This window comes from Hyperoodon ampullatus (genome assembly GCF_949752795.1).
Source record: "Hyperoodon ampullatus genome assembly, chromosome: 15".
Lineage (NCBI taxonomy): Eukaryota > Metazoa > Chordata > Mammalia > Artiodactyla > Ziphiidae > Hyperoodon > Hyperoodon ampullatus.
The window spans coordinates 55,611,586-55,755,764 of record NC_136928.1 but is presented as its reverse complement, the minus strand read 5'-3'; positions in this window follow the sequence as shown (position 1 = coordinate 55,755,764).

Genomic DNA, 144,179 nt, shown 5'->3' with positions numbered 1-144,179 from the left:
AGGGTGGGAGGGAGACGCAAAAGGGAGGGGATATGGGAACATATGTATACATATAACTGATTAAATTTGTGATAAAGCAAAAAAAAAAAAAAAAGAAAACTACCTCCTGGACATGGAAAAAAAAAAAAAAAAAGAATCCTAAAGATGCTACCAGAAAACTACTAGAGCTAATCAATGAATTTGGGAAAGTAGCAGGATACAAAATTAATGCACAGAAATCTCTGGCATTCCTATACACTAATGATGAAAAATCTGAAAGTGAAATTAAGAAAACACTCCCATTTACCATTGCAACAAAAAGAATAAAATATCTAGGAATAAACCTACCTAAGGAGACAAAAGACCTGTATGCAGAAAATTATAGGACACTGATGAAAGAAACTAAAGATGATACAAATAGATGAGAGATAAAGCATGTTCTTGGATTGGACGAATCAACATTGTGAAAATGACTATACTACCCAAAGCAATCTACAGATTTAATGCAATCCCTATCAAACTACCACTGACATTTTTTACAGAACTAGAACAAAAAATTTCACAATTTGTATGGAAATACAAGTAGATTTGTTCTCATTCTTCTTAATGATTGCATAGTATTCCATGGTATGGATTTTACATAATTTGTATAATCAAGTCCCTATATAATTAATTTCTTACTTACATGATTTGCTATACATATATATTTTCTTTTTTCCAAATGATCCATCATATCTTTCCTAACAAGCTTCATTCATTTTTCTCCCTAAAGGCTTTGCTTCTGAATCCCTCCATTCTTGGGTTTCTGTCTGCTGATTTCTCTCTGTGCTACATGTAATGTTGACACCCTGGCAGTACTGCTCACCTCTCTCCTGGAGTTCACTCTTCCCTAGATACTATAATTTGTTCCTCCTTTATTAACTCCTTCAGTTTGCTCTAGCACATTTTCCAATAGCTAACTTTAAAAGTGCATCTGGATATTTAGATGTCCAAGCTGTTTATTTTGCCTTTATATTTATTTTGGTTGAATATAGAATTTCATATAGAAAATATCTTTTGTCCTAATTTTGAAGGTTTTGCTCCTTCACTTGTAGCAACCAGAGCAGTTATTAGGAAAGCCAGGGCCCTTCAGAACCTAGTACATTGACACTTTTTCCCTTCTTGGTTAAGTCTGTGAACATATTTTACTGTTATCTACTTTCCAAAACTGTTTTGCAGTCATTTTCTAATGACATTTCATATTCTATTTTCTTTAATAGAGTTCATTTATTATCCTCAGTGAAACCTGGGGAAGAAGAGGCAATAAATACATGTGTCAATTCAAAAAAAAAAAAAAAAAAAAAAAAAATAATCTGTACTTACAAATAAGAAACACTCTTTTGGTGATAAATGTGCCCATATATTTATAGTTATTAAAATAGTTTATATTGGATGTAACCAAACTGATGGTAGGGAGATGTAAACATGACAATTGTATTCCCTATGTTCTCTATTGAAAACTGATTTTAGGCCAAAAGACCCTAATTGTTTTGATAGGGGTGGCTTCTCTTCCTTTCATTTTTGACTTGAGAACATTCAGAGTGGAAGAGATTGGCAGGGAAATAAACTAAAGTTCAAGGCTCTGACTGATGTGGGGAAAGAGTGCTTTTCATTTTCTATTGGTATATTGAGGTCAGCTGGTTAGGGAATAAATTATATCATCAGGATACAAGAGTACTTCATGGAATCCAAGGAAAGAAAGAACAGTTGAGTTCATGAGGAACCAAAATCAGGATCTAGAAATATGTCAGGAAATAAGAGTGTCCTCTATTTCTAGAGTTCATGGTTTGTTAGCCATGTTCCTTTTTGTACATGTTCCTTTTCTCATAGTAATTCTATGTATTTGTAAGAACTGGTCTCCAGTTCAAATAATCAGCACAACCTAATTAACATCTCTGAATGCCAAAATTCAAATTTAATAGAAGGATGATCTGGTAGGGTTGGGTTGGGTTACACTGGCCATTTTGTCAAATCAATTAGGACTGAGAGGAAATGTTCATGTAATTCACGTCCAAGGGCTGATGTGGAGTGTAGTTCTCAGAGAAGTGGTAGTTGCCTGTTGGGTATGAATCCAACCAAATAGTATAAAAATATAAAATATCAATAATAATATTGTAAATAATTATAAAAAGGAATGTAATATTATTTGTGCATCATTATTATGTTCTAGTTAAAATGTTTAGCTATTCACATTTGTCATAATAAAAAATTTACTGCCCATTTCAGTTGGGCTTTTAATTGCACCACTTCACCAAAACTTCAGAGTGCCAATGTCCTACCTTCTGTTACACCTGATGGTCAATTTTCTGTCGTCATGTTATCTATCAGTAGTGCTTAACACAGTTGATTATTCTATCTTCCTTAATTCTCTTTCTTTATGTGGCTTGCAGAATACCACAAAACTAATGATTTTCCTCCTAACTTGTGGATTGCTGTTTTCTCACTTTCTATTGCTACTTTTTCTTCTTCCTAACATCTTAATGTTGAAGTGCCCTAAGACACAGTTCATAGTTCACTTTTTCATCTACCCTCACTCCCTTGTTGATTTTTTTCTAGTCTCACAGCTCTACAATATTATCTGCCCTATATGCTGATAACTCCAATTTTTTATGGCCAGTTCTGACTGTTATCTCAACCAACAGGCTTATATACCTACTTGGAGTTTTAATGATCTCAAAATCAATAAGCCCGACACCAATCTACTGATCTATTCCTTTAAAACTATTCTGCCTGAAGCCTTCTCCACCTCTAGTTATTCAGGCAAAAGAAAACAAACCAAACAAATAAAAAAATGTGTAATTCTTGAAATTCAGAAAAATATTGTTCAATAATATAGGCTAAATAAAAACATTTTCAGATCAATAAAAAATAATGAAGTGTTGCAGATTGAAGGGAAATTATACCAGGTGGAAAATGGGAATTTCAGGAAGAAATATGAAGCATTGGGAGTGAAAGTGTATCAGTGAATGTAAAAGAAAATTTTTATATTATTTTTAAAATACACATTATTGTTTAATGCAAAAAATCATAATAGTGTATTATAAGCTTTCAGGTTACATAGATGTAACACACAACAACTATTGCACAAAGGATTAGGTGTGTAAGTAGGCATATATGGTTGCAAGCTTTCTATATTTTATGTGAAGTGATAAACCATTAATACTGAGTTGACTGAAAAGTTAATGATTGTATTCTGATTTGTTAAGGATGTATGTTCTAATCTCTAGAGTAACCAGTAAAAATAATGCAATCAGGCATAGCTAAAAAGTCAATATATAATTAAAATTGAATTATAAAAAGTATTCAGTTAATTTATAAAAGGAAAGAAATAACAGCAGAAGAAAGAAACAGAGGGGATGAACAATGTTGAATCCAACTGAATTAATTTAATGGAAACACTCCAAGTAAAAGGCAGAGATTTCAGATTGAATTAAATAAAAGCAAAATCCAATTATATACTGCCTTAAGAGATACATATGTATATATACATATATATATATATGCATATACACAGCCAGGAGGTTCAAAGTATTGAAAGAGAAAAAATTACCATGCAAACTATAAGCATAAAAGGCTACAATGGAAATTTTCATATCATATACAGAGGAACAAAATATAAAAGCAGGCAAAGAAAAAAGTCATGTTATGTACAGAGTAATAACATTAAAAATGTCTGCAACCTTCTCATCAGAACCCATGCAAGATTAAAAGTAAAAGGATAGGAAAAGATATATAATGAAAACACTAAGCCTAAAAGGTTTAGGTGGCTATATTCAGGTGTTGAAGGAAAAAACAAGGCAGTCAATCTAGAATTCTATATCCAGCAACAATGTGAAAAAAAAACCAAACTATTAGATAAAGAGAAGCTGAAATAATTTGTGGCCAGCAGACCTGCACTCCAAGGAATGTAAAAAGAAGTTTATCAGGAGGAAGAAAAATAATATGATAAAGAAACTTGGATCTATACAACGGAATGAAGAACTCTAGAAATGGTTAATATGCATGTGAATACAAAGGACTTATTTTCTCATTCTTTAATGTCATTAATTTCTTTAAAAGACAATCTACTCTTTAAGTAAAAACAATAACAATCTATTGAAGCATTTATAGCATATATCAAGGAAAATGAATGAAAAAATAGTGCAGAGAACAGGAAGGGCATATTAAAGTATGTTGTCAGTTATTACATTGTATGTAAAATAAAATGATAGCATTTGAAAGTAGTCTTTTATGAATTAAAGTTACATATTGTAAACTGTAAAGTGACCATGAAAAAATAAAACAAAGTATAAGTAAGTAGTCAAGAGTGTGGATAAAATAGACTACTAAAAATACTTGATTTAGGCACTGCTCCAGCAATAAAGGATTAATTGCCTTTGCCCATAACCCAGTAGAAGTACAGTCAAAAACTATGAAACACCTGTTTTCACACATTGGTCAATAGGCAGGACTTTTATCAGTGAGAGAAGGAAATCAACAGAGAGAACCCTACAATTCCCCTAGCTGGCATACAAAGAAGCACTTTCTAGGCTGGAGTGCAGCAAGTGGGTAAACAAATAGAACACAGTTGTTATGGTGAACTTCCAGAAATGGATGTTCAGGGAATCTGAGGTGATTCCAGGCTAGAATTTTCGGGGCAAAATATGGGAAAGGAGAGAGCTACACAGAGAGAGCTTCAAAGATATGTAAAGTAGGGAAGAGCTCTCATATTTTGACTGAGTTCTGATCTTCACCAAAGGCTATGAAGTTGGGGAAAGAATGATAAGAAAGAGCTATCATTAATGATTCCAAGAGCTCATGATGTTTGGGGAATATTTGCATTCCCACCAGCAAGAACAGAGAGAACTTGTAACACATGAGCAATCAGTCGAGTGTTACCTCACTAGTGGAATTAAAGGAAGCTTAGGCCAAAGACTACTCTGGATCTGAGCTAAGAAGTCTCAAAAGAAAGATTTAAAAGATTCAAACTGATTCTAAATAACTTTACTCCATGTCATAACAAAGTCCTACTGAACAATGACAGCCTCATAAACAGATCAGATAGAGGAGAATCTAGTTACTGGAACCACCAGTCAACACTGAATGCCAGACTTGTGAGTGAGGGCATGTTGGACTTTCCAGCCCCAGCCATGTTCCCAAATGAATGCAGCCACATGAGTGACCCTAGAAATCACCACATGGGGTAGAAGAGCCATCAGTTACATTCTGGCAGCCCATAGAATCGTGAGAACTAGTCACTGTTCTTCTAAACCACTGGATTTTGGGGTAGTTTGTTATGCAGAAATAGATAACTGAAATAGAGGGTATGTGCTCTTTTCTGACATGGCCAAGGAGGAGGATGAAACATAAAGAATCTTCCAGAAGATGAAAATGAGGACCATAGAAAACAATGTACTAAGGAGCTATTCCCAGGGAGCAGAACTAGGGCTTATTCAAGGAACAGTCTGTATTTACAGGATAAGGGTCCTAGTAACATTTTCCCACTAGGATTCCCCCTTTTTTATGGAAGTATTTACTGGATTTATCCTGTCCCTTTGGCACAGTCTAGTGTTGCATGTGTAGGAAGCAGATACTTTTTCTTTTTAGTAGATAGGTCTGTGGGTCATGAGGAACTACATCTGACCTTCAAGCCTGATGCTTTGTTTGGATAAGACTTTGGGGAAGGGACTGGGGATTCTTGGAATGATAGTGAGCTTTCTTTCTGCAAATGAGAGAGATATGAAATTTTTGAATGAGGGATGAGATTAGGGTAGATGTGGAATATTTCTCAGTATATATTCAACTCTTATGCACCCCCCATGTTCCATGGCAAGAGTATATTACCCTAACCCACTGATATTACCCTAGACCAAAGGACATGATTTATCCAGAGGACCAAAGTCAGCAGGGACACTGGTTAAGTACCGAGTCCAGGCCTTAAGAGACATCACATAGTTTGGCTTGACCCTCTAGGGGCTGCAGATCTCTGCCATGAAAAAAGTGTGGCTCAGGTACCTATTGCCACTTCAGCCTTGGCTCCAGCATGAACCAAGAGAAACAAAGTCCCCAAATCTGTAGTTACAGAGGCTGAGCTAGTGCCACGCTAACTGACATTCCGACAGTGAAAAATAGTTGCTTTTGATTGAGTGTCACTGAGATTTTGTGGTTCTTTGTCATGCAGCATTATTGCAGCAATATTCAACTAATACAGTCTATTTCTTTGTACCTCCTCCCTCAGATAGATACAGGAATTCAGCTAAGATATTTTTCCTATAGAAGCTCATGTAAATTGTATATGGTGAGAATAACAAGAGAAAAAATAGACAAAGACTCAACCTGTATGTGGGACAAACTTAGAAACTAAATTTATACATGGTCCCTGGCCCTTTGCATTCATGATCAAATGTATTACTATATGAAGTGTAGATGTGTCTGTTCTATAATAATCACTTGTTTGCAATGAGTTTGGAAAACTTCATGGTAGGAGTGAGTTTAGAAAAGGCCTTGAAGGATAGGAGAGTTCTGAGCAGATTCTGGGAAATGCGATGTGCTAGAATAAATTACACATTCTCTGTTAGTATTCTAACATACTGCAATTTGCTGTTATTTCAATGCTTTTTGAGGTTAATCAGGGAGCTTCTTGCAAGGTGAGTTTTGTAAACTGATGCAGTGATTCCAGGAATGTAGCTGCTGTGATAATGTCTGATATGTATTTAGGCACTAACTTCACTTTACAATAATGCTGCCCTATATTAGTTTGATTCCAAAGTTTGTGAATTTTGAAACCTCTCCTGAGACATCATTAGAAAGGAGGAATATATAGAATATAGACACATAGTCTAAGAAGATGGCAGAACGATGAAGCTTAAGTCTGAGAGTTATTAATTTGAACTCCATGGGCTGACAGCAAACCTCGAAGATTGCAGAAAAAAATATTTGCTGGTATAAATCTCATTAAATCTAGCTGTTTATGACCTTTTACTTTCTAATTCTGTACTTTAATGCTTTATCTCCAGTGATGGTTTTTTTCCAACATTTGTTCAGTAAACATTGTATGCCCAGACTTTGAGGAGGCATAGTAAATAGGGAAAAGAGAAGAAGTAAGATGATAGAGTTTCCCTGCACCAGTGTCTGTCCTTAAAAACTGTACAGTCTAGTTTCTGAGATCACTCAGGATAAGAAGTATTATTTTCCTCCTTTACAAGCTCTCTGATAGCTCATCTGAGCTTGAATGCAAATAGTTTTTGTTTGTTTGTTTGTTTTTTAAAAAGAAGGCTTCATTAAGCCCAAGGGACTATTACTTTGTACATGGTTATGTCCCTAGACTGGATGGACCATGATTGATGCCCTCTATTTCATTTCATTATTATTCACTGTGGTACTGGTGCAGCTGTTAAGAGTGAAAGTCTGGAAAAAAAGATCCAAGAATCTTATGCACTCGAATGCATTAGAAATAGTTAACCCCTTTTCCCTTTCCTCTTGTTCAGAGTCGGCACAAGATTTTAATTTTGAAGCTATTTCAAGAGGGGTTAAAAAAAAAAGCATAACACATACACATAAAATCAGTAAAACTCAAATAAAAAAATAGACTCAACACTAATAATGTATATTCAGTAATAGTTTTGTAGACAATTTGTAACTAGAAGTGATGTAAATTGGGCTCAGCCCATTTCTTCATTTCTGCAGCCCAGATCTTTCTCCTTACTAATGGAATATGTAGTTATGGTACTCAACACCCCTTCATTTCAAGATAGAAATAAAAGAGTTTCAGATTTCTCCCATCCACCATGAAGAACAGAAGAAACACTTATTGTTTGAATTTCCTTGATTTCTTTTTTGCATGTCACACACTGCTTAATTATGTATTGCTTCTGTCTCATAAGTAATAATTTCAAATGACACAGTGGCCCATGTTAAGGAAATGATTCATCTTCCTTATGTATTTGAAACTATGGTTTGCAGCGCTATTTTAGGCACTACATTATAATTCTGTTATGCAAAACATCTTTGGAGGCTAAAATTAATGTCAATAAGAAGCTTATGCAACAGGAAAAATGAACACAAGGCAAAGAAAAGCAAAAATAACTCCCTCCTTCCTGACTCTTCTGCAGTCAATGAGACTGCACATTTAACATCGTTTTATACTCCCAGACACATCAAGGCCTTTTGTGCATCAAAGAAAAGAGAGGGGGTAAAAAAAACCCTCAATATGCCAGAGAAATCTCTTGCATCCTGTTTTTCCTTCCCTGCCTCCTTCTACAAAATCTCTTTGTGTAACGTAGGGATTGTATATCTTTAGCAAGATAAAAAAAGAAAATTTTCATGCCAATTTAAAAAATACTAATTTTGACATTCATAGTCTCTGGGTCAACAAGAAGAAAATGTGAAAGTTTAATCTCAAAAAATTTTAGACCATTGAATAAAGAGTGATGACATATACTTAGTGAGTTAATGAGTTAATTATCTTCACAGAGTCCAAAAGAGATAGAAAGTTGATGGAGGTCCAGAAACTGAAAAGGAAGCTGTGCTAATTAGCATAATAATTTATATTTCTTATACAAATAAACGATTTTTCCAAGTAGTAATCTCATATCTAAGTAACAGCTATACATGCAAAGATGATTTCTACCCTGCAGCATACATAAAAAATTGGGGGCCTCCCTGGTGGCGCAGTGGTTGAGAGTCCGCCTGCCGATGCAGGGGATACGGGTTCGTGCCCCGGTCTGGGAGGATCCCATATGCCGCGGAGCGGCTGGGCCCGTGAGCCATGGCCGCTGAGCCTGCGCGTCTGGAGCCTGTGCTCCGCAACGGGAGAGGCCACAACAGTGGGAGGCCCGCATACCGCAAAAAAAAAAAAAAAAAAATTGAGTTTCTCTAATTCTGTCATCTTACGCTGTATTTAATGAAGATGACAACAGCACTTAGAGCATAGCTGAACAATATTTTTAGCCCTATGATTTTTAGGTACCAGTTGGGACTTGGGAGATACTGACAAAGGTTAAAAAGAAATATCCTGTAGGAACAGCAGGGAAGAAAATCATACATATTGTATAAATTCTAGGCATAAAGAAAGAAGGAAAAAACATGGTATGGCCTCAAATACTTTTCTGAACAAGAGAAATCACAATATAATTCTTCACTTTTTTTTTTTTTTAAAGAAGATGTTGGGGGTAAGAGTTTATTTTTTTTTATTTTTGCTGTGTTGGGTCTTCGTTTCTGTGTGAGGGCTTTCTCTAGTTGTGGCAAGTGGGGGCCACTCTTCATCACGGTGCGTGGGCCTCTCGCTATCACGGCCTCTCTTGTTGCGGAGCACAGGCTCCAGACGTGCAGGCTCAGTAATTGTGACTCATGGGCCCAGCCGCCCCATGGCATGTGGGATCCTCCCAGACCAGGGCTCGAACCCGTGTCCCCTGCATTAGCAGGCAGATTCTCAACCACTGCGCCACCAGGGAAGCCCTAATTCTTCACTTTTTAAAAACAAAACTCACAGTTTTATAGGTGAGATCATTATAATAAGCTTTTATATCAAGATGATAAATGCAAAAATATTTAACTATTAAGGAACCCCTATGAAAAGGGAGATTTAGACAGAAGAAGAAAGAATAAGTAGCAGAAAAGAGGAAGTGAGAAGCTAGATAAATAGAAAAGTGGTAACAGAACCAATAGGAAGCCAATTTTACAGCCCCTAGAATTTTCAAAGTATTGGAGGAGGATATATCCTCTTCTCATGTTTATTCTCTCACAATTTTTCAAACTCAGTCTCTGATAGTAACAGGGTTTTTTTGTTTGTTTGTTATTTGGTCCCCATCAGTGCCTTAACATTATACCTGACACATTTGCATGAGGTTGCCCTACCAACAAGATTTCCTCTGCTAACCACCTTTCCTCTGTGCAGTTCAAAGCACATTACAGGGGCTTCCCTGGCGGCGCAGTGGTTGAGAGTCTGCCTGCCGATGGAAGGGACACGGGTTATTGCCCCGGTCTGGGAGGATCCCACATGCCGCCGAGCGGCTGGGCCCGTGAGCCATGGTCACTGAGCCTGTGCGTCCGGAGCCTGTGCTCCGCAACGGGAGAGGCCACAACAGTGAGAGGCCCGCGTACAGCAAAAATAAATAAATAAATAAATAAATAAATAAAAAAGCACATTACAGACAATGTTTTCCTAATAAAATCAAAATATAAAGGGTTAACAGAAAATACTAAACCCCTATATGAAAAAGAAAATAATGATATTCATGATATCCTAAGAATTATAAAATTCTTGTTTTCAAAAAAACTTTTATCTTTATTTATCATAAAGACATAATAAAGTATCCAAAGTTGGATAACACTACTATTTCACAGTTGAGTAAAATAAGGCTTAGACAGGTTAATGACTTGACCACTTAAACAGATAATAAAGCCAGTTCTGATTCCAAGCGTTGTCTAATTCCATTAAGCATCAATTGCTTTGTAACTAATTATCCCCAGGTGGCTTAAAGCAGCACCAAACGTTTATTATCTCAAACAGTTTCTGGGGGTTTCTAAATTTCCAATTTGTGTGGTCCTGCTTCAGAGTCTCCCATGAGTTCCCGATCTTGACATTGGCAGTAACTGCAGTTGTCTGAAGGCTTAACTAGTGCTGCAGAATCTACTGTCTAGATGTCTCACTCACGTGGCTGTCAAGTTGGTGCTGGCTCTTGGCTGGAGGCCTCAGTCACTTACCATGTGAACTACTACATAGGGCTACTCAATTGTCTTCACAATGTGGCAATTGGCTTCTTTCAGAGGAGTGCTCCAAGGACAAAAGCCACATGCTTTTTCTGGCCTAGTCTCAGTCATTTTTGCAATATCCTATTCATCACATAGATCAGTCCTATGTAAAATAGTGGGGAGAGGGTGGTAAAAAGAGTATAAATAATAGGAGGATGTGATCATTGGCAGCCATCTTGAAGACTGGCTACTGCCCTAGCTATACCTTAAAGTTTACTTTATGAATCTGTTCCATCCTTTCTTACTTCCATTTCTTGGGTTTTTTAAAATTATTATTAAACTATATAACTATTTGGGTGGTAATTTAATATACTTGTTTTGCTTCTTTACCATTTGTCTTATATAGACAAACCAGATCATAAGCTCCCTGAAGACAAGAACTGGAACTTCCACCTTTTAACTGTTTATGATTCCTGTTATAATATTTTGGGTATAATGGGTTCTCCATTGATCCTGAGTAAATGAACAACTAAATGAGTGAATAAATGATAAAATGAAGATATCTAACTCATCAGATGTGTTTGAATTGGGTTTAAAATTATAGAGTTTTAGAAATTTAAGTCAAGAGTGCCAGAATTTATTGCCAGGAGGAAGGTCCCAGAGCAGATCTGATTTGCCTACCCCAGTACAAGCAGTTGCTTTACACTTTCTTTTATATTCACTAGTCTTCCTATTTCAGATAATTTTAGTACTTTCTACATGAAAATCATATTAAGAAAATGATGACACAATAACATAGTAGAACTAAAATATCCCAGGGAAAAATAACCAGAAAATGTTCATTGTCTATGGATTAGAAACTTCTTGAAACAATAAGGGAAACATAATGGCTTAAATAATTCATTCTCATAGAAAAATTAAACTGAATTCAGGTAGTTTAAAATGCTTTATAAGATTGTACATTATAGTGAGAATTAACTGCTAGAAGGAAGTTGAGACATTTTTTTCTTTCTTAGAAATAGACAAAATGACCCTTTCCACTACTTCCATATGTTCATGTTTCAAAACAGGGAAACATTTTCTGCAAAATAGACTCTTCTTACTCCCTAAGAAACTAAGATTAGTTTTGATGAAGAAAAGGCAAATAGAAGTGCAGAGAAACAGAAAAATAGAAATTTTTAAAATTAAGTAAACCAAAAATATTTTTAAATTACCAGTAATGCCTTTAAGTAGACTATCCACAAAAGTCTTCTTTGTCCCTCTACAACTGACACTCTTGCTGTCACTGCTCTAAGCACAAACTTAAAATTTGGAGATCACCACAACAATCACATACCAATTCTACTTATCACCTACCCAGCTCCATATATCATATTTATTTTGTTTAAAGGTAGCTTTATTGAAATATAACTGACTTATAGTAAATGCACATGTTTAAAGTGTACTTTGATATATGGATATACCTATGAAACTATCACAGGAAAGAAAATATAATGAACATATCCAAACTCCCCAAAATGCCTCTGTGCCACTTGTTAATCTCACCTTCATGTCCTTTCCACCCTTCTCACTGCCTGAACCTCAGACAACCACTGTTTTGCTTTCTGTTACTATAAATTAGTTTTCACTTTTTAGAATTTTGCATAGGTGAAAGGAATCATACAGTCTATACTACTTGGGGGTGTCTGGTTTCATAATGTAATATGATTGATATAATAGCTATTATATATTGCTAGTATATATTATAATTTGAGATTCACTCATGTTGCATGTTTCAAAAATGTATCCACTTTTTTTGCAAAGGAGTACTTCATTGTATCGATATACCATAATTCAATTATCATTCACCTGTTGCTATTTGGGTTGTTTCTGGTTGCTGGTTATTACAAATCTGCTATGAACATTGAACATATGCTTCCACTTATCTTGGGTAAATACCTAGGAGTGGAATGGCTGAGTCTATTGGCAAGTAGATGTTTAATATTTTAAGAACTGCTACATTGTTTTCCAAAGCGATTGTGCCATGTTACACTCCCACTAATAGTGTTTCAGAGTTCCAGTTCCTCCAAATCCTCACCAACACTTACTAAGGTCAGTCTTTATAAAATTTTGGCTATTCTATTAGGTGGGTAGCAGTGTGTCATTATACTTTTAATTTGCATTTCCCTAGTGACTAATGATATTGAACATCTTTCCATGTGCTTATTTGCTTTCCAAATATGTTCCCAAAGAAGTATCACTTCAGATCTTTTGGCCCAATTTTATTTATTTTTATTATTGAATTTTAAGTATTTTTTAAATTAGAACAAGTTATTTTCAGATATATGATTTGCTAGTATTTTCCCCCAGTATGTGGCTTGTCTTTTCATTCTCTTACTTGTGTCTTTCAAAGAGCAGGAACGTTAAATTTTGATGTCCAATCTAAAATTTTGTTCTTTTATGGATCATGCTTTTAAAGTTATCCCTAATACAATCTTTCCCTAATACAAGGTGACAAAGAAAGATACTTTTGCTGATTGTAGAACTCCAAGTGGACAAGTTTTTTATACTGTTAGCACTTTAAACCATGACTTTCATCTTTCACTTCTCTGGATGATTTTAAGATTTGCTCTTTACTATTGATTTTAGGCAATTTGATTATGATGTGTCTTAGTGTAGTTTTCCTCATATTTCTAGGTCTTGAGCTTTTTAGATCTATGGGTTTATAGTTTTTATTATATTTGGAAAGATTGTGGCTATTAAATCTTTAAACTTTTTTCTGTCTCTACTTCACCTATTCCTCTCCTTCAGGGCCTCCAAATACATCTTCATTAGCCTGCTTCAGTTTTAACATTTTAATAATTCTTAGCTATATATAACTTTTCTGTATGGAATGAGAAAAACACTACTATTACATGTATGTGTAGCTGCTTGAAATTTTTCACAGCTCACTGGTGATATGTTCCTTTGCTTCTTTTTTAAATCTTTTTTTCTCTCTGTCTTTCATTTGGTTTATTTCTATTGCTATGCATTCAAGTCCACTAATTTTCTACTGCAATATCTAATTTTCCATTTATCACATCAAGTATTCTTTAATCTCACCTATTATAGTTCTCACCTCTAGAAGTTTGATTTATGTTTTAAAATATTCCACTTTTCTACTTAACTTTTGAACAAATAGAAGAGTTATAATAACTATTCTAAAGCATTTGTTTGTTAATTCTACCATCTTTTATAGATCTGAGTTGATTGTGTTTTTTCTTTACATTGTCAGTCATCGTTTCCTCCTTCTTCGCATATCTGGCAATTTTTATTTGATGCCAGAGACAGTACATATTACCTTGTGAATGCTGTATAGTTTTGTATTCATGTAAATATTTTGAACTTTGTTTTGGGACTCAGTTAAGTTGCTTGGAAAGAGTATGATCCATTTGAATCTTGTTTTTAAGTTTTTTAGGTGAGACCAGAGCTGTCTTATTCTAGGACAGAGTTGTGCAACTTTGACATCATTGATATTTAGGGCTAGGTAATTCCTTGTTGTGGGATGCTGTCCTGTGCTTATAAGATATTTAACGGCATCCCTGGACTTTACCTATCTAATGCCAGAGTGCCCTCTACCTCTACCTTGACAACTAAAAATTTCTCTAGACATTTCCAAATGTCCCCTGGGGGTGAAAATCATCTCTGTTTGAGAAACACTGGTCTAGAGCTAAATACTACCCATTCCTGAAGCAAGACCTTTTGAGGACTCTGCATGAGCTCCATGAGTTATGAGGTTTTCTCTTCTGGCTGATGGGAGCAGACACTGTTCTCAGCTTTATGGAGTATCAGACACTCGTCTCCCTAATCTTTTCTATGTTCTTTCCTTGACTTGGGAAGTTTCTTCATTATCATGTGCAGATCAGCCCTCTGCTAAATACTTGAGGGGGGCCTCCACAGATCTCTAGTGTTCTTTCTTTGTGTAGCTCTCTCTTCTCTGATATTTCTGTCTGCAAATTCTAGCTACATTTGTCTCCTTTTATTCTCAGTTCTCTTTTCAACTCATAGTGTCTGATGGCTACCTTTTCCTTGTACTTTAACTCACAACCTCTCTCAAAGCAGAAAGCTTATGTCTTTGTCTCACCTTATTTGTTTCCCACCTTCTACCTAGAATCACTGTACTTAATTATCTAATGTCCAGTGTCTCATTTTATATATTTTGTCATGATTTTTGGTTATTTCAGGCAAGAAAATTAATATGATTCCTATTACTCCATCTTGCTTTGAAATGGTTGTCTCTCATGCATATTCTTTAGCCATGTCTATTTTATCTATTTTTTTCCCATTTCTTCCTTTTGATTCATCCATCTTTTTTTGCCTCTGTTCTTCATTATCAACTGGGGTTTACATGACAAACCACTAGATAATATCTGGAGTTTCAGAAATATTTATTTGATAGTTATTATTTTATAGCTTTTGTTAAAGTCATGAGACTGGATAAGATTGCCTACTTAAAAATTAAAGATAGAGAAGATGATATAGAATTTATTCCTGACTGTGTGATGTTTGAATGAATATGTTTTATATAAATGATTTCACATATATTTTCATTCAAGATGACTGGAGTTGTATATGTTTATCTCCTTTTTAAGCCTGAATAAGCTTCGAGTACTGGGATTATGGCTTCTTCCCCATCTGTCCTCCCAGTATAAAGTATGTAGTTAGTGAGGACATTGATGAGGAGTGGTGAATGTAGCATAAAAAATAGAGGGTGGGGTGAAAAGTTGAAAGATACTGCCCCACCTTGTCCTTATTATTTTATTCTGCATTCAGTTTGAATGACTGCAATCCTAGTCAACCAGAATAAATAGATAATTATTCGCTTTATCTTTACCAAAAAGCAAAGTTTAATTCCCAATTAACAAAATAAAGATCTAGATGGACTTTTTAGTTGGTTATATATCTTCAAAACATTAAGGCTTCCACGTGTATTAGTTTACTATATGCAGGACACATGCTTATTTGTGTACAGTGCCATGAAACAATTCACTTGAACTTTATGGAATGTGGTCATCTGAATGGTTTATGGTTATTAGAATTATATAGTAATCTGAAAAGAAATCTACTTGATCTTCTAATGGATCTTTTGTAGTGGCCAAACCAAAGGTGCACATTAATATAGGAAGTCATTTTTAAATTTAATTGTTTTTAAAATTCCAGTCTTGCCTAGATAGAGGTCCTAATCTGTTTGGTGAATGCTTTGATAATTCTGTGAAGAGACTAAGAAACAGAGTCAGCTGGAACCTTGGATTATGAGAACCTGGTGGAGTTCCTCTGCATTAAAATGATAAGAGATGCCTTTCTGTTAGAAAAGAGAAGGGAGAGGCTAGCAGACAGGAACAGGTGGGACTGGGGTTAAGGAGTTGGGAAATACAAAGAAGGAGTTTTGAGAAGAAAAATATTCCATGAGTGTCTATTAAATCATTTGCTGTTTAGTGTGAGATATAACCACCCCTTTTTGTTCTGTGAAACACTTAGTAAAGTCAACATTACTCACTAGAGATTTGGGGAGAAAATTTTCTTTCCTTAGGATATGATGAAGTTTAGCATCTAGGTTAAGGGTTGGGATGAGACAAACCCAAAAGCTCGCCAAAGGGACACAGCCTTTACAGGACAAGTATAGTTTTACAGAAACACAGAAGACTTAAGTACTCTATATACCACTAGGAATTTGGGGGTAAGTTACTAATTAACCAAAATTTTGTGTGGCTTTTTCATATGGGTACAGAACGTCTCCAATGCTATATTCTACAGAGCATTACAAATTAACACAGATCACTTTGCTAGTCTATATTATTATTTCAACCAGCAAAGTCGATTTAGGCAAAAACTTTTTCATTACTTTATCTCCTAGGACTATTTTGAAGATGGTATTTGTAAAGTCATTTAGAAATGTTTCTAGAAACAAATTCTTGGGAGATTTATCTGACAATTTCACTTCAGTGTTTTAGATTGTTCTGATTTTTAGTGAAGCTGATGAAACCTAATGTTTCTATAAGTTGACAGAGTTCAAAAAGATAGAGGTTGTTCTGCAAAGAACAGAGAAAAGGTGATAGAAAAGCTAATAGAAAGTGAGATTGTTTCTTAGAGGTGGACTCCCAGTTGATAAAACTGGAATGGACTGTGAAGTTTTCATAGGCTTTTCAGATGAATGGCAAACATTTCAATGCATTCAAATAAAGGGGGATGAAAGGCAACTTCCTATAAGAATTTTTAAACAAAAGTAAAATGGCATAATGCATTTAATTCCTCATTGTTGCTGCATTTGGTTTAGGCTTAAGAAATACATGGTAATTTTCTATGCTCTTTGATGACTTACTGATAAATATGATACTTATAAACAAAGTGGAAAATTATCTCTAGAGTAAAGAATGGCTTAGAGAAACTCTTTCAACATTTATATTTGTATTATAATCAACACAACAGTGCTATTATATCAAAAATAGAAATTGTTTTAATTGGATTTCAATTTTATTTTATTTTAAAAGCTATTAATAACTAAATAGCATGTGCTCTATCCCCACAAGTCATTTTATCTGAAAATGTTAGCATTTTTTTCTTTCAACTATTTTTGATGGACTCAGATTTTATTTTAGGCCAAAGAATGGACAGGCTAGCTAATGTCTTGATGACTGGGATATAAATTTTTCAGTAGCACATATTTTGAGTGTAGAGTGAAATTGACAATAGTCAATTGACAATAGTGGGAGATGGAAGCATCACCTAATTTTGAGTTAAACATGACTCTTAAAATTGAGATATCAACAGGTAGCACTGCATCTAGCTCTTGGAATTATTTCTACTGTATAGTTGCTCATCTCCATCAGTTGCTCCTTACCCCAACTCTGCTGATGAGGCCCAGCAACTTTTATCTTGAAAAACCAAACTATTGGCTTAAAGTGACAAAAGACTATTTTTATTGTAAGTAATATCTAATCTGATTAGTTCATTTTTGCAAAGGTATTTCCGATAAGTTATCTCATATTTATTTATTTTTCCTAACTAGAGATGAGGAAGCTAAAGATCATGAAGGCCAAGTGGCTTGCCCTAGATCACAAAACTACCAAGTAGGTAGCCATTTAAGTCAGCCATTTAAGAAAGCACAACTCCAAGTTCAGTGTTCATTTCATCATGTTGAACTGGACATACTGAACAAAACAATGGTGTGGAATATGAGGCACTGGGAAGCCCACAGTTAAAACATTTATGCATTATTTGGGGCCACCTCCAAGTACACATCTCTAACCTCAAGGTGTTGAGAGATTAGTGTAGGAATGGGTGCATACAACATCTATGCTAAAAGATCATTGGAATAAGTGCCATATCTTATCATAAAATGACATAACAATTATTTAAAAGTTCTGAGACAAAAGGAGGGGGAACGAAACTTCCTACGATTATCTGGGACCATTGTAAGGTGAACAGATATTTTAATAGGATAGAATGTACGGAAAGGCCATTCTTGGCTTCCAGTCATCACATGAGAGATGATAAGTTCTTGAATGATAATTTGTGGCAATGGTAATGAAAAGAGGGGAAGTAACATGTGGAGACACATTGTGGAGCCAGTAGTGGCAGAAATAATGCCCCTCTCAAAAATCGTCTTTATTAGTTTTCTATTGCTGTGTGACAAATTACCACAAATTTCACAACTTAAAACAATACCCACTTATTAGTTCACAGTTCTGTAGGTGAGAAGTACAGGTATGGCTTATCTGGGTCCTCTGCTCAGAATCTACAAGGCTAATATCAAGATCATGACTAGGGTGTCTTCCCATCTGACTCTTAGAGTGCTTGTGGGAGAATTTAGTTTCTTGACGTTTCTATTTCCTTGCTCCAGTCAGCTAAAGGCTGCTCTCAGCTCCTAGAGGTTGCCAATATTCCTTGTTGCATGGCCCCAACCATCTCCAAACCCAGCAGTGAAGAACATACAACTCACTCATACTAAATCTCTCTCATTTTGAATCTTTATTTCAAGAACTGGTCATTCCTTTTATGGACACACCTGATTAGGATAATCTCCCTATTTTAAGGTCAGGTGATTTGCTACCTTATTACAACCATAAAATCCCTCATACCAGCACTTAGATTTGTGTTTGATTGATTAACTGAGAGAATGTGTGTATATACCAGGGGCAACAATCTTGGTCCATCTTAGAATTCAATCTACCACTAGCCTGCTGAAGAAGGGAGAAGAAAAAATTTTAAATAACTTCAAAGTTTTTAGAAGCTTTACCTTCCAGAGAAGGTAATGGTCCCTTTAATTAAGTTAGCAAGTACAGAATTTGGAGCTGATTGAGATCAAGGTACTGAGCTTAATTTAAGTCACTTTGAATTTGAGGTCCCAGTAAGATAGGCTATTTAGTGGTCAGTTGTAAGGTTCAGTCTGGAATCTAGGAGGTAGGTGATGGATATTTGTGAATCATTAGAATTTTAAGATTTTAACTTTTTTGTGAATGAGTTTAGCTAAAGAGAGAAGATTTAATAAGAAGAATTTCAAATTGTTTAAAATTTAGAAGAATTGTTTCATTACTAGTTTAAATATATAGAGAAAAGAAGGAAAAAGAAACAGAGAAGATGGTAACATTGAGCTACATGAAGAATCTTAGTTTATTCATAGTGTATGAGCTGCCTGAGAGCAAGAAAAATATCTTGAGTTTATAAAGTGGACAAAATATGAAATTCAGAGATGGTTAGGAGATCAATGGTCCCGTTAAGACTGAAGATATAGTGACTCATCGATAAGTTCTTAATGCAGTGGTTCATCCACCCAGGTAGGGTTGCCAAATAAAATACAGAACATCTAGTTAAATTTGAGTATCAGATAAGCAATAAATAACTGTTAAAGCATAAGTATGTCCCATGAAATACGTGACATATTTATGCTAAAAAATATTTGTTTTTTATCTGAAATTCAAAGTTAACTGGATTTCCCGTGTATTTATTTGCTAAACCTGACAGCCCTACATGAGGGTACGTTTGGCAATTTTGGTCACTGCAAGAAGGGATGCTATTGGCATCTAGTGGGTAGTAGTCAGGGATGCTGCTAAACAGTGCACAAGACAGCTCCCCCCACCACAGAAGAAAGACAGCCTCAAAATATAAATAGTGATGAGCTTGAGGAATCTGGGTTTAAGGTAACTTTTGCAGAAATGCTCTCCCTAAAGAAAGCTTTCCTCTTCATGCATATCTTCATTATATCCATTTTTACATTTTACCCTAACCAGCGTTCTAGAATGGGTTCTCCTATATATACCCTACAAAATCGTGTTCTCCTTGACAGTGTGCACTTATCAGAGTTGCAAAAAAATACTTACTTGTTCAAGGACAACTTCTCCCACGAGATTAGAAGCCCCATCAATGATGTAATCCTAGTTCTGAATCCAGTGCTATGGCACAAAATAGAAGTGCAATAAATATTTATTGAATGAGTGAATGAGCAAAATGGCTTTAAACTTACCTCGGATGATGAGAGTGAATGAGAGTGAGAGAAATACAATGAACCAGGTGCCAAAGTTCCTATGAGATATAGAGCAATGGTTTGGAAGAGGTCAAGCAATGATGATATCGACAAGGAAAAAGTACAGTAACTAGATTTAATGTTTCAGTGAAGGGGCTCCAACATCCTGGAAGGAAACTTAGTATTAGAAAGTTTATAAAAATAGTCACGACTGTAATTCTAAAAATTTAGTGAGATCTTGTTAGTTAGCTCAAGTTAATGGAAAAGAGTTGTAATGCTTCAGACTAATTTTCCATCTTCAAAGTACATTACAGAATTTTCAAATGTAATAGAACACAATACTTAGGGACTGTTTTTAAAAAAATGATTTTGTTGGGTCAACGGCTGAAGGACCAAGCTCCCTGAAATGTTGCTTCAAATAGCACCTTTCACACTGCAGTTCATCCTAACAACTATTTATCCCTTTAATGCGTTTGTTATTCTAAATATAATTTTTTTCCAAAACTCTGAGTTGGTTTTGATGCTTCTATTTATTGCTGAAAGGATCATTTCTCAGATATTCATAGGGATGTATTGGCTTTTCTCATCATCAGAAGACACCGTTAAAAAAGAAATTTTAATCTCTCTGCCATCTATTTTTGTAAATTTGCATAATGAATAAATCAGTCACTTAAATAGCACTCATTAAATAACCAGAAGTTTCTGCCTCTCTCTGTAGCATTAGCATGATATATATATTAATTCAGATAGAGTAATACAGTTAAGAAATATTTATTGAGTACCATAGGCTCTGTCTTGCCGAGGAGCGAAGAGGGATAAAATGATAAGCAAAAATGTATATGGTCCCTAACTTCATGAGGTTTGCTATCAAGCAGGGGCGCCATTTATTAAACAAATTATTAATAAATAATGTAGTTATCGTAAACTGTACATATTATGAACACATTCTGAATATGCCTAATAACACATATGCTAGGAACACCGTGATAGTTATCTATGCGGCATAATAAATTACTCCAAAATTTATCAGCTTAAAACACAAGTATTTATTATCTTACAGTGAAATTTGAGAATGGCCCAGCTGGTTGGTACTGGATCAGGTTGTCTCATGAGACCGCAGACAATATGTTGATGAGGGATGTTGTCATGGGAGGTTCTGGGACTGAAGGATCCACTTTAAAGATGGATTACTCACACAGCTACCGGCAAGAGGCCTCAGATCCTTACCACACTGGCTTCTCCATAGGGCTGCTTGAATAGTCTCATGATATGGCAGCTGGCTTCCCTTAGAATGAATGATCCAAGAGAGAGAGCAGTAAGGGAAGCCACAATACCTTTTTATGATCTAGTCTCATAAGTTATTCATCACTCATAATGTCACTTCCACCACATTCTATTTGTGAGAAGTGAGTCACTAAGTATAGCCCACATTCAAGAGGGAAGGAGTATAATTAGGCTCCGCCTTTTGAAAAGAGTATTGCATAATTTGTGGATATAGTTTAACATCACTATATTTATCTTTTCTAATCTGGGGCATTAAAAAACCCTTTCCTGATAACATGACATTATGCCAAGAATGGAAGGATGAACAGATTTATGACATAATAAGTAAAGAGTGAAAGATCAGAACAGCTCCAGACACAGGGAACATACACAAATGTCCTAAAGCAGGAGAGGTCACATAAAAGAAAATAAAAGAAGGCTGGTGTGGCTATGGAGACAATAGTGGAAGGGGAGTTATGAATTGACGCTGGGAGGGGTAGAGGGAAAAACTAGGCTATACAGAGCCTGTAGCTCAGGTTACAAAATTTATACTTCATCCTAAGGCAATGGGAAGCCTTTGAAGGGTTTCAGGAAGAAGAGGGACATCCTAAGGCAACATTTTACAAACAAAATGCAGTATACTCTGTTCCATGGAGAGTGGACTAAAGGGGAACGAGAACAGATGTTGGGAAAGAAGTTAAAAGGTTGTTGCTGGTGCTTTGTGACTTGAACCAGGTGATGACAGTTGTAGAAAGAGGAGAACTTATTTTAAATATATTTGGGGGCTTCCCTGGTGGCGCAGTGGTTGAGAGTCCGCCTGCCGATGCAGGGGACACGGGTTCGTGCCCCGGTCCGGAAAGATCCCACATGCCGCGGAGAGGCTGGGCCCGTGAGCCATGGCCGCTGAGCCTGCGCGTCCGGAGCCTGTGCTCCACAATGGGAGAGGCCACAACAGTGAGAGGCCCGCGTACTGAAAAAAAAAAAAAAATATATATATATATATATATATATATATATATATATATATTTGGAAGGTAGGCTAGGTAGGACTTAGTATCTAATTGGGTGTGGTAGGAAAGCAAGAGGATGTGGCTGAGAAGATTCCTAAGTTTCTGGCTTAGGCAATGGGTGGGTGGTGATCAAACCATTTATTGGGGTGGCCAAAAAGTTCGTTTGGGTTTTTCAATAAGATTTGTGGGGGACAATGTTCAAGGGGCTTCCCTGTAAGGAGAAGATGGACTTGGGGAATTTTTCTGTGACTCTAATCTAGAATGTAGGTGCTTTGTTAGATGTGAGTCTTGTTAGACTCAGGTTAGATTCTGGCTAGTTATGGAAGGCAGTCAATGGTAGTAAGTGAGATCATTTTAGGAATCACCTAAACCCTGGTCTGAGACTTGATTGTGCAACTTGTCATTAGAGCAACCTTGGATGAACTAACCAATTTCTCTGAATCTCACTTTTTCCTTTCTTAATGTAGGAAAAATTACCTCATTGGGTCTCTGCTATTCTGTGGTCTGCACTTTCTGCCTTTTTCAGGATCTTTTTCTTCTCTTTCTCCACTATTCTGTTACTGTGGATATGTTGATACTCTTAGGAAGGCTGAGAAATATTTGATTGAACTGCATATGCTAACTCATGTAGGTGATCCACATGGGACATCATCACTGACTAGGAGACCAAGAAGATTATAAACTGACACATGAATATTTAGGGATCAGCCAGTTGGCAAACAATCTGAACAAAGGCTGGAGGACAAAAGCCCAATATAAGCAGACAGGAAGCCCAAAAGTCCAATGAAAGGGAGTGCAGGGGTTTTCCTGAAGACTCAAAGGAACTGTGAATCCGTGTGTTCGAAATGTGTCTATAACCCAGAAGATATATCAGGTAATAAAGATTAAAAATTTTATCCAGTCAGAAAGTATGATTGTTCACTCTGATTGTGGGGTGACTAAATCAACACAATGTCATTATCACAGTGGTTTGCAAGCCATGTTCTAGAGTGAGACCACCGGGTGCAGATACCATCGTGGACACTTAGAACCTGCATGTAATTGGGAAATGACTTCCACCGCCTGTCTCAGTTTTCTTATCTGTAAAATGTGGATAATTATAATACTTTCTCAAAGGAGTCTTCTGAGAATAAAATTAAATGACACATGTCTTAGCCTAGTGCTTGGTTTAGCAAGTGATCAATGGGTACTTTTGTTATCTATTGTGATTATTATCTTCAACAACAACATGCAGATGCCTACACTAATGTACTGGCATGTTGTACAGCAAATATTCTCTCACTTTAGCCTCATCTTTGGAGCAGAGCACACTTCCTTATTCCATTGACTTTGGCTTGACTGTGTTGTTTGCTATGATTATAGTCATCTGAATGGCTTGATGTGAACAGAGTTTCAATCAGGGTGGCTCTTTTTCTAGATTTGCCTTGAGAAGAACATGCCCTAGGTAGTGCTGGTTCAAGGAGCCTATGAAGGCGTGTAAAATGGATTTGAACCCAACCCAAAAACCTCAACTAAGTCCAGCCAGTTCATAGCCTAAATCATAGTTGCCCAAGCTGCTCCCCACACACTAGTTGAGGGGAAGAATGCTTATATTTTAAGCCACTGAATTTTTAGTAGTTTCATTATACAGTATTATTATAACAATACCTGACTTGCCTTTTGCACAACAATGATACATCATTAGAAAAGCAAGCATCAGGTATGCACTGCCCATTTACCTGAACAGCCTGAATCAAAGCCACAAGCCAAGGCCAGACTAGATGAGCCAAATTAATTGTTATCTGAGTTTGGGGGTATTTCTTTATTGTTACAATAGACGACTGATACACCTATTCTATGCCAGGCATAGGAAAGAAAACAAGTCAGTTTTGCTGTGGTGTTTGCATGCTAGTGAATTTTTATAAATAGTTCTAAATGCAGGCCAAATGCCCTTACTCCTGACCATAATGTTTTACACAGAATGATACAGTTAACTTTTCCTTATCTTCCACCAAACTGTGAAGCTAAATTGTAACCTCCTAACCCTGAGAAAAATTCAACCCTAAACTATATTACAAGGGAAAGCTATAGAATCTCTCCCTTGAAGAATCTGAAACATAGCATAGCCAGATTTTTGGTTAGAATATGTGGATATCTGCCTGCCTGAGGGCAGAGGCATGGACCAGAAAACTGAGATTGCTCTGCTTTTATAGTTTTATTATTTTAATGATCTTACTTAGCCAATTTGAATTTCAAGGTAGCTAGGCACTTTCTAAATATTTTATGAAGGTAAAAGCTTTATTCTCCTTTTCATCCTGGTCTAAGTAAATGAGGTCGGTAGCTTAGAAGACTTTGTTCTTAAGAGTTTGAAAATGTAGTGAAAAGCTTGATGAAACAGCTAGTGCTGTGTACACAGTTTTATAGTAACTGTGCACTTTCAGGTTCTAATCAATCAGTTATACCTGAATGATAATTTGGTACACAGACACATTTGTCCTTACTTGGTTCTTTAGTTCCACTTTATTACAACTCTTAAAGAACTTTGAAATATGAAAGCTCAAGCTGGAAATCACAGTCATGATTTTTATTTTTGCACTGGTAGTTTACAACCTAGGACCTCTTTTCCTAAGGACTATTTTTGGAAGTACTAACGTTTCCCCCACTATCGAATCTATGCAACATAGTTTACATATAGAGAAAATTTTAATATAGAAGATCACTTTAGAAATTTTAAAGATGAATTTTAATAGTTAAAGATTGTATAGTCATCATTTCAAGTGAATTGAAAAATCGTCTTTAAATTCTCTAAGGTTTTAGGTATTTCGAGGCTATGAAAAACTTAGGTTTCCTACAATATTGGATTAGAAAAGGTTTTGCAAATTAAAGTGTCTCTAATTACCATGAGCCAAATGACAAGTCCTAAGGTTAATTCATAAATCTAAGTAAAAATAAGTGAGAATGGGAGAAGAATTACAGTGTGTCTCAACTAAAGGAATTCACATTCAAAATTTTTAAAACTGGTGTGCAAGGAATTTCTGTTTCCTAAGCTATAGGAAACCACAAAGGGTATTGCTCCTACCTCAATAATGAGAAAAAGCCTAGTAAACTTTTTTCCAAGTCATCACTTGGAAACCATCATCAGACAACTGAGGCTGCAAAGCAACCTCAAAGTAAATTCTAAAGTGGGCAAGCCCCTGTAAAGAGACATGGATGCTGAAGCACAGACCTGCGGTACAACACAGGAAAAAGAGGCTCTGTCCCTAATCAGTTAAATTTTAACAAAGCCCCAAAGGCCAATCATGGACTAGATGTCAGTCAAAACTAGCTGGAGACCACAGATACAAGGGGAGCTCACACTCACTTGTGAGTGCTTATGGTACGCTCCTTTCCATAAGCCTTTGTCAGGAGCTGAAGGGAAAGACAGAGGAGAGGGCAGGAAGTGAGTGAGAGCCTCTTTCAGTGGTGCAGCTTGTGGCTGCTGGAGATTGACAGCAAGACATGCCTGCTTTTTCAAATTCTTTTCTCCTAAGAAGCAAAAGCTGCTATGATAGTAGGAATGCATCCTCTTTCCCATGGGCACAAAGCATCCCAGAGACATTTTCTCCTACTAAAGTTTGGGAGAGGTGAGAAGAAAATGTTTGTACCACTGGAGGGAGGATACATAATAATACTTAATAACACTTAATTATAATAATACTTAATACTTATTAAGTATTATACTTAATTATTAATTAATAATTAATGATACTTAATAACATAATAGTACTTAATAACATATCATATAAGAAGAAACCTTAGGCCCAAGAAACTGCCTTGGGCCTAAGATCCTATAATGACACAATGGAAAGTTCAGATACTACTTGGGGTGGGGGTGGACTAGAAACTCCCACCCAAGACCAGTCACAGACAAGGCAGCATTTGTCTGCCAAGGGTAAGAGGGGCAGGAAGATGGAGAAAGACTCCCCACTAAGACTTAGGCATATAGGCAACCCTTAGACTTAGGTGGGACTAGAACAACAAAAAACCCACACTCAAGACATGAGCCTAGGACAAGGTACAAGCAACAGCAGACTACCTCTGGGGAAAGAAAAAGGGCATGGAGAGAGGTTCTCCTGGGGTGCAGGAATGAAGGGACAGCTGAAAAAGAAGAAAACCCTCCAACAACTGAGCCTCAGCTCTAACCACAGGGCAATGGCAGTCAACTGCTAGAGGAATTTGAGGTCTGTGGTGCACTGCTGGTAACCATAGCAACAATGAAACCAAATGTCCTTCTTGACTAGATTGACTCAATCCCAGACACTGATGGCCTGACAAAAGAAGACACATGCCTATTTCCAGGTAAAAATAGAATTTACCTCAGTCCCTCCTGTTTTATAGAAGACATCTGACATTCCAGAAATTACAGGCCACGTAAAAAAGGAAGGAAAAAGCAACCCCCTGTCAAGTGAAAAGCAGTCAACAGAACCAGACTCAGAGATGACCCAGATGTTGGAATTATAAACAGGAACTTTGCAATAATTATGATTACTTTGCTAAAGGATCTAGTTGTAAAGTACACTAGTAAATGGAAGATTTAAGCAGAGGGATGGAAACTCTGACAGATAAAAGGAAATGCTAGCCTATCAGACATAAAAATCACAATTTTAGACACAAAAGATTCCTCTGATAGGCTCATTAGTAGACTTGACACAGCCAAGCAAAGAAGCAGTGAACTTGAAGAAAAGTAAATAGAAACTGAAGCAGAAAGAATAAAATAATAATAATTTTAACAAGAATGAGCTTGGAAGTAAATTTTTCCCAACAGTCTCCAGACCAGGACTCATCCTGACCACCATCTTGACTTCATTCTTTTAATAGCCTGAGCAGAAAACCCCATTCATCTTCCCTTTCCATAGCCCTCTTTACCAAGGCATTTATTATCTTCCTTTCAACCAGGATCTCCCAGTTAATACTCTAGACAGACCAGTATCCCTCAACGTATAATATCTATTTTACAGCTCTCCCTTCATTTATCTGGACCTTCAGATATGGCATGAAAACCATACGTAATAAAAAATAATGTACAGGGGCTTCCCTGGTGGCGCAGTGGTTAAGAATCTGCTGGCCAATGCAGGGGACATGGGTTCGAGGCCTGGTCTGGGAAGATCCCACATGCTGCGGAGCAACTAAGCCCATGAGCCACAACTACTGAGCCTGCGCTCTAGAGCCCGCAAGCCACAACTACTGAGTCCATGCACCACAACTACTGAAGCCTGTGCACCTAGAGCTTGTGCTCGGCAACAAGAGAAGCCACCGCAATGAGAAGCCCACGCACCACAACGAAGAGTAGCCCCCGCTCGCTGCAACTAGAGAAAGCCCACGCACAGCAACGAAGACCCAATGCAGCCAAAAATAAATAAATAAAAATTAAAAAATAATGTACACTATTAAGAAATATTTTTAAAATAATCTTAATTTTATTAGGTCTGTTAAATTTTTAAATGACAGGGATCATAGGGTAAAGACCCTTTTTTGGGAAGGGTGTTCAGAGAGGCTTCCTTCTTAAGATCTTAATAACATATCATATAAGAAGAAACCTAAGTATGTCAAATGCTGTGACTTCTAATAGGCATGTGAGTACACATTTACACACACACATCTCGGCCTTGTTGTCCCCGGTTGAATGCAGTTAGGCAAGATACCACGTTGCACAGAAGCCTTCATGGCTTTCCAATCTAAATTATACATTTTCTTCAGGGGATATAATTAGTCTTATTGAGGGCACATTCTTCATTTGGGGTGAAAATATTTTTTGCAATTACTTGAGGTTTAAATAAGTATGCTTTTATATATTAACTCAGTCAAAACTAGCATCTTTAAGCAGGCCTCCTCTTTAGCTGACACAAAATCTGACTGGTAAACACAGAAAATGATCATAGCAGCAGGAAGCCTTTGAACTATTTAATGAAAATCACAGGTTGGTGTTTTCGGGAGTCTGGAAGGAATCTATTCAGTTTTCTCTCTACTTACGCTCTTGTTACTGCTGTTAGCATTGTCATAGACAGCAATCCTCAATGATTATTTATCACATTTCTGAGCAGTCAGAAGACAAGTAGAAACCTTTAAATATTTTGAAAATGGGTTAAAGCATTAGTAATAGAACCTGAAAGGAATCCCGTGTCTTTTTATGAATCTTTGAAGAAGTATCACTTAGCAATACTTTAAGACCAGTTTCTGTTCTTAAAACATGTAAAAGATATATATTTTTTTGTCTCAGATATTGTGTCCGTGTTAAATGTCTTGCTTTTACCCCTTTAGCTGTGATGATAATTTAACCAAAATAGTAATTTTCGAAAAGAAACATAAATGGTCTAACTTGATGAGATAAGTATTTTAATTCACACATATTCCTTTCTAGTTATTTTCCCAAAGCTTATATATAAACTTAGTTTTAATTATAGTAAGTGTATGATTTTGCTGTTTTTTATTACTTAACCCATTTTTCATACCTCCATGGCCATTATACTATTCACTCTAGTGACTTCTTTGTTTACTTTTTTCACCAATATAGATAACTGTAAACATTTTGGAATTTTCAAATCTATTGAATTATTATATGAGAAGATGGTGGGGGGAAAGGAGTTAGCTTGGGGAGAGGAATAAATAGCTGCTTGGGTCATGTTGATTTTGAATTAGATATCCAGTGGGAAGTTCCAAGTGGGATATTAAATATTTAGGTCTGAAACTCAAGGGAGAAATTTGGACTGGGACATGAGAAAGAATGGGATTATTTGCTAACCAGACTTAGAAAAGGTAGTGAGGTTGCTGTTCACAGAATGAAATAGAGTGCCTGAGGCACTGTAGAGTAGTGAGTGGTTAAGAATCCAGACTCTTACCTACCGTCTCCATTCAAATTCTGGCTTTGCCACTTACTCATGGTGAGCTATTTCCTAATCTATAAAGTTGTGGAAGTTGTAAACTGAAAGTTGTAACTATTCAGTACCTTGTAGGATTGTTGTAAAAATTAACTAAAATAATCCTCTAAAGACTATATTGTGAAGTCTGACTCATTATAACCCTTTAATATACTTCTCTCATCACTACTGTTGCTACTCCATGTACATGGACAGCTTAACATGGCTGAAGAATAAAACCCAAATGTGCTGACTCACATGAACTTTAATTTCATGATCCCTAGCTTAAATGAGCCCTTGGTGCCCATTATATTCAGCTAGTTCATTCACTGTGTCAGTCTCTTAGATCACTATTTTATAAGTTAGAAAATGCATTTCATTTGCTTTTTGCACGGTGAGATAATGGGCCCGGGTGATGGACTCCCTTGGTTATTTGTGGTTCCCTCCCCACCTCTCTAGATGACTGTTTCCCAACAACTGTCTCAAAATCTAAAATCTCCACTCTTCCTGCCCCTTCTTTGCTTCTAGATGCCTGTACCTTGCTGTCTCCAATTTCTCTCCTCTTGAACCCATTTCAATCTGGATTTTGCCTTCCCCACTGCATTAAAATTGCTCTTGTAGAGCTCACCAATGATTTCCACTTTGTTCAACTCAGTGAGCAACTATTAGACCTTGTTTTACTTGAACCTTCAGCATGGTTTGACATAGTTGTTGATATCTTGATTTCTAGACACAGTCTCTTTCAGTTCTTCTTTACTTAACTGATATTTCCTTTCCAGTCTCTTTCCATATTTTTTTCTTCATCATCTTACTGACTTTTAAATATTGATATGCCCTTGGCTTAGCCCTCACGCTTTTTGTATTCTCTAGATATACTTGTTACCTTGGTAATTTTATAACATTCAATGACGTTAATACTATATATACTCTGAAGACTCCCAAATTTATATCTCTATTTACAGCTCTATTATGCATTTGTAATAAAAATTCATCAAATCACCATATGCAGAGTTTTATGTAATAGCTAACTTTTGGCCAGATTTGCAGAGTGAACCCATTCTCTGATGACATAAGCACTTTTGTTCATGATCAGTCATGAAGGTTAATTCTCTACTGCAAAGAAGGTTGGTTTGTAATGGCTGAAAAGTTATCACTAAAATATTCATTTTTCCAAACAAGGTTCCCAATACATAATTAGAAATATTTATGCCTGGGAATAAAACTGGCAAAAATGGCTATGAATTCCATTCATTTAAAGGTATAGTGCTGTTACTTATGCACTTCCTTCTCCACCACTATAATATTGTGCACCCCCAAGACACACACACACACACACACACACATGCACACGCACATAAGTGCCTGCTGGGTCTATGAAATTGTGGGGAATAGGCAGACTAACAGAACACGTTTGTTTGCACTAATCCCAATTATGGTGGATGGTGGAGCTGAGATTCTTTTCTGGTTGTGACATAGTTCGGGATGGTGGTGGGGCCATGGTTCAGTCTTCAGGAATCCAGTGTAAACTTATATGATCAGCTTATCCTGCACCATCTCTGTCAGGCATACTGTTTCCCCCTGCACCTCACGGTGCCAAAACCATCCCTGTCTACTTCTGTGTTTTTGCCATTTGACTAATTTTCACACTCCTGCCATCCCTTCCCTAGGACATCCTTCTCTTGTCTTTTCATATTCTTTAAGGTGTGGATTCTTTAAGGTGTGGATTTCATATTCTTTAAGGTGTGGACTGACCTGTGAAGATTTCCTAGCCTTGGACTGTCAAAGATTTTCTCTCTTTTCCCAGAAAACTGTTGCACTAAGGTGCCCATAGCTCAGAATGTATTTCAAGTGAACTGAAAAATGTCCCTATATGATAGTGACTAAGACCACATTTTGTCTTCTGAATTCTTCACAGTAAATTTTTGACTAAATGATTGATTTACTAACTGAAGATGGAATCTAATATTTACAAGTTTATCCTGTTTTAGTGTTCTGAAACTACTGATTTTACTGGATGTTTTGTAACTAGCTTTTCAAAAAGGTATTTCCCTATCTTATTTTGAGTCTGCTAATTTCTTTTTATAACTCATTACTTATTTTCACACTTGGCATTACAACTCTAGATTTAGCAGAGGAAAATTTGTTTCTTAAAGTATGTCTATCATCATAATTTAGTCTAATAATTTATACATATAACTGATATTATTTAAGTGGGCTGATTAACATAAAGCTAATTCAATATTCACATAGACTATTATGCTATGGCAGAAAACTACTTGGACAGATTGTAATATAGTAAAGTCCTAAAAGTGTCATCTCTGCCTAAAGTCAGCATTTTGAAATGATCTACAATTGTGACTTCTGCAAGGATTTTCCAGAGGCATACTTTCAGATTTGCATATAATTTGTGTGTTTTCAGTGACATTGAAATCCAGCCTTAGGCACTATCCTCGATAAAGTTTTATCACTGCTCTTCCCGAAGTTATTTTTTTATTTCTTTTCTTTTTCAAATATATTCAAAGTAAATGATCTAAATACACTAAGCAGTGATTCTCAAGGTTACTAGATTACTATCTACACCAGTTGAAACACCATCAATAGCAGTGATTACTATCACATTGATTGAGAAGAGAGTGAGAGGGAGCAGAAGAGAGAGATTCTGAGACTCGTAAAAGCATGTAAAGTTAGAGTTAACTCTGGTCAGAGTATTCGGGGTCTATAATATCTAATTGCTTCTTCAGTTTCTTTGGTTCAATCTGTGAATATCTGGTAGTTTGACCTAATTAATGGAATATCAGTATGGATAGTTGGATACCAATTATAATCTTCTTATGGTTATATTATGAGTTATACTGAAGTATAAAATCTTGGGCTCTGGTCCTTGGTTTTATCATTTGTACTCCCCTACACTCTTAATGTAGTGCCTGGATTGCACTTGATCACTATTGCTGAGTGTATGAATGAATAAGAGTCTCATCTGGAGGATGACTGATTTTGTGAATGAAGCAATATGACATCCCAGAAGAAGTCTGGATTTTGGACTCAGATATCCTAGCTTCAAATACCAACTCTGCCACTTAATAGCTATTGCATTAAGCAAGTTATTTTAGTTTGAGGCTCATTTCATATCTCACGCAAACTTTCCTGAGGGAGGAAAAAGTAGTTATATATTGCCATCTATTTCTTCTTTCTTTGCATTCACTTGTCTGCTAACTACTATCCTGTTCTTCTGCAGGATAATGTAGTATCTTCTGTAAGATGGGTCTGCTGTTTTCTCATGCCCCTAGGGAAAGATGAAGCTTCCATCTCACACTTATTAAACACTTTTGCCTTGGAAAGGTGTCATTATTCCTACTCCATCCCCATCACTAGATAGCTCAGTGAAAAGAAAAGCCATTGAAGTAAAAAATTTCAAAAAGAGTCTTGCAATGTGATTCAAACAATATTGGTTCTAGGAAGGGGAACAGGTAAACTGTGCCTGGTAAATGATGCCCACCTAATCATTTTCTGGCTAAAATGAATAGCTTTCAGAACCAAAGTCTGTGCTTATTGAAGGAGGAGAAGAAGAAGAAGAAGGAGGAGAAGCAGGTGAAGAAGAAGAAAAAGAGGAAGTTTATTCTAGTGATACTCTTTTATTTTATTTTTTATTTTTATTTTTCACAGTACACGGGCCTCTCACCGTTGTGGCCTCTCCTGTTGCGGAGCACAGGCTCCAGACGCGCAGGCTCAGCGGCCATGGCTCACGGGCCCAGCCGCTCCGTGGCATGTGGGATCTTCCTGGACCGGGGCACGAACCCGTGTCCCCTGCATCGGCAGGCAGACTCTCAACCACTGTGCCACCAGGGAAGCCCGAGTGATACTCTTTTAAATAATTAGTTTGCTAAGCTGTAAAATTTGGAGTCCATTTTTTTTTTTTTTTAATAATGGTCCAAAGTGTTTGAGGCAATGATTAAAACCGTGGCTGCACTAATGAAAGCAGGGCTGGAGGATTGGAGTGCTGAGAGACCTGTGAAGAGAGGAGAGAAGAGAAAGCCAAAATTGCTATTCTCCTCCTACGTGAGATTTTTTTCTTTTTTTTTTTTTACTGGTCTTCTTTGCTTATATATGACATTTATTTTACATGCCTCTGTTTATCTCAAAGATGGAAACTTTGAGGGTATTTGAGGCCCTAAGTCTCCTATTCCCCAGGTGGCCCAAACTCAGGGACTGAACTGAAAAAAAACCTGACCTCTTCCTTAAGTCAGTTAACCCCTCTGGACTATAGATGAAAAATCCAGCTACGACAGCCATCCAACTGTAGGGATTAGTGACATGGAGCTGGCAAAGCTTCCTTTTGAACCCTTTGAAATTAACATGTAGTTATAAGGTATTTGAAACGGACAGAAGTGCTATATTTTGCTCTAAGAATTTGAAGTTCTTCCTGAAGCCAGTGATGGGACACATTTCTTATAGCAATGTTTGTGATTCAAATTCAGAGGTATGAATTTCTTTCTGATTCCTAATACATAATGTGCAGATGGGGGAGTATAAAGAGATGCTTAAGGTGTTTTTTCTTCCCTCCGTAAAGTTATATTTGTTTACTATTGATGCTTCGATCATGTATTAATATTTAGTAAGATACCATTTCACTGGAGGAGGATAAAACATCCTTGTATGATATTTAACTTGGTAATTTCAAAGGAAATGTAACTGAGCACGGCTGAGTAATTAACTGACCACACTGATCTAAAACTGTAGCTCAAGTCAAAATAAAAATGCTGGCCCCAGGCATTTATCCTTAGGCCTATGTTTTGAAGAGAAAATGCTTCCAAGGTTTCATGTGCTTCCCTTTCTTCTTAAAGTATTAAATGGGTTAGGCTTCAAAACTCATTTTATTTCCTTTCATCCTCTCTTCCCTCTGACCCTTACTCATTTTTTTACATTTTGTCTCAGCTGACTCACTTCTAGGCCAGTCATGAACCAGGGCTGGCAAATCCTAACTTGGTGCAAAGCTCCAAGTGTTGACAACATGATTGAGACTAGTGACTATTGCAGATATATCTTAAAAATCTATCATATATGTTGTATAAATGGTGTTTGATGTCCTTCACTGAATATGAGTAACAATAGCATTTGGCTTAGTGAAGAAAATGGCAAATCTCCCCAGGACTGTGACATTTTCGTGAAGCAGCCTGGAAACAGCTACACATTCATCATGTCAAACCAGTCACCATTTACCTTTTATCTTCTTTACATTGCTCTTTTTAATTTAAAGCTGATTCCTTTAAGCAGCCTTGTAAAAAAGGGAAAAAAGTGTTACCACATTTAATTTAGTGTTTTATCTGACATTTTCCAGTAGACAGAAACCCTAACATATTTGAGACTTAGGAGATAAGCAGTGAAACTCCTCATGGCTAAGAACAGAAAATTGTGCCATATAAATCTCATTTTCAATAAGTAAAAGATTTTATACCAAATTTAACCTCAATAATAAAAATATAAAAGAACATCCATATTTTTCATCTTTCTGGAAGGTTAATTTTCATTGCTAAATGAAATGGAAATTTCTGGCATCACAGAAATGAATGAGAATAATGAGCATCACCCCATATGTTGTTGGATGCCATAAAATAAAGAAGGCATTTTAGGGAAATTTCTACTCCTATTGATTTTGATGATGGTTCTGTTGGTAGCGGTTAAGGAGGTAGTATCCATTGCCATTCATGGTTGCATTTCAGCACCAGATAGAAAGCTTTTGAAATTCTTTGTAGCTCAACAGAAGACAGGTTTTTGAAATGCCATAGATTTTAATGAATATCATCATATAAAATTTGTCTCTACATTAAAACTACATATAAGGATTAAAAGCAGTTGTTGCATTAAAAGCAGTTGTTGCCATAAGTTTTTCATGAAACAGTGTAGAAAACATGAGTAGATGGTGATAGGCATTGCTTAGTCTGAGACTGCAGATTTTGTGTGAATGGATACTATGCCCAGTGTGGCAACAATGGGAGCAGTGTAAGTCCAGTACAAGAGAATGGATATGCTTGTCCAGGAAAAATGGAGAAAAACATAGATTCTACTTACAAATATTTTAAGATAACTCTAAACCACTTAAAATGCAGGGGATTCTTTGAAAACAAATGATCATCCTATTTGTTAGTGGAGTTCTGGAATCTACCAGAGTCAATGAGGGGGGAAAAAAGCACTAGGATAGTAGCCTTCGTGCTTTAGCAAAGAAGGTTACTGATGTTAGAGAAGTTGTGTATTTGAAGTCCCTAGGCAAGTGTCGATACCCCTTAATTGTTAAAATTTCGACAAAAGATTGATTTCTATGGTAATTTTAAAATTCATAACTTGTTCTTATTGTTGGCAATTTGAATATGATAAAAAAATTTTCCTTTTATTTGCCCTAAGATTTCCCATAAACTAATTAAAATGTCAAGAATAGTTACTCAAGAATATAACCCCTTATATAAGGCTTTATTTTCCTTAAGATCTTCAGAAATTTGAATTTTTAGTCCTAAATGCTATTTGAATTTTTAGTCCTAAATGCTATAAGATAAGCCTCAAACCGACACATTCTATGATCCTGTTAGTGGCACATAATGTAAGAGAAAAAGAAAAACAAAAACAAAAAACAGGGACATCTTTCTACTTGGTATAGAAACGTATTTGTTGCCATCCCATCATTAAATAGTTGTGGTATGTGCTGGTATGACACCTAGGGAGGCTCCCATTTTAGATGTTTGTTTAAGCTCTTGACATTTTCTGCCAAGGAATTGATATCACCAATTATATTTTTTTTGGTAGGCATGTAGAGATGTAATTGTTTCTTCCACTTAAATATAAAATATATGCATATTAGAAAATGCACTCCTTTTAAAGCTGTTGTTTACAGAAGGTAACTTTGAAATCTAAGTGTATTAGCTGTCAAGAGTTGGGCTTCTTTACACATCTCTATTGACTTTTACTTGACACCGGAAATGGTGGGTAGTCTTTTGGTGCTTCTCTGTACAGTTTTCTTGCACATAAAATGAAGAGAACAGCTGCCACCCACTCATTCCAAATTGGAATGATTCATAAGAATCACACATGTAAAGATCTTGCACAATGCAGGAAAGTGTTAGCTCAGCTGAAGCTATTATGGGAATGAAGGTTAATGCTCATGTGTATCTCCATAATAGCCACCTGCTCTGTTTGCATATGTATTAATTTCTCTATCACTTGATATCACTTCCTACTCTTGCAAGAAAAACCACACATTTCCTGAAACATCTTAAGGTAAAGGTATTTTGTGAGTAGACTGTTTTATAATAAGAACTAGATAAGTATATAAATATTAATCCAGATCTTTAAAAGAAAGACTGCTCAGAGAAAATATTAATGACAGTTTTCCTTACTAAGAATTATGATATCATTGAAGAGTGAGACTTCTACATTTTCTAAGTACATGTTTCTGGGCATTTTTGTTTGTTTGTTTGTTTTTCAGGAGACACTATTGGATGTCTCTTTTTGTAGCACAAAATTTGATTTTATTTTCAATAGTAGCGATTTTGAGCCAGAAAGAAATCACTATATCCTGGGGAATGGTTTGCAAATCCATTATCTCTATTGGTCTTTCTTCGTATAGAAACACATGGAATTGCCTTGGATCAATGGACATTTTTTTCCTATTGGCTTAAAAATCCTTGGCCAATTCTAATGAAGCCTGAGGGGATAGAGACCCAAGGAGAAGCCTGTACTTAATTAAAATATACCCAAAGGAAAGGCATACTTTCCTTGTTCCAGGAGTTTTCTGAAGGATGAGGATTCAACTTTAAAGATAACAGCAAAAAAAAATGACATGAAGCAAGACAATGAATTGGCAACTATGACAATCAAAGGGATTGGATTTGTTTTTTGCCTCACGGCACCATCCATTTTTATTTTTAAAAAGTCATTTATATAAACTGATATATTTTCAGTATAGAAAAATTGGAAAAAACACATAAAAAGGAAAGATAAAAATTAAGATTCCTCATAACCCCACTTAAGGATAATCACTCTTAATATTTTGGTGGTTATATTTCTAGTCTTTGATATTTGTGTCTATATTATACACATTCACAGAATTAATACAGTACATATGACTATATTTTCAATTTTTTATAATTGCTTTTTTATGACTACCTCTTGCTAGTTTTGTATTTTAGTATCTTGGTAAACATCATTTTTAATGGATGTATTTTTCTATATCATATGGATGAGATGGCTCCTCAACTTTGAACAATACTTATTATCTCAAATCCTTGAACGCCAGCTTCCAGGCTGAACAAATATGGTTGGCAGCTTGGAGTGCTACCAAATTTTTTCAGCCTGAACCATAATGAATATAGTCTTCTGCTGACATTGATATATTGTGTGTTTTTGGAAAAATCACTCAGAGGCCTCTGTTTCAGTTACCTCACCCATAAAACAAGGAATATGTTTCCCATTTGACATCACAGACATATTTTGTGAGTAAAATGAGATGTAAGACATTCTGTAAAAAATGATAAAGGACCAGAAAAATGCAAAATAATTTTGTTTTTGATGCTGAGTTGTGATGAATCTAAATTGACGTGTGTCTCTTTCCCTGAGATATATCTAAGGTTTACTGTATAAACTGAGTATATGGATTATTTTGTTGTAACTGCTTGATCTAGCCAGCACCATGGATAGGTCCATCAGAAGTCTGTAGTATTAAATTAAAAGGTAAATAGGAATTAAATCCAAAGGGATTATACATTCAGGTTTCTTTTCAACTTTAGGTTAAGCCCATTTAGGGAAAATACCCAAACATATGGACATGAAAATCACAAATTTATAAACATGCAACTTACACACTAGCAACTGCATGATATAAGGATGATTCTCCCCAGTACAAAATTAATACTTTGCATAAATTAAGATGTTACATCATTACTTTTAAATAATAATATATAATAGACACAGATATTGTGACAGATATTTTAATTGCCTGCCCATGAGCCATTTATCCTTTTACTTGTCAATTCTGTTTGTAGCAACAAGGTTTTCAGTCCCAAATGATGAATCATGATTTGCCTAAGTCAATAATGTTATTCTATTCCGCTGTGCTAGATACATACTTTTCTAGCTTCCTTTAGAGCTGAATTTTGGAAAGAAGAGCTACACCTTTGTTGACATTTTTAAGCCTATATCCAGGCTTTTTGTCATTTTAAAATTTTAATGTTTTCTTTGTTTAATGCTTTGTTCATCTGGTATTATGCTTTTTATTGTTGAAGAGATTCTTAAGTTATATGCAATATAAATGCCATGGACTGCATCTCAAAAGGAATTGTATCTTCTTTATTTTTAAATTCTCAGCACCTAAAATAATGTTTCCCACATGGTTGATACTAATAAATGTATGGTGAATAAAATCATACAAAATACATTCAGAGACACATAGTTATGTGTATTTGAGGCCTAACAACATGTGGAGAAATTTACTTAAAGTATATTATAAACACTGTGAAGGTGGGAATTTTATTTTATCCACCAGTCTTTTCTGAGCTCTGGGGATAATATTTGGCTATAGTAGGTCCTCATTAAATATATTTTAATTAATGAATTAAGTAATGACTAAAACATTCTATAATTACCACAATAACCCTACAAAGCATATCTGGTGAGTATTAATACATAAATACATACTCACTATTTACAACTGAAGAAACTGATGCTCAAAATGACTAAATTATTCACTCAAGTTCACATTGCTGGTAAATGTTAGAACAGGAGCTGAAAATCCAGATCTTCCCATACTGTTGCTAATACTCTTTGCACATTGCCATGGTACCATCTTGTTCATTTAAAAGTATGACTGAATACATAAAAATTTGATCTTTGGCCAAAGTGTTTCTATAAAACAAGGTATAGAAATTAAAATATTTTAAATTTAGGACTTTCAGGTACCACTTTCAGGCTTGGCAACTACCAAAAACCATAACAATCTCTTCTCTTTGTTTTCTCTTTTGGAGTGATGAAATCCCACCCAGAATTCCCCAGTAAGCTTCCCCTCAAGTCTCATTGGCCAGGTTACCATCACATGCCTGTTTCTAAACTAATCTCTGACCATGGGAATGAGATTATTGTTTAGAGTGAAATGATGTTGGAGAATTGATCATAGTGACTAGTATTTAGGGGCAATGCATTATTATAACACCATGAGCTAATATCATATTATATAAGGTTACTTGGGGAAAGGCAAATATGTATGTCTTTCTCTTAAAAAAAAAACTATCGTGATTTTGGATACTGAGACAAATTAAACAAAGCTAAATATGAAAGTAAAATAAAGAGTCTAACTTCATTTTTTTTATGTTTAACTTCTGGTAGCTTTTAGCATTACCTCTCCCTTTTCCATCTCTGCCTTGTGCCCTGAATATGGGCAAGCTGTTAAGAACGCCTGGGTGCTTTCTCCTTCGGTGCCAATGGGAAGTTCAAACCATGCACACCCCTGCCCACCAGCAGAAACCCTCATCTCGACCCTACCCCATTACCATAATAAAAACCTCCAGCCAGAAACCTTTCCCGGCTATCTTACCATTTAGGGAGATATGCCCTTGTCTCCCTAGAAAGTCTTATTATGTAAATAATAAGTTTTCATACCATATTGGTGTGTGTGTGTGGTATCAGTGATAACATCCAATCTAAAAATTGGACGGGGATCTATCCTGTGTTTTCAGGGTGATCACAGTACGAAGAATGATAGCTATCAGAGATTTATGTAATGTAAACACTTAAGGCTTAATTTTTCCTTTGCTGGCAAATAGATCAACCTTATTAATAAACTATTAACCTATTATTTATTCTGTGTGGTTTGAGTTGTACTCTGAAGTCCAAATTACCTGCTTTTCCACCCTACAACATTCTAAACCTACTGTGGTGATTAAAACTGCTCCTATAGTAACTCCTGAGTGTTAAGTTTTGGTCTCCGCTTTCAGTGCTTTTGCAGATCACTCCAGGATAGCCTATATTTTCAGACCCTACTGCCTCTTTCTTAGTGAGTTTTTCAAATATTTTTCACTTGATAGAATAGGCCTAAGGTATGGATAGTTTCCTCTTTGATAGACTGGAAATGGTGTGAAAGACACAAAGAGAAAGAAATGGAGGAGAAAAAAAGAGAGAGCAACTCTGACTTAAAATGAGAAACCCAAATACTTTAGACACTCTGAAAAAACAAGGGTCATAAGTGATCCTCAAACTAGGTATAGTGTTTAAGCTTCTTGGATACTAATCTTCTAAAATATCCTTTTAATTATTTTGTTGCTATGTTCAAAAAAGTCTGATCATTGTATTTTCTGCAACAGTGAATCTAACCTCCTCCAACAGGCATTCGTTTCCCTTTTTCTGACCACTTTCTAAATTAAACACACTCACTTCTCAATATTTGTCAACTCCTTTACTCTACTGTAATTCTGTTTCTTTAGTCTTTAAATTCTCCAGCAATTGACTCATTTTATTCTTTCTGCTGGGAAAGCTTCCTCTTTTTACTTCAAACCACCTTAATCTTACTCATTTTTCAAGTCTCAGTCAAGCCATCCCTTCATTTAAAATTGATTGACTCCCTATTTTCCTAAAACCTTGTTCTCAGTGTTGGCAGTATAAAATAGTGGTACAGGCATAATGTCTGTCCTCAATGAGCTTAGTGTTTAATGAAAACAGAACCAAATTAACCAGCAAATATATGAGCATTGATTCCTTGAATCATAAATTGCTCTGGAAACACGTTGGAAGGGCACATCAGCGAGTCCTTAAATACTCCAGCCATCACGATCCTTTCAGTCTTCTCACACGTCCATAACCCTTTCCTTGCACCACACAATTTAGCACTTTAATGAACATGCTTTTGTGTTTTTCAATGTTGTTTCAGAAATTGAAGGTGAAGAAACTTTTATTCACTAGACTTCTCCTGGGGAAGAAAGCTGCATTTCTTTCATGGAAATATTTTGATAAGGAACTTGGGGTAGAGGTTGAAATTTGATGACACATGTCTGGCTGAATTGCTCTAAATGAGAAAATAAGAATTCATATTGTTCCTGAAAAAATCAGGAGCTGGGGGAGGGGGAGAAAAGAAGAGACAGAGACAACCAAGGAATCAATTAGAGACAATGGGAATTCATACAAGGTGTGTTGTGAACCCTCACTCTCACTCTTGAATCTTCAGCAATGTAGCTAGCCTACCAAAATCTGTGATGAATACAAGTGCTGTGTGTGTATGTGTGTGTGTTAAAGAGAGAGAGGAGATATGCTTTTTTTCTGACATAGGTCAAAATAGAGCTAACATTTGGTAAATGAAGGAGTCTGATAGGAAACGTATTAGTGTTAGTACCCTAACTAGGTTATAAGCTGTCTTAAGCCGGGGCTGTGATTCACTTTTCTGTACATCATGTGAAGCAAAGAAGGCATCTAATGTTTTATTTTCATTTTTAACGAATTCTATAATTTCTGACAAATCAAAATTCATGTTTGGAGCTGCAGTTGGATTTGGTGGCAGGTAACAGAGACAGAAGGGGATGACATTTTTGGAAGTGAACGCATATGCATTAAACAAACAGCCAGCTATGAATGTTGCTTCTCACTGAGGGTTTCTACAGAATCAGGAACACAGTTTTTCTGCCTTTCTGATATTCTGAGTGACGTTCAGCTCCAGACATGCCCAGTGTGATTAAACAACATGAGTAACAGCATGCCTCAGGAGAACAGTGTGCGGTGGTCTGTGCCGCGTGGTTGGAGGCATTGGCTCAGTGCCGCCTGTCAAAATGCATAACCTTTCGGACTGGAAAGGTCACAGCCGTTTCCTGTGTGGATACAGCAAAGCTTCTAAATGAATACTTGACCAGAATATGTCCTTGGTCAATATACACCAGGGGGAAAAAGAACCCTGTGCTATAATGGGATTTACTTCCAAAGGCTTGGAGGGGAAATGGTTGATCAACTCTGACAAAATTGTAATTCAAAAGAGTAGCTGTCTTGTTACTCATCATATTAACAATCACTGCTGATAGCTCTGTGATTGTATTCCAAAAGACCTCCAAATCACAATTTTTTTTTTTTGACACAGGGTCTTTCTATGGCATTTCTCATTGAAACCTCATGGGTTTCAACCCCCTCAGGTTGTCCAATTTCTATGATAACAAACATAATTCAAGCTTCAACTATGGTGGAATTATACCAGTCTGATTTCAGACTCTCTATGAACTGGAGATTCCATGGTTGTCTACAAACTTTGGAATTAGTGTCTCTGGAGGCTCCAGCCTGGTATCTGCATTTATAAATACACCAGAGGTGATTTTAATGAGGGTTAGTCTCGGATCCTTGTTCAAAGCAGGTAGCATGGTCCCTACCACCCCAAATTATTGAATTTCAAAATCTTGAGCAGGACCCTAAAATCTCCATTTTTAACAAGTATTCCTGGAGATTCTATAAACCATCCTTGAAATTAACCAAGTGAAATATGTAAAACATACCAAATTATTCCTATCTGTTTTACATAATAATGATCAAATAGCTTAATATTTTCATTGATGGTACTAGTTTTTTGACACTAGTTGGATAGAACCTCTGAGTCTCAGTTTCACACATTTAGACACAGTGAAAACCAAACAGAAAATGACAGAAATTAAACTAACTGTAAAACTTCCTGTTTTACAAGCTCATCAGGGGAATTAGTAGAATATTTACAAACAATGAGAAGCATAGATTGAGACAAGTTAAGAAATTAACTAGGATACTATTTGCTATACTTTAATAAGAAAAAATGAATAAACTATATCACTCTAAATAAAATGGTCATTAAGGCCCTTTTTATTCCAGGAAATAACACATCTTTCTCAGATGACAGATCATTCTAGCTCCACCTCAGTGAGGATTTGGGGAATAGCTGAGAAAACATCTCTGAACCTGTGAAATGTTACACAACACCCTCCAGAGGATCTCATGTTTTAGGGCTCTGATTCTAAAGAAGGTTTAGGAATGCTGCTGACATAGTAGAAAATTCCATCAAATAACATTAGAAAACATGAGGAATATTAATTAGTCATTTAAGAGAAAGAGATACAAACTTTAAGAAATTCTTTATAGAGTCTGGAATTCTATAATTGAAAATGATTCAATAGTTCCTATGGGAGAAAGATGTCTATTGAGAGGAAGTAGAAATAGGCAGTCATTTATTCAACTCTACTTCCCGGTAGCAGCACTTGAGCATGTGTTTTTTGGGGCAGCCGATGTTTATGTCTATCCTATTAGTTGTATGGTGACCAGTCATCTCAGTTTGCCTGGTATTAAGGGGTTTTGTGGGACACAGAACTATCAACTAAAACATGTCAAGTCTCAGGCAAACTGCGCAGAGTTGTTCACCCAACCAGAGTTGGTTGCCACCACACCCTCCACCCCACATCCTGGGTGGAGAGTGACTGGCCTCGCCCCAGTTTCCTCATCACAGGGATTGGTTCTGTCAGGGACGTAATCTTCATAGGTTTAATGTGCGAAGTCAAGGACTTTTGCCTGATAGTTTGAATAAGAGAAACTCTCCTTTTCAGGATGGTCTTGTGTTCATATAAATATAAACCAGAACTGCAACAATCACCTTTACAAGGAGGATAGGATTCAACTGACACATGGAGGAGTGTAGACCTAAAAACAGAGGGACCAGAATCTTGGTGATAATGGAGCCGTCTGTGGCCAACATTGTCTAAAACCTCCCCCACCCCAGGACTATTTTATATAGTCCAATAAATTCTACCACCTTTCCCCCTTATAATTTCATAATGCACATACAAAGTTTAAAGAGTATGGAATAAATTAACACCCAAGTTCTCTCCATGCAGCTTAAGAAATGGAGTATTATTTATACCTCATTAATCACTGTGTTCTCCTCCCAATTACTTTGCTATCCCATTCTCCAGGAGTGACTATACTCCTGATTATTGTGTTATCATTCCCATACCTTTCTTTATGGTTATATCGCATATGTATTCATTCATAAGCCATTAATATTTTAGTTTTACATATTTTGCCCTTAATAAAATAGAATTGTGTGGCGGTATTCTTATGTAACCTACTTTGGGAGATTCATTTACATTACAGCATGCAGTTATAGTTTATTTGCCTATTAAATGCCTTTTTTCTTTTATCTTTTTTTTTTAGTTCTTACTTTTCTGTGTACTTATGCTTTAAACGCATCTGAGGTAAACAGCAGTGTCTGAATTTTTGTTTCTTAGTTTTAATAGACTTTGTTTTCAAAGCATTTTTGGTTTACAGCATAATTGGGTAAAAAGTACAGAAGGTTTCCAAATACCCCTTGCCCCCATACACATAACTAACTTCCTCACTATTGACATTACACCACAGTGATACTTTGGTGTTGTATAGTCTATGAGTTTTGACAAATGTATAATACCATATATCCACCATTGTAGTATGATACAGAATAGTTTCAATGTCCTAAAAATCCTCTGTGCTTTGCCAATTCATCCCTTCCTCCCCTTGCCCTCAGCCACTAGCAACCAATAATCTTGTCTCCATAGTTTTGCGTTTTCCAGAATGTCATATAACTGGAATCATACAGAGTTTTCAGATTGGCTTCCTTTCACTTAGTGATATGCATTTAAGTTTCCTACATGTCTTTTCATGGCTTGATAGCTCATTTCTTTGTAGCATTGAATAATATTCCATTCCCTAGATATATCACAGTTTATCCACTGAAGGGCGTTCATCTACTAAAGGACATCTTAATTGCTTCCGAGTTATGACAGTTATGAATAAAGCTGCTACAAACATCTGTGTGCAGGTATTTTTGTGGTCATAAATTTTTAACTCCTGTGGGTAAATACCAAGGAGTACATTTGCTGGGTTGTATGGTAATAGTATGTTTAGTTTTTCAGGAAACCGCCAAAGTATCTTCCAGCATGGCTGTACCATTTTGCATTTCCACCAGCAATGAATGGGAGTTCTTGTTGTTCTATGTCCTCAGGAGCATTTGGTGTTGCCAGTGTTCCAGATTTTGGCCATTCTAATAGGTGTGTGGTGGTATCTCCTTGTTGTTTTAATTTGCATTTCCCTGGTGACATATGATGTGAAATATCTTTACATATGCCTATTTTTCACCTGCGTATCTTCTTTGGTGAGGTGTCCAGGTCTTTTGCCAATTTATTTCTTCCAGTTTTATTGTGATATAATTGACATACAGCACTGTATAAGTTTAAGGTGTACATCATAATAATTTGACTTACATACATCAGTAAATGATTATTATAGTAAGTTTAGTGAACATCCATCATCTCATGTGAATACAAATTAAAGAAATAGAAAAAAAGTTTTTTCCTTATGTGATAACTCTTAGGAATTACTCTCTTAACATAAACTTTCATATATAATATACATCAGTGTTAACTGTATTTACTATGTTCTACTTTATATTCCTAGTACTTACTTATCTTATAAATGGAAGTTTGTACCTTTTTTTTTTGGAAAAAAAAAATTTTTATTAGTTTCTGCTTTATAACAAAGTGAATCAGTCATACATATACATCTGTTCCCACATCCCTTCCCTCTTGCATCTCCCTCCCTCCCGGAAGTTTGTACCTTTTGACTGCCTTATCCCAATTCCTCCTCCCACCCCCACCTCTGATAACCACAAATTTGATCTCTTTTTCTATAAGTCTGTTAGTTTGTTTTTGAAGTACAATTAGCCTACCACACTATGCTAATTCCTGATACACAACACAGGGATTCTGTATTTCTATACATTTCAAAATGATCACCACAATAACCTCTTTTTTAATTGCATTGTTCATTTTCTTATTACTGAGTTTTAAGAGTTCTTTGTATATTTTGAATAGCAGTCCTTATCAGCTGTTCCTTTTGCAAATATTTTCTCCCAGGCTGTTGTTTGTCTTCTCACTCACCTGACATTGTCTTTCACAGAGCAGAGGTTTAAATTTTAATAGAGTACAGTTTAGCAATTATTTCTTTCATGGATCATGCCTTTGGTGTTATATCTAAAAACTCATTGCCATATCTAAGGTCATCTAGATTTTCTCCTATTATATTTTCTAGGAGTTTCATAGTTTTACATTTTACATTTAGTCAGTGATCATTTTGAATTATCTTTTGTGAAGGGTGTAAGGTCTGTGTCTTGATTTTTTTTTATATGTAGATGTCCATTTGTCCCAGTATAATTTGTTGAAAAGCTATCTATTTTTCATGGCAATGCCCTTGATCCTTTGTCAAAAAACACTTGAGTATATTTATAGGGGTCTCTTTCTGGGCTCTCTATTCTTCCATTGATTTATTTGTCTATTCCTTCTCCAGTATCACACTGTCTTGATTACTATAGCTTTAAACTAAGTCTTGAAGTCAAGCAATGTGAGTTCACCAACTTTGTTCTTCTCTATCAATATTGAATTGATTATTCTGAGTCTTTACATTCATATAAACATCAATCAGTTTATAAACATCCAGTATTTCTTTTTACTATTATAATAGTCCTTGTCTTTTATCTGGAAATTTTAGTCTGTTTATTGTACTTTGATTAATAATATGTTTGTATTTTACTACTATAATACTTTGTAGACACTTTAGTTTACATTTAGTGTTTTAAAAAATCCATCTAGGTCCTAAACTTAAGCAATTGGAAAGGATGTGATTTATGGCATATTGTAAAATTTGATATTTAAAATGAAAACAATTAGCACATATCATTCCTTTATATATTTCCAATGGTGTATTACTACAATAGCAATTTGCTACTAACTATAAACAACTTAAAAAGAACAAATTATCTTCTTTGCTATAATAAATTTTACATTGCTCCCTTTAATCAAAAGTTTGTATTTTCACTCTACTTCAATAGAATTTTATAGCAATGTAATATAATTTTATGCTTGAAAGTATTTTAGTAATCACCCTATCATTCTTCTCTACAAATAAAACTGTGTATATAATTGAAATTTTTAATTTCTTTCCTATGACCACATGGATTTATGTGCTAATTTTTCTTCTTAATTGAACTCCCATTCCAAATATAATTAACATAAAAACATCAAGGCAGAGGGAAGACAACAGAAACAAGAAAAACTACAATCCTGCAGCCTGTGGAAAGAAAACCACATTCACAGAAAGATAGATAAGATGAAAAGGCAGAGGACTATGTACCAGATGAAGGAACAAGATAAAACCCCAGAGAAACAACTAAATGAAGTGGAGATAGGCAACCTTCCAGAAAAAGAATTTAAAATAATGATAGTGAAGATGATCCAGGACCTTGGCAAAAGATGGAGGCAAAGATTGAGTAGATGCAAGAAATGTTTAACAAAGACCTAGGAGATTTAAAGAAAAAACACCTAGAAAAATTAAAGAACAAGCAGAGATGAACAATACAATAATTGAAATGAAAAATACACTAGAAGGAATCGATAGCAGAATAACTGAGGCAGAAGAATGCGTAAGTGACCTGGAAGACAGAATGGTGGAATTCACTGCCATGGAACAGAATAAAGAAAAAAGAATGAAAAGAAATGAAGACAGCCTAAGAGACCTCTTGCACAACATTAAATGCACCAACATTCACATTATACGGGTCCCAGAAGTAGAAGAGAAAGGACCTGAGAAAATATTTGAAGAAATTATACTTGAAAGCTTCTCTAACATGGGAAGGGAAATAGCCACCCAAGTCCAGGAAGTGCAGAGAGTCCCAGGCAGGATAAACCGAAGGAAAAAAAATGCCAAGACACATAGTAATCAAATTGACAAAAATTAAAGACAAAGAAAAATTATTAAAAGCGACAAGGGAAAAACAACAAATAACATACAAGGGAACTCCCATAAGGTTAACAGCTGATTTCTCAGCAGAAATTCTACAAGCCAGAAGGGACTGGCACGATATATTTAAAGTGATGAAAGGGAAGAAACTACAACCAAAATTATTCTACCTGCCAAGGACCTCATTCAGATACAGCAGAGAAATCAAAAGCTTAAAAGACAAGCAAAAGCTAAGAGAATTCAGCACCACCAAACCATCTCTACAACAAATGCTAAGGGAACTTCTCTAAGTGGGAAACACAAGAGAAGAAAAAAGGACCTACAAAAACAAACCCAAAACAATTAAGAAAATGGTAATAGGAACAGGCATATTGATAATTACCTTAAGTGTGGATGGATTAAATGCTCCAAAGAAGAGACACAGGCTCACTGAACAGATACAAAAACAAGACCCATGTATACGCTGTCTACAAGAGATGCACTTCAGACCTAGGGACATATACAGACTGAAAGTGAAGGGTTGGAAAAGATATTCCATGCAAATGGAAATCAAAACAAAGCTGTAGTACCAATACTCAAATCGGATAAAATAGACTTTAAAATAAAGACTGTTACAAGAGACAAGGAAGGACACTACATAATAAACAAGGGCTCAATCCAAGAAGAAGATATAACAATTATAAATATATATGCACGCAACATAGGAGCACCTCAATACATAAAGCAAATGCTAACAGCTATAAAAGAGGAAATTGACAGTAACACAATAATAATGGGGGACTTTAACACCTCACTTACACCAATGGACAGATCATCCAGACAGAAAATTAGTAAGGAAAGAGAAGCTTTAAATGACACAATAGACCAGATTGATTTCATTGATATTTATAGGATATTTCATCTGAAAGCAGAAGAATACACTTTCTTCTCAAGTGCACATGGAACATTCTCCAGGATAGATCACATCTTGGGTCACAAATCAAGCCTCAGTGAATTTAAGAAAATAGAAATCTTATCAAGCATCTTTTTAAACCACAACTCTATGAGATTAGAAATCAATTACAGGGGGAAAAAACATAAAAACACAAAACATGGAGGTTAAACAATACGTTACTAAATAAGCAAGAGATCACTGAAGAAATCAAAGAGGAAATCAAAAAATACCTAGCATAAATGACAGTGAAAACACGACAATCCAAAACTTATGGGATGCAGCAAAAGCAGTTCTAATAAGGAAGTTTATAGCAATACAAGCCTACCTCAAGAAACAAGAAAAATCTCAAATAAACAATCTAACCTTACACCAAAAGGAGCTAGAGAAAGAAGAACAAAAAAACCCCAAAGTTAGTGTTAGGAAAGAAATCATAAAGATCAGAGCAGAAATAAATGAAATAGAAACAAAGAAAACAATTACAAAGATCAATAAAACTAAAAGCTGGTTCTTTGAGAAGATAAACAAAATTGGTAAACCATTAGCCAGACTCATCAAGAAAAAGAGGGAGAGGACTCAAATCATTAAAATTAGAAATGAAAAAAGGAGAAGCTACAACAGACACCGCAGAAATACAGAGCATCCTAAGAGACTACTACAAGCAACTCTATGCCAATAAAATGGACACTGGAAGAAATGGACAAATTCTTAGAAGGTATAACCTTCCAAGACTGAACCAGGAAGAAATAGAAAATATGAACAGACCAATCACAAGTAATGAAATTGAAACTGTGATTAAAAATCTTCCAGCAAACAAAAGTCCAGGACCAGATGTCTTCACAGGTGAATTCTATCAAACATTTAGAGAAGAGCTAACACCCATCCTTCTCAAACTCCTCCAAAAAAACTGCAGAGAAAGGAACACTCCCAAACTCTGCTACAAGGCCACCATCACCCTGATACCAAAACTAGACAAAGATACTACAAAAAAAGAATATTACAGACCAATATCACTGATGAATATAGTTGCAAAAATCCTCAACAAAATACTAGCAAACAAAATCCAACAACACATTAAGAGGAACATACACCATGATCAAGTGGGATTTTTCCCAGGGATGCAAGGATTCTTCAATATATGCTAATCAATCAATGTGGTACACCATATTAACAAGTTGAAGAATAAAAACCATATGATCATCTCAATAGATGCAGAAAAAGCTTCTGACAAAATTCAACACCGATTTATGATAAAAACTCTCCAGAAAGTGGGCATAGAGGGAACCTACCTCAACATAATAAGGGTCATATATGACAAACTCACAGCAAACATCATTCTCAATGGTGAAAAACTGAAAGCATTTCCTCTAAGATCAGGAACAAGACAAGGATGTCCACTCTTGCCACTCTTATTCAACATAGTTTTGGAAGTCCTAGCCATGGCAATCAGAGCAGAAAAAGAAATAAAAGGAACACATATTAGAAAGAAGAAGTAAAACTGTCACTGTTTGCAGATGACATGATACTATACATAGAGAATCCTAAAGATGCCACCAGAAAGCTACTAGAGCTAATCAATGAATTTGGTAAAGTTGCAGGATACAAAACTAATGCACAGTAATCTCTGGCATTCCTATACACTAACAACAAACGATCAGAAAGAGAAATTAAGGAAACAATCCTATTCACCATTGAAACAAATAGAATAAAATGCCTAGGAATATACCTACCTAAGGACGTAAAAGACCTGTACTCATTAAACTATAAGACACTGATGAAATAAATCAAAGATAACACAAACAGATGGAGAGATACACAATGTTCTTAGATTGGAAGAATCAGCATTGTGAAAATGACTATATTACCCAAGGCAATCTACAGATTCATGCAATCCCTATCAAACTACCAATGGCATTTTTTGAAGAACTAGAACAAAATATATTAAAATTTGTGTGGAGACACAAAAGGCCCCGAATAGCCAAAGCAATCTTGAGGGAAAAAATCGGAGCTGGGTTACCTGGTGGCGCAGTAGTTGAGAGTCCGCCTGCCAATGCAGGGGACACAGGTTCATGCCCCAGTCCAGGAAGATCCCACATGCCGTGGAGCGGCTGGGCCCTTGAGCCATGGCCGCTGAGCCTGCACGTCCGGAACCTGTGCTCCGCAATGGGAGAGGCCACAACAGTGAGAGGCCCATGTACCGCAAAAAAAAAATTTAAAAAAAAAATATAACATATATGCATGTTTTATGTATAATATTAACAACTATCAATATTAATGACAAGGTAAGGAAATATCCTTAAATAAAATACAAGAAATATGGATTCTACATTGTGCAGGGTTTGTATATTCTATCTCTCTACCACACCAGCCTCTTCTGTTAATCATGTGGTTCTGAAGACCAGAGTTGAAGATAAGCAAGGAGGTTCAGTAGATGGAAGGTACTTTGAGCCTAAAGATACCTGCTCTATTAGAGAGAGAGTCAGGGGCAAGTATTCATGGTTGAAACTTGCTGATATCCTTCTGAGATGAGAATCTGTGGTTTTTATCTGTGGTTTGGGAGAGGACACGTAAGACCAGAGTAGGTGTCACCTATGGATACCTGCTTACACAGGTACCAACTGGAGATGACATGATATATTCCTTATGAATAGGTAAGGTTTACTTGTTCCTTCCATCCTCTTTTCTATGATCAGCACGTCTATATGTGCTGTACTAACTTTATGTCTAATACATCTCAGCAGTTACTTGATTCTGTGCTTAATTTTGTCTATTATTTTTATTTGTTACGCTTTTTACAACAGAAATGAATATTTTTAAATAATTCAGCAAACACAGATTTCATACTTCTCTGCTTCTTTGCCTCTTTCTTCCTTCCTCTGCACTATCCTTGACTTACTTCACAACAGTGAAGTATACTAAATATCTCATGGACCACCCTTCTTCATATTGAGACTTGTGCAGTGGTATGAAATTCTCTGTATTCATTTGGACACAAGCACCTTTTCCACATCCTTCTCTGAAGGAAGAAAGAGGTGGACGAAAGTACTTCCAGACTTCTTGTTACCCGAGAAGAAATTAAACTCTATATGTGCGGGGCCCTATGCATCACTTTTTCTGTTACACATAGCTGAAATTTTCCTAACCAAATCAGGAGGTCACAAGGAAATCATATTAACCGCATTGCCTCATGTCCACTTGTGAGTGAACCTGCATTCAATAAGCAGCATGTCTGGCAACTAAAATATGATGAGGAGCAACTGCAATCTTCATTACAGTCCTTCTAGAAACTTCCATTTAGCATAGAGGAAAACTTCTCAAAGCCTTGTTTCCTACCCAGCTTCTCAATCTCACACATAATGTGAAAATGTTTCTAAGGATCTCACCATTTTATCACAGAATTTCCCAATGATTACTCTCACATAACTCACATGGACTCTCAATTTCTCCCTGTATGACTCTATCTCATTCCTTTTACTCTACCTCAGCACTAAATATGAGCTTTTACCAATGAAAATGTCTCACTGCTCCAGTGCTGTTCCTACCATTGCCCCAGTTCTCCTTGCAAGAAAATAATTGGGAACCAGTGGCTGAAAGTATGATTCTTAATACTCCACGTTATACGAAGGGGAAAAGTTGAGCAGGCAAAAATGGAGTTAAGAGGGCAGGACATTTAGGGAAATTGTGACAACACACACATGACTAATTTTTATCTCTTCCCAATTGTATTATCTCTCATTAGATACTACTATCATCTCCTTGGATGACTGTGTGATGTTTATATAGCATGATTTGAGGGACTACTGTAGGTTCTATGTGCCCAAATCATTATTTTACTCCTCCATCCAACCTGTAATTGCCACTATTAATCATTATTTGAGTAAAAGCAATGTCTCATGATAAAATGAGCACAAGTTAGAGACTTAGCACCTCTCTTTGTCTCTGCAAACTTATCTACAAAATGGACGTGATAATTCATCTTCTGCTTGTCAAATGGGCTGCCCTAGGACAGTCTATTAATCTTCTATTTATTTGACAGCTATTTATTGAGTATTCACTGTGTTACAGGCCCTAGGACTATAGCAAAAATGGAGTCACATGGAGCTTAAGAACTAGCTTTGAGAACATAATGAAATTATAGAGGGATACCTCTTGAAGAGTGTCATGGTATTTGCAGACATGAGAATCAGGGAGGTGGGATGGCAGAAGACATGTAAAATTAATGGAAGAAAAGCTGAAGGTTTAGGATGGTTGGGCAAGTGTGTGTGTGTGTGTGTGTGTGTGTGTGTGTGTGTGCATGCGTGTGTGCAGGGGCGGTCATAAAATATGGGTGACTGGAGGAACTCTTAACATAAGCTTCACCTGTTCTATTCAGTCCATGGCTAATCTTGACCTTCTGTAAATCAATGACCTGGTACAAATTATAGTATCAACTACAATTCCATTTCATATTACTTGTTATCAGAAAGACTTGTAAAACTACTGATGTGTGTGCAATTCCTGTACAACTTTTAACAACCTTTAAGGGTCACAGCTATCATTAGAAAGGACATTTCCTGGGGGAGGAAGAACATTTGCATCATAATAGCCTGCCTCCATGCCTTTGCTTCTGTTAGTCTCTGATTCTGTCTCCCTCTCTCCATCTGTCAAGTCTTTGATAAAACCTTTCTTGATTCCTTCGAGAAAAAGTGGGCTCATCCTCTAGAATTGTCTGTGCTTCTCTCAGACCCTTACCACAGACACTCATGTATTATTATTATTATCTATGTCACCCTAAGACACTCGTGTATTATTATTATCTGTGTCACCCTGAGGACTGCTCTATGTGTAAACTACCATAAACATTTAGCAATCCATAAAATACATACTGCATAGGAATTAGATTTTTCATAATGGTCCCATAATGTGTTGCTTGCCTATTTTGTAAATAGAGCCTTTACATTTGACCCTAAATTTTCAGGTTCCTGCTTTAAAAATGCTTTTACTTTAAAACAAAGCTGTTTTTGTCTGAGAATAGGAAAGACAATAGTAGATAAATATAAAGAAGATAGATTTTTTTTTCCCTAAGAAAACTTTCATTTTATATGTTACCTCTGGAAGTTCAAACGCCTCTACTCGTGACTGTTCTATTTGGCCTATTGCTGAGACCCCAAATTATAGATGTCCTGAACTATCATCTTCTCTATGAAAAGGAAGCTGATTCTCTCTAAAGACCTAGGAGGCTAAAATCCTGAGTTGGGTGAATGACAGTAAAAGGCCAGTTTGCCCTTTGCGGCAAGGTGGCAAAGAGACCTAAGAGATAACCTCAGAGAAATTTTTGAAATCATCAGAAATTATAATGGCGGGGAGGGTTTCAGGAGGTGAGATGTTCTCAGTGAGTTTATGTTTGACAAATGATGCTCTTCAGCCTAAGCCTATTTTATATAACATGTGTTTCTGACAGTTATTGCAGGGATACTATTTTGATTTAACAAATACATGGCTTCTAATGTTTTTGCATTTATCACTTGCCTCTCATAACACATTTTTTCACTTAGAAGTACCACATTCTGGTAAGTAGACAGAAAATACATTATTAGATCCAGAAACACAAAATACAGTCCAGTGAATTACTGCTTATCACACAGATGTTCAGAGCACATGATTTGGGCACATTAAGTTTCAAACAGGAGCAAAACAACAGGCTGAAGGGGAGTGGAAGATTTGGGGGGAAAAAAAGAAACATTACAAAAACAAAGGAGAACTAAGGGTGAAATAGAGCTACGAAGCTAACAGTGGTGCTGGAGGTTTTTTGGTAAAGGTCATTACAAAGGTCCTTTGTCCCTGAATCTCAAGGATGAAATAAAGCATGTGTACTCAAGTAGCAGAGCAAGTCACATAGAAGGAGAAATCAAGGTGGTCTCAGACTTCTTCCCAATAATCCACAATTCCAGAAATACAGGGTGGCCCAAGCAGGTCATATTTTCTCAGCTGTCCTTCATCTCTAAAGGAAACAGAAAGACATTAAGTAAAGCAGAACTGTGAGAAGACAATATAAGCTATTCTTAAAGCCAATAAAACTATTACATAACAAAATGGAACATAAAAAAAACCTGAATCTATATAAAATGCTCAGGAATAGAGAAATTCTTTAGGAAAGGGTAGGGCTGAGTGTTTAATCCATCTAAATGTAGAACAAATTTTTAAGGACTCCAATATTTTCATGTTAATTTCATATGACTCTAGATTGATACTTAGAAAATAATATGTCTATGATGAAGAAACTATCTGAAATTCACCCAAAATTTTAGTTTCACTTCAGTTTTCTTCTTCACCTAAATAAAGAGTAAAATCAAATATCTCTTTTAAAAATAATGTTATCATCTGAACCTGCTTTCCTGCTTTTTTTTTTTCCTTCTTTCTCTTATTTTCATCTTTGTCCTTGGCATCTCAGCATGTCTGGGACCATGTACACCAAATGTGAACAGCACTTCCTTCAGGGTGGTATGGTAATGGTTCATTTTTCTGTTGACTTGGCCTGTGTGATTGATTTTTTAATATTAAGCACATACCAATTTTTTTACAAGTTGTTTTTGTAAAGGAGAAATTATTCATATGCTATTTTCATGTTGAAAGTATATGAGTAAAATCTAAGGAAAGGATTTTTTACAAAAGCTATTCAGTACAGGTTGGGGAACAAGTCAGTGTTATGATTGAAGCTTATACTTTCCTTGAGTTTTTAAAAAAGATCTTTTGGTAAATCCTCCACCTTGTTGATATCACATGTCTATGCAGTAAATGGTTGTTTTGCAAAAATCCTATAGGCATCTTGGACTCCCTCTTGCTTTGTGACAGCCTAAATGCAAAGGAGGATTGAATCACAAATGGAGCCAGAGAGGCGTTCTCCACCTGCCACATTACTGATTTTTAAAATATCAACTTGACTTTCATATGTAAAATAATAGATAAGCGATACATTTCTATTTTCTTCAGTACAGAAAAATGTTTACTGTCTTAGAAATTGGTTTTTTAAAAACTTTTGTGATATTACAAACTCAAACTTTTAAGTTTTAATTTCTATAAGGAAACACTACAAGTAAAAACCTAGTCCCTTCCTGGTCTTTGTTGGTTTATTTAGCATTTTTAGTTCCCTAGGGGCAGGGGCAGTTTCCTAAGGTGTAGGGAGAGTAAGAACTGGAGGGAGACTGTAAGCCACCATCACCATATTCCTAAAAAACCTGATCACTCGAGGCCCTGTATTGATAACAGCATCTTAGACTTATATGATGCCAGACACTGGTAAGATTTTTACAGATAATAACATACCTAATCATTACAGCCATCCCTATAGGTTGATTTACACAGATGAACAAACCCTGAGGTTTAAGTAACCTGCCTAATGTCATGAAGCTAGTAAATGTCAGAGCTGTGACATGAACCCAGGGAATTTGTCTCTAGAATTTGCTCATACTGCTCACCTGATACCCCAAAGATAATTTACCTAGGTAACTAATAGCCATATCCCTGGTTTCAAAATGGGTGGAATGGCCCTTTGAGTAGCATTTCCATGAAGAATATTAGGATATTCTCCCTAAGACTAATATTAGGAACATCCTTTAAAACTGAGATTGTTTCAAAAAGAGAAAGTACTCACTGATTGGTGGCATATACCATCATACTTAGTGTGTTTATTCTTTAGGGAGTATTTTTTGGGGAGTACACTTGTGTGTGTGGTGGGAGGATGATTTGCAATTAAATAAGTATGAGAAGAGAGAGAGAGGCAGATGCTCCTGCTGGCTGCTCCTCTGGGCCATATTGACAGTGTCATTAATACCCTCACGGTCATGAAGATAGATATTCTTATGTCTTCATAGGAGGCAAGGAGGTGAGCAGATAAGGGGAAGAACATAAATCTAATGTATAAAAATATTAGCAACTAGCACTATGTCAGTGTGAATCAAGAAATAATAGTCTCTGTAAAGAACAGGCCATGGATATTTGTTTTTACTGCACAGCACTTAGGATTATTATGAGGCATTGCAACATATGCTTCTATTGCCAACAGCATGTGTAAAATCGACAGTTTTACAGCGAGGATTGTGAGCAGCTTTAAAAATATTATTTTCCTTTAGGTAGAAGTTAATTCTGATTTCCATCAACCCATGAAACAGGGTTTAGGGTTCAATCAAAAGAGTCAGAAGCAATAGTCTGGAATCCCACCTTGGTTGCTGAATCTTTAAGGACATGCAAGTATCAGACTATGTTTTCTTTTAGCCCAAGTCCCTCTCTGACAGTGAGATAAGAACTTAGAGAGAAATTACTCTTTCAGTCTTTTAGGGGGACCCTTTCTTTCATTACTAAAGCCATGAAGGTTTAAATATAACATTTCTACTGGTTCCCATTGCACAGCACACACACCAAAAGCATTTTACAGTGGGCACTCTGGAGGCAGGAGGAAATGCAAAGTGATACAGTTCAGTTTCTGGCAGAAAAAAAAAAAAAACTGTTCTTGAGGCCAACAGAATATGTGTATTATGTGTCTCCTTCGATACGGTCATCAATAATACGTTTCATATATGCGACACCTTCTCAGATAGAAAAGCTTTTTGAAAAAGTTTGAGTTATACATCTATGTGTGTACTCTAGCTTATTTGAGATAATACAAGAAAATAATCTGTAAGACATCTATGAAAAATTGAAGGATATGGAGAGTAATAAGATGTGTTTGTTTGTATGTTAGATAAGTGTTACTTTTGTCATCTAAAAAAATGGAGTCAGATGAAAATTGCAAAAAAAAATCAGCACTAGACTTTATCAAAGAGGTAATGGAATATACAGGAAAAAGAGGAAACTATACAGCATTACATTAAATAAGAGTTTATTTATATTCATTTGAAACATGGATATTGAGCTCCTACCATTTACTAGGTATATTTTAGATGCTTGAAATATAGTGGGTTAAAACAGATAAAAATGTCTTTGTGGAGTTTGAATTTTAGCAAGAGGAGACAGTAAATAGTAATAACAATAATAAAATAATATAGAACATTAGGAGATGATAAGTCGTATGACAAAAATAGAGCAAGACAAACGCATATGGAAAAATTATGAAATTATGGCCCTAGATGCTGAATCTGGATTATATGAAGCAGTAGAATTTAATTTTTTTTAACAGAATGATGAGGAGGTTAGCCAGTCAATAATAGTTCAAGGAAAATTATTGATACCTGTAATGGTAAGTTTTATGTATCAACTTGACTGGGCTAAGGGATGCCCAGACAGCTAGTTGAACATTTTTGGGGGGTTTGCCTGTGAGGGTGTCTCTGGAAGAGATTGGCATTTGAATCAGCAGACTGAGTAAAGAGGGTCATCTCCACCAATGTGCATGGGTATTATCCAACCCACTGAGGGCTCAAATAGAACAAAAAAGGTGAAGAAAGGGTGAATTCACTCTCTCCACTTAGCTGAGACATCTATCTTCTCCTGCCCACAGGAACTGGTGCTTCTGGTTCTCAGCTCTTCAGACTCGGACTGAATTACATCACTGGCTTTCCTAGTTCTCAGGCTGGAAGACAGTAGATCATGGGACTTCTTGACCTGCATAATTGTGAGTCAATTCTTATAATGAATCTCTTCTTTTATGGTTACAGCTATATCTATCTATGTATCGATCTATGAAGGAGGAGGCATAAAATAATAGAGACGTTTGGTTAGGTACAAGATATTGACTTCCTAGACACTATTATATCTAATAGAAGGTATGCCGTTTTCCTGGGTAGGGATGTAATATACAGTCTGTTACAATTCACCAACTTTCTCTATATAGTACCTACTTTTGCTCATTTTCATGGTAATAAATATAATATTAAAAAATATCTCATTTGTGACTATGAAGTCCAGGGAAAAAAACTGGATCAAGGAGCAGAAGTGGCTCCTCTAATACTTTTTCCAATAAAGATTGTGCTTTCAGAAGGGAAAGTTCTGTGGAAAGGCAATAACTGAATATAAGCATTTCATAATTTGCAGTCATGGTTTATGGTATGACTCATGTGATTTTGATTTGCATTTCCCTGGTGATGGGTGAGGTTGAGTACCTTTTCATGCTCCTGTTAGCCATTTGAATATCTTCTTTGAAAAATGTCTATTTTCTCATTTTAAAATTTGGATTATTTGTTGGGGTTTTTTTTGCTGTTGAATTATATGCATTTCTTATACATTTTGGATATTAATACATTATCAGATATGTGGTTTGCAGATATTTTCTCCTATTCAGTAAGTTTTCATTTTGTTGATGGTTCCCTTTGCTTTGCAGAAGCTTTTTAGTTTGATGTAGTCCTACTTGTTTATTTTTACTTTTGTTGCTTGTGCTTTTGGAGGCATATCCATAAAATCGTTGCCAAAACAAATGGAAAAAAATTTCCCTATATTTTATTCTAGGACTTTTATGGTTTCAGGTTTTACATAAGTATTTAATCCATTTCAAGTTAATTTTCGTGAGTGGGGTAAGACTGGGGTCCAGTTTCATCCTTTTGCATGTGAATATCCAGTTTTCCAAGCACCATTTATTGAAGAAACTAACTTTTCTTGGCTCCCTTTTCAAATATTAGTTGGTTTATTAGGGTTTATTTTGGAGCTCCTTATTCTGTTCCACTGGTCTATGTGTCTATTTTTATGCCACTACCATACTGTTTTTTTTTTATTGAAGTATGGTTGATTTACAATATTGTGTTAGTTTACAATGTACAACAAAGTGATTCAATTATATATTTTTTCAGATTATATTCCATTATAGGTTATTACAAGATATTGAATATAACTCCTTGTGCTATATGGTAAATCCTTATTGCTTACCTATTTTATGTATAAGTATTTTAAATCTGTTATTCCATATACCTAATTCGTCTCTCCTTACCTCCCTCTTCACTTTGGTAACCATAAGTTTGTTTTCTATGTCTGTGAGTCTGTTTAGGTTTTGTATATACGTTCGTTGTAATATTACTTAGATTCCACATGTAAGTGATATCATATTTGTCTTTCTCTGTCTGACTTACTTCACTGAATATAATATTCTCTAGATCCATCCATGTTGCTGCAAATAGCAGTATTTCATTCTTTTTTATTTCTGAATAATGTTCCTTTGTGTGTGTGTATGTGTGTGTGTGTATATATATACACACACACCAGATCTTCTTAAGCCAATTATCTGTTAACGAGCACTTGGTTGTTTCCATCTCTGGGCTGTTGTAAATAGTGCTGCTATGAACATTGGGGTGCATGTATATTTTCAAATTAGAGTTCTCATTTTTTTCTCAGTTATATATCCAGGAATGGGATTGGAGGATCATATAGTAGCTGTAGTTTTAGTCTTTTAAGGAATCTCCATACTGTTCTCCATAGTGGCTGCACCAATTTACCTTCCCACCAACAGTGTACAGTGTTCCCTTTTTCCCACACCCTCTCCAGCATTTAATATCGAAGACTTTTTGATGATGGCCATTCTGACTGGTTTGAAGTGATACCTCATTGTAGTTTTGATTTGCATTTCTCTAATTAGCAATGTTGAGTATCTTTTCATGTGCCTGTTGGCCATCAGTATGTCTTCTTTGGAAAAATGTCTATTTAGGTCTTCTGCCCACTTTTTGATTGTGTTGTTTGTTTCTTCAATATTGCATTGTATGAGCTATTGGTATATTTTGGATATTACCCACTTGTTGGTCACAACATTTGCAAATATTTTCTCCCATTTTGTAGGTCATCTTTTTGATTTGTTGATGGTTTCCTTTGCTGTACAAAAGCTTTTAAGTTTGATTAGGTCCCATTTTTAAATTTTTGCTCTTATTTCTATTGTCTTGGGAGACTGATCTAAGAAAATGTTGTAACAATTTATGTTTTGCTGAGAATGTTTTGCCTGTGTTTTTCTCTAGGAGTTTTATGGTGTTGTATGTAGGCCTTTAAGCTATTTTGAGTTAATTTCTGTATATGGTTTGAGGGAATGTTCTAACTTCATTGATTTAAATGTAGCTGTCCAGCTTTTACCAGCACCACTTGTTGAAGAGACTGTCTTTTCTCCATTGTATATTCTTGCTTCCTTTGTTGAAGATTAATTGACTGTATGTATGTGGGTTTATTTCTGGGCTCTCTATTCTGTTCCATTTATCCATATATCTGTTTTTTGAGCCAATACCATGCTTTTCTGATTACTGTAGCTTTGTTGTATTGTCTGAAGTTTATAAGGGTTATGCTTCCAGCTTCGTTCTTTTTCCTCAGGATTGCTTTGGCAATTCTGGGTCTTTTGTGGTTCCATAGAAATTTTAAGATTATTTGATCTAGCTCTGTGAAGAATGTCATGGGTATTTTGATAGAGATTGCACTAAATCTGTAGATTGCCTCGAGTAGTATGGAAATTTTAACAATATTAATTCTTCCAATTCAAGAACATGAGATATCTTTCCATTTTTTTTAATCATCTTCAATTTCCTTTTTCAATGTTTTATAGTTTTCAGCATACACGTTTTTTTACCTCCTTGGTTATGCTTATTCCTAGGTATTTTATTTTTCTGATGTGATTCTTAAAGAGGATTTTTTTTTTAACTTTCTCTTTCTGATATTTCATTATTAGTATAAAGAATTGCAAAAGATTTCTGTATATTAATCTTATATCCTGATACCTTGTAAATTAATTTATTAGTTCTAATAGTTTTTGTGTGAAGACTTTGGAGTACTCTATATAGAGTATCATGTCATCTGAAAATAGTGAGTTTTACCTCTTTCCTCCCAATTTGAATACACTTTATTTCTTTTCTTGTCTGATCCCGTGGCTAGTACTTTCAATACTGTGTCAAATAGAAGTGGTGAGAGTGTGCATCCTTGTCTTATTCCTGAATTTAGCAGGAAAACATTCAGCTTTTCACCATTGAGTGCTAAGTTGGCTGTGGATTTGTCATAAATGGCACTTATTATGTTGAGATATGTTCCCTCTATACCCCCTTTGGTGAGAGTTTTTATCAAGAATTGATGTTGAATTTTGTCAAATTCTTTTTCTGCATCTAGTGAGATGATCATTTGGCTTCTGTCTTTCCTTTTGTTAGTGTGGTGTATCACATTGATTGATTTGCATATGTTGAACCATCCTTGCAACCGTAGATAAGTCCATCTTGATCATGTTGTATGATCCTTTTTTATGTATTGTTGGATTTGGTTTGCTAATATTTTGTTGAGGATTTTTACATCTATATTCACCAAATATATTAGCCAATAATTTTCTTTTTTTGTAATGTCTGTCTGGTTTTTATATAAGGGTGATGGTGGCTTAATAGAATGAATTTGGGAGTGTTCCCTCCTCTTAATTTTTGGAAATAGTTTGGGAATAATAGGTATAAGTTCTTCTTTGTATAGTTGGTAGAATTCCACAATGAAGTCTTCTGGTCTTGGACTTTTGTTTGCAGGGAGTTTTTTAAATTACAGATACTATTTCACTTCTAGTAACCAGTCTGTTCAAATTATCTGTTTCTTCTTTTAAAAAATTTTTTAAATTGAAGTATAGTGGATTTACAATGTTGTATTAGCTTCAGGTGTACAGCAAAGTGATTCAGATGCACACACATGTGCACACACACACACACACAGATTCAGATTCTTTTCCATTATAGGCTATTACAAAATATTAAATATACTTCCCATTATAGGCTATTACAAAATATTAAATATATAAGATATATTACAAAGTATTAAATATACTTAAACAATACACTAGTATTTATTTATACTTTTGTATCCTGCAACTTTATCAGATTCATTGATTAGCTCTAGTAGTTTTCTGGTGGCATCTTTAGGATTCTCTATGTATAGTATCACATCATCTGCAAACAGTGACAGTTTTACTTCTTCTTTTCCAATTTATATTTCTTTTTCTTCTCTGATTGCCATGGCTAGGACTTCTAAAACTATGTTGAATAATAGTGGTGAGAGTGGACATCCTTGTCTTGTTCCTGATCTTAGAGGAAATGTTTTCAGTTTTTCACCATTGAGAATGATGTTTGCTGTGGGTTTGTCATATATGGTCTTTATTATGTTGAGGTAAGTCCCCTCTGTGCCCACTTTCTGGAGAGTTTTTTTAATCATAAACGGGTGTTGAATTTTGTCAGAAGCTTTTTCTGCATCTATTGAGATGATCATATGGTTTTTATTCTTCAACTTGTTAATATGGTGTGTCACATTGATTAATTTACATATATTGAAGAATCCTTGCATCCCTGGGATAAATCCCACTTGATCATGGTGTATGATCCATTTAATGTGTTGTTGGATTTTGTTTGCTAGTATTTTGTTGAGGATTTTTGCATTTATATTCATCAGTGATATTGGTCTGTAATCTTTTTTTGTAGTATCTTTGTCTGGTTTTGGTATCAGGGTAATGGGGACCTCATAGAATGAGTTTGGGAGTGTTCCTTCCTCTGCAATTTTTTGGAGGAGTTTGAGAAGGATGGGTGTTAGCTCTTCTCTAAATGTTTGATAGAATACACCTGTGAAGCCATCTGGTCCTGGACTTTTGTTTGTTGGAAGATGTTTAATCACAGTTTCAATTTCATTACTTGTGATTGGTCTGTTCACATTTTCTATTTCTTCCTGGTTCAGTCTTGGAAGGTTATACCTTTCTAAGAATTTGTCCATTTCTTCCAGGTTGTCCATTTTATTGGCAAAGGGTTGCTTGTAGTTGTCTCTTAGGATGCTTTGTATTTCTGCAGTGTCTGTTGTAACTTCTCTTTCATTTCTAATTTTATTGATTTGAGTCTTCTCCCTCTTTATCTTGATGAGTCTGGCTAATGGTTTATCAATTTTGTTATCTTCTCAAAGAACCAGCTTTAGTTTTATTGATCTTTGCTATTTCATTTATTTCTGTTCTGATCTTTGTGATTTCTTTCCTTCTACTAACGTTGGGTTTTGTTTGTTCTTTCTCTGTCTCCTTTAGGTGTAAGGTTAGATTGTTTATTTGAATTTTTCCTTGTTTCTTGAGGTAAGCTTTTATTGCTATAAACTTCCCTCCTAGAACTGCTTTTGCTGCATCCCATTGGTTTTGGATCATTGTATTTTCATAGTCATTTGTCTCTAGGTATTTTTTTATTTCCTCCTTGATTTCTTCAGTGATCTCTTGGTTATTTAGTAACGTATTGTTTAGCTTCCATGTGTATGTGCTTTTTACGTTTTTTTTCCCAGTAATTGATTTCTAATCTCATAGCATTGTGGTCAGAAAAGATGCTTGATATGATTTCAATTTTCTTAAATTTACTGAGTCTTGTTTTGTGACCCAGGATGTGATCTACCCTGGAGAATGTTCTGTGTGCACTTGAGAAGAAAGTGTAATCTGCTGTTTTTGGATGGAATGTCCTTAAATATCAATTAAATCTATCTGGTCAATTATGTCATTTACAGCTTGTGTTTCCTTAGTAATGTTCTGTTTGGATGATCTGTCCATTGGTGTAAGTGAGGTGTTAAAGTCCCCTACTATCATAGTATTACTGTTAATTTCCTCTTTTATAGCTGGTAACAGTTGCCTTATATATTGAGGTGCTCCTATGTTGGGAGCATATATGTTTATAATTGTTATATCTTCTTCTTCGATTGATCCCTTGATCATTATGTAATGTCCTTCCTTGTCTCTTGTACCATTCTTTATTTTGAAGTCATTTTATTGATATGAGTATTGCTACTCCAGCTTTCTTTTGATTTTCATTTGCATGGAATATCTTTTTCCATCGCCTCACTTTCAGTCTGTATGTGTCCCTAGGTCTGAAGTGGGTCTCTTGTAGACAGCATATATATAGGTCTTGTTTTTGTATCCATTCAGTGAGCCTGTGTATTTTTGTTGGAGCATTTAATCCATTCATATTTAAGGTAATTATCGATATGTATGTTCCTGTTACCATTTTCTTAATTGCTTTGGGTTTTTTTTTGTTTTGTTTTGTTTTTGTTTTTGTTTTTGTTTGCGGTATGCGTGCCTCTCACTGTTGTGGCCTCTCCCGTTGTGGAGCACAGGCTCTGGACGTGCAGGCTCAGCAGCCATGGCTCATGGGCCCAGCCGCCCCGTGCCATGTAGGATCTTCCCGGACCAGGGCGCGAACCTGTGTCCCCTGCATCAGCAGGCGGACTCTCAACCACTGCGCCACCAGGGAAGCCCTTGGGTTTGTTTTTGTAGGTCCTTTTCTTCTCTTGTGTTTCCTGCTTAGAGAAGTTCCTTTAGCATTTGTTGTAGAGCTGGTTTGGTGGTGCTGAATTTTGCTTGTCTGTAAAGCTTTTGATTTCTCCATGGAATCTGAATGAGATCCTTGCCAGGTAGAGTAATCTTGGTTGTAGATTCTTCCCTTTCATCACTTAAAATATATTTTGCCACTCCCTTCTGGCTTGTAGAGTTTCTGCTGAGAAATCAGTTCTTAACCTTATGGGAGTTCCCTTGTATGTTATTTGTTGTTTTTCCCTTGCTGCTTTCAATAATTTTTCTTTGTCTTTAATTTTTGCCAGTTTGATTACTATATGTCTCGGTGTGTTTCTCCTCGGGTTTGTCCTGTATGGGACTCTCTGCACTTCCTGGACTTGGGTGGGTATTTCCTTTCCCATGTTAGGGAAGTTTTTGACTATAATCTCTTTAAATATTTTCTCAGGTCCTGTCTCTTCTCCTTCTGGGACCACTATAATGCAAATGTTGTTGCGTTTAATGTTGTTCCAGAGGTCTCTTAGGCTGCCTTCATTGCTTTTCATTCTTTTTTCTTTGTTCTGTTCTGTAGCAGTGAATTCCACCACTCTGTCTTCCAGGTCACTTATCCATTCTTCTGCCTCAGTTTTTCTGCTATTGATTCCTTCTCGTGTATTTTTCATTTGTTATTGTATTGCTCATCTCTGTTTGTTTGTTCTTTAATTCTTCTAGGTCTTTGTTAAACATTTCTTGCATCTTCTCAATCTTTGCCTCCATTCTTTTTCCAAGGTCCTGGATCATCTTCACTATCATTATTCTGAATTCTTTTTCTGGAAGGTCGCCTATCTCCACTTCATTTAGTTGTCTTTCTGGGGTTTTATCTTGTTCCCTCATGTGGTACATAGCCCTCTGCTTTTTCATCTTGTCTATCTTTCTGTGAATGTGGTTTTTGTTCCACAGGCTGCAGGATTGTAGTTCTTCTTGCTTCTGCTATGTGCCCTCTGTTGGATGAGGGTATCTAAGAGGCTTGAGCAAGTTTACTGATGGGAGGGACTGGTGGTGGGTAGAGCTGGCTGTTGCTCTGCTGGGCAGAGCTCAGTTGATAGTTTTATTTCTTTTTCAGATATGCTGTTGTTAGTGTATAGAAATGCAACTGGTTTCTCTTTGTTTTTTATATCCTCCAACTTTAGTGAACTCATTGATTAATTCCATCTGGCTTTTGGTGTAGTCTTTAGGGTTTTCTGCATATAAGATCATATATCTTATATGAAAACAGAGAAAATTTTATTTATTCTTTCCAGTTTAGATGATTTTTTATGTTTTTTTTTTACTAGCCTTATTGCTCTGTCTAGGACTTCCAGTAATATATTGAATAGGCGTGGTAAGAGTGGATGCCCTTGTCTTGTTGCTGATCTTAGAGTAAAAGCTTTCAAACTTTTACCATTAAGATGCTACCTGGGGGCTTGTCATATATGGCCTTTATTTTTTAAATTATTTCATTGAGATACATTATTTTCATACCCAGTTTTTGGAAGTTTTATTATGAATGACTGTTGAATGTTGTTAAATTCTTTTTCTTCCCCTATTGAGATGATTATATAACTTTTATCTTTCATTCTATTGATCTAGTGTGTCACATTTATTAATTTGTGTATGTTGAACCATTGTTGCATCCAAGAGTTGAATTCCACATGATCATAATGTATGATCCTTTTAAAATGCTATTGAATTCAATTTGCTAATATTTTATTGAGAATTTTCTCATCTGTATTCATCAGCAATATTGACCTGTAGTTTTCTATTCTTTTTTTTTTTTTTTGCGGTACGTGGGCCTCTCACTGTTGTGGCCTCTCTTGTTGCGGAGCACAGGCACTGGACGCGCAGGCCCAGCGGCCATGGCTCACGGGCCCAGCTGCTCCACGGCATGTGGGATCTTCCTGGACCGGGGCACGAGCCCGTGTCCCCTGCATTGGCAGGCAGACTCTCAACCACTGTGCCACCAGGGAAGCCCTGTAGTTTTCTATTTTTATAGTATCCTTATTTGGCTTTGGTGTCAAGATAATACTGGCCTCATAAAATGAGTTTGGGAGTGTTTCCTCCTTTTTTACTCTTTTTTTTTTTTTGTCAGACTTTGTGTTTTATTTCAACAGACATCCCTGATTTAAAACACTAAGGTGGAGGGGAGGGGGTTCAACATTTCATCATACCCAATAGTGAGCAAAACTTCATCCAAGAACTCAGAGCCCCTTTGAGGCCTCACTTGTATCTTTATTAGCTCCAAGACAGAAAGGAGCTGAATCTTCTAACTTTTGTTAAGAAAAATCTATCAAACATATTCATTCTTTTAGAGGTGAGAGTAAGATCTTTAGGGAATGAGATCCTGGGCTTAGAGCAGCTGGGGTACCAGAGGTGAAGCTGAGGACTGGGCCAGCTGGGCTGCAGGAGATCCTAAAAGTAGTATTTGAATCTGCATTTGGCTTGGGTCACTAGTGGCTGAGATTATTCTTGGACCAGGTGCTCTCCAGTTCCAGTTCCCAGCTCCTTAGCCTGATGAATCAGATATGTGACCAGGTCTTCCTACTGCTGCTGGCCTATTGGCTGTTCACCTTTCTTTCTGAAATACTGCATGGTTTGGGTTTTGTTTTTTGTCTTTGTTTGTGGTACTTGTATTTTTACTTCAGTATCTTTGGAATTTTCTGAAATAAAGTTTTTCTTTATAAAGCTTTCTCCTCACTACCCTACCCCCGGTTGCTGGACATACACTGAGCCTGGGGCAGGAGCAGAAATGGGAGCTGTTGGACATCATCTGGGAGGGTGAGCACAGTGAGGTGGTGTGGAAGGACCATCTCCGTCTGTAGGCTTCCAATTGATCAGGCTGGCAGGACTGGGTGGTCCTTCCTGGTTTTAAAAGATGGGAGGGACTGTCTACTGCATCCCATCAGGTACCCAACAACCAGGAAGCAGAATCAGGACAAATGAAGGTCAGTTTAGTGTTCAAATCCTGGGTGATGTGATCAGAGTGTAGCCACTCCTCTTACCCTTCTAATGTAGCCTCTTCATCTCTGTAGTCTGAGGTGGGGTGTTTTAGCCTCACCCCTGGATTCTGGTATTTTCACAATGGTGTCTTGCCTATGGATGTTTGCTAGTTGGCTTCTTTTAAGAGGGAATGAAGTTCAGGAACTACCTTGTCACTATCATGATGACTCCAGTATTAGTACTGTTATTCAGAGACCATAGTTTCTATTTTGTGGTATGAGTAGATATGTTGATATCTTTGAAACTAAAATTTACATCATGAGATAAATTAGATTCAATTGTCAGATTAATGAGGCTAAGTAAAATCTGTAATAATGAATTCAGAATAAATTAATCAGTAAGAACTCTTGATGTATTTTATCTTTAAAAATACAGATGTTTTACTTTTGACCACTAAAAAGGCATGGAAATAATATTAAATCCAGTAGTAAATGAGCACAGCCATTGTCTAGTGTGAGGGTACTAACACTGGATGGAGATCAAATGTGATAAATATATGTTGAGGAATCTTGCATTGATCATTGATGACAATATAACTTGAACTGAGGATTATGATGAACTGAAGACTTTGTAATTGAGGTTCAATAAACAAAAAAGATGAGGTTCAATAAACAAACAAGATAAAATAAAGCAAAAATAAAAACACTGACTGCTTACTCCAGGGCTAGTACTTCCACTTCATTTCTGCTAGCATCTCGTTTATGTATTAGCTGGTGACCTCTTGACATCATCAAATGTGGTCCTAGGTAGCACTTTATCTAGAGTTGGTCAAGTACCTCAATTCTGGGAATAAGTCCTTTGAGGGAGAAGCTGGTTCAGACAAATTTATTCTTATTTGGTATAAAGCTACAGTAGTTACAGGAAGAAGCACTTGTTCTGGGTTACACCTTGCTTGCTTCATTATTTTGAATGAAATTGTGTGGGGATGTGATGATAGGAGTGGCTTCCATCATTTTGGAACATTGAAAAGAAGATCTGGGAAACTGTCGTGATGCCAGTCTTAAATCCTTGCTGCTGGCTTAACAACTGACTACAAGAGCTAACCTCTCCTATACTTGTTAAGTGAGAAAAAGAAAAAATGAAGTCTCTAGTCCAGGCTGCTATTGCTTGATTATTGTCTCACTTGAAGATAAAGCCTTTCCTAACTGATACATTAGAAATTGTATAAAATCTCTATGTTAAAAAGAAACACTGCCTATTGGTTATCAATGCTACCATAATCACCAACACTAGGAGTGAGTATTTAATTCTTTCCATTTGTTTGTTTATTTTTTTTATTATTGCTGTGGTGTTGGTCTTTCCTGAATGCTTAACTCTGTTGCTCTGTTGTAGGAACTGTAAGGTCATTAGGTGAGGATGGGGGTGGGAGGATGCTTTGTCCCAATCAACTATTTTGTCCCCAACACCAACCAAGTTAACACTTTGTTTTTACATTAACCTTGTTCCTATTTGAGCATTTTTCCCTCCAACTCAGTAAGTGCTATGCTTGCATTAGAGAAAGAAGAACAGAACCTTCGTTAAAAATAATATAATATATTGACTATTGTACTGGACTTTTGGAAACATTTGTCTTTAAACAGTGTTTGAGTAAGTTCCTCAGCGATGTGCAAAACATTTCAGGGAAAAAAGTTAACCTTAATTTTGGCTAATTAAGGCCACTTGGTAGAGTCTAAGAGTAATTCACTAAGTGGTAACCTGGAGGCATCAGAGAAGTAATTTTCCTCATAAATTGCCTGAATTCCTCTCAAAAGAGTATTCAGCCTCTCTAAAGTAAACTAATAGCTCTTAACCTTTTATGGGGTCATCTTTCAGATCTCTTTAAAATGTGAGCATCTTCTCAGAAATAATCATATGCATATTTATAAAAAAATTGTGTAAAATTTCAGGGAGGTACACAAGTTCACTGCAGTGTTTCACAGACTCTGTATCTTCCCATTTTTCTTGCCTCTATCTTACATAGTAGTCCGAGTGCCTACTCAATGATTGTAATACATCCTGAACTTTTGTGACCCCCCTACTTTTGCCATGATCTTTCAGTAATTACAGATGTCGGGGTTATTATTCTGATGAACCAAGAGCACTTGGTAAATGCTCTATTGGTTGTACATGATTCAGATAAGCTACAATAGACTCCCTGCAGCAGCAAATCTACGGCTATGGTTTCAGATTGGCAATAAGACTCATGAGACATATATAAAAAGGCAATACTATCTAATAATACAGTAATCTAATACTATAGTTAATTAGCTTTTTAGAAGGATACAAAGCAGGAAATATAGGAAGTACAATATCTTCAATTCATTAGGAAGCCTGAGTGGTACCCAAAAATGCAGCAACTTTTGTCTCCTTACCTGTATGGGGCATGTATGGTTGCCACAGTTGAGGAACAAACAATGTGAGGATCACCTTGACCTACGGGAGGGCATACCCCTCTCCCCACCAATTTTATATACCACTGTTGTCGAAGCCTTGCATCCCAACCCACATCTCTCCCAACCCAGTGCAGTAACACATCACAAAGGAGGCATAAACAACATTCTTCATTTGTCTTCACTACTATTTCCAAAGAAAACTTTTCAAGCAGCACTGCATCAGCCTAGCCCCAATGTTAACCCTTTATTTACACTGCTCTTTGTCCTCTAAGAAACTCTAATGTTAGATTGGAATGCTGGTATGAATTAGTACCACAGTGCCAGGCAGGCCTAATTTCACAGGAGTTTACAATGTAATGTGGATTATGAGATAACAATAAATTATAATAAAATATAGAATGCAATCAGTAATAGATGTCTAAATCAAATGCATCAATTTGATTCTGTTAAGGTTGAAGAGACATCATTAAACCTTCACAGAGAAGACAGCATTTAAATGAGGCTCAGAAAAGGGTTAAGTTTGTCTTATTTTTATACAATGAACAAATGTTTTGAGGAGGTATAACTTCCTTTAAAAAAGATGGTCTTTCATTTATTAATATAGAAATAAATCAGTCCCACAAAATTCTCTCAAAATATGTCTAATCTCTGGAGCAAGTATTAAGTTTTAAAGTGTCTTCAGTATGTCCCAGGTATGACATTGAAGTAGGTTCAGTTTTGCATGAGAACACTAAAAGGAAAACTACATTCCTCATGGACTTAATGTATATCAGGCACTGTGCTAAATGATTTATAAGTGCTATCTTAATTATCTCCAGCTTCATAACAATTCTGTGAGGTTGATATTCTGCCCATGTAAGATGGAGAACCTAAGACTCAGGGCCATTAAATAATCTGCCCAAGTGCTCACATCTGGTAACCAGTGGCTCCAGGGTGTTAACCAAGGTCTAACTGAATTCAATTCAAAGGATTTTTTCCCAGGTATATTATGATGCTCTGATGCCACACTGTTAAAGTTGCCTACACAAGTTGCCTACACAAATTAGAGACTGTTCAGAACAGGATAAGCATATGTTGGAGAATAAGGACAACATGTAAGAAAGAATATTGAAAGAACTAGGGATTATTAGGGGAGAGTTGCCAGATATGAATAATACTCAGACTCACTCTAGGTTCTGAGCCAACTGAGATGAAACTCAAGGATTTGGATGAAGGATGGAATACATCCAATATCAGCTTTGTTATCCAAAGCACACAGCTTACTGTTCACACTGAATGTGAAAATCTGGCTTGGACCTAATAGTGAAGAGAGGCTTTCCACACTCTTATTTATGAGTTGAGCTCCCTTGCCCATCCAGTTTCAGGCCAAGCAGTTGAATAACCACTATTTCCTATAGTTAGGAGGACTGGGGAGGTCTTTAGTGGTGAGCTTACCACGTAGACAGAATTGAGGAGAATATCTGCCATTTATAGGCATTCTTGTCATCTGAGAGAGAAACTGCTGAGAGGCCAAGACAGACATGGAATATTAGCTCTGACCATTAGAGAGGGATGCATATTAGGCCTTTGCCTGTATTAATCACTTTCTCCAGGTGGAAGAGAGAAAAGGGTGTGGGTGGATGGTGTGAATAGAGAGGGAACCTGACATCGTGTTTCTCATACTCATCACTGCTGAAAAAAGAAATAAAATTACTCTTATGTAACCTCATGGGTGAAGAAATGTTCCTCTTTCTCCATCCCTGCAACACACAGACCCTAGAAAGAAAAGACAGAAATGGGGGCGGAGGCGGGTAAATGGCAGCTGCTTTCAATTATTTAAAAGGTCCTAATATGGTAAAAGAAAAGGCCTCATTCAGAAGACAAATGTTGATCAGTTGGCAAGCCACAGTTCTGCTTATTGTAAGAAAGACCTTGTCATGAATTAGAGCTAGCCATTAGTAGAATGAGCTGCTTCAGTGTTGCATTAGCAAAGACTTATGCCAAAATTTCTCATAATTAATGTTCCAATGACCAGCAAACTCAGGAAAAATTCTTCTAATGAAAACCTTGCATCCTTACTTACTTTTAATTCTTGAGAGTCTTGACTCTTCCTGCTTCTTAAATACTTGGATAGCTTTTCATCTTTTTAAAAGTCAGTAGAGCCATTTATCAGAAGCATTAAAGTAGACACTGGATGACCATTTTTTCTCTCTCAGTTACGAAAACAGAGCACACAGTTTTCCAACATTGCAACAGGGAGACTAAGCTATTTATTGAGGAAGTTTAGTTGGGGAACAGGGCTGCAAGTGAAGAAGAGTCATGTTACTCTAGGGATTATATAAAATCAGTTGTAGTTTATTAAAAAAGCTCATCACTTTTTAGTATTAAAACTTTAAATATCAGCAAAATATTACTTGCAAAATACTTTATCATTTCTATTGTGAATTAAGAAGATATTGTAGCATGATGACTTCCAATACTTTTTTTCTTTTGGAGTATTTTCATTTATTTATTTAACAAATAGATATTTTTATTCACTGAGGTAGAATTTACATACAGTAAAATTCACCATTCTTATGTGATGTGTGTATGATGAGTGTAATCATCACTACAATCAAGATATAGAACATTTCTCTCAACCCCCAAAAGTCCCTTTCTGCTTCCTTGTGGTCAAACCTCTCTCCCCACCCCCTCCTCTTGTAATCACTGATCTAATTTTGACTTTTCAAGAATGTTATATAAATGGAGTTGTACAGTGAGTGACTTTTCTAGTCTCGCTTCTTTCATTTAGCATGATGCTTTTGAGATTCAACCGTGTTGTTGCATGTATCTGCTCATTCCTTTTTATTGCTGAGTAGTATTCTATTATGTGGATATGCCACAATCTGTTCATTCTACAGTTGGTATACATGTAATGGTTTTCCAATTGAGCAGAAAGAGACTATATTAATCATGAGACTTTTGGCTTAGAGTAACAGGAAGTTCAAATTGACTTAAACAATAGAAAATATATTTTCACATGAAACAGCAAGTCCAGACATAGGGTGGTTCCAGATTTTGATTCAGTGAATCAACAATGTCATAACAGTCTCAGGTTCTTTTCTTCTTTTCTGGTTTTTCCATCTTGTGTTCAACTCTATCACTGGGTTGGTTCTTCCCCTGGCTTCCAGATGACTGAAGCAGGTCCACATGACTTACGCATTTGTAACATGCAGGAGAAGAGACCACTTCTTTGCAAAAGCACCTCATTCCCCAGAACACACACACAGGTTTCTCTTCATGTTTTATTGGCCAATAGCAATCCTGTCAGGGGCCACTTCAGGAAGAAGGAAATCTGAGTGAATAAAGATCCAGACCTTTTTCTGTTTTGTATATTATTTTATCCAGATTAAGTATCTGTTCTCCATATTCTATATATCCTGATTGAAAAAATATTCATGAAGCTTATTGATTAAAAGAAAAATTTGAGGGCCATTTATACATAGTACATGTGAGGAAATAGCTTGTGCTTTTATGAGCTAATCTGATTCCATTACTAAAACTAATTTTGTTTCAAAAATGTTAATTATCTGGTATCATCTGAAGCATATGCATCACTGAAAATAAAATCTAAGAGAAAAAACTGAATTGTCACTTTCTCTTTTTATTGCATTTAATCCAGAGTTGTTTATAATTCTTTGAAAAATTTCACATTCGTAAAAAAATATATATTCAAGATATTGAGGCACTGAGTTAAATTCTCACTATAAAATAAAATTGTGAATAGTGCTATTAGAATTTTAGTTTATAAATATAATTATTTGCATTTTTTCCTGAGTAGTTGTATTTTCTATTTCTCAATTTCCTTTAAATCTACTTAAATATATTAAATTGGTATATATTATAATCAGGCCTCATATTTACCAACAATAAGCAAATAACAACACACACACACATATACCATGCATTACATGTACATATCACAATTGAAATTCTATTCCCTCAAGTAAAAAGGCTGTACTTTTAAAGATGATATATGTCAAAATGGTATAATAGGGTTTTATTTCTTCAGATCTTTGGTTCAAGTATATGATAAAATATTTTGGGATTATTTTTGTTCTCCTGTGGAAAAGTATGCTGGATTAACTGCAAACAGATGGTTTGTGGATGTTTTGTAGTTTTACTTCTATTACCCATTTTTATTATTGGAGCTATGTCCAAAAGGTGAAAGTTCAATGGATTTTTACAATAACTTTAAGAAACCCAGGAAAAATATATAGTACAATTTAAAATTAAAAGTTATTAATATCTGCCTATGTTTCATAATTCTATGCCTTTTAATATGTTGTTTTGATCTATCTTTTCCTCTATCGTAAGCTCACTGCGAGTAGGGGCTGCCTTGCTGTACACATACTGCCTAGCACAATGCCTTACTGATAATATCAGCATCACCATAATAGCTACAATTTATGAAACACATTTTTCTTTTAAAGGAATGATATGACCCACTGTTGGTTTTTTTTTTTTAATTTTTATTTATTTATTTATTTATGGCTGTGTTGGGTCTTTGTTTCTGTGTGAGGGCTTTCTCTAGTTGTGGCAAGCAGGGGCCACTCTTCATCGTGGTGCGTGGGCCTCTCACTATTGCGGCCTCTCTTGTTGCGGAGCACAGGCTCCAGATGCGCAGGCTCAGTACTTGTGGCTCACGGGCCCAGCTGCTCCACGGCATGTGGGATCCTCCCAGACCAGGGCTCGAACCCGTGTCCCCTGCATTGGCAGGCAGACTCTCAACCACTGCACCACCAGGGAAGCCTGAAATGCATTTTTAATAGCAAGCATTTGTAAAATAAAACAAGGCTTTTCGTGCCAGGGCTTTTCAAAATTATCTCATCCTTACAGTACCATCACTATTATTCTTTTTCAATTTTATTGAGCTATAATTGACATATAACTTTGTGTAGATTTAAGGTGGCTTCATGACAATCAGGATGAAAGCTCTGTCAATCTTATTGCTTCCCCATCCTCGACTTCTATTACATAATCTAAGAAGTCTGCTGAGTCTCAGGCCATAATGACTTCAGTCCAGCCATCAGGGAGGAGAAAGGATGACAAGGATGACAGAGGCTTGTCTACTCCTACAGTGGTGATTTCTGGACACTTTCAGATACATCTGTTTGCATTCTATTGATCAGTGCTTTGACACATAGCCAAGCCTAGTGTCAAAAGAGTCTGGAAAATGTATTCTTCATTCCAGGTAGGCCATGTGCCCAACTAAAAATTAGGTGTTATATTAGTAAGGAAATCAGGGAGCCCAGATAATAGTGAACAAATGAAAGTTTATGCCACAGACAGGAAAGATACTAAATGCTATGTCCATAGAGGTGTGTAGCCTTTGTTTTGTTGATGTTTCTTTTCGTTGCTATTTTCCTTTTCTTGTTCTTGCTCTTCCTCTTTTCCTTCCCCTCCTCCTCTTCCATGCTCTTCTTGTTTTTCTTTTTAATGGGAACAATATGGACATATTTAAAGGCTCATGAGAAGCATCTAGCAAGTAGACAGACATCTAAAGCTCTACAGGAGGTTGAGCCCCTGCACTTGATGTAGAATGGCATCACCTTGTGTCCTTAAATTCTAGTTTATATTTGAAATGAATCCTGAAAATGAAGTCTGTTCTTGTGCTACTTCACTGGCAAGTACTCTCTACCAAGGTGCTCATAGATGAGAACTTTATTTTGCTTATTATTCCATGCCCAGTTTGATTTGCTCCAATTTTAATAAAGAGAAAACTCTCAAAATTTTATTGCTAGTTTTAATGCGCTTCACCAGTGTACAATGTTTTCTTCTAATCACTATTTAGGAAAGATACCTGTCAAGGCAGTCAGACTACTACTGAGTGCTATCCTGTTCTGGCTCTGAAAATATGTCTCAGAAAGTATTATGTAATATTATAAATAATTAATAATTGCTATAGGAGGGAAGATCCCTCGCCATTTCCATTTTCATAAAATGATGCCAAAGTTTGGGTCTTTGATTTAAGCATGGAAACTATACACATAAACTGAAAGTACCGCATGCATAGGTTGGCACCTAATAGCTGCTTTAGAACTGGTATAAACTAGCAGAATCTGTTTTACTAATGTCATAATCCAGAATTTCTGCACCAAGCCTAGAGGTTCAAATATGGAACCCAGAAACCCAAACAGCCTAAAGTACCACCCTCTGGAGGCCAAGAATGCTACTGGCTAATTTGCAAAGAAGTTAAGGTTCACCTTCATAACCTCTCCACCTAAAATACTCTAGGGATAGTGATGACACCTCCATTCAGGTAGGGAGAACATTTGCCAAAATGTTAGAAAAGTGGGCTAAGTTTGGGAACAGGTGTTCTGGTGCTTTGGGGACTTGAGAAGTTAGGCACTAATAGTTGCATGCCAGGCAAAAATGCTTTGCTTGATATAAAATAACAGAAAGTTAGGAGTGGGTTGTGTTGGGTCACTTACTCAGCATGAAGAAATGTGCTAGGTTAGTGGAACAGACTCATTAGATGCCCCCCTGGATTCCTCTTATCATTCAAGCTGTTTAAGACATGCCAATATTACATCCTGGGGAGGGGCATGGGTTTTTTGAAATACAACTCCCAATTTAATAGCTAAATAAGGAAGGTGAGTAATATGTAAAGATTACTGTTAATAAAGTAAAGATGTAGCACTCACAGTGGCAAGGAAACTGGATAGAAGCACAATAGACAGAGTCACTCAGCCTTCAATAACTCTCTAGTCTTAGAATTTGGGAGAATTGCTATTATTGCTCCATATCCACAAAAATCAAGTCAGAGTATGTTGAAATGAGGAAGAAGTGGCTCCTGGACCTCCCAACCCTGAGTCTGTTCCTCCTGGTGATAGGCTTTCTAATTGCATAACCTCATAATCCTAAACCTTGGCTAATGACCTGGGAAACCATAAGTATGCCTTCTTGAAAGTCATTGCCATTGGGTGAAAGCTGACTACTAAAACTTGAAGAGATCTTCACCAGTGTCAGAATGAACATCTGCAACTTTAAGTCCTGGGCAACACAAGATAAAACATGTACACTGATTCCTGCAAACTCAAGGGTCACATTGGAATTTTATTATTTGGTTACTCTACAGTGGCTAGGAGAGTGGAGAGGGTTAGAAGAGATGGAGTTGTAATGAATATCACCTGTTCATATGTGCTTTTTTGGAAAACTTACTGTCACAAGCGTAAAGGAGTAACAATTATTGAGATGAGATTAGTGAGAAGTTGTTTGGAAATTGGGGATTGTCACCATGTCGCTGACCAGAAGTGGATTCTGATAGACTACTGTCTGGCTTAATACACTAAAACTCAGGTTGGCTTGATGATGCATTAAGAAAAATTGAATGTTGCAATATATGTTCATGATGCCATAATTTACATATATGGCAATGGAGGGGACTTTTGAGTATTGATGGGTTTTGCTGTAAGCAAACATAAAAAGCAGAAGCCACAAGTACTCACTTACCTAATCACATGGCTTCCTTACTGTGTTCATGCTGCCTTGATCATCAACCTACAGGCACATCTCCAAGAACAAATGAAGTCACATGATCGCCCTCACAGTACAGCAACTCCTCATTTTTTATTCTTAATCTCCAGTATAACCCTTACCCTGCTGCTTTGTGTGTTTGACAGTAAAACCTAAGAAACAGTAACACTAGCTGAATTTCAGCCTAATAGTATTTGAGGATAACATAGGCCAATGTAGAAGCAATGACTTATGGATGTTCTTCATGACCAAATCAGGAAAATAACATATGTTATCAAAAATTATAGATGCTCCATAGAGCAAGAGTAACAAGATTTTTATTTCTTGACATTTTTGTATGATAATATTCTTTGTAATATATGATGGGGTCTAACAAAATTGGATGACTTCTTCAATGGTGTCAGTTTGCCTGGAGTAGATGAAAATCAAAAAGTGGTTGTCCTAAAATAAATTGCACCCCATTTCATGCTGCAGATAAATGCCATAAAAGAAACCTCAGCAATCAGTGGTTCCAGAGCAGATAATATCTGAGATGATGTTGCTTGAGCTTGAGCTTTCTTCTACTCCAAGCCGGGTTCTACTCCAAGCTTAACAATTTTAATGATACCTGGCCTCACCAATGTTCCATGATAATGATTTTCTTAGTTTTCTTCACCAGGTGATAAGCAAATTTGTAGGATTTTTCATGACGAGTCTTTGATGGGAAATCCAAATTTTCAAGTCAAAACTTAAGTAAAATCTCCACACTTATTTTGGAAATGGGCAAAGGTGCCTTTTAGCTTTGATAGCTACTAGTTTAAATTGGCAAGAATTTGCCACAGGAAAAAAATCCTGGAGTCTTTATATCCTATCACATTTAGTAGTGAATGGAAAACCAGTTGGCATAAAAATTTTTATCATATTTTCCTGCACATTTTCATTGTATGCTAAATTCAATGTAAAAAGAGGATATACAAAATCATGATGGCAGGACTTAGCATTTTTTACTGCTTCATAGGCCTTTTATTTTATTTTTATTTAAAAAAATATTTTGTGGAGGTATAATTGACATACACACTGAACATATATAAAGTGTAAAATTTGATACAATGCATATATACATGAAACCATCACCAAAATTAAGAAAATGACTTTGCTGTACCATGTATTGTTGTTATTGTAGTCTCAACTTGCATCTTTTCCCATGAGAAATCTAAAGTCATGCTTACATCTGTTCCTTTTACATTACATAGCATGTCCTTTTGTTTGTTAGGGTTTTTTTGGTTGGCTTTAAGGTTTTCTCTTTCTCCACAGGTTTTAAGCAGCTTGTGATGTGCCTTGGAATAGTTCTTTTCATATTTCTTATCTTGGAGCTTGTTAAGTTTCCTGGATCTGTGGGTTTCCATTTTTTCAACAAATTGAAAAATTGTGACCATTGTTTCTTCAAATATTTGTCTACAGCCCCCTCCCCTTCTCTTCTTCAGGGACTCCATTACATGTATATTAACAACTTAAGCTTTAACATTTTAATGTATACCTTTCTATAGTACATTATTCTGTGAGAAATCATATGAATACTACCTGTCTGTTCAATTAGTCTTATGCCATCCTACATGCATTCAAAGTAAATTTTGATTTAATATGTTTGCAAAATCAATATACAAAAGTACAGGCTAAAAACAAAATAAAACAAATATTTATTTTATTTTTCATTAAATCCAATACATTATTCTTACAAAATTATTTTAATCATGTGATTGAAAATCCATCAAATTATAGCATTGGAATATTACACCCTAAATGTGAACCCTGGGATTATAGCCATTTTTGTGCTTTTCCATACTGTTCAAAAATACTAAACTGACAATATTTTTGTGTTCATAAAATGTTATTTAAAAAGTGGTGTTTTGGGGCTTCCCTGGTGGCTCAGTGTTTGAGAGTCCGTCTGCCGATGTAGGGGACACGGGTTCGTGCCCCGGTCTGGGAAGATCCCACATGCCGCGGAGCAGCTAGGCCCGTGAGCCATGGCCGCTGAGCCTGCACGTCCGGAGCCTGTGCTCCACAACAGGAGAGGCCACAACAGTGAGAGGCCCGTGTACCGCAAAAAAAAAAAAAAAAAAGGAATAAAAAGCAGTGTTTTTGTACTTGAAAATATTACCAACTAATGATATAGAAGTGGCCAACATTAGAAGATATAAAAATGTGCATCATTTTGACCTTTTAACCTCTGAAATTGGGGGAGGTATGTGAACATTGTGACATAGTCATGTGAAAATATTTGACATCATTTGGCAAGATAAAAAAAGTAAGAGCATCAAAACATTTTAGATATGTAGATCATATAGGGATACATTAGGATATAAGAGGTTTTAAATTATGTGTTGTTTCCATTGGACCCCTATAACCTGAATATTTAGTACTTTATAGTAGAACAAGTAGTAAACTAAACTGGATGACCTAAGCTCCATTTCCAAACCCCTTCTAACTATTTCAGTCACTCTGAAGCTAAAATACCAATTTTCCATCCTTCCTTGACACAATGAAACTTCAAGGCTGCTCAGCCAGTGCCACCTCTTCTCCTCATTCCTTCTTTCTGTCTGAAAGAGGCTCTCAATTCATGATAGTGAAGTGGCTATTAGTAAGCATTGTGAAAAAGAAAGATAGAAGGAGCTTCTTTCTGCAACTGTTGTTAAGCTGCTATAGGAGCCATTCCTGGTACTTCTTGGTACATGAGTTAAACAGACTCTTGTGAAACTCAGTACAGGTTTTCTTTTACTTGAGGCCAAGTACATTCCTAGCTGATAGAAGTAGTATTGATAATACCTGCTTTTGCATTAGCTTTTAGTATGGGTTGGATTTCATAAAGGCCTTTACATCTGCTTGAGAAAAACAACATGTGCTTGGTGACTTAACTTTGGTTTGGCCTACTGTATGGGCCCACGAATGCACCCTTTATTTTCTCTCTCTTCAGTAGCACACAGAGAAAGCTTATAATGAAGCAGGCGTATGCTACACAAAAGTCACTTCTGTCTTCACTCTACACTAAAAAAGCTTCACTAGACACTAGGGAGAATTACTGCTTGTTGAAATAAGCTCCAGTTTTTCATATGCACTCTGCGTCCTGTATGTGTGATAACTGATAGATGTGTGACTATTAAGTGATGAAACTGGAGATGATTTCTAGCTCTGGAGAGTCAGTGACCCCAGATTCCTATGATCTAAGTTCTTAGATGGTAAGACTTAAGCCTCTCTCACGTTCACAGTCCCAGCTGCTTCTGGCTTGTGATGGATAACCAAGTGCTTGATAAGCAGTCTCTGCCATCAGTGTGCCTTGTCACCTAAATCCGATTGTTTCAGCTGCATTTTGTAGAGCCCTGTGTTTATTTCCTGAAAATGTCTTGGGGGCTGGGCTGCCTCCTCAGACCTGTAGAGCTAAGGAGACCTAAAACTTTCTTCAGCGTTGCTACTCTTTAAAAAATCTAATTCGTGTGCTGAATTTCTTTGTTAATATTTTACAGAAAAAAAAGTATTTCATAATCCAAATTTTTTTAAAAAAATTAAAAATTGAATTAAGCACATAGGATAATGTGCCTAGAAAGACACATTAACTTAACTTGCTTTCCTTTCTAGCATCAACTCATCATGCTATTTGCATTGTACTTGCATGCTTTAACATCATACTTGTCATTTTCTGAATTTCATGGCTTAGGGACCTAAATCCTTCCAATTTTATGTTAAGGCAATAGTCCATTCTCTGTAACGCTTGAAGTCAATGCATGTTAGAGATTCATTTTATTCACCATATATATATATATTTCTCCCCTCATATTTTACATGGTGTCTCCCCACAAAACTTAGAATTCATTATTTACTTATTCTGCTTATTCTTATACCTTTGCTGAGCCTAAGTTAGTCTAAATACTGGGGATACGAGTGGATGTTTTTAGTGAGTTCACCATCCAATGAGGAAAAAAGACAGAAAATCTATTAGATCAGAAATTCTGAGTGGTAGGATCCAGCAATTTACATACATATTTTAAAAGCTTTCCAAGTGATGCTGATACACACAAGGTTTAAAAATCATAGGTAGCCTACATTTACAATCAGTCAAAATCTGCAAGTAATCTTACAGGGTGCTTCTTATAGACAGGTAGAATTCCTGCCATATTTTATTGCTTTGTTTTTCACTCCATCCCTACCACCATCTTTTAGAATGTGAAAGAGTCTTAGATAGCCTTTCTACTCAGAGTTCACATTTTAAGATGGGAAAGTTGATGAACAGAGAGGTATAGAGTGATATGACCAAGATGGTCACTCCGGTATTATTACACAGTTCCTCTAACTCCAAATGTAATCCTCTTGTCTCTCCATGCTGGACAAACTATTATTACTACCTTGTATGAAAGAAAAAGAATCTCCTTTGGTAAAATGTTTTCCATTACACACATACACCTTAATAGAAATCATAAATGCCTTCAATCCTAGTAATTTTCTTTCACACTTAGCCCCTTATTTCCCATTTCCTTTCATGGGCAATGTCTGAAGATGCAGTTATCATACTGTCATAATATTTTCAATATCACATCCTGGCATCATTAATTTTCCCTATCACACCAGCTACTCAAGGATATATTTCAAAATACTATTTTCAGTTGAGACTGTCCTCTAGGACAACTGTCAGAATATTTTCTGGGTTAGGGGTCAAGAGCAAACTAATAAGGTGCCATTAAGAACAGCCTAGTGATGGATATGTTTATGGCATTGATTGTGGTGATGGTTTCATGGGTGTATACTTATCCCCAAGCTCGTCAAGTTGTATACAATAATATATACAGACTTTTGTATGTCAATCATGCCTCAATAATACTTTGTTTCTCTTTAGATCAAATAGATCTTTCACCTTTTACTAAAAAAAAAAAAAAACATACCTCAATAGAGTGTTCTTTATTTAAAAAGGAATAAAGTACATGACAAGCTCATAGAAGTTATGTCTTATGAGCTAGTGACTTTTAACTTTTGTGCCAAGGCATAAATATCATAAAGTATTATTAATAATCACACTATTAGGGCTTCCCTGGTGGCTCAGTGGTTGAGAGTCTGCCTGCCAATATAGGGGACACGGGTTCTTGCCCCGGTCTGGGAAGATCCCACATGCCGCGGAGCAGCTGGGCCCGTGAGCCATGGCCACTGAGCCTGCACGTCCGGAGCCTGTGCTCCACAACGGGAGAGGTCACAACAGTGAGAGGCCCGTGTACCGCAAAAAAAAACAAAAACAAAAACAAAAACAGAAACAAAACACTACTAAATATAAAACTTGTGAGAAAATATAAAAATTAAAGCTTTAAAAAATTATTCCTATAAATCTTCTAATTGTTCCAGTTGTTGTAACAATACCAACAATCGCAATCTGTGGAGTACTTTTTGATTTACATAGTACATTTATTTAGTCCCTCATTTGATTGTCACAAAACCTTTACAAGGGAGCAAATATGTTCAGAGGAAAAAGTGACTCATGCAAAGGCACATTGCTAATAAATTCTCAAGCAGCGATTCAATTCCAGATTTTTGGTTGGCACACTTAAGGAGCTTATGTACATTGTAGGACTCCTGAGGCAATTCGAGTGCATTTTCATAGTGAATGTAATAGTGGTTGGTGTTTTTTAGAGACAAATGCATGGCAATGCAAGTGGGTAAAACTTTTGTTTCATAAAATATGGAATTCACTTTAAACTACTAAAGTTACATAAAACTACTAAATGATCACGCAAACTAATCAGTGTGTGTTGACAGATTTTTTATTATTACCACAGGAGTGGTGCTGGCATCATATTTGTAATAATTTCAAATGCATTAATTTTTTGTTCATGTTAAATTATTACTAAAGATATATGGATATTGAATCATATTTCATTGATTTCCATATTTCCCTGCAGATAAGGGTATAATTACATTAATTCTTTATGGTTTTCTTTTGCAGATGATATACCAATTCACTTAGAAACATCCATACATTTCTAATATCTAGGCATACCATAACAACACTATTTTATAGCAGCTACAGTTCCACTTAAATCCAAGATAGCATTCCCAATCTAAAATAGCACAGGAAAAAGTAAAAAGAGATGGACCTGGCTTGGACGAAATCTGTCTGCCTATCTATCTATCTATCTATCATAAAGCATCTGCATACCTAGCTACCTACCTGTTTTTGATATGGAACCTTTTCAAAATGAAATCTTACATGCAACCCCAAATTGTCTCACTGGCTCAGTTTCCCTTTCTCTTTCCAAAGATTCATTAGTATCCCTTATCCTTCTCTAGGCTATCTATTCTTCCCAATCCAACTCTTCAGGGTAATATTATTTTACAAAATATAATTTGGAAAAAAAAAAGCTGGATCAGATGATCTCTGTTTTCCTTATACTCTAATGCTCCATTATTGAATAAAATGAGGGGACCCTCAAATGACTATAAATTTAAGATCTTTCTCTCTCTCCATCCCTCCCTCTGAAATCACTCTGGAGGTTTTCCTAGTAGATGCTTTAAGGTAAATTCTAACTGTATTTGTTTATAAATGGGTAACCAATGCAATTCTTTTAATAATTTTATTATATAAATTTGTGGGTTCTTGCATCAATGCCATCCTGTTAAATACATTCAAATATCTTACTTGAGTAAATTATACATTGATTTCTACTTTTCTTTCTAAAATATCTTCACTGTTCTTTCACATACACACAATCACATAAAATTCAACACAATTTACAATCTTCCATATAAATTTTAACATGAGTTTGCAATTTTCTATTATGTATCTATTGCACTTTTGATTGTGGTTTCATTATGTTTATAAATTTAATGGAGGAAAACTGATATTTTCACTAAATAGGATTATAGCATATTTTAGCATTAATTGTATCTTCTTTTATGTTCTTCGCTAATGTTTCATGATTTCATTCATATGGTATGTGTATATTTCTTGTTTAATGTTTTCCTAGTTATATTTTAATATAAGGTTTTCCTTTTTTTGTAATGGGATGCTTTCTTTCATTATATTTTAATAATTGATAAATGCTGGTATACAGACAAGCTGCTTTTTAAGATGTTAAACTTAAAACTGTAAACTATTACTGGTTTTAAATACACTTCTGATTACTTTCTTGGTAACCAAACAAGAAAGTGATGGACTTATCTTTCCTTTCAAATACTTACACCTGCTGGAATATAAAATGGTACTTTGGGCAAAAGAGTTCACAGATTCTCATTAAAGTTAAAACTACACCTAACAGGGCTTCCCTGGTGGCGCAGTGGTTGAGAGTCCGCCTGCCGATGCAGGGGACACGGGTTCGTGCCCCGGTCTGGGAAGATCCCACATGCCGCAGAGCGGCTAGGCCCGTGAGCCATGGCCACTGAGCCTGCGCGTCCGGAGCCTGTGCTCCGCAAGGGGAGAGGCCACAACAGTGAGAGGCCCACCTACAGCAAAAAAAAAAAAAAAAAAAAAAAAAAAAACAAAACTACACCTAACATTTGACCTAGTAATGTCATTTCTAAGTATTAATACAAGAGAAATAAAAACATATATCCACAAAAAGAACTGTACCTGAATTTTCATAGCAGCTTTATTCATAATAGCTAAAAATTAGAATCAACACAAGTTTTCATCAAGAGGAAAAGTGATAAATGAATGTGGTTAATTCTACAATGGAATTTAGCACAACAATACAAAGGAAGGAAATTGAATATTAATTGATTTCACAGAGAAGTCAAGTTAAAAGAAGCCTTTTGTTCTTAGGATAGCTTTGTATGATGAATATTTAGATTATTTATTTTCATTCTTATCTGATTTTATTAAATGTATTTAAGGGTATGATTTCACCACTAACTTCTGTAGCTGCATCTGCATCCCAGAGATTTTGACATGTACTTTTGTTTATATTTCAGGTCTACATATTTTGTTAATTCCAGTTATTTCTTCTTTAACCCTTCATTTTAAAACAGAAGAGGAAAAGTGGAAGGCATGTAGCAGTCAGAGGACCATATGAGTTCTGAAATTCTCCTGGGTAGATGTTGTCAGGTCGTCCTGCTCCAGGATAGGTCTTGACTAGGCCCAGCTTTGTTCCCGCAGAGTGGTACCCAAGTCCATCACTCTTGGCAGCTCTTGACTCCACCTTAGGGATGTACTTCCTTTTCAATTACCCTCCTTGGCCATATCTGCAGAGTTAGAGTTTGAGAGTGTGCCCTTCTTGGTAGCCAAGGAGATTTTCCAACCTGGTCCTTTCCTTTACATAGTTGGAGACCAGATATATTTTTGCATCTCAAATATTTTAATATTTTAGACCTAGTTGGCATTGTTTTTGCTAGTACACATCTTTTTTCAAAGACGGATCAATTCCTTTGGCAAAAGCCACAGTCACGATCCTTTTTGAGATAGAACTCTCTGTTTAATTTCAGGTAATTTGGATGCAAGTGTCATTGTAACAAGGCATTTAATCTTTTTAGAGCCATTTAGGTCTAGAAGAAAGGTCTACTAGATACCATCTAAATATTTTCAAGTGTTAACAAATGACAAAATGGGATTGAAGCCTCACTCTTTGGTCTTTACCTGGATCCCATTTCTTATTGGTTGCATGCTGTGTTTGAACTTTTCCCTGCAGCTGCATTTAAATGGCTCACCTTTGATTTGGAGAAAAACTCCAACTCTGAAATTTATCTTTAATTTCCTTCTAAATTATCTTGTAAACCAGCCAGTCTTGTTCTAAGCTCATCGTTGTCTTGCATCCCTGTATCAACTGCAACAGCAGGAGCCAGCTCATACTTCACACTCAGCATTCTCTTTCAAAATCTTATCATCCAGTTTCACCAATTTATTAGGTAAATTTCCTGTTCTCAGGATACTTTAGGCAACACTTTTACCAAGGGTTTCACCACTATACGAGTCAATGTTTTCCAGCCTTCTGTGTTTCCTCATATGTGGCTCAACTGTGCAAACATTTCAAGCCCCTGTTCACATCCTGTGTGCTAACACCCTGCTAGCCAAAGTAAGTCATATGGCCAAGCCCTGAGTCAATGTGATGGGAAGTATAGTCTTCCCATGAAGATGGTGGTCATGGACCATGAATGTTTTCTGAACTACAATCTTTATCTACCATACTACTACTCAACTAGTATCATAACACATTTTTAAAGTAGCCTGTCTTCGGAAAAGGTAATTAGAGAGAATGTTTGAAACTCATCCTTTGGATTTTCAAATAGGCATTTATAAACATTGGCAGGGATTTTGCCATTTTATTTGTGCCACATAAATAGTTTAAATTATACTGTGATCATGCACTCTTCTTTGAAAGGATATTCACATACATAGGGAGTGGTTGAAGTCTCTTACTATTCCTATTACCCTATCACAGAAAATTTGTAACCAATTCCCACTATGCATAGTGAACACAGACTATAAAGAAAAAGTTTCTGTCTGCAAAAGTTTATTACTTCTCAACCCCCTTGATATTTTCTAGCATCTTCCACAGAAAAAGAAGTACATTCTGTTAACAGAGGCATTGCACATATGAACATAATCCTAATGGTTTAACCATTTTATAGCAAAGGAAATTCTGAGAAACATACTTTACAGAAATACTTTTCCCTTCATAAAGCATTTGGTTTGGTAATGAAAAAAACTGTCTAAAGATGACTTAAATATTTTTATTTTCTGTTTTGTTTGCTTTTCATGAATCACAATTGTAGAAAGGGGATTTATGGGCTGGTCCAGAAAAAAGATATGACAATGATAGGCAGTAGCACACCCAGCTTTGTCTGCAAAGCCATGATAGGTTTGCATGTGGGAGAAGTCCCTCACAGAATAAGTCTGTCCAGAGGCTATGGCTCAGGGGTCTCCTACTCAGAAGGGGAGGGAGATAAGACAACTCCAAGGGGAGAAGGGAAACTGAGAGGCGGCTTAGACCTGTAGGTAAAGTTGCTTAGCCTCCTAAGAGGAGTCTTTGGTCAGAGAACTGAAAAGCAGGGACCTTATAACTTCAAGGCCCCATTTTATCAATAGATAACAGCTGTTGGGTGAGGTTTCACAGGGTATTCAAAGCAGGAAGGCTAGACATGGCCAAACATTTGCTTGTTTGGTCTATTTTAAAAATAATTACATGTGCAAATATTTGAGTCTAGCGCTGACAGGCTTTTGAGCTGGAAGATCTCAGTCTGCAGGGAAGAAATAATGTAGGGGCCAATACACAGAGGCCACTTTTGGCTCATTTATGTAACAATGACTCAATAGAAAAAAGAGCAGGTTAGGGTACATGGAAACTTGGCGGCAACTTGAGCTCCGATACAAAGTTTTAATGGACTTTGGTTAAGTATATCATTTAATATCTCTGAACCTTTTCAGAGATAGGTTTTAATACCTTTTCAGAGATCTCTGAACCTTTTCAGAGAAGAGGAAGATTTTCCTCTCCTCTAGAATAAAGAGATTAGATTAGATGAGGGGTCCACAAATAACTTGCAGGCCGAATCTGGCCCACCACCTGGTTTTGTAAATATGTTACTGGGACACAGCCACATTTGTGTGTTCATGTATTACCCATGGCTGCTTTCCTTCTGCAAGGGCATAACTGAGTAGCTGTGAAAGTGACCACATGGCCCATGAGCCTAAAGTATTTAGTACTTGGCCTTTTACAGAAAGGTTTGCTGACCCCTGGACTAGCCTATAACATGGGATTCCTTCAGCTTAAACATTTTTTGACTTAAAAAATATTAGAAGTCCAGCTCTTATCATCTTAGAGTTCCAAAAAATATTCGAAGTCCAGCTCTTATCATCTTAGAGTTCCTGCTTCTTATTTTTACTTACCTTTTGCACCATCACTCACTACTTCAACTGAAGAGACTATTTGTAAGGTTCATACCAAATGTCACAAACATCATCTCTCCTACAGCTAAAATGATGTTGCCAGTCTCCCTGAATAAGTCAGTAGCTATTTCATTTTCATGTCTAACCTGAAATGAAAATGGAAAGCGAAGGCAAAAAGAGTGGAGGGAAATGAAAAATATAATATCTAATTGAAATAACATGAGTATTTTATGTTAAAAGAAATGTAATTACCTAATTGGATTTCAGCCAGTGGCCTGCCTTCCCTCTGTCTCGGTTGAATGACCCAGGTCATTCCATCTCATCAGGGGTTCAAGTCTACATTTTCACATCTCATCTGGCAAAGGCCAAAAATTAGTCAGAAGCAACCCATTCATTTTAGGCACTTACATTTTTATTTGACAAATACTGCTATTAATTATTAAGTCAGGATTTCAACCAGCCACCACTCGTTATTAGAGAAGCTCAAATTGTCAGAAGTCAAACTGAAACCTCTCAGAAATCATTTTGTCTTCTTCCCTAATAAAAGTCAAGATTATTTTGCTATACAATGAATAAAATTTTATACAGATCTTCATTATATTGCCAAACTCAAGAATAGTAAAACACATTATATAACTGTACATCCTATATATTTTTAAAATAATTTAAAGCATAATGAGAACGCTCACCTAAAAAGGATATGTGTTCTTCTCAGAATGTTTTTGTCATGTATATTTAAAATAATTCCTTCATGAAGACTGTTGAGTGTGACTGAAGTCACAATTTATTTAAATTTATTTCTACTATGCATACTATGGTGAAGGACCAGTGGATGTAGTAAAAAGATAACGACCATGGAGTTTCATTGATTTTTAAATAGAAATTGAAAGATGGAAATTGAAATATTTGAAATGTACTTTCTATTTACATGAAAAATGCAGTATGTTATCTGACCAGGTTTTCTAAGTTTAATACGTATTCTGTTTGCTGTCTAAGCAAATTCATAATGAACCACATCTAGATCTAACTAATATATGCTGAATCATTACCATCTTTCAAGCACTGCTACTGGTACTTTTACAATTATTTCCTTATTTAATATGGACTATAGCCCTGTGAACGAGGTTCTTTTTGTTGTGGTTTGACTTTGTCTTGTTTGTTTCCATTATATAGTTGAGGATAATAAAGCTCAGAAAGGGAAAGTGTATGCTAAAAACAGAACAAAAAAATCAGAGCCAGGGCTTTCCTGGTGGCTCAGTGGTTGAGAGTCCGCCTGCTGATGCAGGGGACACGGGTTCATGTCCCAGTCCGGGAAGATCCCACATGCCACGGAGCAGCTGGGCCTGTGAGCCATGGCTGCTGAGCCTGTGCATCCGGAGCCTGTGCTCCACAACGGGAGAGGCCACAACAGTGAGAGGCCCGCGTACCGCAAAAAAAAAAAAAAAATCTGAGCCAGGTTTCACACCCAACGCTTTGGATGTCTAAACGGAATAAGGACAAAAATATTTTCTCTCCCACCAACCTAAGCTCATGCTGATTCTGCCCTGGTTTGCTGACAACTACATTCATAAGATGGATGAAATCCTGTTTAAAAATGACAATTAAAACAAAATCCTTTATAGTGCTTTTTGAGAACTTTCTTATGACAAATATCAAGCATCAACAAAAAGCAACAATTCTAGAATGGGGGCAGAGAAAGAAAAGATAAAAGCTTATAAGTAAATATTAATAGTGAAGTCAAATTGTTGTTGTGGTGGTGATGTTTAAATAGGACATTTTTCAAATGTGCATTTCCTTTGTTCCTTTGCTGCTGCCAGAGCTATAGCACCGTAATTTTTCTCAGTCTGATTCCTACTGTATTTAGGAACAACCCCAGCAGAGTGCCTACTTGGACCCCATTGGATGCATGGCAATGTTGCGTAAGTGACAGAGAGGGAGCAGCATGCGGTACCGATACACCCAGGGATTAGGAGGACATGATGGGCCTTGTGGCAGCCACCAGGTCAGGTGGTCATGCTTCCTTAGACACAGTAGATCAGCTGCCCTCATGCTGCAGGTTTGTTGATGCTGTGGAAGTCATCCCGGCCTGTCTCCAAAACAGCATGATTTTTTTTTTTTTTTTTTTTTTTTTTTTGCGGTACGTGGGCCTCTCACTGTTGTGGCCTCTCCCGTTGCGGAGCACAGGCTCCGGACATGCAGGCTCAGTGGCCATGGCTCACGGGCCCAGCCACTCCGCGGCATGTGGGATCCTCCTGGACCGGGGCACGAACCCGTGCCCCCTGCATCGGCAGGTGGACTCTCAACTCCTGCGCCACCAGGGAAGCCCCAAAACAGCATGATTTTGACAAGGTTTTTAGTTCTTCCTGCTGAATAGAGCACATTCAACACCTTGTCAGCTTGCAGCAGCGGTTTAAAGAACACTTAGCCCAGCTTCCTTTACGTAAAGCTGTTGGCAGGTAGTAAACAGCTATGTGGCACACCTGTATATGTGCTGAAAATGGCTCTTGTTTTCAGGCACACATCAAATTCCAGAAATTATAAATTCCATGCACTATAAAGCAAATGCCTATCAGGTATAGAACGTCTTCGCACAGAATTCCATTAGAGAAGGGGAGTCGGGTTTTCTAATATCTCACTTAGTCTCTGCTGAGACATTTTACTAAGAAGGGGTTGAAAAGTTTTAACAAGTTCAATAGTATGCTCAATATTTCTGCGGCCAAAAAAATTGTTTTGAAAAAATGTCTGTACCTATATCCTGCTGACACCCACTCCCTTTCCTAAAGAATTATTCTTTCTAAGATGGCATTATTTTCTTCTTTGATTAGAAATCCTCTCTCAACCATTAACTGCTTACTATGTGATTGCTAGGTAACACGTTTGTGATAAGTGCTTTAAAAACATTATACCTAAGTCTGTTTTGATACCCCAGCAATTATTTATATACTTGTTACTACTGAGCATCTTCTGAACATTTTCTGTATTAGGGGAATTTAGTACATTAGGGGTCTGGTCTGCTCAAGCGAGAAGACCGAGTTTCTTTTCCTAACTTCCTTCAGTTTATATATATATATATATATATATATATATATATAAATTTATTTATTTATTTATTTATTTATATTTGGCCATGTTGGGTCTTTGTTGCTGCACGCGGGCTTTCTCTGTTTGCGGAGAGCGGGGGCTACTCTTCATTGCGGTGCGTGGGCTTCTCATTGCAGTGGCTTCTCTTGTTGGGGAGCATGGGCTCTAGGTGCGCAGGCTTCAGTAGTTGTGGCTCGTGGGCTCTAGAGCAAGGCTCAGTAGTTGTGGTGCATGGGCTTAGCTTCTCTGCAGCATGTGGGATCTTCCCGGACCCGGGCTCGAACCCATGTCCCCTGCATTGGCAGGCGGATTCTAAACCACTGAGCCACCAGGGAAGTCCTGCAACTTCCTTCAATTTTGAACCAGACAGATGACCAAGCCTTTGTCAGCCAAACACACATGAGAGCCTGATTCAGGAGAGAATGATATGAGGAAGAGAATGCTGGGCAGAATTTACTGGGGAAGATCTTTAGTTGTGATGGAGGGATATTTGTCTGTTTGGAACTTCCACTGGAGTACGCTGAAGTGTAATACAGCTGTTGGAATCTTAATTTCATTCCTCTCATTCTAAGTCTTTGTCCTCTGTAGATTCTTAGTGAGCTTCCTGTACCTGTTAATATTTGCTTTTGTAGGTATGGGGCATAAGATAGCTGGACTAGGTGCTCTGGCAAAACTGTCAATAATAAATAACCAAACTTTCAAACATTACCTTCCAATTCTTGTTTTGGTATCTCATGTAAATCTTAGTAGAGAGAAGTATCGCAGATATATCCCCTTAGATGCCAAAATTAATTTAATCTATTCTCTTTCTCTTTAATTTTTGTAACTATTTATGACATATTGGTGTATCTATCTTACTGCCCCCAAGATTATAAGTAACTGAATGTATGATTGTATGAAAATAAGTTTGTATCTTTCATGGCTGTTTATTGGGTACCTTTCATATGGTGGGTACACAATAAATGTTGAATAAACAGCTAAATGCTCTTACCCAAAACTGGTGATATAAAGCAAATTCTACGTATTAAGCTTTTGATGGCAAAGTAGCATAATGTTTGTCATGAGTAGAAAATGTACCTTAGAACATAATGGATTAAAGGTAACTTGAGGGACAGAGTAGAAAGGTTAGATGAAAAGAAGGAAGGATCATGGTAAGACAGAGGAAAAATAAAGAGAATTTTATTTATGACCTACAAACTTTTCTTTAGTTCTGGACAAAGGGAAAGAAATAATTTTCATAAATGATTAAAAACTAAACATTGTCATTTCAATCAATTCTGTGAAAACATATGTAGTCGTAAAATAATAATTGGAATGTTGTCATTACGTTTATCATATAGTGTGGGAAATGCAATACAAAGGATAAGTAATAAGTTGAACTGTCAGCATGATAAAACATTATTAATGTCACATTTACACTGGACTCCTATTTATTGGGGTGATGGAAAGCTAATAAAATTGGTCTTCAGGCAATAGGCATAAATAACTCCAAATCACACAACTTCAAAGTTAGGGAAGGAGAATCTGATGTATCATTTTGAGCAACTAAAATCACAATGTCTTAGGCTTGTTTGGGGCAGTGCTCTCATTTAGTTACCCCTTTCCATACTGAACTTTTGCAGTGAAGTCAACTTCACTTCCTGTCAATGTGTTACCAATTCAATTTTCAGAGTCTGCATGTCTCCACACACTTCTACCTACCCTAAGAAAAAATAAGAGTTCTTCAAATATGAAAAAAGAATTGGGTCAAAAAGCTTTTCTGTTAAAGCTGCATTATTCTCCCACAGCAGGTGAAAGGTCAGCAAGGTACTGTGAAGTGCAAATATATTGAAGTCAATATATTGAAGATGCAGGATCAAATAATTTTAGAGGTCAAAGGGACTTTATAAGCCATCTTCACCAACTTTCTACCCTCTTCGAAATCTTTTCAGCAGTATCTCTGGCAGATGGCCCTCTAACTTCTGCTTAAATACACTGTAGTGGTGGGGACTCTATTTCCTCCTGAAGTATCCATTTATTTACCTAAAATAAGTAATGATTGTTTTGTATCCTACAGGCACACTGCTAGGAAGAGATATGCTAGATATTATATACTAGATGTTGCAGGGGCATGTCTTTAGAATGTTCTTCCCAGTTTACAGTGAGCTAAAATTCATCTCACTTTAATTCCTATTAATGGACACATATTTATTTAATATTAGTAAATAATTAAAGTGTCTGTTGATCTTGAGCTTCATGATCCAAACAACTAAATTTAATTAATAAGTAGAGAGATTGATTCATATTCCATTTAATTATACTTTTTTGACAGAATAGTTTTCTTTATTAAAATATCAAGGTTTACTAACTTAAAGAAAACACTACATTTAAAAGAGGATATCTGTTCAGATTCATACTAAAAGAAAAAGCATCTAAGTACAGTTACCTTCTCATTCATCACTGTTTTTAACAATCTGCTCTAATTGCCAATCTTATTTCAAGAGAAACATATTTCATTCTATATTTTAACCAAAATATAACACTTTCTTAACTTTGTTTTTTTTTTATTTTTAGAATTTTTTATTAGAGTATAGTTGATTTACAATGTTGTATGAGTTTCAGGTGTACAGCAAAGTGAATCAGTTATACATATACCCACTCTTTTTTAGATTCTTTTCCCATATAGGTCATTACAGAGTATTAAGTAGAGTTCCCTGTGCTATAGAGTAGGTCCCTATTAGTTATCTATTTTATATATAGTAGTGTGTATATGTCAATCCCAATCGCCCAGTTTATCCTTACCCCCTTTCCCCCCTGGTAACCATAGGTTTATTTTCTACATCTGTGACTCTATTTCTGTTTTGTAAATAAGTTCATTTGTACCATTTTTTTAGTTTCCACATATAAGCAATATCATATGATATTTGTCTTTCTCAGTCTGACATACTTCATTCAGTATGACAATCTCTAGGTCCATTCATGTTGCTGCAAATGGCATTATTTCGTTCTTTGAATTAAATATACATAATGGGATTTAAAGCCCACTTGGCTTTAATCTTTTTGAAAATTCTGCCACTGTCAAAAGTTTATAAAGAAGTTGTGGTCAATCCTATATGCACAATTGGATCATGTGGAGAGATTTAGTAACTACTGAGACTCTCTCACCACTACCCATTCCAATTTAATTGGATTTTGGTAGAACCCGGGCATTGATAGGTTTCTAATCTTTCCAGGGGATTCTAATATGTAGCCAGATTTCAGAACCACTGTTTAAAGAAAAGCTTGAAATCACTAAGTGAGTCCTTCTTATGTGATAATCAGATACAAGCCTTGCTTCCTTTTCCAAGTCCATTTTCTCATGCCTCTTTCCTCATATGTGTCAGTAGCATGAAAATGATAAGCAAACAACCAAATAAAAAATGGGTCAAACACTTGCACAGATACTTCACAAAGAAGGTATATGAATGACCAATGAACACCTGAGAGATGCTCAACATCATCAGTCATCAGGGACATGCAATTAAAACCACTAACACCCATTAGAATGGTTAAATTTAAAAAAATAACATGATATTATCAAGTATGGGAGAGAATGCGGGGCAACTTGAATGCTCATACATTGTTGATAGGATTGCAAAATGGCACAGCCAATTTGGGAAATTTAAACAGTATATTATGTCACTTATCATATGATTTAGCAATCCTGTTCTTGTGTAAGATCATATAGACAAAATAAAATGAAATGAAAACATGTGCATACAACTTACACATGAATATTTATAGCAGTATTATTAATCATAATCAAAATCTGGAAACAGTCCAAGTTGTCCATCAAATGGTGAATGGATAAACAAATTATCTTTTAACCATGCTGTGAAATACCAGTCAGCAATAAAAAGAACAACACCATGGATGTAACTAAAAAATTATTTTGCTAAGTGAAAGAATTCAAAAACAAAAGACAGCTACCATATGATTCTCTTTATATGAGCTTCTGTAAAAGGCAAATAATGACAGAAAACAGATCCGTGGTTGCCTGGAGACAAGGATAAGGGTTCACTTCAAATGGTCACAAGGGAGCCTTTAAGGGTGGTGGAACAGTCTGTATTTTTATTGTAATGGAAGATATACAACCTTATACAATTAGAAAATTTATCAAACTGTACTCCTAAAACAGTGAATTTTGTTGTGTATAAATTGTAGCCATTAACTATTAAGAAATAAGTCATAGAATTAGGCATTCTCATATGCTGTAGATGGAATGGTAAATTGGTACAACATTTTTGGGGGGCAACTATGACAATTAAAGTAAACATTTTCTTTGATATGTAGTTCCACACATATATTTATTCTATAGAAATCTTCACTTGTCCATAAAGATATAAATGGAAGATTGTTCACTGAAACATTGTTTATGACATCAAATAATACTCAACAGGGGCTTGTTTAAATCAATTATAGTATATCCATACAATGGAAAATCATGCAGCTCTTATAAAATGTAACATATCTGCATGGAAATTGTCTAACATTTTAAAAATCAAAAGTATTAAGGCACAGAAAAATGTGGATAGCATACTAATGTGTATATAAAAACTCTTACCTTTTACATGCATAAAATGTCTCAAAGGATACTAGGTCAAAGGGAAAATGACACCAAATTATACATAAACACACATGCATATTTACATATGATGAAACTCTAAAATATATCTTTAAATTTTTCTAATAGAAGGTAATTGTTTAAGGCAAAAAATATTATATGTGGCAGCATTTGTAGAATACTCAGAAGATATGTAACGAGAGCACATAGGGCAGGAGAGTGTTTAATAGAATTACACTCTTGTAAATTTCATGTATTGTTTGAATGTAGATTGTGTTAAGTTAAAGATACATATTGTAATCAAATAAAATACAAAGAGGTATATCTCAAAACTCAACAGAGGAAATACAAATCAAATACTAGAAAAAATATTATTTATCAAAAAAAAAAGAAAACTGAGGAATAAAGAATATATCAATTTTGGAACAAATATCAAACTTACAATAAATGGAAAAGGAATAAACACTTCAATTAAAAGGTCTTGATTATAAGACTAAATAACAAAAAGCAAGACCTGTCTATATGATGTCTCAAAGGAATATGATATAAAACAGACTGCTTTAAAATAAAATGATGGGGAAATGTATACCTTGAGGACACTAAGCATAAGAAAGAAGAGGTGGGTATATTAACATCAGACAAACTGTGCTGTACTTCATCACCAAAATTATTTCCAAAGATATATCTGTGTGAACATAATAACAGAATTTCAAAATATAAAAACAAAACTGACAAATTGAAAGAAAACATAGACAAATCTACAAGGAACTTTAGAAATTTGAATACTACCCTATCGATAACTGATAGGAATCATAAAAGTCAGTATATAGAATGCTTGATAACACTATTAAGAAATTGGCTTATTTGACTTGGATGGACTACTACATCTTACAATTATAGAATATACATTATTTTCAAGTGCAAATGAAACATTCACCAAGGTGGACAAAATTCTGGGTCATAAAAACTCAATAAACATCAAAGTATCAAAATAATACAAAGTATATTATCTGATCAGAGCAATATTAATTTAGAAGTCTGTAGAACAAAGAAATAATTAGCAAGAAAACACAAATTGCCAGTATCTAGAATTTTAAAAATTGCACATCATTACAGAGCCTTCATATATTAAAGGGGTAATAAAAAGTAAACAATTTAATGCCAAAAATTAGAAAAGGTAGATAAAATATTTGAAAGTACAATTTCAGGACTAATAGTTTCTCTCTAAAGTAATACTTGTGAAAGTTTAATGTGTTCAGAGATCACTAGGGGGGGATCATTATAAAATGCAGATTCTGATTCAAAGTTCTGGAGTAAAAACTGAGGTTGTGCATTTCTAACAGACTCCCAAGTGATGCTGCTGCTAAGAAAAAATATGTGTTGCTTAAGGAATACTCACTATGCTATTAAAATGCTTCAGTATACTGTATGGATTTACAATGATAGAGGACAGGTGTATTTTGATCTGGAATCCAGGGAAGGAGAGCCAAATAAACGAGATGTTGACTTACGTAAGATATTTCATAGGGATTTGTGAATGGCTGCCAGGTTGGAGTGGACACCATGGTGCAGGGAGAATCTACACATACCTGGAGTGGTGCAAAAAAATACCTTTACTTCACAAACATCAGGGCCTATGCCTCTTTTTATCTGTACCTTTTATTTATTGTGCCTATTATTTATTTGTGCCTTTTATAATGGACAGAAATTTTCATATTAAAAGATCAAAAATTGTTAAGTTAATTAAATATCACAGTAAAAAGGGCCCTTGATTTGCAGATAAAACCAAGTTTAAATATTTTTCTTGATATAATGATCTTTCTAGCCTAGATGGCTTAAACGAAGAACTTAATTAGACTGCTTTAAAAGGAAGATCACTAGTGTTCAAAAATAGTTAATCTTCAGAATTAAAAATAAGACATTTAACAGTTGGCTGCACAGTCAATACAAGGGTATTTTGCTTCCTATTAACACTGTATGTCTTCAAAGCTCAGCAAAACATTTTAAAGTGTACGTGCCAAATTATTTTCTCATTGACTTATATTTTAATTTCAGTAATACTTTCCATTCTGATTGATCTTAAATAAGCACTGACTTCTAATTTACGAGTATATTGCTGAAAACAGATGTTTAGTAAGAAGAAAATAGCAGAAAAACACCAGCAAATTATGTCATAGAAAAAAATAAGCTAGCTACTTGACTTTTGAACTATGCTAATTTCTTGGATAGTAGCTTTGGTTCAGAGCCTGGTCCCAGGTCTTCAGTTGCAGAAAAATTACCTTTGTGAAGCAGACCCCAAATCGATCAGGCTCTCATTTTTAAAGGAGATGGGTGTACAAGGCAGTATGTAAATACACAATGATGGCAGATGTTCATTCTACCTGACATATTTCACTCTTTTTATAATTTATAAATTTTTATTAAAAATAGTACATATTTAAGGCATACAATATAATTTGACATACATGTAAATACTGAAATGATTACTACAGTCACACTAATTAACATGTCATCTTACCTAGTTACCATTTTTTCCATAATGAGTGCATCTTAAATCTAATCTCTTAGCATACTTACAGTATTCAATATAGTACTATTAACTATAGTCATCAGGCCTATACATTAGAACACCAGACTTATTTACCCTAAGTAACTATAACTTTGTACCCTTTGACCAGCATTTCCCCACCCTACCAGCTCTTGCTCTCTGCTTCGAAAAGTTCTATTTTTTTTTTTTAGATTCCACATATAAGTGAAATCATACAATGTCTGTCTTTCCCTGTCTGGCTTATTTCATTAACATAATGTCCTCCAGATTCATTCATTGTTGCAAATGACAGGATTTTCTTCTTTCTCATGGCAGAAACATATTCCATTCTCTCTATATATACAGAACAGAATTTTATATGTATAATATATATTCTATTTTAAAATATTCTAATATATATTAAAATATATATATATATACACACACACACATATATATAATTTCTTCTCATCTTCTTTATCTATTCATCCATCGACAGACACTTGGGTTGGTTCTAGACCTTGGCATTGTGAATAACGCTGAGTGCAGATATCTCTTTGAGATCCTGATTTCATTTCCTTTGGGTATACACCCAGAAGTGGGATTGCTGGATCATGTGGCAGTTCTATTTTTAACTTTTTTTGTGGAACCTCCATAATTTTTTCCATAGTGACTACACCAGTTTACATTCCCACCAACAGTTAACAAGCGTTCCCTTTTCCCTACATCCTTGCCAACAATTGTTACTGCTTCTCTTTTGATAATAGTCATCCTAACAGGTATGATGTCATAGTTCATTGTGGTTTTCATTTGCTTCTCCCTATGATTAGTGATGTTGAGCATCTTTTCATATATCTATGGTCATTTGTATGTCTTATTTTAAGAGATGTCTTCTTTTAAGAGATGTCTATGCAGGTCCTTTGCCCATTTCTTAAATCAGGTTATTTGTTTTCTTGCTATTGAGTTGTTTGAGTTCCTTTTATGTTTTGGATATTAAAGCCTTATCAGATATACGGTTTGCAAATATTTTCTCCCATTTTGTAGGTTGTCTCTTCACTCTGTTCACTGGTTTCTTTGCTATGCAGAATTTTTTTAGTTTAATACAACCCCATTTGTCTGTTTTTGCTTTTTTGCCTATGCTTTGGAAGGTCATATCCAAAAAACTAATTGCGAAGACCAATGTCATGAAGCTTTCCCTCTGTTTTCTTCTAATAGTTTTATGGTTTCAGGTCTTACATTTAAATCTTTAATCCATTTTGAGTTGATTTTTTCATATATGGTGAGATAAGGGTCCAATTTCATTATTCTGCATAAGGAAAACTAATTTTCCCAACACCATTTATTAAAGAGACTGGCCTTTCCCATTGTGTGTTTTTGACAATTTTGTTAAAAATATATTGACCATAAATGTGGGTAATTTACTTCTGGGCTCTCTATTCTTTTCTGTTGGTCTATATATCTGTTTGTATGCTGGTATCATGATGTTTTGATTACTACAGCTTTGTAGCATATTTAAAATCAGATAGTATGATGCCTCCAACCGTGTTCTTTTTGCTCAAGATAATTTTGGCTATTCAAATCTTTTTTATTCCATATGAATTTTAGGATTGTTTTTTTCTATTTCTGTGAAGTAGCCATTGGGAGTTTGATATGGATTGTGCTGAATCTGTAGATTGCTTTGGGCAGTATGGACATTTTAACAATATTAATTCTTCCAATCCATGAACAAGTGGTATAATTCTACTTATTTCAATTTCTCACGTTAATGTTTTATGGTTTTCAGTGTATAGATCTTTCACTGATAAGAGTAAGCATTCTTGTCCTGTTCCTGAAATTAGAGAAAAAGCTTTTAGCTTTTCACCATTGAGTATGATGTTAGCTGTGGGCTTGTCATATATGGCCTTTGTTATATGTTGAGGTACATCCCTTCTAAACCCAATTTGTTGAGAATTTTTATCATGATGTTGAATTTGCCAAATGCTTTTTCTGTATCTATTGAGATGACAGATGATCATATGATTTTTATCTTTAACTCTTAATCTGGTATACCAGATATATTGATTTGTGTGTGTTGCATCTTCCTGGTATCACAGGGATATTACCCTTTTAATGTGCTGTTGAATTCAGTTTGCTAGTATTTTGTTGTACATTTTTACATCTATGTTCATCAGGGATATTACCCTGTAGTTTTCTTCTTTGTAATGTCCTTGTCTGGCTTTGGTATCAGGATAATGCTACCCTCGTTAAAATGTATTTGGAAGTGTTTCCTCCTCTTCTATTTTTTGGAAGAGTTTGAGAAGGACTGATATTAATTCTTCTTTCAATGTTTGGTAGAATTCACCAGTGAAGCCATCTGGTCTTAGGCTTTTATTTGTTGGGAGTTTTTTGTTTTGTTTTTTAAAATTGTTATATTTTTATTATTTATTTTTTCCAGTTTTATTGAGATATAATTGACATAAAGCACTGTATGAGTTTCATGTGCACAGCATAAAGGTTTGACTTACATATATTGTGAAATGATTGCCACAATAGTTCAGTTAACATCCATCTTACCATACAGTACAATAAAAATAAACAGAAAGAAAAGAAAAACAACTTCTCTACTTGTGATGACAACTCTTAGGATTTACTCTCTGAACAGCTTTCCTATATATCATACAGCAGTTGTACCTATAGCCATCATGTTGTACATCACATCCCTAGGACTTATGTATCTTATAACTGGAAATTTGTACCTCTTGACGACCTTCATCAAATTCTCCCTCTCCCTAACTCCTGGCGCTAGTAACCACAAATCTAATCTCTTTTTCTGAGTTTGGGGTGTTTTTGTTTTTGTTTTTGTTTTTTAGATTCCACATATAAATGAGATCATATGGTATTTGTCTTTCTTTGTATGATTTCACTTAGCATAATGCCTAAAGTCCCATCCATTTTGTCACAAATGGCAAGATTTCCTCATTTTTTATGGCTGAATAATATTCCATTGTGTGTGTTTGTGTGTGTGTGTGTGTACATGTATATATGGCACAACTTCTTTATCTGTTAATCTGTCAGAGGACACTCAGGTTGTTACTATATCTTGGCTATTGTAAATAATGGTGCTATGAACATGGGGGTGCAGATAGCTTACCGAGTTAGTGTTTTTATTTTATTTGGATATATTCCCAGAAGTGAAATTGCTTGATCATATGGTAGTTCTATGTTTAACTTTTTGAGGGTCCTCCATTCTGTTTTCCATGGTGGCTGCACCAATTTACAATCCCACCAACGGTGCACAAGGGTTCTCTTATATCCACACTACCGTATGTTATCTCTTACAGTTTTGATGATGGCCATTCTAACAGACATGAAGTGATATCTCATTGTGGTTTTGATATGCATTTTTCTAATGCTCAAGTAGATGTTGAGCATCTATTTATGTACCTGTTGACTACTGTTGAGGTTTTTGGTTACTGATTCAATCTCTTTACTTGATATTGGCCTGTTCAGATTTTCTAATTCTTCATAATTAAATCTTGGTAGCTTGTGTGGTTCTAGAAACTTACCCATTTCTTCCTGATTATTCAATTTGTTGGCATATGAATGTGCATATTAGTCTCTTATGATCCTTTGTATTTCTGTGGCATCAATTGTGATATCTCCTTCTCATTTCTGATTTGAGTCTTCTCTTTTCTTAGTCAAGCTAAAGTTTGTCAACCTCATCTTTTCAAAAAGCCAATTCTTAGTTTTAATTATCTTTTCTATTGTTTTTCTAGTCTCTATTTTATTGATTTCTGCTCTAATCTTTATTATTTACTTCCTTCTGCTAACTTTAGGTTTACTGGGACAGGCTGGACCTTGGGTCTACTGAAGCCTGGTGCTACAGGGACTGGTCTGGCACTGGCGTGGGCCTGGAGCCTAGAGCCATGAGCCAGTCTGGCAACTGGCGTGGGCTTGAAGCCTGGGACTGAGGCTTCTGGCCTGGAGTCTGAGTCTGTGAGTGCTGGCCTGGTGCCACAGGTTTGGGTCTGGAGCCCGGGTTCATGGGCGCCAGTGTGGTACCTGGATTCACAGGTGCCAGCTTGAATCCTGGGGAAAAGAAGACCAGTTTTGTGCTGGGGTGTACCCAGAGCCTGTGTTTGCAGGGGCTGGCCTGTAGGCTGGGGTCACAACTGCCAGTTTGGAGTGTGGGGTCAGTCAGGAGCCTGAGTTCATAGGTGCCTGAGGCCACAGTGGCTGGCCTGGTACTGCGGTTCATAGTGAGGTCAGGTGCTCAGTTCACTCTCCTTCCCCCACTGGGAAGTGTCTCTCTCTGAGGAGCTGGGCTGCCTAGGCTCAGGGGAGGGATGAGGTGGGTAATATAAAACTTCCTGTCTATAGTCATCAATGCATTGTTCTTATTTCTGCGTTCCACCCAGATGTATCATCTTTCACCTGGAATCTTTACCTCTTGTGAAGGTATTCTCATGTGTGGATGGTCATTCAAATTGATGTTTCTGTGAGGGCACAGGCACTAGAAACTTCTATCTCACCATCTTGCTGATGTCACTCCATTTCTTCCTTCTCATATTTCACTCTCTTATGCAACGCATGACTTTCCTGCAATCATGATTTCTAAGAAGCTGAATTCAAAGCTTGAAGATTGTTTACTGGTTCAAATTAGGGCAGAGAGCACTGGGCTTAGGGTATGTTATTTAGGCCTTGGAAATGGGGATGTTCCTGTGTAGTAGTTAGAGAGCTTGTATTGTCCTGATCCAGTATCTCTACCTATAGACTCTGCTAGATAAATGCTCAGAATACCCTAAGAAAACCTTGCAAAAACAAAATCATACACAAAAATGTTGACTTTCAAAATCTACTAAGTAATAAAACTGGTAAACCTTTTTTCCTATAATTTTGGAATAATTAAATGTGAGGTAATTTCCATTGAGCTATACTATGAAGATATCCTTTAGTTTATAATTCTTATTTTCCCTCTACTTTCTGGAAGGTAATTGCTGAACTTCCCCTATCATGTTTTTTTTATGTTTCATCGCAAGGATATTTTGGCACACATGCAAAAATGAATAAAGCATAAAGCCTAAATGTTAAAAAATAAGCTTTTGTAATGCATTAAGCACACACACATATAAATATACATTGTATATATATATATATATATATGTATATATATATATGTATATATTTGTGCTACTCACACAAACATGTAAGCTGCCATTACCAATACTGACAATTTAAGCGATAAAGAGAGGGTGTGATCCTAATCATCCAGTGATTGAAGATTTAGGTCTAGGGAAACATCTGTTTACTGGAAATTGTTTAATCAATTAAAATAATGAAAAATAATAATTTTTTTACTAACAGCTTTTGCACTTTTTGCAATTATATGAATTAAAATGTTTTCAAATATCTGCAGAATTTCTCACAATTTCTCACTAAGAGCACCTTTTTCACCCACTGCAATTCTAAACAAAAAAATACATGCAGACTGTGCATTCTAATGGAGATTTTTCTCAAATGGATGTTGATCTATACTATTTAAAAATATAATGGAAATTTGCCCTACTTTTGCATATTGTGGCAATCGCATGTTTAATCAATCACTACATACCAAATTATCTACTCCTCTAAATCCTGAGAATTTCTTTTTTCCCCTCCATTGCACTAAGATAGGCAATATTAATACAGTGGGGAAAAATTTTTATAATGAAGAAAGGTTTTGAAAGCCAGCTCTTACAATTTTAATTTTTCTGATTACATGTGACATATACAAAAGAAAATATGTTACACATATTAAATATAATCAGTCAACACACATTTACTGAGCAATTATTGATGCCAAATAGACATCTCAAACCAAATATATCCAACTAAATTCCTGGTCCTCCTGCACAAACTTGCTCCACTATAGCTCAGTTAGTGGTAACTCCATCCTTCCCATTGGACAGGCCCCAAACTTTGGAGTTATTCTTGATTTTTGTTTCTTTCAAAAACTCCTGTTGTCTCTACTTTCAAAATATGCTCAAAACTCTATCACTTCCCACCACCTCCACTGCTTGTCAAAACCATCATCATTTCTAGATTGTATTCCTGCTCCTATTCCTTGTTCCTTCTACAGTCTAATCTCAACCTAGCAGCCAGCATTACCTTTTAAATATAAATCAGATCATGCCACCTCTAGGTTCAGAACTGTCCAAGGGCTCCCCATCTTATGAAAGTCAGGTCACCATCTTCACAATGAAGTTCAAGGCCCATCACTGGCTCCCTGCTACTTCTCTGACCTCTTCAGTTCTAGTCTCTCTGGTTCCTTCCTGGTCAGTTGGACAGTCACAACATTGGAAGTATCACTGGTTCTTCCTGCTTCCAGGAAAACCCTTTCTCCATATCTCTGTATGGCTCAACCCCACATCCTTCTAATCTTTGCTCAAATGTAACCTTCACAGAGAGGCCTACACTGACCACTCTATTGAAAAATGCAAACCCAACCCTGGCACTTCTGATCACTATTCCTGTTGTATTCATCACTAATAAACTTCTAAAATACTGGTCATTATTTCTCCTCTTACTAGAAAATCCAACAAGGAAGGGATTTGTTTATTTCTTTAGGCCAAGTACCTTGAAGAGTAGCTTATACACAATGAAATTTTGTTGAATGAATGAATGAATATATGCTATTTACTATATTAAGTGCCCAGGGAGCTAAGAATGAACAGGACACATATGCCTCCTGCTTTGGGGAGCTTATAGGCTATTACACTAGTCTAAGCATTTTGAGTTTGAAGAGATATTTAAAGTGCATGTAGTCCAACTTCAACTTTTTATAGATAAAGAAGCAGAGGTTCAGTGATGCTCTTCAATAATCACTGAAGGACCAGAGTTCAATTATCTGACTCATGAAGTCTTGTCACTACACGCTATGCTTAAAAATTTTTACTTCTCACAGTTTGTGCTCAAGGTACAATAGGGTCTACAAAAAGTAAATATAAGATGAGAAAAGTTAACACACAACATTATAAATTGTATTATTAGTGCTGTAGGAGTGGTATGAACAAACAATCCTCAAGTAGTGCAGAACTGTAAGAAAGCTCTGTCATAAAATTATTAAGACAAACTTCAAGTTGAAAGATGAATAAAATAATAGTAATAATGAAAGTAGATATAATGTAACTGATGGTGTGGAGGCAGCGTAAGTATAGCTTGGGGAGAGAATGAGAGAGAGTGATCAGCTCCCTTGAGTTAACTTAAATCTTTAGGCCTTAGTGAATTGAAATCCTGCTAGGGAGTAGACATAGAAGATGTGGTCACAAATGAACTCAAGGCCTCATAACAGAAATCAGATGAGAAAAGGTTCTTTTAATTTTCAAGAAGATAAAAATAGCGGATGATAGAAATGAAGAAATATATTGAAGAACTAGCTAAACAAATTTTATGAGTAAGTAGTGGCAAAATTGGCAATTACCAAGAGTTATCATAGGCTCACCTAACAACAAGACTTGCTAGAACGGCTTGATATTTTATCTTAACATTGGTATGGGTATGCCCATGTTTGTTGCGCGTGTGTATTTGTGCGTGCATGTTTGTGTGCATTTAAGCAGGGTGTACAAGAAAATGCCTCTTGATACCCTGCGATTATCTATGGGGTTAAATAATTACCACATTTTACTGCTCCGTGGCTGGTTGAATATTTATGTGCCAATTATTCATTAATGAATAGATTTCAACCTAGAATGAAGTCTTTGTTGCATCATGTTCTCGACCTTGTCTTTGTTTTTCCCTAACATTTGTATCAATGATTGAATATAGGGAAAAGTAAAGCACAGTTATGACTTTTTTGGGCTATCTAATATACAAGATGACAGAATCAAGTTTCTAAAAATATTGAGCAGAAATAGTACTCATAATTCTAATTACTACATTTTGGAGTAACTACTTTGTACTGACTAGGCCGCTTTATACACTGCATCTCATTTGGTAATAACTACTCAAAATAGACATTATTATTCTTGATTTTTTAAATGGCATATAAAAATTAAATGGCATAACCAGTGGCAGAAGAAAAATTTTATCCCAGCTCTGTCTTACTCAGTAGTTCATGTTACACCTATGCCATGCTAATGTTTATAAAATTTATGAATAGGAAATTAAGTAGAGACAAATGCAAATTCATACATTTAGATACAAAGAGCCATTTTTCTACACATGGAAAGGGATAACTTGAAGTTTTCTAATCAGCTGCTAATAAAGATAATACAATCATAAATCTTAGACTTCATTGCAAGTACTAGACCAAAGAGATAATAATTTCATTTATTCCTCTCTAGTCAGATTACATCAGGACTACTGTGCCTAGTTTGTTACCTGGCCCCAAAGACTTACATTGACAAACTCGGGAGACTCTGGTGGACCCTGAGTAATTAAGACAGTAAGACCTTGAGCGCTCTCCTTGCTTACCTACATACTGTTCTTCCTAAAATGAGTTGTTATAGGATATGTCCCAAATTTCTGTTTGGAAAATACATATAACAATACCCTACTTAGTCCTACACATTAATACCTCCAAATCGAGATAGTTAGGGAAATATATAAGATTTGAACTCATGCAAGATTCCTGGATGGTTAGGAACACTGAATGACTCTTAAGAGCCACATGAAGTACTTTGGGATAAAGCAAAATAACAATACAAACCAAACATCATAGGACTATCACACAAAGAACATTTAATTCCTCAAAATTTTTAATAGAGAGAAGCATAATTAGGGTTTTCTAACTATATGAAAATATTATGATATATTTATAAGCATATATATTTATGCACACTAGAGATTTGCTTTTTTGCTAAGTTCTACTACTGCTAAGGGTTCCATGAAGCATTTTGTAGTCATCAAGCAAGAGTGGGATGATAATATAAAGCACTATAGCAGTTGAAGCATATCATGCAGAGGTAACTTGACCAACCTACATGAAAAATTACATGGCTCTTCATCACACTGTTAGACTTTCAGACAGTTCATTTAACCTTTGATTTGTTGAGTACATGAACTTCAATTTGAGCTTTCAAACCAGTTCCAACTGATTTGACAGAAGCATAGGCGACTTCTGGTTTCAATTTAAAGACTATGATCAAAGAAATGGTGAATAAGAGTTTTCAATTTTTCTGTTTGTAGCACTGGTTTTCTTGAGTGACTTCAGCTATGATCTAATGCATTAATTGCTCTTTGAGGGAGCATAGGTAAGACTAATGTAATAGAAATACCTATGGCTGGAATACAAAGAAGGTTCTCTGTGTAATCTCAGAAATTTTCATCAACTAAGAGGGAATGAAGCAATCAAAATTGATGTCCCATGATTATGCTGATTTTGCTTCCACTGAGTGAATTTAGAAACTCAATTGGAAAAATTATTATTTTTAATCTGTTTCAATTTTGTTACTCAAATATGCTAGTAAAGGTCATAAAGGGGAAAGTTTTCACAAATACTGCAAGGACTATCCAGATTACTTTATTTGAATCACATTAATGCTTTGTGGTAAGGACCATAAAGTATTTTTCATTTAGTTGATAATGGACATATCTCAGATCTACATCAGGTAAAATTGCATCAGGTGATACTTTAGAAGCTACAAGTTAGAAATGTGTTCACTCAAGAGAAACACTTCATTAAAAAAAAATCATCTTCTCAATATCCCTTCTCCATATACATAACAAAGAAATTAATAATATTGTTAATAGAAGGAACAAACTGAGCTATATTCATTAGCTTATCATTCTAAGGTCATTTAGATTTTTGGAATTAGAATATCAAGCCTTTGCACTCTAAGATAAGCACAAGTTTAGTGTGAGGCTTTCTAGCAGTTTGATTGATGTGCTTATTAAAATCTTTATATTATTCAGTTGACTGGCTGAGGAATTTACTGCTAACTAAAAATATATTAAAGTTTTATCATTGATGACTTTATGCATCTTCTACCTAGCTACTATAGAGGTCGTGAAGACCAATTATATTATAAGAAAAAAGAAAACAAAAATAATAAAAATTTCCATAATTTTAAAAGGAAATCTAGCCTGAACCAATTGAGATTTTTCAAACTTATTTATGAACAGAAGTCCAAATTAATCAAAAGCATTGGATCTTTTGCTTAAGTCTTTGCTATATAAGGCAGAGAAAAGTAATATAAATGTGGATATGGGAATGGGTCAATAGCCCCTGAACAGAGTCTTATGGGAAATGATATTCTAAGTCAGAAAACAAGTTATCATCTAGGAATATGCATTCAGATTCATGCAAAAAGTCAAATTTTAATTTATCTTCTACAAACAGGAGAGTGTCATGACAAGATTTTTCATGGCGAAGGATGAAATGGAAGGGCAGGAAATCATTTGATGCCTCTTTTTAGTGTCCTGGCAGGACATGATGAGGATCTAAACTAAGTAAAGCAAGAGTGTGGGGAAGAGGTGGAAAGGATAATTGGGGTCATGTGAAGAAAAGAGGACTTACAGGTTTTGGTGGTTGAATATAGAAAAAAAGAGTGAAAAAAGTGTCACACTAGAATTCTGGACTGGAGGCAGTGACTTTAATGTCGTTTAATGATAAAATCTATGGACAGAAAGTAAGGGCAGCTTTGTTCTAACTCTGGTTTATAATCAATTTTGTGTTTTCTTAGAAAGTTATTTAACTTCTCTTATTTTTTTAATTTGTAGGATGGGTTATACAAAACGTATTCTATCAACTCAGATTGATAATAAAAATAAATGAAATATTAGGTGTAAAAATTTGCATAAGAAAATAATTGCCAAATGCTGCATGTTTTACTTTTATTCCTTCTTACTCTCACTACTAATACTTTCAAATAAAACACTCATCGCTTTTTGCATGGACGATTTCAGTAGTTTTCTAGCTTGTCTACTACCCTTCATTTTAACTTCTCAATTCACAATACATCACACTGAGAGAGACTCTTCCAAAAGAACAGTTCTGAGTATATCACTTCTATTGGTTGCAAATGATTTACAGAAGTTTAAACATGATATAGACTGTCACTTTATTATACTTCTACCGACCTCTTTCTTCTTTTAAATACCTCATTCTTAAAAAAAAGGTGGGGGGAGGCATGTCTTTTACTTTACAGACAAAATGGATGTAATCTGCATGAGACGCTGTAACTTGCTTGCCCCATCTCTCCCCTAAAAGTACATGAATTGCACTCTTATTTCAGAGTCAGTCATGTGTCTTTTTCTCTTCAAAGCGCTAACTCCATGTATGTACTCAATCATCCCTCTCAATTTCCCCAGGTCCTTGATTCAAAAGTTACCTTTAATCTTGTGTCTTCATTCTTTCCTTTTCTAATATGATTCCATTCTGTCTGTCTGTCTGTTGTTCGAACTGCCTTCATCCTTAAAAACCTTACTGCAACCTTACCTTGCACTCAAAACATCACCATCTGTTATTCTTTTCCTTCACAGATACATTGTTTTTTTTTTTGCAGTACGCGGGCCTCTCACTGTTGTGGCCTCTCCCGTTGCGGAGCACAGGCTCCGGATGCGCAGGCTCAGCGGCCATGGCTCACGGGCCCAGCCGCTCCGCGGCATGTGGGATCTTCCCGGACCGGGGCACGAACCCATGTCCCCTGCATCGGCAGGCGGACTCTCAACCACTCCGCCACCAGGGAAGCCCCACAGATACATTGTTTAAGCTAAGCCTCTAATTATTTTCCACTTCTTTAGCTCCTTCTATTCTTTAACTCATTTCAATTTAGATTTTTTATTCATTTTGAAATCAACCTTGATAAGATCACCAGTGAACTAAAAATCATTAACCCAATGGCTCATTTCACTGCTCACTAAATAGACCCTCTTGAGCATCTAACACTGCTGATCTCATTCTTTAGGCTCTTTACTCCTTTGATTTGCAGGAAACTAATATTTTCTTGTTTTTCTTCTATTTTGGCTTAATTACAGGTGTCAATTTCTTCATCATTCCCTTAAATGTTGTTATTTTTCATGGAGCGCCCAATTACTGATTCTTCTCTTCTTCTACATATGTTTCCTTACTTTAAATGTATACTCTTCATTTTCACCCAAGCATTCATTTCTAACAAGTATCTTTTTCATGAAAATGCATCTCTACTGACTTTTCATACCACAATCTGCCTGATTCCACGCTATGTATCTCAGGGTCTTACTAGAACTCCTCCAGTAGGTGTCCCTTCCTTCTTCGTCTCCCTGCTGAGATATCCTGATATTATACTTTTTATGTTCTTTTTGTAGTATATTGCTTTCTATTTTGCTTTATCTGTTAGGATCTGGCATGTATGCTACCTGAGGGCAATGTTCTTGTTTTATCCACATGGCTCCCTCAGTGCTTTTAATAATCTTTTGTATAGTAATTTCTCAATAACCACTTGTTGAATGCATGGAAACGAATATTATAATTGAAAAAGATCTTATAGATCATTAGGTTCCATTTTTAGTATCGATGACAAATGGTCAGTCTGGGAGGTTTATAACTTTAGCCTTGTCCTGTACTCAGAAGAGCCTCATTTTAGATTCTAAACAGTTAATGGAGTGGCTTTGATAATATACTGAGCTTACTAAACTAGAGGGAGGGGAGGTACAGGAGACAAATGTCACATGCAAATTTAGTTTCTGAAATATTTTATTGCTGCACATAAATGCAACAGCTTCCATAAAAGTTCTCTGATCAGGTGAAGCGAGGTGCCACCAAACCCAAACTGCTCCTTTTCAACTGCAGAAATAGTGAACACAATAGATAATGCATGGCGTAAGTACTGGTGAATCCCTTTAGACACAGAGATTTTACAACATATTTGATCACGCTCATTTATGGTTTTCTGATACATATGTATCAGGGGAAAATGGACATAACCATGGCTGACATGTTGCTGGGAAATGCTCTTTAATTTCAACAGCAGGAGGAAGGCAATGCAATATGAATGAAAGAAAAGAAACAGGAGGCCCTTTCAGGCTTCCTCAGTAATCCTGTGATAATATCAGTTCCTACAGACAAATATTTAGGAAATACATAGAAAAAAAATGAGATCTACTTTCCTAATTTACAGGCTATATGAAAAAATAAGAATGATATTATAGAAATTTATTTCAGAATAACAAGGAATAAATGGATATAACTGCATATCAATGACTACTGACACTATAGTTTTATTTTCCAGCTTTATTTAGGTATAATTGACCAATAAAAAATTGTATATATTTAAGATCTACCATTGATAATTTGATATATGTATACACTGTGGAATGATTACCACAATCAAGCAAATTAATATATCCATCACCTCACATAGTTACCTTTGTATGTGTGTGTGTGGTGAGAACACTTAAGAGCTACTCTCTTAGCAAATTTCAAGTATTTGGTACAGTAGTAGATCACCAGAATTATTAATCTTATAACTGTAAGTTTGTAGCCTTTGACCAATATCTCCCTGTTTCCCCCATTCCCCAGTCCTTGACAACCACTATTCTACTCTCTGCTTCAGTGAGTTCTACTTTTTTAGATTTCACATACAAGTGAGAAGATACCATATTTGTCTTCTGGGTTATTTCTCTTAGAATCATGCACTCCAAATTCATTCGTGTTGTTGCAAATGGCGGGCTGTCCTTCTTTTTTAAGGCTGAATAATATTCCACTATATATACATATAACTTTTCTTCATCCATTAATCCACTGACAGACACTTAAGTTGTTTCTATATCGTGACTATGAATAATGCTGCAATGAATGTGATACAGCATATATTTCTTCAAGATAGTGATTTCATTTCCTTTGGAGATATGCCCAGAGGTGGAAATACTGGTAGTTCCATTTTTAAATTTTTGAGGAACTTACATACTGTTTTTCATAATAACTATATCAGTTAACATTCCCAACTAACAGTGTACAAGGGTTCTTTTCTCCACCCATTCACCAACACTTGTTATCTTTTTTGTGTAATTAGTGTTAGCAATATGAGTTCAGGAAGAAGACTCGGAAGAATGAAGGGTCAAAAGGACAACAAAATTAAGATACAGAAAAGATGGTTACAAGCACAGGTCATGACAGGTAAATTAAAATGAAGAGGCTGAACAAAATAGAATCATTTCCCACCTCTGTAGAATGAATCATGTGAGTTGAGAATATGCAAAGACCTTACTCAAAGAACAGAAGGTATTTCCCCAGAAATTCCAACTGGGCTGAGATTGGATGATTCAGTCATTCAGCAGACATTTATTAAGAATCTTCTGTGTGCTCGGCACTGTTTGGCGTGCTCAGTGAATACAAAAAAGATCTGTGATCTATAATGTACTCTAATGGGGGAAAATAAACAATAAGCAACAAGCATGATAATAAATTAATAAATTATATGATATGTTAGAAGATGAGAAGTGTTAAGGGAAAAGAAAGCAGAATTTCTGTGTCATGTTAAATACAGTGGTCAGAACAGACTCACTGGAGGAGGTGAGGTTTGAGCAAAGACTTGAAGGAAGTGAGTTAGTGAGATAAGCTGTTAAGTTGCCAGTCAGGATGTGTGTTCAAACCCTTGTAAGAAACTCAGGCTTTAAACCTGGTGAAAAGAGCGCTGCCCTTGAAAATGAGCAGACCTGATTTCAGGTATTTATTCTTCTATTTACATGTGTAGTCATGTAGCTCAAAAATCACTTAAATTCTATGATTCTCAATTTTCTCATCTGTAAAATGAATTCTGCAATATTAATACAGGAAAAAATAAAGAACTTCACTGTTAATAAACTTTTTTTAGAATAGATTTACATTTTAGAGAAAAGTTGCAAAGATAGTACAGAGAGTTCCCATAGATTCTATACCCAGTTTCCACTATCATTAACATCTTACATTAATATGGTATATTTATCACAATTAATTAACCAATATTGATGCATTATTATTAACCAAAGTCTGTCCTTTATTCAGCTTTCCTTAGTTTTTACCCAACGTCCTCTTTCTGTCATAGGACCCCAGTCAAGATACCACATTACATTTAGTCTCATGTCCTCTGAGACTCTTCCTGACTGTGGCAGTTTTTCAGTTCTTGTTTTTATGACCTGGACAGTTTTGAGGAGTAATGTTCAGGTACTTTGCAGAATGTCCCTCCACTGGGAATTGTCTGATGTTTTAGACTGAGGTTATGGATTTTGGGGAAGAAGACCACAGAGGTAAAGTGCCGTTCTTATCACATCATGTAAAAAGTACATAATATCAACATGACTTATGACTGTTAATATAAACATTGAAGTAGTATCTCTCAGCTTTCTCAAAAGGCTTCACACTTAAAAGTAGGTTTCTTAAAAAGTAGTAAACTAAAATCTGGACCCATGTCATTTGATGACACTTGTTGAGTTTATTGCCTAGGCCAGGACAGCTATTGATATATCCATTAAATGTATATTGTAGAATCTATTTAGTGCTCCATTGTCCACAAAGCAACACATCTCTACTGTAAGAGAAAGTAATTACTGAGTTATTTTCTCTAAGATAGATTCTGTGGGAAGAACAAGAGACTTACCATATACTTCCTTATTACTATATATAAGCCTTTGGTCCTTCAATTCTATTTTAAAACAAGGGGTAAAAAACATGTCTCTAAAAGACTTGCAGCATATCAAATGTGTATGTTGCTTTGGAATGTAATTGACTTCTGTCCAGCAACTTCTGTTTGGGAATTGGAAATACATTTCCCAGTGACAAGAGCATATTTCAACTGAGGCAGCAAGTTGGTTATAAGGCCCTAGGTTGTGCTTCAGAAAATGAAAAGCAAACCAATCAAACAAGGATAGGCAGGTCTTGCAGGCTAACCAAAGCCTTCATCTCTTTCTAATTTTGCTTTCATGATTCCCACAGAGTAAATTATATTGCTCAGAGTGAAATGAGACCCTGTATGTTCACTCCATTATTCTTCTTATATGTTTCAAAAGATGCCAGACCCAGAGCAAGACTAAATTTTAGAGCCACACTGTCAATACCAGGGACAAAGATGTTTGCATTAGGCATTGCTTTTTTTTTAAATTTAATTTTATTTATTTTTTTATACAGCAGTTTCTTATTAGTTATCCATTTTATGCATATTCGTGTATATATGTCAAACCCAATCTCCCAATTCATCACACCACCACCACCACCCTCGGCCACTTTCCCCCCTTGGTGTCCATATGTTTGTTCTCTACATCTGTGTCTCAATTTCTGCCCTGCAAACCAGTTCATCTGTACCATTTTTCTAGGTTCCACATATATGCGTTAATATACGATATTTGTTTTTCTTTCTGACTTACTTCACTCTGTATGTCTAGATCCATCCACGTCTCTACAAATGACCCAATTTCGTTCCTTTTTATGGCTGAGTAATATTCCATTGTATATATATGTACCACAACTTCTTTATCCATTCTTCTGTTGATGGGCATTTAGGTTGCTTCCATGTACTGGCTATTGTAAATGGTGCTGCAATGAACATTGGGGTGCATGTGTCTTTTTGAATTATGGTTTTCTCAGGGTATATGCCTAGTAGTGGGATTGCTGGGTCATATGGTAATTCTATTTTTCGGTTTTTAAGGAACCTCCATACTGTTCTCCATAGTGGCTGTATCAATTTACATTCCCACCAACAGTGCAAGAGGGTTCCCTTTTCTCCACACCCTCTCCAGTATTTGTTGTTTGTAGATTTTCTGATGCCCATTCTAACTGGTGTGAGGTGATATCTCATTGTAGTTTTGATTTGCATTTGTCTAATAATTAAGGATGTTGAGCAGCTTTTCATGTGCTTCTTGGCCATCTCTATGTCTTCTTTGGAGAAATGTCTATTTAGGTCTTCTGCCCATTTCTGGATTGTGTTGTTTTGTTTTTTTAGTATTGAGCTGCATGAGCTGTTTATATATTTTGGAGATTAATCCTTTGTCCAATGATTCCTTTGCAAATACTTTCTCCCATTCTGAGGGTTGTCTTTTCACCTTGTTTATGGTTTCCTTTGCTGTGCAAAGGTTTGAAATTTCATTAGGTCCCATTTGTTTATTTTTGTTTTTATTTCCATTACTCTAGGAGGTGGATCAAAAAAGATCTTGCTGGGATTTATGTCAGAGAGTGTTCTTCCTAAGAGTTTTATAGTGTCTGGTCTTACATTTAGGTCTCTAACCCATTTTGAGCTTATTTTTGTGTATGGTGTTACAGAGTGTTCTCATTTCATTCTTTTACATGTAGCTGTCCAGTTTTCCTAGCACCACTTATTGAAGAGACTGTCTTTTCTCCATTGTATATCTGTGCCTCCTTTGTCATAGATTAGTTGACCTAGGCATTGCTATTTTTTGAAAGTAATTCATTTCAATCAAAATCACTCTTGGGAGGGCACAGAGTGGCAGCTGGGGGTGGTTCATTACCGGGTATTTGGTTCATGATTTTGATCTGTAAAAGTGCAGCAAGCAGCTGATGTAGCCATTGCTCTACTGTAGGAGGTCAGCTCTCCCTCCAGGGAGAAGTCTGATCCTTGTCCGGAAAAGCCCATTCCTCTTTGGATTTTCCTCTTCTGCTTCTGGTGCCCGAGGTCCCGTTTGTCCTACACTCTCCCCGTTACTCCAGAACTTTGATTCATGATATGTAAGCCCCAAAGAGTCATGTAATTTGACATAACTTTGAAAAGTAAAACGTATTCTCTATCCAAAGAGATACATTTCTTATCAAAGAAATTCTGATGTTGTGCTGCATCTCTTAAATCTGTTTTATTATTTTAGTTTTATATTTAACCACCCTTTTCCTTTCTTCATAACTCAGTCAACATCATTATAAGCTCTGATTATAGCATATTGGCTAGAAAGAAGGAAAAAGGAGTAATTAATGATTGGAGGAAAATATTTTCCTTTAATATTCCTTTTTAAAATAGTGCAAGGGGTGCCTTTAAATACAATGGAAGTTTACGTATACTTTTATTCTATTTTATTTTATATTAGAGTGTAGTTGATTAACAATGTTGTGTTAGTTTCAGGTATACAGCAAAGTGATTCAGTTATACATGTATCTATTCTTTTGCAAATTCTTTTCCCACTTAGGTTATTACAGAATATTGAGCAGAGTTCCCTGTGTTATACAGTAGGTCCTTGTTGGTCATCTTTTTTAAATACAGCAGTGTGGGATTGACATGTACATATACATTTATGTATAACTCCTGCCATCCATTCCCAATCTTCCCAAATCCATGTTCTTTATGCCCACATTATTTATTATTTAATTTCATCAACTCCTATATGTCTCGCCCTGTGATACTTCATTTAATTTATTTATTTAACCTCTCTGAAATATCCTTTTTTAAATATATAAATTTATTTATTTATTTTTTGCTGCATTGTGTCTTCGTTGCTGTGCACAGGCTTCTCATTGCAGTGGCTTCTCTTTTTGTGGAGCACAGGCTCTAGGCACGCAGGCTTCAGTAGTTGTGGTGCACGGGCTTAGTTGCTCTGCGGCGTGTGGGATCTTCTCAGACCAGGGCTCAAACCCTTGTCCCCTGCACTGGCAGGCGGATTCTTAACCACTGCACCACCAGGGAAGCCCTGAAATATCCTTTCTTAAAATAAGGGATAAATTGTATAAATTATGGAAGATTCCCCAGGAACAAGTAGTTGAATCAATTTGTTGGCAAACAGCCATACTACTGATATACTGGGAGTAGAATACTAAAAACAGGTTAGCAGAGGTGTATGTTGTACCTACACATGACTTACAACAAAGTCAATCTGACATATGTTTAACAATATTTTTATTATTGTTTTGCATGATAAGTAAGCATAAATGAGAAATATAATAGTTACTCTAATGTCTGTATTTATCATGCTGAACCAAAGCATGTTTTTCTCACCTCTTTGTATGCTTTTCAGTATTTATAAATGACATGCACTAAAATGTGACTTCCCCAAAGGCAACTCACATCCACTTCACAGTGTGTCCTTAGGTCTCAGCACAATGTCCACTTTATAATTTCACAATGAATGTTGAATGAGTAAATCTATCCATACATTGAAGTTGACAGTTGTCCATGAAAACATATATAAGCCTCATTTCAGATTGACTTATGTCCAACCGAGATGATCACAAAAATCCACATGATTCTGGACATATTTGTGTGTCCCTTATTTGTGTCTGGCATTGGGTTATACTCAGGTCTACAGAGATGAGAAGCCACAGTCCATGCTCTCCAGGAGCTAACAGTCAGGTGGACAAGGCAAGAAACAATGTGAAATGGCTGGACCATAAACTGCCTATGGGAGAATGAAGAAGCTGGAAAATCAGGCTTAGAAATCTGACTTAGAAGCAAAGGGCGTATCTCACATGATTTTTAAGTAGCAAGTGACACTCATTAAAAAGTAAGTGGTCTAACACTCCAAAAGCCGTGATTATTTGTACCTGTAACTCTAGCTCAGGGCCAAGAATTCCTGTAGCTGCCTTTCTAGCTTCTGATTTAGTGGTTCTCAACCTCATCTGCTTATGAAAACCACCTGAAAAGCATATAAAGAATTAAAGTGTGAGCTTCAATATTCATTCTGATTTATTGGTAAAACTCGGGGCTCAAGCATCATTTTTTAAAAAGAAGCACCCCCCAGGCAATTCTAATGTTCAATCATGGTTGAAAATCATGATTCTATTTGTTTTCTTCCTTCTACTACTTGGATGAACTAGGCATCAGAAATTCAGACAGGAGGCTATAAATGGATGACTAATACTGGGAGCTATGGTATTACTGTGATGCTGCAAGAAATCATGTGAGTTTGTAGCTCACCCTGTGTGCTGACTTGAGACAAGTTAGTGATGTTCTATTCCCTTCACCAACTTAGAATCTCTGGGTAAAGACCCTCTAGCAGTGCCAGGCAAACCAGGTCCAAATCTTACATTGATCTCTAATCTGATTTTGGAGATGGGGGAGGAAGGGAAAAGAGGAGAGAGAAAATATAAGGCCCCTAGGGATAGGGGAAGTGAAAGTAAAGGTGGGGAATGGGATGGAGAGACACAGAAGTAAAAATAACTTGAAATTACAAATCCTTTCTCATTCCTCATTTTGCCATCATACTTACATGGATCCCAGAGGAGTGGAACAAAAATGCCTTCTCCCCAAATCTGGAAAAAATGATCTAATGTGCAAAGGATAGGTCTTTCCATGAAAAAGAGATATGCATAGATTATATTATTTACCTTGATTAAAGATTTATGTTGTTCATAAAGTCTCAAGAAAACAAGTTACTCAATGTCTGTTTCCATATGTCCCAGTTGCATTTCTCTCTCACACACACACATTCCTCAATACAAACACACCAACAGGTGCCAGAGCATTATGCCATGGCCTTGAGGCCGCAGGCACTCACCTTCACAGTCCTCCTCAACACTCAGGTTCTAACATTGTTGTTTTCCTCACAGTTTTATTCCTTGAGTTGGGGCCTTTATTGACAAGTATTTTCTTAAGTCTCAACTGGGTAACACCAACAGATAAAGTAATTTTTGACTTGCAGACCAGAACAAAGGTGATAGTGGGATTTACCCTAAAAAGCTTTGTAATAAATTCTCTAAACATACTGAAGGCAGGCACCCCATCTCTTGTATAATTTAAATTTATATTTAGATCTAGAAACATAAAACTCTAGTTGCTTAAACTGAGAGAAGTTTAATTTCTTAAGTAACAAGATGTTTGGAGTTGAGCTCCAGGATGACTGCAACTGCCCATGAGCTGGTTTCTTATTTTCTATTCTGCCATTTTTTTTTAGCACGTGGGCTTTGTTCTGATGATCCTGCAGGCATTATGTCTACTTCCCTGGAACCAGTAGGCAAAGTTAAAGGAGAAAGAAAATTCCATGCCAGCTGAATTCAGTCCTTTTATAAAGGTTTTTCAGAAAGCCCACCAGAAATTTTCCTTAACGTTTCATTGTCCATATCTTGATCATTTGGTCACCACTACCTGCAAGGAAGACCAGTATGGACTAAGTTGGCAAGCCTAATCTATCACCCAATTTCTCTCTTCCATTCAACTTCACCCCAACTTTCTTTGTTCCTAAACTCTAATATCTGGAGTGAAATGAATAAGACCAATTAAAACTTCAAAGCTGGAACTCACTCATTGTTAAGATTGTTGGCATTCACATCAGATACCAAAGGCTTTATGGCGGAGCTGGGTAAGCATGAAGGATCACCTTAGACACAGAACAGAAGAAATAACGTTTTCCTCAAAAAAGTGCTGAAAGAATACTTCAGAACTTAGGCTTTTTAAATAATTGAGTAGTTATTTTGACTTTAGCTTACTCAGGTCTTGCTGAGAATTGTGTCACTAGGCACTCTTTCAGACAAAATAGGAAAAAACAAAAAAAAACCCAAATACCTGTGATTTTCTCTTCAAACTATTTTAGGAGCTAGGCAGCAATTAGTGTTGCCATATTAATATGGGAAGACATTTTTGTGGCAGCATTGCTTTTCTTGTTATTAACTACCTGTACTACATACTAGTGGGAGAGCATTGATATTAAGATTAATGAAGTGGTTACTTCATCCAAGAAGAGCAGGCAGGGGTATTATTTCTGTATGTTCAGTGAATACATTTATTAATGATAATTAGAAGTATTTAGGCTAGTAAGTGTGTCCATGTTGTGTCTAAATAATATATACTCATCTTAAAACTCATTAAGTTTTCTTATAAATGTTGGAGTTTCCATTAGGAGTAGCAGTTTCCAACCTAATTACTTGTTTTTGAGTTTTTCTTGGCACACAAACACATCCATATAAACACACACACATACACACACACTCAAAGGCTCATAATTATTCCAGAGAGTAGCTAAATTTACTTTCCTGGTTCTCTGATTAAGAAGAATAGAACTTTTATTTCACCTTGGTGTTAACTACAGATAAAGAATTTGAAATACTTAAAAGAAAAACATAATTACTGTACTATGTAATTCATACAAATTAAATTGTATTAATTCATAATGAATGGTTCTAGGAATCCTTAGGAAACATATTTAAACTTTGCTTATTGGTTCTAATTTGAATATAGCAACATTTTGATGAGTATTCAGATCTTGGTCAAGTATTGTGGAATATCTTTATCAAAAGAGTTTCAGTAATTTGTCACCTTGTATTTTGTAATATGACCTTCACATTTAAAGCAGTCATGATATTGCTGACAAAGATCTGTGCTATGTTATAATTTTATTGTCAGAAGAAATTACACATGAGTTGCTTATACACTCTGAGGCAAGATATTCCCTGCTTGAGGGTCAAAGCTTTGATTATGATCACATTACTGTTAGTTTGCAGATACATTCACTTTTTGGTTTTGAAAAAAATAAATAGTATTTTGTCATGAGCACAAATCTGCATTCTGTCCATACCTAATTGTCTACTGCTCTTACAGAATTAACTTCTGCAGTGAGTCACCAAACAAATGATTAGAACTGTTTTTCTGAAAATGGTTTTGCCACTGATTTTGCTATTGGTAATAGTCCATCACCAATCAACACTTAGAATGTCCATGAAGATTTTTTTCTTGGATCTATTCTTCTATAACACAAATAGTTATCAATATATAATCTGACTTAGACAAAAAGCAGATCCCCTAAGATAAATTGATCTTCAACAAGGGTACCAAGACCATTCACTGGAAGGAATAGTCTTTTCAACAAATGGGGCCAGAACAAATGGATATCTAGATGCGAAAGAATGAAGTTCACACCATATATAAATATTAACTTAAAATGGATCAAAGACCTAAATTTAAGAGCTAAAACTATAAACATGATTTTTGCAAATCATATACCTGGTAATGGATTAATACCCAGAATATATAAAGAACTCCTGCAACTCCACAACAACAAAAAAACATAAACCCAATTAAATGATAGGCTAAGGACTTGAATAGACATTTCTCCAAAGATATACAAATGATTAATAAGGACATGAAAAGATGCTCAGTAGCACTAGGGAAATGCAAATTTAAACTATACTGAGATACCACTTCACATCTATTAGAATGGCTATTATAAAAATAGAAAATAACAAATGTTGGTGAGGATATGGGGAAATTGGAACCCTTGTGGACTTCTGGCAGGAATGTAACATATCATAGACACTGTGGAAAAGTTTGGTGATTCCTCAAAAAGCTAAGCAGAATTATCATATCCAGCAATAAATATATTCAGAACATCTGTTTGTGTCCCTGTTTTCAGTAACAGGTATGCCAATGTTTACTGCTGGATCATTCACAATAGCCAAAAGGTAGAAACAACTCAAATGTCTATCAACAGGGCTTCCCTGGTGGTGCAGTGGTTGAGAATCTGCCTGCTAATGCAGGGGACACGGGTTCGAGCCCTGGTCTGGGAAGATCCCACATGCCGCAGAGCAACTAGGCCCGTGAGCCACAACTACTGAGCCTGCACGTCTGGAGCCTGTGCTCCAAGAGTGGCCCCCACTTGCCACAACTAGAGAAAGCCCTCGCACAGAAACGAAGACCCAACACAGCAAAAATAAATAAAATAAATTTTAAAAAAATGTCTATCAACAGAAAAATGGATAAAAAAAATATGATGTAGCCATACAATGGAATAATATTTGGCCATAAAAAGGAACGAAGTACTGCTAAATGTTTGTTACGGCTTGGTGAACCTTGACAACATTGTGACAAATGAAAGAAACTAATCATACGAGTCCACATACTATACGATCCCATTCATATGAAAGTTCAGAATAGGGAAATCTATAGAGACAGAAAGTGGGTTGTTGATTAAGCCTGGGGGAGGGGGAGGAGAGGTGATGAGAAGCAACAGCTAAAGGGCATGAGCTTTCTTTTTCAGGTGATGAAATGTTCTAAAGTTGACAGTGATGATAATTGCACATCTTTCCATCAGGTTTGGGAGTAGCTCCTATGTGAAGGTCTGGAAACTTAAAATTTTAAACCTTAAAGCTTATCTGACACCAACATACCAATATGCAATAGTTTAGAAGAAACAGGAAACTAAAACCTAAAAAATAATTTCCATTTAGACAAGGGAGGACTGGGAAATAAACAGCATTAGTGAATTTCTAGAACATACCAAATCCTGAGGGACAAGATGAGGGAGAACTTCATGGTCTGGGATCAAAGGAAGTTCCTTGGGAACCAATCTGAGAGTCCTGGTTCTGCTGTGGGGAAAAAATATATCTTGTTATCTTCAATGTATCTACGGATACAGTGGCATCATAGAACATATCTACTCTCACAGCCCACTTCCCCCTCGTGTTGGTTTGGGTGTTTCAGAAATGTTTCAAAAATTGAGAAGTCACAGCTTTTGCAGGCCAAGTTAGGAGTTTCTTTGGGAAAACAGTAGGGTTCCCATCATGCAGTGGTTAGGAAAATAGACTCTTGAAACCAGAACTTCCATATATCAAATCATGGCTCTGCCTCTTACTAGCTCTGTGATCTCAGTTTACTTCTCTGTAAAATGAGTAACAATCACAACCATCACAAGGGGTTACGGATAATATATGATAAGCAATCAGAACAATTCCTTAATTATAATGAGTGCTACATGAACTTTATGATTCTCATTCTAGTTACTTTATAACTACCATCATCATTACTAATAACATGGGTAAATGACCACAAACAATAATTATTTAGACATGTTCTTTGACATATTTGCCTTTTACACGTTGGCTTTTTTTTCTGTTCATTCCTTTATCCTTTCACACAATAGTCATGGCCTTACATAACTTTGAAATGGGCTTAGCTGAGTGAGAAACATCTGATGGTGCGTTCACCGCAACTGACTGACCCAGAATGCTTAGAGATGTGTGCTTAAGAAAGACTTGGTACCACAATCTGATCTCCTACTCAGACCTCCATTCACAAATGCTGATCACAGAGTTAAAGAAGCAGTTGTTCTCTTTAACCTTGCAATGGTCCAAATTATGAAACTTTCAGTCAATTTAAACAGCAGGCTAAGAGCATCTCCTTTAACAAAGCAGCATTTCCTCCTGTCTCTGCTTTGAAAATTGGAGAGTTCTATTCTTTTTCATCCTTCTCTTCCAGAACTTGGCTCAATATATACATAAATAAATAGGATTTTACCATGTTTTTTTTTTTTCTCCACCATTTGCCCCAACACTACATAAAACACACAATGTATGCCACACAACAAAACCTGGTGATCATGTGATTTACTGTTTTACCACCACATAATAAGAGTTATTAGCTTTCTATCCCACAAATTCAGATATAGCAATTCAGGAGAATAACCTCATCTAGGACTCAAAAATAGATAGTGGAAGCAAAGCAAAGGACAAAATCATTTGAAAAGACAGGATAATAAGTGGATCATTTACATATATGTTGACATAACCCAGAACTATAGATTCCTAGAAAATTACTAGACCCCAAGTACAAAAAGAGAGTGCTGGAGGCTATAACTTTACATAGTATCACATGGCAGCATAAATGACCCATCCAGCCATCAAACCAAATGTGTACCTCTACGATTCTTTTTCAAGCAATCTTATTGGATCAAATGCTTCCCAAGATCTAGGTTCATCTGGCCTTTATTACTGATCACAATTTTTTTCCCTCCCCCCTTTCTTTACTTCCTTCCTTTCCTCCTTCCTTTTTTTCCTTCCTTACCTCTCACCATCCCTCCCTCTCCTTCCTCCCATTTTTTATTTTTATTTCTTTTTCTCTACATTTTAAGGGGGCTCCAAGTATAAGGACTTAAACTAAATTAATTCCTATGAGCTTTTTCTGAACGAGTTTTAAGTTGCCATCTTAGTTATTATTTTCCTTAGTTTTCTCAATTTCCCTTAGTACCTTAGTCAAACCAGAGTTTATATTTAAATATTCCCTAGAGTTTATAATACCCAGGTCCAACATATGTTTAAATTTGACTGTGTTCTACTTATTTTTATATTTGTTAGTTTCTTTTATATATTTATTAGGTTATTTTACAAATCCTTCCTGAAAGAATTTAAAAGGAAATCTAAAACTCAGCAAAGAAAACATTGAACAAATATAGGAAAAGGTGGAGGAAGTAAAACAATAAAAGAATATGTTATAGATCTGGAAAGAAGGATACATTTATTGCATTAATTTAGACAACAAATATTTATAGACTATCTACACTGGAGATACAGCAGGAACAAATCAAAATAAATACTTATTTCATGGAATTTACATTATGGGAGGGAGAGACCTGATAATATAAGGCAGTAATAAGTGCAATGAATAAAGCAGGATAATGTAAAAATTGACAAAGGGAGGCACTATTTTAGATAAGACTACTCAGAGAACACCCTTCTATTGGAAAGACATTTGAGAAGAGACTTGAATGAAATTAGAGAAGAGCCCATCTTCTGAGAAAACAGCATTCCAAGCAGAAGAAGCAGCATGTGTAAAGGGCTTGAGATGGGACCGCATTTCAGTGTTTCCCTGAACAGCCAGTGTGATTGGATTTTAAAATAAAATTAGAGAAATAGGTAAGGTCTAATTCACCATGTGAAGATGTTCAATTTCATTGCAAGAGCAATGGGAAGCCAAAAAGTTTTAAACTATGGGAGAGACAGGATATTATTTAGGTTTTTCAGAGTTCATTCTGGATTCTGTGTGAATATGAATAGTATTAGATGAGACATAGAGAACGAATGTATGGATACCAAGGGGGAAAAGGGGGGGATGAACTGGGAGATTGGGATTGACATACATATACTACTATGTATAAAATAGATAGCTAATGAGAACCTACTGTATAGCACAGGGAACTCTACTCAATGCTCTGTAGTGACCCTAAATGGGAAGGAAATCCAAAAACGAGGGGATATATGTATAAGTAAAGCTGATTCACTTTGCTGTACAGTAGAAACTACACAATATTGTAAAGCAACTATACTCCAATAAAAAAAAAAAGAAATTATAATTATTGGGTTCTTACAATGTACAGGGAAGTTTTAGCCTCCATTACGGTTATGTGAGTTTCCCCTTTTACAGATAAAAAATAGAGACTAATAATAATTTAAATACATAAATAAAGGTCTACAACTGGTAAAAAAAAAATCAGTATTAGACGGATGAATTTGAAATGCATAGCAGCCAACATTAAAAAGGGAAATCAGACCCAATTTTGCATTTAATATTGACCAAAAGATAAAAATAGACCAAAAGCTCAAGAGAAAAATAATGTTTCCTGTGGCTGTCAAAGGACAGACATATTCCAAGGGTCTATATTACATAAGGAACCACCTCTTTAAACCACAGCCATACCATTACTATCTAAATATCACTGTGAGCCCATTTTATCTAGGCCTTAAGCTGTTAGAAGACACAATATTAAAACTCTTTATCCCTGCCCCTGTTTTTTCACTTTACCAAAGAATTAGAGATATGTGATTTTTTAAGTGAATATTTCGTAGGAGAAACAGAAGATTTTAGATCACACACAACATGCACTAAATATCATGAATACACATTGACTAGTCCCTTTCCAAATCTTCCCTAATATACCACCACTAAGAGAGCTCTCCTTGCATACTGTTCTCTAAAAAAACAAACATCATTGTCTCCTGTTGCCCCAGCTCCCATTATCAGTTACCTGATACTTTACATTTCTAACAGATTTAATTATGCAGAACAATTGAACTTGTTCTGGTGTCTTCAAATTGAACAGCCACTCATGGGAACATTGTCAACAAAAGTCCTTTCAGATATTGAGATGCACTCTTTAGAAGGCAGTCTAGTGATTTAAAGCATGTATTCCTGATTCAGATTTCATGGGTTCAAATGAAAGGTTTACTACTTTTGTGCTATGTGTATGTAGACAAGTTACTTTCCCTCTCTCTATCGGAATTTCTTTACCTTTAAAATGAGGATCACAATAGACATAATCTTAGAAGTGTTACAAGATATAATTATAACAATACTTATAAAATACTTGGCACAGTACCTGGCATATAATAATGTGATGAATAAATATTAGCTATATTCATTACTATTTTAAAAAATAATTTAGTTTTTTTAAATAACTGTTATTTGTTTATATGCATAAAATTGAGAAGTTTCTCTTGAAGGGATGTCAGAATGAAAACTGTTCGTATCATAAAAGATTTTCTTTTTGATACTTTGTCAAGATTCGGTTGCATATTTACCATAAGGACCAATAGAAGACCCAAAGCTATTCTGATAAGTTGATTTGCTCTTAGGCCTCTCTTCTGTATAAGAAGGCTATTTGAAATAAAGATATGCTACAGAATGCAGGGCTAAAGGTAGTAAGCCATTCCATTCCATAAACTTTCTTTGGCAAAGGATTCCTAAGAAGTAGACTTGGAGTCATAAAATTAAATTCAAATCCCAGCTCTGTCATCTACTATGCAACCTTAGTCATGCTACTTAATCTTTAAGGGCCCTCAGTTTCATCATTTCTAAGACATGGTTACCAAGAATAAATATCTTCCAAAAACTAGGGTTCAATAAATATTTTCTAAATTAAATTGAATGTCAGCTTTTAACTAATTACCCATGCAGAGTTTTCCAGAGTCTTGAAAAGCAATATAAATTTCCTCTTAAAATGATTTTCCCTTACAAGTTGAGAACAGTTTCTAAAATAAGGGCTTTAATCAATTTGATTTAAAAATCCTGGATGGCAAGAAGGTGTCATAAACTGAAATACTGTAGGTTGGATTCACCTTTAGAAGGAAAAACTTCCAAAGAGCAACAGTTACCCAGAGAGTTTTTGAAATCTCTTTCCTGAGAGGTGTTTTAACCTTGAGATGACTTTGGCATTATCATCTTTGAAGTAGAATTTTTTTCAAGATAGCTTTCTTATTTTCTGTTCTCTCACACTATATCCCAGTGGAATTACTTCAAACATAAGGCCATCATTAAATTTGTGTGTTAGCTATTGCCACAAAAATGTAGCACGACAAACACATAATGCTCAGTAAGCATCTATTTAGCTTGTTCATCTGCAGATAAGCTGACCTAGACTCAGGTGTACTGGAAAGGCTCTGCTCCAAGAGTCTCTCATCCTCCATGAACCAACAGAGAAATCTGTTCTCCTGGTCATGGCAGAAGTGCAAGAAAGTGAACACAAACCAGCAAGCTCTATTAAAGCCTGGGCTAGAAACTGGAACATTACCATTATCATTTCCACTTTATCCTATTGTTCAGAGTGAGTCACTTGGCCCAACCCAAAAGTCAGGGGTCATGAAAATATGCTCTGCATATTTTAGTAGGAGAAATTACAAAGCCACATAGCCAAGAGAGTACATAAAGGAAGGGTGAAGAATTGCAAAAGTGCAATCATTCTTTCAAAGTATTCAAATAGGTTTCTTAGTATATGAGAAATTTTCTCTACCTTCCACTCAGCATTTTCACCTTCCTCCCCAGGACTTTTCTCTGGGGTGGTGTGGAGTGGAGAGGGCTATTTGGTGAAAAGGTATAACTCTAAAGAAAACATAACTTTCACTATTATAATTTAACTATTTAATGAAATTTTTGCCCATCTGTCACTACAAAATTTTTCAATATAAAAGTAACAGTAGTTCCACGTAGAAAGACAGAAAGGAAAAAATATATAAGGACACAAATAGAGAAGATTTTGAGCCTCTTCTATTCTTCATTTCTTCCTCTAGACCCAAGTAGGCTATTTCCAGATTTTGCAAACAGACCATATGTTCCCAATTCCTTAATATTAAAAGCTGTCTCATCTTGCTTTAAGATGATATTTATAGTTCCCTCTGTTCTATATGTGAGTAGTTAAGCATTTATCCATGATCATTAGCATTTGTTAAAATTTTTCTACTAGATTTCATATAGCAAATTCTATTTGTGAGTTATTGCTCCAAGCTGCCATGTGTCAGAACTGGGAATTTGCATGGAGGGTGGGGAGGGCAGGAGGGGGGATTCTTCAGTAATACTGTCTCCTATTTAATGTGGCTCTTCATTAAATAATAGTAACATTACTTAGATTTTTCAGAATGTGACCATGAGCATGAGAGGAAGAGAGGAGAACTATTTTATACACAAGTAGCATAGAAAGGCTCAGTAGCTAAGAGGTGGAATGTTCTGGTGGAATGTTAAGCTAGATTCTTGAACTCAAAGCAACTCTTCTGTAGTCAGCATTGTGTAGCTACTGGGATTAGACTCAGCAAACTATAGTGTTCCTTTGTAAAGGAACAATGCAAAAAAATGTAAAGGAGCAATAGCAAAAACTAGAAGAAAATAGGAAGCCAGGAGGAAGGAAGAAGGAACTTTCCCCTTCCTGGCAGCTTTATGTTCACCGGGCCAGTAGAACAGCCATGCATTTTGGATATGAATTTGCTTTCCCTGCCAATGTTACCATCTGTGAATTTATGGAATGCCTTATTCTATGCATATTCCACAAAATGTTTCTCATTACTGAGAACTTGATTTTACTGCAAAAGAGGTTTCAGCAATGGTCATGCCCATAGAATCATTGGTCTTATCATATAACCCATCATCCTGAAGGAGCTGGCCTGACAGAACAGTAAAAAAAAAAAAAAAAAAAATAGCGTAATAGAGATTCAGTTATGGTGCTAGTTGTGAAATAAATGCCATGAAATATTGGAGTACTATCTTACAGAATACAGATTATAATTAAATCAGCAACCTATACATAGTGTTGTTTCTTCCATTCTATAGTACATAGGTATAGGAATCAAGAAAAAGTGAGAGTGTTTCTCATTGCTATTACACCTAATAATGCATTCAGATAATTTTTTTCTGGACTGTTTGGGGTCTTAAATATCAGGAGAGAAAGGGTTTTATCAGGAGACATAATAATACCTCTATTGATTTCAAAGTTGAGACTGTCACCTGGACACTTTGGGCTCTGTATCATTGGACCAATAGGTGAAGAATGAGATACTGGGGATAACTGTTCCTGATTATTGAGGGTAAAAATGGATTTTGCTATCCAATGACTTTGTCTGAAATACTAGGGATTCTTTCAGATGCTTATTATTTCCATATCAAATGGTAAAAGTTAATGGAAAATCACTGGGAAAAAAGGCCACTGACGATTCCAAATCTTCAGTTAATCACCAGACAAAGAATTACAACAATGTATGGTGCTGCCTTGACAGAAAATGGAATGGCCAGTGAAATTAGAAAGGTATAAGTATCAACTACAACTTCATGGCCATTTACAGTAAAAAGGATTGTAGCAGCTACATATACCATCTTCTTTGCCTGTTACATACATAGCTAATTTTTTTTTTTGGTGTGGTACACGGGCCTCTCACTGTTGTGGCCTCTCCCGTCGTGGAGCACAGGCTCCGGATGCGCAGTCTCAGCGGCCATGGCTCACGGGCCCAGCCGCTCTGCAGCATGTGGGATCTTCCTGGACCAGGGCACGAACCCGTGTCCCCTGCATCGGCAGGCGGACTCTCAACCACTGCGCCACCAGGGAAGCCCTACATAGCTAATTTATATACAGTAACTAATTTATATTTGTTTATATTAACTAATTCCCTTTTTACTCCCTCTTTTCTCTTATTATTGTGTATAAGGATTGTTGGGAGTTAATACTTATTCTTAAAGTTAAATATTTTCTTTAAAATTTATTCTTTAGCTTCTTTTTTATCCAAGTAGAACTGTGATGGAATAAGAGGAGTACTATCATTGCCCAGAGAGAGAGACAGAGACGGTTGGAATGTTGTGTCTAACCTTTTTGGGGATGAGGGTGAGTGCATCTTTGTACAAAGGACAGTTGATTCTTGTTAGAGCGTAAAGTTGTTCAAATGAGTAAATGAACTGAATAAGTAAAGGGGTGAGCTGTATCTGTATCTAATCTTCTATCCTGTACTTTGTGATGTTGGGCTGGGACCCTGTGATGTACTAGAGCCAATACATACCAGAACACAAGAGCCAACTGTTAAATTTTCAGGAATTTTGACAGCTGGTTGTTAAATAGGTTAAATAGTCATTATTTAAAAATTAAATTACATAAACAAAATTAAATTATACTAAATAAAAGAAAATGAGGGACATCCCTGGCGGTTCAGTGGTTAAGACATTGCGCTTCCACTGCAGGGGGTGTGGACCCTGGTCACAAACTAAGATCCCACATGCCACATGGTGTGGACAAAAAAAAAAAGAAAAAGAAAAAGAATACTCCAAACAGCTCACTTCATAATTACTTTACTACATTTTACTACTATCTACTTTGAGAGTATTTTGATCAATTGTATCAGTATTATATCTGAATAGTATCTTCATACTGTCTCATCATGTTTAATATTTTGCAATCAAATATGGTGGAAGCATTTTTACCATAAATATAGACAAGTTCTACAAATTTGGGCTTTCTCTTTTCTCCCAGAATCTAGTTGTTAAACATCTATCAAGATGTCACTGGTTAGGACTTTGTAAATTACATTTTTCATTTGTCAATTAACCATCTTAATAGGTTCTACCAACAGATGGCACCAGCAGGGAGAGATTAAAAGTCAGGAGGAGGAAAGAAGGAATTCCTTCCTGTTTGGTCAATATTTTGTTGTCAACACAGTGCCAATAAAAGCACTTCACCCTGGTTGCAGCTCTAATCTTCAGCTTCTTTCAACACTCCCAGTACCACACAGGACTCCAAAGAGCATAGTTTGAACTCTCAGAGGTGGGATGAGAAAATATGCCCAATTCCCATTCAACATTTCACCTTTGATCCAATCATTCAAGAAGAGACCCAGCTTAGTTTTGACAGCTCTTACCTTAACTGAATTCTATTCAATCATAAATTATACATTCATTATTCATTATAATATATTTGATATATGATATTAATAGAAGTTACATGCTAAACATACTCAGCCATAAATTTCCCAACTGTTGGTCCTCTCTTTCCCCTTCCTTCTGTTCCTGAGACTACATCTCAAAACACATAGAATTATCCTATCTGGAGGTAATCACAAATAGTGTCATCTCTTCACCTGTTTATTACTGTCCTCATATTTCAAATAGAGCTTATGGATACCTCCTTCATTTACTTGAAACAATATTTGAAAAAGTAATTATAGAAGTTTATCAACATCAAGGGATTTATGTAAATGTTTATAACCATTTTTCCATTAGTGAATATTTAAAATTACTGATAACTGGATCACATACCCACACAGTGACATAATCACATCATTTTTATTGTGAAGTACAATACTGAAAGTTGGGCCAGATAGTTTTATTTTTTTTTTCTTTTTCACTAAAATTTATACCTAGTTAGGAAAGATTTTTATGAGTTCCTACACTATGACCTCATTTATTTGTTGAACAACAATGCAAAGTTAACAAAGAACATTCATTTTTTTTGTCACGTGAAATGCCATGGTCATATAATACTGATTTAGAATTTTTCCTACTATAATGTCATTCAGTAACAGCATGTTTGTGTATATACAGCCACTAAGTGTAAGTAGATTTTTCTCTTTTTTCATATTGCTAACATTTATTACATTTATTGATTAGCTATTCAGTTAGAAGCACTAACTGAAGTTGCTAAACTTCCATATTTTAAAAATGACTAATGTTAAATGTAATATAAATGAATTTCATGTTTTTAAAAGAACTACTGTTAAGTATAATATAAACATATTCTTTACAAATATAAAGAAATGCCAGCTTTCAGCAATACCCTGGACTTGTAAACACATGATGTAATTCACTCTTGTTTTCCTTATACCCCACTTTGAAATACTTTTTTCATGTTCTGAAATATAGAGCTTTATTAATATAATGGAAGACTCATTAATATTAGGATAATTAGCATCCGTTCCTCTACCTTCAAAAGGATCTGAAACAAAATCACTCCATATACACAACACTAATATAACAAGGCACTGAGATTCTAACTCCCAAAGAAAAGAATGGCTTGTTACATGTGGTTCATGTAGATCAGGACAGAGCTGGTTAAATGCCTATAACTGATTTAAACGGAGACTATAAAATTAAGAAGTTTTAATAATGCCTTCTTAAGTATTATGTTAAGAGTCATAAGGAGTGTCTGGGAAATAGAATAAAACTGAGCTAATTAAATAATCTTATGACCCGGTCTATTTGTATTTAGGCAAGATATCCAGAAATACCCCATGCATATCAAGTTAACTTGGTCATACTTAATGTCCATCAGTAAAATTATTTATTCCTAGGAGTTTTTTTTTCTTAAAGATATAAGGAAAAACTAGTATATTGTGAAGTTATAGGTCTTTGTGTTTTTTCCTTGATGTTTTTAATATGAAAAACTATCCTAGAATTCAGAAAATAGCTTGATTTACTATTACTGGTATTTTAATCATGGACACTCTTTGCTTATTACATGAATCTTTAAAGGGAAATTATATTTTAAGGTAAATTATATCTTTTAAGGTAAATTATATATTCTATACTATGCAAATTACCATTTGCATGGTAAAATTCACCTCTTTTTTGTTCTGAAAATTTCAACAAACATTTGTGGCTGGATAACACTACATTCAAGATACTATGCTTCATCCAGCCCCAAAAATTCCCTCATGTCTCTATAAAGACAATCTCTGCACACATACACAATCCCTCCTTGCCACCCAGCTTCAGTCAATGTTTAATCATCAATCTGTCCCCATAGTTTTTATTATTTCAGAATGTCACATAAATGGGATAATATATTATGTAAACATTTGAGTCTGGCTTCTTTAACTTAATGTATTTAAGATTCATTCATATTGTTGCATGTATTAATAGTTCATTTCCTTAAACTGATGAACAATAAATAGTTTACCACGTGGATATACCATAGTTTACTTATTCATTCACCAGTTGAAGGACATTTGGATTCTTCCCAGTTTTGGGTGAGGATGCATCAAGCATCTCTAAATGTCTGTGTATAGAATGTTTTGTGTGAACCTTAAGTGTTCATTTCAGTTGGGACAGTACTTTGAAGTAGAATTGCTGGTTGTATGGTGATTGTCATTTAACTTTATAAGAAATTATAAAGTAGCTGTGGAATATTATGCAGCCACTGAAATATTGACATATAACTACTGACATGAAGAGATGATCACAGAATGTTTTTTTTTTTTATGCTTTAAAAGATTTTATATCGCAAAGAAACTAGCAGTGGCTAACAGAACTTATTCAGATCAATGTTACATAGAGACTTTGATATTAAATTTGTATACTAAAATGGGTTAATCCAAATTTTCTCTTTCTCTTTTTTTATTTTTTTATTTTTTTATTTTTTTTATTAGTTTCTGCTTTATAACAAAGTGAATCAGTCATACATATACATCTGTTCCCACATCCCCTCCCTCATGCATCTCCCTCCCTCCCACCCTCCCCATCCCACCCCTCCAGGCGGTCACAAAGCACCGAGCTGATCTCCCTGTGCTCTGCGGCTGCTTCCCACTATCTATCTACCTTACGTTTGGTAGTGTATATATGTCCATGCCTCTCTTTCCCTTTGTCACAGCTTACCCTTCCCCTTCCCCATATCCTCAAGTCCATTCTCAAGTAGGTCTGTGTCTTTATTCCCATTTTACCCCTAGGTTCTTCATGACATTTTTTTTTTTTAAATTCCATATATATGTGTTAGCATACGGTATTTGTCTTTCTCTTTCTGACTTACTTCACTCTGTATGACAGACTCTAGGTCTATCCACCTCATTACAAATAGCTCAGTTTCGTTTCTTTTTATGGCTGAGTAATATTCCATTGTATATATGTGCCACATCTTCTTTATCCATTCATCCGATGATGGACACTTAGGTTGTTTCCAGCTCCGGGCTATTGTGAATAGAGCTGCAATGAACATTTTGGTACATGTCTCTTTTTGAATTATGGTTTTCTCAGGGTATATGCCTAGTAGTGGGATTGCTGGGTCATATGGTAGTTCTATTTTTAGTTTTTTAAGGAACCTCCATACTGTTCTCCATAGTGGCTGTACCAATTCACATTCCCACCAGCAGTGCAAGAGTGTTCCCTTTTCTCCACACCCTCTCCAGCATTTATTGTTTCTAGATTTCTTGATGATGGCCATTCTGACTGGTGTGAGATGATATCTCATTGTAGTTTTGATTTGCATTTCTCTAATGATTAATGATGTTGAGCATTCTTTCATGTGTTTGTTGGCAGTCTGTATATCTTCTTTGGAGAAATGCCTATTTAAGTCTTCTGCCCATTTTTGGATTGGGTTGTTTGTTTTTTTGCTATTGAGCTGCATGAGCTGCTTATAAATTTTGGAGATTAATCCTTTGTCAGTTGCTTCATTTGCAAATATTTTCTCCCATTCTGAGGGTTGTCTTTTGGTCTTGTTTATGGTTTCCTTTGCTGTGCAAAAGCTTTGAAGTTTCATTAGGTCCCATTTGTTTATCTTTGTTTTTAGTTCCATTTCTCTAGGAGGTGGGTCCAAAAGGATCTTGCTGTGATTTATGTCATAGAGTGTTCTACCTATGTTTTCCTCTAAGAGTTTGATAGTTTCTGGCCTTACATTTAGGTCTTTAATCCATTTTGAGCTTATTTTTGTGTATGGTGTTAGGGAATGATCTAATCTCATACTTTTACATGTCCCTGTCCAGTTTTCCCAGCACCACTTATTGAAGAGGCTGTCCTTTCTCCACTGTACATTCCTGCCTCCTTTATCAAAGATAAGTTGGCCATATGTGCGTGGGTTTATCTCTGGGCTTTCTATCCTGATCCACTGATCTATCTTTCTGTTTTTATGCCAGTACCACACTGTCTTAATTACTGTAGCTTTGTAGTATAGTCTGAAGTCAGGCAGCCTGATTCCTCCAGCTCCGTTTTTCGTTCTCAAGATTGCTTTGGCTATTCGGGGTCTTTTGTTTTTCCAAACAAATTTTGAAATTTTTTGTTCTACTTCTGTGAAAAATGCCAGTGGTAGTTTGATAGGGATTGCATTGAATCTGTAGATTGCTTTGGGTAGTAGAGTCATTTTCACAATATTGATTCTTCCAATCCAGGAGCATGGTATATCTCTCCATCTATTTATATCATCTTTAATTTCTTTCATCAGTGTCTTATAATTTTCTGCATACAGGTCTTTTGTCTCCTTAGGTAGGTTTATTCCTAGATATTTTATTCTTTTTGTTGCAATGGTAAATGGGAGTGTTTTCTTGATTTCATTTTCAGATTTTTCATCATTAGTGTACAGGAATGCCAGAGATTTCTGTGCATTAATTTTGTATCCTGCTACTTTACCAAATTCATTGATTAGCTCTAGTAGTTTTTCGGTAGCATCTTTAGGATTCTCTATGTATAGTATCATGTCATCTGCAAACAGTGACAGCTTTACTTCTTCTTTTCCAATTTGGATTCCTTTTATTTCCTTTTCTTCTCTGATTGCTGTGGCTAAAACTTCCAAAACTATGTTGAATAAGAGTGGTGAGAGTGGGCAGCCTTGTCTTGTTCCTGATCTTAGTGGAAATGGTTTCAGTTTTTCACCATTGAGGACAATGTTGGCTGTGGGTTTGTCATATATGGCCTTTATTATGTTGAGGAAAGTTCCCTCTATGCCTACTTTCTGCAGGGTTTTTATCATAAATGGGTGTTGAATTTTGTCGAAAGCTTTCTCTGCATCTATTGAGATGATCATATGGTTTTTCTCCTTCAACTTGTTAATATGGTGTATCACATTGATTGATTTGCGTATATTGAAGAATCCTTGCATTCCTGGAATAAACCCCACTTGATCATGGTGTATGATCCTTTTAATGTGCTGTTGGATTCTGTTTGCTAGTATTTTGTTGAGGATTTTTGCATCTATGTTCATCAGTGATATTGGCCTGTAGTTTTCTTTCTTTGTGACATCCTTGCCTGGTTGTGGTATCAAGGTGATGGTGGCCTCGTAGAATGAGTTTGGGAGTGTTCCTTCCTCTGATATTGTTTGGAAGAGTTTGAGAAGGATGGGTGTTAGCTCTTCTCTAAATGTTTGATAGAATTCGCCTGTGAAGCCATCTGGTCCTGGGCTTTTGTTTGATGGAAGATTTTTAATCACAGTTTCAATTTCAGTGCTTGTGATTGGTCTATTCATATTTTCTATTTCTTCCTGAGTCAGTCTTGGTAGGTTGTGCATTTCTAAGAATTTGTCCATTTCTTCCAGGTTGTCCATTTTATTGGCATAGAGTTGCTTATAGTAATCTCTCATGATCTTTTGTATTTCTGCAGTGTCAGTTGTTACTTCTCCTTTTTCATTTCTAATTCTACTGATTTGAGTCTTCTCCCTTCTTTTCTTGATGAGTCTGGCTAATGGTTTGTCAATTTTGTTTATCTTCTCAAAGAACCAGCTTTTAGTTTGGTTGATCTTTGCTATTGTTTCCTTCATTTCTTTTTCATTTATTTCTGATCTGATCTTTATGATTTCTTTCCTTCTGCTAACTTTGGGGGTTTTTTGTTCTTCTTTCTCTAATTGCTTTAGGTGCAGGGTCAGGTTGTTTACTCGAAATGTTTCCTGTTTCTTAAGGTGGGATTGTATTGCTATAAACTTCCCCCTTAGAACTGCTTTTGCTGCGTCCCATAGGTTTTGGGTCGTCGTGTCTCCATTGTCATTTGTTTCTAAGTATTTCTTAATTTCCTCTTTGATTTCTTCAGTGATCACTTCATTATTGAGTAGTGTATTGTTTAGCCTCCATGTGTTTGTATTTTTTACAGATCTTTTCCTGTAATTGATGTCTAGTCTCATAGCATTGTGGTCGGAAAAGATACTTGATACAATTTCAATTTTCTTAAATTTACCAAGGCTTGATTTGTGACCCAAGATATGATCTATCCTGGAGAATGTTCCATGAGCACTTGAGAAAAATGTGTATTCTGTTGTTTTTGGGTGGAATGTCCTATAAATATCAATTAAGTCCATCTTGTTTAATGTATCATTTAAAGCTTGTGTTTCCTTATTTATTTTCATTTTGGATGATCTGTCCATTGGTGAAAGTGGGGTGTTAAAGTCCCCTACTATGATTGTGTTACTGTCGATTTCCCCTTTTATGGCTGTTAGTATTTGCCTTATGTATTGAGGTGCTCCTATGTTGGGTGCATAAATATTTACAATTGTTATATCTTCTTCTTGGATCGATCCCTTTATCGTTATGTAGTGTCCTTCTTTGTCTCTTCTAATAGTCTTTATTTTAAAGTCTATTTTGTCTGATATAAGAATTGCTACTCCAGCTTTCTTTTGATTTCCATTTGCATGGAATATCTTTTTCCATCCCCTTACTTTCAATCTGTATGTGTCTCTAGGTCTGAAGTGGGTCTCTTGTAGACAGCATATATATGGGTCCTGTTTTTGTATCCATTCAGCCACTCTGTGTCTTTTGGTGGGAGCATTTAGTCCATTTACATTTAAGGTAATTATTGATATGTATGTTCCTATTCCCATTTCCTTAATGGCTTTGGGTTCGTTATTGTAGGTATAGTCCTTCTGTTGTGTTTCTTGCCTAGAGAAGTTCCTTTAGCATTTGTTGTAAAGCTGGTTTGGTGGTGCTGAACTCTCTCAGCTTTTGCTTGTCTGTAAACGTTTTAATTTCTCCATCAAATCTGAATGAGATCCTTGCTGGGTAGAGTAATCTTGGTTGCAGGTTTCTCTCCTTCATCACTTTAATTATGTCCTGCCACTCCCTTCTGGCTTGTAGAGTTTCTGCTGAGAGATCAGCTGTTAACCTGATGGGGATTCCCTTGTGTGTTATTTGTTGTTTTTCCCTTGCTGCTTTTAATATGATTTCTTTGTGTTTAATTTTTGACAGTTTGATTAATATGTGTCTTGGCGTATTTCTTCTTGGATTTATTCTGTATGGGACTCTCTGTGCCTCCTGGACTTGATTAACTATTTCCTTTCCCATATTAGGGAAGTTTTCAACTATAATCTCTTCAAATATTTTCTCAGTCCCTTTCTTTTTCTCTTCTTCTTCTGGAACCCCTATAATTCGAATGTTGGTGCGTTTAATGTTGTCCCAGAGGTCTCTGAGACTGTCCTCTGTTCTTTTCATTCTTTTTTCTTTATTTTTCTCTGCATCAGTTATTTCCACTATTTTATCTTCCACCTCACTTATCCGTTCTTCTGCCTCAGTTATTCTGCTATTGATCCCATCTAGAGTATTTTTCATTTCATTTATTGTGTTTTTAATCGATGCTTGATTCATCTTTAGTTCTTCTAGGTCCTTGTTAACTGTTTCTTGCATATTGTCTATTTCCAAGATTTTGGATCTGGGAAATAGAATCTTGGATCAGCTTTACTATCATTATTCTGAATTCTTTTTCAGGTAGACTGCCTATTACCTCTTCATTTGTTAGGTCTGGTAGGTTTTTATCTTGCTCCTTCACCTGCTGTGTGTTTTTCTGCTTTCGCATTTTGCTTATGTTACTGTGTTTGGGGTCTCCTTTTTGCAGGCTGCAGATTCGTAGTTCCCGTTGTTTTTGGTGTCTGTCCCCCGTGGCTAAGGTTGTTTCAGTAGGTTGTGTAGGCTTCCTGGTGGGGGGGACTAATGCCTGTGTTCTGGTGGTTGAAGCTCGATCTTGTCTTTCTGGTGGACAGGTCCACGTCTGGTGGTGTGTTTTGGGGTGCCTGTGGCCTTATTATGTTTTTAGGTAGCCTCTCTGCTAATGGGTGGGGTTGTGTTCCTGCCTTGCTAGTTGCTTGGCATAGGGTGACCAGCACTGTAGCTTGCTGGTCGTTGACTGAAGCTGGGTGCTGGTGTTGAGATGGAGATCCCTGGGAGATTTTCGCTGCTTGATATTATGTGGAGCTGGGAGGTCTCTTGTGGACCCGTGTCCTGAAGTTGGCTCTCCCACTTCAGAGGCACAGCACTAACTCCTTGCTGCATCACCAAGAGCCTTTCATCCACCCGGCTCAGAATAACAGTGAGAAAAAGTAGAAAGAAATAATTAGTAGAAGAAAGAAAGAGAGATTGAAAGAAAGGAAGAAGGGAAGTAAGGAAGGAAGGAAGAAAGAAAGAAAGGAGGGAGGGAGGAAGGATGGAAAGAAAGGAAAGAAAGGAGGGAGGGAGGGAGGAATGAAAGCAAAAGGAAGAGTGAATGGAAGAAGAGAGGGAGGGAGGGAGGAAGGAAAGAAAGAAAGAAAGACAGGAGGGAGGAAGGAAAGAAAAAGAAAGTGGAAAGAAGAAGGGTGGGAGGGAGGGAGGGATGGAGGAAAGAAAAAGAAAGAAGGAAAGGAGGAGCAGAGGGAGGGAGGGAGGAAGGGAAGGGAGGAAAAAAAGAAAGAGCAGGTAAAGTAAAATAGAATAAAGTATGAAATATAGTAGCGTTATTAAAATTAAAAAGTAATTATTGAAAAAAAACACGGACCGAAAGAACCCTGGGACATATGGTGGAAGCAAAGCTATACAGAGAGAATCTTACACAGAAGATTACACATACACATTCACAAAAAGAGAGCAGGGGGAAAAATCAAAAATCTTGCTCTCCAAGTCCACCTCCTCGATTTGGGATAATTCGTTGTAAAAAGAGGAAAAGGGCGAAAAGTCTGAAATCTTGCTAAGTCCACCTCCTTAATTTGGGATAATTCGTTGTAAAAAGAGGGAAAAAAAGGGGGGGAAAGTCTTAAATCTTGTCCTCAAGGTCCACTTCCTCAATTTGGGATGATTCGCTGTCCATTCATGCACTCCACAGACGCAGGGCACATCAAATGGACCGTGGAGCTTTAATCCGCTGCCTCGGAGGCTGCACAGAGAGATTTCCCTGTCTCTGCTCTCACAGCTCCCGGGTCTCAGCCTTGGACCTGGCCCCGCCTCTGCGCGTAGGTCGCCGGAGGGCGTCCGTTCTTCGCTCAGACAGGACGGGTTTAAAGGAGCCGCTGATTCGGGGGCTCTGGCTCACTCAGGCAGAGGGGAGGGAGGGGAATGCCCTCTCCTCGCGCACCAGGCAACAAAAGGGAAAAAAGTCTCTTGCCTCTCCGGTAGCTCCAGACCCTTTCCCCGGACTCCCTCCGGGCTAGCACTAACCCCTTCAGGGTCTCTTCCTGCCGCCAGCCCCAGTCCTCTCCCTGCGCTCCGACTGAAAGCCGATACCCGAGCCTCAGCTCCCAGCCCCGCCCGCCCTGGCGGCCGAGCAGACAAGTCTCTCGGGCTGGTGTGTGCCTGAGGGCACCGATCCTCTGTGCCAAAATCTCTCTGCTTTGCCCTCCACACCCCTGTTGCTGTGCTCTCCTCCGCTACTCCGAAGCTTTCCCCCTCCGCCACCTGCAGTCTCCGCCCTCGAAGGGGCTTGTAGTGTGTAGAAACCTTCCCTCCTTCACGGCTCCCTCCCACTGGTGCAGGTCCCGTCCATATCCTATTGTCTCTGTTTATTCTTTTTTTCTTTTGACCTACCCAGGTATGTGGGGAGTTTCTTGCCTTTTGGGGGGTCTGAGGTCTTCTGTCAGCGTTCAGTAGGTGTTCTGTTGGAGTTGTTCCACGTGTAGATGAATTTCTGATGTATCTGTGGGGAGGAAGGTGATCTCCGCGTCTTACTCTTCCGCCATCTTCCTCCGGCTCACACAGAATGTTTTTAATGGAACATTTTTGACATAATTGTAGATCTGTATGCAGTTGTAATAGATATTATAGAGAGAGCCCATGTACTCTTTACCTAATTTCTACCAATGGTAACATCCTACAAAACTGTAATCCTATGTATTATCCAGAATATTGACATTGACATAGTCAAGATGCCCATCACCACAAGAATCCCTGCTGTTGCCCTTTTATAGCCACACCCCACTCCTCCTCCCACTCTGAATCCCTGGCAACTACTAATCCATACTTAATCTATATAATTTTGTCATTTCAAGATCACTATATAAATGGAATCACATAGTATGTAATATTTGGGATTTTATTTTTTTTTACTCAGCATAATTCTTTTGGGTTCATCCAAGATGGTATGCATATTAATAGTAAATTTTTAGTAAAATATCAAGTTATAAAATGCTATGCATAAATTACTCCCATTTTTTATAAACTATAGATTTCTCTACCCAAAAATATGTGTTATAGAGCGAAATGATAATAGTACATAGGAGTAATGACAGCAAATAGGAATGTTTGTATTCTTTTCATTGTACTTCTCATATTTATGACTATGTGCAAGACTCAATAAGAAAATATATAACTATAAAAAGGCAGACAAGGGGAGTTTCAAGGGAGATGTTTAGCTTCATGTGGTTACTGGATGTTTAACACAGTGGGTTTCATGGTTTTCATTTTCAGATAAAAAGAAAATACATTAGTTCTTTTGAAGTAGAAGACATCTCTATGTCATTAAATTCTGAAACGAATATGTCATGTGAATTCTTATATAGGGGAAGCTAAGCTATCAAAATGTACAATGTGTTTAGCAGAGATTTAGCAAAGGATGCAAAATGTTCCTGACATGTTCTTTTTTCAACCCTCTATGAGATCCAAGGAACTAACATTAAACTATAAACTAGTTCTGTCTTAGCTAGATTCTTATATCTATCTTCTCCCAACTATTACTCATCTTTTGGACATTTTCCTACTCTGACCCTTTATTAATAGGAAAGGACAAAAGAAAGTGAGTAGTCTAGTCCAAATTTGAAAAATAGGCCAATAGATCTGATCAAAGCGTTTCTATAAAGCAGGCTGACAGTATCAAACTTTAATGAAACTTATGACTTGTCCTTCTCCTAATTTGACCTGATAATTGAAATGAATTACTTAAAATCTGTTTAACACTATGTTTCTATTTCTTAAATATAATATTAGAAAATATTATTGTGATATCCTATTCTGCTTAGAAATGTTTTTCTTTAAGAAAAATAAGAATCCTGGAATTTCTTGCTGATAGTGATCACATTTTTCTGGGAAATTATAAAAATAATTTTAAGGCCACATATTCTTTTTTAGTAATAATTCACTACTATCACAACAGTAGACATCATGACTGTGCCAGCTGCATTGTCAACAAGCAAGAAAGCTACCAGATGCCCCTTATGGCATCTGAGTGTTAAGGTTTCAGCTCTTAGTAATTGTCTAAGGAATGAAGCAATGCTAAGGCTGGATTTATAAAGACTAAATATCTAAAGTAGCTTCCATTATAATAACAGAGAGCTGTCTAGTTATTAAGTTTTCAGATTAGCATTCCTAATAAGGGATTATAGGGCAATGTTAAGGAAAAAATAAGTTATATTTGAAAATGTCATCAAAGAGAATTAAAAACATTTTCAGCGAATAATTGCTAAGTAGACTGTGAGCTATGCAGGCTCTGTAGCACTGTATAATTAGCTAACTCTATTAGCCACCGAACATCTAAATGCAAAAGAATACATTAGCTACCAAAACAAGAGGGTGGAAAGTTGGTGAATGCCTCACATGCACGATTATAAAATTGGTTTTTATAAATGCCACACATAGATGTAAAGGTATTGTTCCCCGATATGGGCTTACACTAGGTTATATGTTCTGTTCATTCCTAAACTTTGTGTTTAAGACAGCATTGCTTAGGTAGAAATCAAGAACTAGGAACTATGCCCAATACTGAAGAATACTTTCTCAGATTTAAACCATGTCTCTCCCAGCTACAACATAAACCACTACTAACCAAAAATTATAAGGCAAATCTTGTGTTCTAAAAGAAAAATTTTAGTCACAATAACTTTCATGCACAATATAAACAGATAGTTCAAGCACAGCTCTTACTAAGCTGAGTTTGTACCCAACCTGCTATAGCATGACATTTCCACATACTTCCTCCCTTCATCTGCTGAGGAAGCTGTACCTGTCTCATTCCAGTTCTAAGGTTTATTCACAGAGCACCTTTGACTTGCTCATGGTAGATGGTTCAACCTTAATCTTGACTTCCTCTCCCCATTCCAAGATGAGCAAAATAAAAAGGAAAAGTTGAACAGTGTCCCCCCTAAAATTCATGTCCATTGGTGCATTGGAATGTGATTTTATTTGGAAATAGGATTTTTGCAAATGTAGTTAGTTAAATTAAGATGAGGTCATGGTGGATTAGGGTGAGTCCTAAACCTAATGACTGATGTCCTTAAAAGAAGAGGAGAGGACACACAGAAAGACACAAAGGGAAGAAGGCCAGGTGACTACGGAGGCAGAGATTAGAGGGGTGCAGCTACAAGCT